This window comes from Leguminivora glycinivorella, chromosome 4, assembly GCF_023078275.1.
Source record: "Leguminivora glycinivorella isolate SPB_JAAS2020 chromosome 4, LegGlyc_1.1, whole genome shotgun sequence".
Taxonomy (NCBI): domain Eukaryota; kingdom Metazoa; phylum Arthropoda; class Insecta; order Lepidoptera; family Tortricidae; genus Leguminivora; species Leguminivora glycinivorella.
In genome coordinates this window covers 19907356-20026360 of record NC_062974.1, presented here as the reverse complement: position 1 = coordinate 20026360, position 119005 = coordinate 19907356, and the positions used below count along the sequence as shown (strand labels likewise).

The following is a 119005-nucleotide window of genomic DNA, read 5'->3' as shown; positions in this document are numbered from 1 at the left end:
GTTCAAGGTAGCCGGGCAGTAATAAATACACGTGCTTTGATTTCTAAATTAGCTAACACGCGTAATATAATATTAGATTAGTTACATAACTTGACTAATATGTAGTATTCCATAGCCGAAAACAAAATTTAAACATAATGAATGACGTCTATAAAATATAATATTTACCTATTTTAAAGAAACAGGATATTTAGTGAAATATTTGGTCAAAAAACTATTTACTTCGTCGGTTTTGTAGGTTTCTCCGTCGGCTATTTACTCCGTCGGTACAATAGATTATCAAAAATAAACTTTTTAACAAAAAATAAAACCGCCTTCAAAAATAAGCGCGTTACAAAACACGGAGAAACTAAAAAGCCAAAAATAATAAACCTTTCAATTCAGATTTCTTATCGTATTGCAATAAGCTAAACATCCAAATTATAAACAAATCAATTATTTTTGTAGTCGGTACCAGACCTGTTCGTCGCCTTGCTATTTATTGCCTGTTTGCCCCACCCAACCATACACAGGCTGGTACCGACTCCAAAAATAATTGATTTGTTTATAATTTGGTTTAAAATTTTGAAAATCGGTCCACGATTCTCGGAGATATCGAGTAACATACATACAAAAAAAAAAAAAAAACATTCAGTCGAATTGAGAACCTCCTCCTTTTTTGAAGTCGGTTAAAAACTCTGGACACATATTTTTTCTTTTTTCTCGTAAAAAAAGGACGGCGGTACAGTGCGATGAAGTTTAGCGTGATGTCACGCCTACGAGTAGGTACAAATTTTACTTAAAAGTGCCGACATAATCGGCCCCACTCCGGAACTTTGATGCTCTGTATCTTTGTATTTTTTCATTAATTAGATAAAGCGAAAAACATGTGTTCAGTATTTTTGGACGATCTAATTGACGGACTGAAGAGAATGCTATTTTTTCAAATTTAGTCGTCATCCCTATAAAGGTTACCAGAGAGTACCTAAGAGAAGTAAAATATAATGTAATATGTATGATGGAATTTATTCCATGAAGTTTGAGTGAAGATACTACGAAAATATAATAAGTTATTTCCAACTCTAAATTATCTACAGTTTTATACTGATTAAATCTTTTCAACTTTTAATTTTGTGGGTGTGGGATGCACGAAGGGACTCAGTTTTTGTGAATTGATGTAATAAAAAATGTATATCCTATCACTTATTAAACTAGTAACTATTACTTTTCACATTTAAGTGTGATGGGAAATTAAATATATAGTTACGAGTAGGTTAGAAGTTAGTTACAAGTGGCGGCACATAACTTTAGCGCAACAACAGTCATTGCGCAGAAGTCCAGGGGGGTTACCATGAAGTGTTAAAGCCGTTCAGTTTAGGTTGTGAGAAAGGGACGAAGCTATAGCAGTTCCATAGCTCCGTCCCTCTCTCTCAACCTAAACTGAACGGCTTTAGCACTTCATGGTAGCCCCCCAGGTCTCACAGGGGATTACAGGGTATGCGTCCCCATGCGCAGCTATCCCCTCCACATTTCACTCAGCGCTAAACTTATGTTATGTGCCGCAACTTGTACCTATTTACTTGCTTACTTATGTGTTATGATGATGTGTGCTGTCACCTTATTCAAATAAGTCACCAAGGCAGTAAATTAAAATGCCCACACGAGACGTAAAATGGTTTTAATATTAACATATCCTGTCTCTAAATACACTCAGGTGTTCATTTCATCAACTCTAAATATACATGAACCGGAATATTTGATATTTCATGCATAACGGACACAGCATCCTTCTGAGTGGATTCCTAATTCCGAAAACTTGAATTTAGCCGGTTTACAAAATGATGGTACCCGGACAGGGGGTCAGCTAAGATGACACGTATGTAGATCGACAAGTTCAGCCGGCCTAGGAGTACAATAGTTGACACTTGACGCTTCACGGTACTGGGGGCCGATTTTTGAGTCTCACTGTCACTAAAATACCGGTTGAAAACGGTGAATTGCCTATTATTTTCAGTGACAATTTTCTGAATTCGAACGCGTGAGACTCAAATATCGGCCCCCTGGCCCAGTTTAAATGTAAATAGAAATGGCGATTGGACAATTGTCAAGGTGAAGTTGGTTCATATCATTTTAGGCAGCAGGGAGGCGTGCTCAAAAATAGTTTGGAAATCCCTGTCATAGGGCAAATACTGTATGGGGATTAAGGTTTTTATGACGCGATATCTGACTGCAGCTGACTTCAGAAACAACCGTACGGTCACGTGTTGTGTGTCTACCGCCCCATGTCATAATGGCAAGGCAAGGGAACCTCAGAAGGTAATTGTTACTTCTTTATGCCCGGTAGGGGCATTTATTTGTGTGATGAGCATAGATATTTGTTCCTGAGTCATAGATGTTTTCTATGTATATAAGTATGCATTTATCTATATAAGTAAGTATATCGTCATCGTCACCTAGCACCCATAGTACAAGCTTTGCTTAGTTTGGGGCTAGGTTGATCTGTGTAAGGTGTCCTCCAATATTTATATTTATTTATTTATTATTTTATTGCTTACGATAAGTACCTTGACTCTAGATTCTGGTATCATAATAATTGAGAATGGCAGTTTACCTTTATACCAAGTACTAGAGCTGCCACTTCAGTAAAGGCGAACGGGTCAAAATAACCCGTTGCTTAAATCTAGCATGTGGTTATTTTTGCATACATAATTAGATAATTACCTTCCTTTGGTACCTGCATGAACTATGAACGACCTTTTGCTAAAGCAGAATCTGTATATTTGTAATTATTTTTTGCGTCTTGTTTCAAATTAACTTTTAATAGGTACCTAATGAGGCAATTACAAGTAAATATATTTATTCAAAAGACCTCGATACATGTAAAACTAACTTAGAATACTAATTAATATAATACTACTCTATTAAAACTAACATTACTATAAAACTAAATTCTATTCACAAAACTCGTTCCGGGCCCTCTCAGATGCAAAGGTGCCCATCACACTCGATGCGTTCCCATCACACTCGATGCGTTAGGCATGTGTTGCGCTTCAGAATAATGAATCTATTAAGTAAACACCTTCCTCCCGTGGGTGTCGCAGAAGTCGACTGTGGAATATCGTTTCAATTGTGGCGTAATCGAGAGGCTGGTAACCACTGCAATACCTATCACAATTTTGTTTTCCTTCAACACCCTAATTACTAAGAGCGGCACATGGCGGCACTGGAACTTGAGCAGTTTCATGTACGTTACGGGTATGCTGGGGTGAGTAATTGAGTATATGTATGTGTAACATTTAAAATAAGTAAAAGACTGGCTAAATCAATGTTAAACAAAACGCATCGGCGCGGGCGCCGGCCAGTTTCCGCGTATCGGCCTTCGCGGGTTGCGCAAGCGAGCGTGGCTACGCCTAGCCAAGTCACAAGTCACAGCCGTCTCTCCGTGGCGAACGAAACGCAATTGCCTCTGTGGGCTCTGTCTGTTGCACCGATACGGGATTTTTTTAAATATGTACCCCGGTCCCGGGTTCGAATCCCGGTAAGGGCATTTATTTGTGTGATGAGCACAGATATTTGTTCCTTAGTCATGGATGTTTTCTATGTATATAAGTATTTATATATTATATATATCGTTGTCTGAGTACCCACAACACAAGCCTTGAGCTTACCGTGGGCCTCAGTCAATCTGTGTAAGAATGTCCTATAATATTTATAATATTTATTTATTTATATATTTATTTATGTAAGTATTCAGAAAATAGACTATTTACAGGGACACTAAGACATGGCACTTTAGGTACAAACACTGAAAATAATAAAAAGAAATACATAGCACAATTAGAAATAATGAATCAATAATGCATTAAATACCTTATTAGAGATACATACAATCTCTAACTGTCGAATGAAAAAAAAGAAAAAAGCAAAGAGGAAAATACTAAAATTGATGGATATATGTACATATTATGTAAAAGTCTCTATTCTATCCAAAAATTAAATTAAATCTTAGAGATATATAAGATCTCTAAGTGTCTAAAACTAAAATTAACTCAATACAATCAAACGACAACCAGCGATAGAGATGCTACGATACTCTACAGAGCGAAGCACGTTCGATATGCAACTTGTATAAGCAATATGTACGGCGGCGGCGCTCCTGCCGGCCTAGCCAAAATGACAATCGTTGAAACCAGACGCCGATCGAAACGAAGTCTGGCTTTGTCGCACCAATATGGAAGAGCGATAGAGATAACTAGCTACGATTAGCTAGCTATGTAGATAACTAGGTAAGATTAGCTAGCTATGTAGATAACTAGCTACGATTAGCTAGCTATGTAGATAACTAGGTAAGATTAGCTAGCTATGTAGATAACTAGCTACGATTAGCTAGCTATGTAGATAACTAGCTAAGATTAGCGTTTGTGCATTTGGCTACGTACTCTGACTTGCTGCCGTTTGACACACTTCAAGAATCGACACTTCAACTGCGTATGCGTATGGTGTAATTTTGACCAGTTGAGATTTTACAACGTTACTAGCTTTTACCTATTATATTTTGTGGATTATTATTTGCGCGGCTTCGCCCGCGTAATAAAAGTATTCTTATTGAAACGTTTACAAAAAATAAGATTTTCATTTGGATCCGTAGGTTTCTTTGTAGGTACAGATGTCCGCGATTATTTCGATTAAGGTAAAGCGGGGCAATTCTCGACTGGAGGGCCATTGTAACTGATCTATTTGCTGTACGGTCCGGTTTTGGCTGACTGTACCTTACACATATTACTATTGCTTTAAAATAAATTCTTGCAATGATTGTAGAATTGTTACAAAGCGACCACAGCGTAGGTAGTAGGTACGAATATGTATGTATTTTACCTATTTAAATATTTATACTGGGGAAACTTCATACAACCCACATAGCCAGTATCTCGACGCTATGGTCGGTAGGGTAGAAAGTACTTCCTTGCATTATCGCTTACAATTTTTTCCATTTTGCTTATACTTATTGCAAACGTAAACATATAAAAGGCAAGCAAACAACGATCTTCTTACAGCACATTGAATGTAATAGTTATTACGGATGCAGGATACTCGCCGATGCCTACTTACTAATACCTTCCCACTGAGCCACCTGCATTTTATCCCCGTCCCCGTCCCCTATTTCTATCCCTATCCCTATCCCTATCCCTATCCCGTTCCGTCCCTGTCCCTGTCCCCCTGTCCCCCTGTCCCTGTCCCTGTCCCTGTCCCTGTCCCTGTCCCTGTCCCTGTCCCTGTCCCTGTCCCTGTCCCTGTCCCTGTCCCTGTCCCTGTCCCTGTCCCTGTCCCTGTCCCTGTCCCTGTCCCTGTCCCTGTCCCTGTCCCTGTCCCTGTCCCTGTCCCTGTCCCTGTCCCTGTCCCTGTCCCTGTCCCTGTCCCTGTCCCTGTCCCTGTCCCTGTCCCTGTCCCTGTCCCTGTCCTTGCCCCTGTCAAATTATCATGCTAGGAGGTGAACTATAAAAAATCCTTTCTTAGTGCTCCTCTAAGGAACTTCCGTGTTAATTTGAAATCTCTTGAACCAGAAGTAAAGATAAAAACTAAAGCTATACTTATGGCTATTTTGGATATTTTAACCTCATTGCACAACAACAGGGGAGAATATTTCTTTTCCACCTCATTAAATTTTAAAATCGTTGTATTTATCGTGATCAGCGACCCGATAAACCATAAAAACGATACCCATATTGTGCTTTTGACTTTACCCCTTTGCACCCCTTTAGGGGTCAAATTTCTTTAGAAATCCTCCTGTGAAGTTTCGAATAAAATAGTCAAACTAATCTTGTTTCCCCATACAAACTTTGAACCCCCATTTCACCCTTTTAAGAGGAGAATTTTGAAAAATCCTTTCTTAGTGCTCCTCTACGCCATATAAGGAACCTTTGTGCCAAATTTGAAATCTCTAGGACCAACAGTTTCGGCTGTGTGTTGATATGTCAATCAGTCAGTCAATATCTTCTTTTATATATTTAAACCCCATTGCACCACAACAGGGGAGAAGGTATTTCACTTCCGCCTCGTTAGATTTTAAAAACGTTGTGTTTATCGTGATCAGCGACCCGATAAACCATAAAAACGATACCCATATTGATTTTTTGACTTTATCACCCCCTTTTCACCCTTTTAGGGGTTAAATTTTCAAAAAACCTGAAACACGTAGTCAGCCATATGTCTTAAGGAATCTTCCTGTGAAGTTTCGAATAAAATAGTCAAACTAATCTTGTTTCCCCATACAAACTTTGAACCCCCATTTGACCCCCTTAGGAAGTGAATTTTGGAAAATTCTTTCTTAGTGCTCCTCTACACTATATAAGGAACCTACTTGACAAATTTGACGTCTCTAGGACCAGCGGTTTCGGCTGTGCGTTGATATGTCGGTCAGTCAGTCAATATCCTCTTTTATATATTTTTTTGATATTTAAACCCCATTGCACCACTACAGGGGAGAAGGTATTTCACTTCCGCCTCGTTAGATTTTAAAAACGTTGTATTTATCGTGATCAGCGACCCGATAAACCATAAAAACGATACCCATATTGATTTTTTGACTTTATCACCCCCTTTTCACCCTTTTAGGGGTTAAATTTTCAAAAAACCTGAAACACGTATTCAGTCATATGTCTTAAGGAATCTTCCTGTGAAGTTTCGAATAAATTAGTCAAACTAATCTTGTTTCCCCATACAAACTTTGAACCCCCATTTGACCTCCTTAGGAGGTGAATTTTGGAAAATCCTTTCTTAGTGCTCCTCTACACTATATAGGGAACCTACGTGCCAAATTTGAAATCTCTAGGACCAGCGGTTTCGGCTGTGCGTTGATATGTCAGTCAGTCAGTCAGTCAGTCAGTCAGTCAGTCAGTCAGTCAGTCAGTCAGTCAGTCAGTCAGTCAGTCAGTCAGTCAGTCAGTCAGCTTTTATGATGGAGTCGGAAGATATGAACTGGAACTACATGATGGAACATCGTATCATAGCCGTTTTTGGGTTTCTTAGAAAAGTCTTGTAATGAACTTTGACTACAATTAGGTTTCAAGGTCTGATGATGAAGCCGAAAGATATGAACTGGAACTACATGATGGAACATCGTATCATAGCTGTTTTTGGGTTTCTTAGAAAAGTCTTGTAATGAACTTTGACTACGATTAGGTTTCAAGGTCTGATGATGGAGCCGGAAGATATGAACTGGAACTACGTGATGGAACATCGTATCATAGCTGTTTTTGGGCTTCTTAGGAAAGTCTTGTAATGAACTTTGACTACAATTAGGTTTCAGGGTCTGATGATGGAGCCGGAAGATATGAACTGGAACTACATGATGGAACATCGTATCATAGCTGTTTTTGGGCTTCTTAGAAAAGTCTTGTAATGAACTTTGACTACGATTAGGTTTCAAGGTCTGATGATGGAGCCGGAATATATGAACTGGAACTACATGATGGAACATAGTATCATAGCTGTTTTTGGGCTTCTTAGAAAAGTCTTGTAATGAACTTTGACTACGATTAGGTTTCAAGGTCTGATGATGGAGCCGGAAGATATGAACTGGAACTACATGATGGAACATCGTATCATAGCTATTTTTGGGCTTCTTAGAAAAGCCTTGTAATGAACTATGACTACGATTAGGTTTCAAGGCCTGATGATGGTGCCGGAAGATATGAACAGAAAAAAAGGGGGGGGGGGGGCTCGAGGGGGAAGCATGAAAGAAAGATCAACGTAGTATTTAAAATAAGTTGGGTTAGCGTTTTCTTGTGACCTTTCAGAGCAAACAAAGGGGGGCTCGGGGGCGAAGCCCCCCGCATAAAAGAAAGATCAACGTTGTATTTAAAATAAGTTGGGTTAAGGTTTTCTTGTGATCCTTAAGAGCAAAGAAAAGGGGGGCTCGGGGGGCGAAGCCCCCGCATGAAAGAAAGATCAACGTAGTATTTAGAATAAGTTGGGTTAGCGTTTTCTTGTGACCTTTCAGAGCAAACAAAGGGGGGCTCGGGGGCGAAGCCCCCGCATGAAAGGAAGATCAACGTAGTATTTAAGATAAGTTGGGTTAGCGTTTTCTTGTGACCTTTAAGAGCAAACAAAGGGGGCTCGGGGGGCGAAGCCCTCCGCATAAAAGAAAGATAAACGTTGTATTTAAAATAAGTTGGGTTAGGGTTTTCTTGTTACCCTTAAGAGTAACGAAAAATAAGGGGGGCTTTTCTTGGGGGCGAAGCCCCCGCATAAAAGAAAGATTAACGTAGTATTTAAAATAAGTTGGGTTAGCGTTTTCTTGTGACCTTTCAGAGCAAACAAAGGGGGCTCGGGGGCGAAGCCCCCGCATGAAAGAAAGATCAACGTAGTATTTAGAATAAGTTGCGTTAGCGTTTTCTTGTGACCTTTAAGAGCAAACAAAGGGGGGCTCGGGGGGCGAAGTCCCCCGCATGAAAGAAAGATCAACGTAGTATTTAAGATAAGTTGGGTTAGCGTTTTCTTGTGACCTTTAAGAGCAAACAAAGGGGGGCTCGAGAAAGATAAAAGAAAGATAAACGTTGTATTTAAAATAAGTTGGGTTGGGGTTTTCCTGTTACCCTTAAGAGTAACGAAAAGAGGGGCTCGGGTGGCGAAGCCCCCCGCATAAAAGAAAGATTAACGTAGTATTTAAAATAAGTTGGGTTAGCGTTTTCTTGTGACCTTTCAGAGCAAACAAAGGGGGCTAGGGGGCGAAGCCCCCGCATGAAAGAAAGAACAACGTAGTATTTAGAATAAGTTGGGTTAAGGTTTTCTTGTGATCCTTAAGGGTAAAGAAAAGGGGGGCTCGGGGGGCGAAGCCCCCCGCATAAAAGAAAGATAAACGTTGTATTTAAAATAAGTTGGGTTAGGGTTTTCTTGTTACCCTTAAGAGTAACGAAAAGGGGGCTCGGGGGCGAAGCCCCCGCATAAAAGAAAGATTAACGTAGTATTTAAAATAAGTTGGGTTAGCGTTTTCTTGTGACCTTTCAGAGCAAACAAAGGGGGGCTCGGGGGCGAAGCCCCCGCATGAAAGAAAGAACAACGTAGTATTTAGAATAGGTTGGGTTAAGGTTTTCTTGTGATCCTTAAGAGTAAAGAAAAGGGGGGCTCGGGGGGCGAAGCCCCCCGCATGAAAGAAAGATCAACGTAGTATTTAAGATAAGTTGGGTTAGCGTTTTATTGTGACCTTTAAGAGCAAACAAAGGGGGCTCGGGGGCGAAGTCCCCGCATGAAAGAAAGATCAACGTAGTATTTAAGATAAGTTGGGTTAGCGTTTTCTTGTGACCTTTAAGAGCAAACAAAGGGGTCTCGGGGGCGAAGCCCCGCATGAAAGAAAGATCAACGTAGTATTTAAGATTAGTTGGGTTAGCGTTTTCTTGTGACCTTTAAGAGCAAACAAAGGGGGGCTCGGGGGCGAAGCCGGGCATAAAAGAAAGATAAACGTTGTATTTAAAATAAGTTGGGTTAGGGTTTTCCTGTTACCCTTAAGAGTAACGAAAAGGGGGCTCGGGGGCGAAGCCCCCACATAAAAGAAAGATCAACGTTGTATTTAAAATAAGTTGGGTTAGCGTTGTCTTGTGACCTTTAAGAGCAAACAAAGGGGGCTCGGGGGCGAAGCCCCCGCATGAAAGAAAGATCAACGTTGTATTTAAAATAAGTTGGTTCAGGGTTTTCTTGTGACCTTTCAGAGCAAACAAAGGGGGCTCGGGGGCCAAGCCCCCGCATGAAAGAAAGATCAACGTAGTATTTAAGATAAGTTGGGTTAGCGTTTTCTTGTGACCTTTAAGAGCAAACAAAGGGGGGGCTCGGGGGCGAAGTCCCCCGCATGAAATAAAAGATCAACGTAGTATTTAAGATAAGTTGGGTTAGCGTTTTCTTGTGACCTTTAAGAGCAAACAAAGGGGGCTCGGGGGCGAAGCCCCCGCATAAAAGAAAGATAAACGTTGTATTTAAAATAAGTTGGGGTAGGGTTTTCTTGTTACCCTTAAGAGTAACGAAAAGGGGGCTCGGGGGCGAAGCCCCCGCATAAAAGAAAGATTAACGTAGTTTTTAAAATAAGTTGGGTTAGCGTTTTCTTGTGACCTTTAAGAGCAAACAAAGGGGGCTCGGGGGCGAAGCCCCCGCATGAAAGAAAGATCAACGTTGTATTTAAAATAAGTTGGTTTAGGGTTTTCTTGTGACCTTTCAGAGCAAACAAAGGGGGCTCGGGGGTCAAGCCCCCGCATGAAAGAAAGATCAACGTAGTATTTAAGATAAGTTGGGTTAGCGTTTTCTTGTGACCTTTAAGAGCAAACAAAGGGCGGCTCGGGGGCGAAGCCCCCCGCATAAAAGAAAGATAAACGTTGTATTTAAAATAAGTTGGGTTAGGGTTTACCTGTTACCCTTAAGAGTAACGAAAAGGGGGCTCGGGGGGCGAAGCCCCCCGCATGAAAGAAAGAATAACGTAGTATTTAAAATAAGTTGGGTTAGCGTTTTCTTGTGACCTTTCAGAGCAAACAAAGGGGGGCTCGGGGGGCGAAGCCCCCGCATGAAAGAAAGAACATTGTAGTATTTAGAATAAGTTGGGTTAGCGTTTTCTTGTGACCTTTAAGAGCAAACAAAGGGGGCTCGGGGGCGAAGCCCCCGCATGAAAGAAAGATCAACGTTGTATTTAAAATAAGTTGGTTCAGGGTTTTCTTGTGACCTTTCAGAGCAAACAAAGGGGGGCTCGGGGGGCGAAGCCCCCCGCATGAAAGAAAGATCAACGTAGTATTTAAGATAAGTTGGGTTAGCGTTTTCTTGTGACCTTTAAGAGCAAACAAAGGGGGCTCGGGGGCGAAGCCGGGCATAAAAGAAAGATAAACGTAGTATTTAAAATAAGTTGGTTTAGCGTTTTCTTGTGACCTTTCAGAGCAAACAAAGGGGGGCTCGGGGGGCGAAGCCCCCCGCATGAAAGAAAGAACAACGTAGTATTTAGAATAAGTTGGGTTAAGGTTTTCTTGTGATCCTTAAGGGTAAAGAAAAGGGGGGCTCGGGGGGCGAAGCCCCCGCATAAAAGAAAGATAAACGTTGTATTTAAAATAAGTTGGGTTAGGGTTTTCTTGTTACCCTTAAGAGTAACGAAAAGGGGGGCATAAAAGAAAGATTAACGTAGTTTTTAAAATAAGTTGGGTTAGCGTTTTCTTGTGACCTTTAAGAGCAAACAAAGGGGGGCTCGGGGGCAAAGCCCCCGCATAAAAGAAAGATCAACGTTGTATTTAAAATAAGCTGGGTTAGCGTTTTCTTGTGACCTTTAAGAGCAAACAAAGGGGGGCTCGGGGGGCGAAGCCCCCGCATGAAAGAAAGATCAACGTTGTATTTAAAATAAGTTGGTTTAGGGTTTTCTTGTGACCTTTCAGAGCAAACAAAGGGGGGGCTCGGGGGTCAAGCCCCCGCATGAAAGAAAGATCAACGTAGTATTTAGAATAAGTTGGGTTAGCGTTTTCTTGTGACCTTTAAGAGCAAACAAAGGGGGCTCGGGGGCGAAGCCCCCGCATAAAAGAAAGATCAACGTAGTATTTAAGGTAAGTTGGGTTAGCGTTTTCTTGTGACCTTTAAGAGCAAACAAAGGGGGGCTCGGGGGCGAAGCCTCCCGCATGAAAGAAAGAACAACGTAGTATTTAGAATAGGTTGGGTTAAGGTTTTCTTGTGATCCTTAAGAGTAAAGAAAAGGGGGCTCGGGGGCGAAGCCCCCGCATGAAAGAAAGATCAACGTAGTATTTAGAATAAGTTGGGTTAGCGTTTTCTTGTGACCTTTAAGAGCAACCAAAGGGGGGCTCGGGGGCGAAGTCCCCGCATGAAAGAAAGATCAACGTAGTATTTAAGATAAGTTGGGTTAGCGTTTTCTTGTGACCTTTAAGAGCAAACAAAGGGGGCTCGGGGGCGAAGCCCCCGCATGAAAGAAAGATCAACGTAGTATTTAAGATTAGTTGGGTTAGCGTTTTCTTGTGACCTTTAAGAGCAAACAAAGGGCGGCTCGGGGGGCGAAGCCCCCCGCATAAAAGAAAGATAAACGTTGTATTTAAAATAAGTTGGGTTAGGGTTTACCTGTTACCCTTAAGAGTAACGAAAAGGGGGGCTCGGGGGGCGAAGCCCCCCGCATGAAAGAAAGATTAACGTAGTATTTAAAATAAGTTGGGTTAGCGTTTTCTTGTGACCTTTCAGAGCAAACAAAGGGGGCTCGGGGGCGAAGCCCCCGCATGAAAGAAAGAACATTGTAGTATTTAGAATAAGTTGGGTTAGCGTTTTCTTGTGACCTTTAAGAGCAAACAAAGGGGGGCTCGGGGGGCGAAGCCCCCGCATGAAAGAAAGATCAACGTTGTATTTAAAATAAGTTGGTTCAGGGTTTTCTTGTGACCTTTCAGAGCAAACAAAGGGGGGCTCGGGGGCTCGGGGGCCAAGCCCCCAGAAGTCCATGAAAGAAAGATCAACGTAGTATTTAAGATAAGTTGGGTTAGCGTTTTCTTGTGACCTTTAAGAGCAAACAAAGGGGGGCTCGGGGGGCGAAGCCGGGCATAAAAGAAAGATAAACGTAGTATTTAAAATAAGTTGGTTTAGCGTTTTCTTGTGACCTTTCAGAGCAAACAAAGGGGGGCTCGGGGGCGAAGCCCCCCGCATGAAAGAAAGAACAACGTATTATTTAGAATAAGTTGGGTTAAGGTTTTCTTGTGATCCTTAAGGGTAAAGAAAAGGGGGGCTCGGGGGCGAAGCCCCCGCAAAAAGAAAGATAAACGTTGTATTTAAAATAAGTTGGGTTAGGGTTTTCTTGTTACCCTTAAGAGTAACGAAAAGGGGGCTCGGGGGCGCATAAAAGAAAGATTAACGTAGTTTTTAAAATAAGTTGGGTTAGCGTTTTCTTGTGACCTTTAAGAGCAAACAAAGGGGGGCTCGGGGGCAAAGCCCCCGCATAAAAGAAAAAGATCAACGTTGTATTTAAAATAAGCTGGGTTAGCGTTTTCTTGTGACCTTTAAGAGCAAACAAAGGGGGCTCGGGGGCGAAGCCCCCGCATGAAAGAAAGATCAACGTTGTATTTAAAATAAGTTGGTTTAGGGTTTTCTTGTGATCTTTCAGAGCAAACAAAGGGGGCTCGGGGGCAAGCCCCCCGCATGAAAGAAAGATCAACGTAGTATTTAGAATAAGTTGGGTTAGCGTTTTCTTGTGACCTTTAAGAGCAAACAAAGGGGGGCTCGGGGGGCGAAGCCCCCGCATGAAAGAAAGATCAACGTAGTATTTAAGGTAAGTTGGGTTAGCGTTTTCTTGTGACCTTTAAGAGCAAACAAAGGGGGGCTCGGGGGGCGAAGCCTCCCGCATGAAAGAAAGAACAACGTAGTATTTAGAATAGGTTGGGTTAAGGTTTTCTTGTGATCCTTAAGAGTAAAGAAAAGGGGGCTCGGGGGCGAAGCCCCCGCATGAAAGAAAGATCAACGTAGTATTTAGAATAAGTTGGGTTAGCGTTTTCTTGTGACCTTTAAGAGCAAACAAAGGGGGCTCGGGGGCGAAGTCCCCCGCATGAAAGAAAGATCAACGTAGTATTTAAGATAAGTTGGGTTAGCGTTTTCTTGTGACCTTTAAGAGCAAACAAAGGGGGGCTCGGGGGGCGAAGCCCCCCGCATGAAAGAAAGATCAACGTAGTATTTAAGATTAGTTGGGTTAGCGTTTTCTTGTGACCTTTAAGAGCAAACAAAGGGGGGCTCGGGGGCGAAGCCGGGCATAAAAGAAAGATAAACGTTGTATTTAAAATAAGTTGGGTTAGGGTTTTCCTGTTACCCTTAAGAGCAACGAAAAGGGGGGCTCGGGGGGCGAAGCCCCCGCATAAAAGAAAGATTAACGTAGTTTTTAAAATAAGTTGGGTTAGCGTTTTCTTGTGACCTTTAAGAGCAAACAAAGGGGGGCTCGGGGGCGAAGCCCCCGCATAAAGAAAAACAATGTAGTATTTAGAATAAGTTGGGTTAAGGTTTTCTTGTGATCCTTAAGGGTAAAGAAAAGGGGGGCTCGGGGGGCGAAGCCCCCCGCATGAAAGAAAGATCAACGTAGTATTTAGAATAAGTTGGGTTAGCGTTTTCTTGTGACCTTTCAGAGCAAACAAAGGGGGGCTCGGGGGGCGAAGCCCCCCACATGAAAGAAAGAACAACGTAGTATTTAGAATAAGTTGGGTTAGCGTTTTCTTGTGACCTTTAAGAGCAAACAAAGGGGGGCTCGGGGGCGAAGCCCCCTCTGAAAGAAAGATCAACGTAGTATTTAAGATAAGTTGGGTTAGCGTTTTTTGTGACCCTTAAGAACAAACAAAGGGGGGCTCGGGGGCGAAGCCCCCGCATAAAAGAAATATCAACGTTGTATTTAAAATAAGTTGGGTTAGCGTTTTCTTGTGATCTTTAAGAGCAAACAAAGGGGGCTCGGGGGGCGAAGCCCCCCGCATGAAAGAAAGATCAACGTAGTATTTAAGATAAGTTGGGTTAGCGTTTTCTTGTGACCTTTAAGAGCAAACAAAGGGGGCTCGGGGGGCGAAGCCTCCGCATAAAAGAAAGATCAACGTTGTATTTAAAATAAGTTGGGTAATGGTTTTCCTGTGACCCTTAAGAGCAAATAAAGGGGGGCTCGGCAAAAAAGAAATACTTAAATTTTGTTTGAATTAGTTGAAATGTGACAATATTTTCTAATCGAGTCAAACAAAATCCCACTAGCTGAGAGCTTCAAAACAATGTATGGCGAAAGTATGTCTCTCTAATGTCTTCAAAAAGTCCGCGATGGCACATGTCTATATTGTCTATCTTTTACGGATAACTTACTAGGTATAAACATTTTTACGATAATACCGTAAGAAAAAGGTAGCCGCTAGTTATTATTAAGTAGCAATTAGCAATAAGTACACGTTAAGCCACAAATGGCATGTAAAATCCGCCTACTTGAAATAAATTTATGTATAAGTGTTAAAAGTTTTTCATTATTGATGACTAAAAAGTATAAAATAAATTAATAGTTTAAAAAACACTATAAAACACGCTTTTATAAATGCACGTAAAAGCCAAAAATAAATTATGGATCGTTCAAGTTGTCTCTATTTGTGAGCTGAAGTTTAAAAACTATGTGCTTTTAATTATAATATTTGATTGTAAAAGCGTGGGGCGCTGGAACAGGAAAGACTTTCTTGTAAACAAATACTAATCCGAACTTCCTGGCGAATGAAGTTGCATAAGAACATAACGTTTACATATGCCGCCTAAGGGTTACCAAAGAGAACCAAAGATATCTCGTCCAGGAACAAGAACTCTGCATCCTGTCACTGTAGACACTTTCCCCTTTTGTACTTTGATTACCGGAAAAAAGCGGCGTTCTAAGTGTCGGTGACTGTCGACTCTCCTCGCTACTAGCGCATATTTTGTCTGAGTTCGACAAACTGGTACCTACTTTGAACACTGACTTTTAATTGATTTGACTGTTTAATGTAGAACCTACTAGTGATGCTGCAACTCCAGTTAGCGCGTCAATCTGTGTAACCTCCTTCCCGTAACATAGCATAATTTGATTTATCAGCAAGTTATACAAAAAGTCTTTCCTGTTCCAGCGCCCCACGCTTTTACAATCAAATATTATAATTAAAAGCACATAGTTTTTAAACTTCAGCTCACAAATAGAGACAACTTGAACGATCCATAATTTATTTTTGGCTTTTACGTGCATTTATAAAAGCGTGTTTTATAGTGTTTTTTAAACTATTAATTTATATATATTTAGATATCATGATATGTCTTTCCCATCACGGAACAATGGTGTTCCGGACCTTTGAAAGGCCTTTTGACACTTCAGTGAAATGTAAGGAGTACAATGATATCAATTATTAACTTCACGAAGTTTTTGTAACTATAAAAAAAATGTTTAATTCCGAGAAAATACATGGATACAAACTGACTACACTAGGTAGGTACACCCGAATTTGTTTTTATTTGTCCATTCCAACGTAATAACAACGTAACTGTCATAACATGTACTGGAATGAATTTCCAGTTTCAAAATTAAAGTAAAAAATAAATACTTTAACTGCAAACTTTATTACTAAAAATAAGTTACCATAAAAATTTGACTGCAGTTTTTAATGACTTTATGCACTTTTTTTATTGGGTAAGAAAACTAAGAAAAGTAGCTAAACTCCTGTCGCGTATTAAGATTTCACCTATTATGATCAATATGTTCATTCGACCAGAGTTAGAGTGAAGACACATTCTTGGTTTTGATACGGCTATGAAATGAAATCTCAGAATTGGCTATTTCAGTTTCGATATAATATATAACAAGAACTTATCGCTAACTTGTATAGGTTATGAAAGGACCTACCGCGAACATGTTCGACTTGTTCCCTTCATGTGAATGTAATACTTGCGAACGAATTTACGAAATGAAATGAAACTTACTTAATTAATAGTACCTACATTGCGCAACAAGGGGAGGAAGTTGAATATTACTAACGCGAGTTTGTAAAATTCATACTCCCCGAGTTACACACATAGTTTTTCATCAGACTCGCAATGTAAAAAATATGTAAATAGATGAAAAAAAGTTAAATACGGTACAAGAAATTTCATTATGAACGATTTTTCTATAACTCACGCTCCGCCTGCGTGCAATAGCAATGCTTTGCGATAGATGATCAGTTTTACCTGAAATACAATCGTAACAAAATAACGTGGGATGTCGTTGATTGCTTGTTTTCCGCTTCTAGTTTTGTTGACATAACGAAAACGTCATTAAGGTTCACAAGTTCAATGCCCGGAGCTTCACCCCTGTAGTACGCTTTTATAGGTATACACAGACAATCAAAATGAATTTATTTAAATATACTTACTGAATTAAGAATGAATTAGGTAGGTACTTTAATTAATTACGGTACCCACGTGAAATTTTGTTTTATGTTTTATAGACGTAGAATGTTTACAAATACATATTTACATTTTTTTGTACTAATTATTGGGATTGCTTTTTAAATGTTGTGTAACCATTATGAAAACTATCAATACGAAATTAAGAAAATAAAATGTTTTTATAACCTAATGATAGACATAGACATAGACATAGACATAGACATTCTTTATTGGTAATGAAAATTACAGGTCATAATTTTTTCCATATTAGATTATTGCACATATGTAATTACATCTATACACATTATCTACATTTTATACATTTGTTCGATAACTATACATTTTTATTTTTATATAGCCTGCGATTCTTTACATATAACATTATTATTTATTATCATTAATATTTGATTATTATTAAATTGGATTATTCATATACATTGTTAGTATTATCTTTATATATTTTCTGATCATAAGCTTTTGTTTTACATCGTTACTGGTTCTCCCTCTCGAATGTCATAGAAACCATATATTTGCTATGTAAGTAAGACCTGTTTTTTGTATATTTTTTTTTCATATTAAAGCAAAAACTCAATTTACATTTTAGATAGATTCTCGATCTGAAGCCCGTTACGGTACGAATGTCGTACCAAGTAGGCTTTGACGTGAAATGACGTCTGCATAGGCTTCGCGAACCTTCCAACCCCGCCATCTTGTCTGCAGTATTATCATACAATATTAGTTCTTACACCGTTGAGTTACTAGATTATCTGTTGCAGGATAATATGGCGGGCGGGATGACGATGCCGGTCGCGACGCATGCGCGGTAAGACTTGGTTCAACTGCGCAACTCGTGCTGTTAACTAGCTAGCCCTTCTAGGAGCTTCCACTGTGTTCTTAACTAGCCGGTCAGTGCAGAAATATCTGCGGATGTATGAATGAATCAGAACACTTAACTGAGCGGCACTTCCCATGGCTGACCGGTAGACGCCTCGCCTTTGCGTTGGAAGTGGCCCTTTCAGCGGTCTTTTGGCACACATCCGTTCTTATGCGGCGAAAATATGAATTACATACATGATTACTTAATGTAATAAATAATCATAGAAATCGAAGACAACCCTAGCCGTTATAATATTTAAAGGTACCTACATACGTTGTACATAGTTGAGCTTCGGAACTCTGTTTCGTTAGGTACCTACTTAACCAAAGGTTAACGACCGCTCGCAAGCTTTTTGGTTTATGAAACGTGAAACTAATAAAAACTTGTGTGAACACGTGAACCTCTTTATTGTTAGTACCCGGACTTAAGCACTAATCTGGTTGTATTGTTCAATTGACAATACAACATAAATTAGAAGGTCTTTAATCAGCAAAAAAATAAATTCGGATGGACCTAATTACCTATGTATGTGCAATGTATATTATGTATGTGCAATTTGTACACACTAAAGAAGATAAACACATTTTTCGATGAAATTCTGGCATTAACAACATAATTTCTAAAAAGAAGTATCAATATCACTTTCTATTTTTCACAACCCACTTGAACTTTTATCGAGATTGACACAGGCCGCCAGATACTAACTTCAGTCATAGAGAAATATGTATAAGTACTTATTTGTATATTCTCCATGAGTGCACGTGAAATAAGATTCCACGGTGCCTAGCCAAAGTCACAATCGTTTACACTTGGTATTATAAGAGTATCGTACTCTTGTCTATAAGTAATGGCTCGTCAATTACATATTATTTCTACATATTACTTCGGCTACGCCGGCAGGATGACACGTATTTTAGCCAGAAAATGCGATGGACTCTGTCTCGTTCGCTAATTATGGCATATTAATTTAAAAAACATAGCGTCACCTATGATTGCGTCACCACTGTAGAAACACACGCCTGCTTAACCGGTCTAGCCTCGCCTGTCTCCGGTATCACCTTGAACCTGAATTACGTTAGTGTTGAGTAACTATAGCCCAGTTACTCAATGAATCGCTTCCCACTGCTGCACCACATTCTATTGTATAGCTACTTCTTCTTTTTCCTACACTATACGTCGCAAAGAGAGTTTAATATAATTTTTAAATTTTACATTAGATTTATTTTAGTTTAATTTTAGATTTATTTAGTTTAATTTTTATTTTAAGTTTAATTTTAGAATTATTTTAGATTTATTTAGTTTAATTATGTTTTAAAGTTTGTTATGTTCAATAAGTAAAATAAAAATGTTTAAACTACATTCTTAAATGTGTTTTTTTTTCTAAAATGTACCTAAATGTAATGTACAGTCAACAACACAGCTGTGAATACAGACAAAGTGCCAAAAATATGTATACACACCAAAAATATGTACAGGCATTAAAATTCTGTATACATATTTTTGGCACTTTGTCTGTATTCACAGCTGTGTTGTTGACTGTACCATGTACCTACCTACCGGGGGCTCATTTCTCGAAGCTACAAGTTACAATTTACAAGTAATAGTCAATGTCTAAGATGACAAGTTGGAAAGAAACTTCCGCTTGTAACTTGTAACTTTCAGTTTTGAGAAATGAACCACGGGTCGTTAACTTTTAATGGCAGTGAATGACCTTTTTCTGGATTTTGATTGTCTCAGTAAAATAACCTAGAGTAGGTACCTAGTGGCAAGCCTTTATACAGTCTTAGTCTGTTATTCAGATTATCCGATCCGATATCGGATGTCGGAAGGATTTCAATGGAGAAAATCCAAGATGGCGCCTGTAATGTATGGGATATCGGTCCTACATTTGATATCGGATACTGTGAAAACGCACTTATACAAGCGACATTTTACTCGTACCTATTTATCATTTGAAATATATTTAACACAATTTTTTAAGATACTGTGTTTGAAAATTGTATTGTAGTACCTAACATGGGCATTTTTCCCAGAACTGTTTATTATAGCATCTATATTTCATAACGGGAGTAGGGAATAGAGTTCTACCAACCGATATCCTCAAAAAAATGAGAGTGAGTTATGGCCTTATGGTTTAAATGTGGGATTGTATGTACAATGCACCTTCCTCATCAGTTGTAGAAGAATAAACAGTCTTTACAAATCACCACTTGTCACCAAAAATAATGCGTGTAAATACCCGAAATAATCACACCAACTGGTAAAGACTTACTTAGCTATTCGAAAACAGATAGCAAAACTGCATTTTATCCACAAGAGTGCAAAGTAATTTCATACAAATTTTAACTTTATGTCTTAAGCTGATTGATAGAATTTACCTATAAATGATGATTTTGAATCATAAATATTGAATCTGTCTCAGTGGTCTGGCTCAGTCGGTACTCGGTAGTGACCCTGCCTACTAAGCCGTGGTCCTGGGTTCGAATCCCGGTAAGGGCATTTATGTGTGTGATGAGCACAGATATTTATTCCTGAGTCATGGATGTTTTCTATGCATATAAGAATGTATTTATCTATTTAAGTATGTATATGTACTTAGCACCCATTGTACAAGCTTTGCTTAGTTTGGGGCTAAGTTGATCTGTGTAAGGTGTCCCCAATATTTATTTATTATTATTTTATTTATTGAATAGATTGATGAATTTGTTGTTTTATAGTCAGTATTTTGTTCATGTTAGTGTGGTGAAAATTTTTGTGTTTCACTCGGTGGCAAAGTTTGTTTAACCTTCGCCCCGTAACAACCACTTTGCCTCCTTGTAAAACAAATAACTATTGCTCTTACGAATTCCGCTAAACACCTTGTGAGACATCAACAACAACGGATAGTGATGCAATCATATCGTAACATCTGTGTCAATTTAAACAGAAATTATTCCTAAATAAGTATTTTTTCTGACTTTAAATTGTTTTTATATCCAGCTTGGCTTGGAATTTTTCAATTAAGATGGATAATAAGAAAAAAGGGTACGGCAGTTCCGAAACCGGTAGGTATTTCACATATACAAGAACTATGTTTAATTTTCCTCCATGGAAAATCCAAATAGTACTAACTGATAATTCTCACAAATAGGTACCTAAATATATACAAAACGTACATCTTATGGAATGCCTGAAATCAGCTTAATGCTCCATAAGATCCCATTTATTAGGAAAACCCACAAAATGAGGGCAGCATCCCTAGTGCACCAAGCAATGGTCAAACATTACACCACATAAGTATATACTAATAAAAAACGAATTAAAAATACGCAGTCAGTATGTGTTAGACAAATACTTTGGCAGGAGCCACAAGCAATTATCTACGATGTGACCTCTGCCATATAATTTCAACCTGTTTCCTTGTGGCCAAGCACATGACTGGTGTGATATTACAATCGATTATCAGACATGATGAGTCGAACGTTGATGTAGTTGAAGGAGGACGGTTCTCGGCCGTAACCCAAATAGTGGAACGTTTAAGGGCATATTCGGAATTATTTTCAGAAAATAAATAGGTAAATATAAAAATATAAATTATAAATATTAATTGTGGCGTAGGCAACAGGCTAGCAACCTGTCACTGCAATGTCACAATTTTGATTTCTTTTTGCCAAGAGCCTACCCCTTTATGGGATAGGTCATACAGGCGTGATTATATGTATGTATTGTATGAAAAATGTTATTATGAATGAACTAAAAAAACCGTATATTTAAGTACTCGTAAGTATATAATATTTTAGCAAATCAGAATGATTAGAGCACGATAACGAATATGTCCTAAAATTGATACCTGGAACTTGTTGAAGTGGTTAGCATGAAGATTCGACTTTAAAGGAAATAATTATAACAGATAATTGTAACACCGTTGGTAAGTCACTGACGCAGGCTGACACCTATTTCGCAAGTGCACGGCATTAGAATAAACAATGCAATTACTGGCATTACATTATGTCAAGGAAAATGGTAGCGTACTGCTAGCGTGCTGGCATTAATAAGTACTAGTTCTTATTGTTCTTAATTTGCTATTTCTCAAAACTTTTTACAAGAAGTCTCTTTCCAACTTGTCATATTAGACATTGACAACCACTTGTAAATTGTAACCTTCGTGAGATGTTAGATGGTATAATGTTAGGGGCGCCTCCTCACGTTATAACCTATTGCCTTGTCCACAGAACATTTTTTATAAAACTTATTTGACCTACACTATTGTCATTTGACTGAATCCCCGGTCCGAATTAAAGAGCACAACATATGGTAACCTACCAAAATAACTGTGTGGGCTATTTAAGGATACATATATAAAATTGCAACTACATACTTTATCTGTTTGTCCTTCACAAGATTGCATAGAAACAGCGAGAGCGCGGAACGAGTCTAAAAATAACAATAAAATTACACTAATAACGATTAGCTTTTCTGTTATGTCACTATTTCATTAGAGTTACAAAAATAAATTTAGTAATAGGGTATATTTTGTAAGTGTTATAATATTAAGTACCTTATTATGCATATTTTTACGGCCCTATTTAGTAAGCAAACAATAACGTTCAATATACTAAATGGACCAGCATGACGAAATGAACAGAGTGATCGCGGCGATGAATGTAAATTAAGCGATGCAGAAGGAATAGAGATGAGAGTTATGTGATGAAAAAGTTATGACAATTTGAATGTGGAGGGAAGTAATAGGAAAAACCCCAGGAAAAGGGTGATGAACAGTGTGAGACACATGAAACAAACGCAATATAATATAGAAACGATAGAGAAGTCTGAGTCTCAGACAGCGGCTAACTTATATTGATTGAGACCAATACTTCAGATCTTTTAGATATTTTAACGTCGTGTCATCTGCGTCATCAGCATATTGTGCGAGGCCGACGAGTTGACACGGACGGTAATTTCCGGCAGGCTAATAGCCTTCACATTTTAACAGAGATAGGTACATTTTTAAACTTGGAAAGGCGAAGAAGCTGTCTGGGCATAAGCACCATCGAAGGAGCAATCCAAATCTTTGCCGAACATTGAGAAATATGAATACTCGCTTCTTGGTTCTTGGTGCACGCCCTTTGTCAGGACGCATTTCACATTTATTGATTACAATTTTCTACTGCTGGCAAAGGCCTCTCCTTGTTTCTATCGACCATTGTAAATGATGAACTCATTCACGGACACAAAATGTCAACAATTCTGAAAAACGGTCTCTGACCAATCTCGCAATATTTAGATTCGTGTTTAGATGTTTTCTCTGTAAGTTTGTATTCAACGTTTCCTTTACAGACATTAGCGTGTTATTATTGTATAATTAATTCAGTTTATTAACACTATATGGCACATTAGTACTGTAGAAACTACTGTATAATGTAGCCAATGTAGGAAGTTGGATCTATCTTCAAACGTAGGTACCTATGTATTTATGCTGGTGTAAAAGGTAGGTAGGTTATCAAGTCAATTCACAAGAGCTGGCCCCGTAGCCGAATGGCATTTTGATGAAACGAAATATACGCATGGCTCTGTCGCGCTAATACGCAAGCGCGATAGAGATAGATATCTACTAGCGCTTCGTTTCGTGAGCGTTTCGTGAGCGATTGTGCCATTCGGCTAGCCACCTGGTATGAATGAGAAAATGATGATGAAATTAAATATGCATGTGTGTCACCTATTAACCATCTTGTTATAGTTTTTGACAGTTACGGGTTTAATTATATCATACAATCACCAGAACCCAGTTCTGATGATGGTATCCTGGAGAAATCGAGGGAACTCCTCGAATCTGAAATACATTATATGGTGATTTTTATGTTTATTAACGAACCAGACCACATTTAATATAGAACAGTGACATTTGGTTCAGTGGAACTGCTGATAAAGCCAGAACGGAATATTCAAATCTGAACGGCACGCTTATAGTGACTCTGGTATTTTTATAAGAACAGCATGCACTTAATCGTCCAGAAAGTGACATTTGAAACAAACTGCAAATGTCCAACACCATACAACACAAATTTGCCTCACAGCCTTATAGTCGTATTTTTATAAGAACAGTGACTTGTTCCATTATCAGATGTACACTGGATCCCAAGCCGGTGGTAAAGTAAAGCCATTTATTTAGTTATATTTGTTAAGCATATTGAGTTTCTCAAGTCAAATTTTGTCAAGATTTGATTTCTATAATCGGATTCTATAGGAATTGTGGTCAAACCTTCGTTATACGTAATATTCATTTGTGTTGTCATCAAATAATTAAAGCATTAAAAGCAGTTTTAAAAAATACCTACACATTTCTACATAATCCAATATTCACAAGTAGCTTTCACCAGAAACCCAAAGGCGGCGGTTTTTGAAGGGGTTCTCAATTCGTCTGTTTTTTTTTTTTTTATGTTTGTTCCTCGATATCTCCATCGTTACTGGACCGATTTTGAAATTTTTTTTTTATTGAATGTATATGCTTACAGATTGGTCTCATTTTTCTCAGAACCTAGTTCTGATGATGGAATCCTGGAGAAATCGAGGGAACTCCTCAAATCTGAAAGGCATACATATGGTGATTTTTGTATTTTTAAAGAAACAGCATGTATTTACGTACGGAACAGTGACATTTGGTGCAGTGGAACTCCTGATGATGGTCAGAATGGAACTCCTCAAATCTGAACGGCACACTTATAGTGACTTTGGTATTTTTATAAGAACAGCATGTACTTACGTCCAGAACAGTGACATTTGGTGCAGTGGAACTGCTGATGATGGTCAGAACGGAACTCCTCAAATCTGAACAGCACACTTATAGTGACTTTGGTATTTTTATAAGAACAGCATGCACTTACGTCCAGAACAGTGACATTTGGTGCAGTGGAACTGCTGATGAAGAGTGAGCCGCCCCTGGTTAGAGTTCCGTTCTGATAATCATTCTCATCTGTAAGTACTTCAGGATCATCCAAATTTCAAAATTGGTTCAGAAATGACGGAGATATCGAATAACAAACATTAAAAAATATACAGACGAATTGATAACATAGACCAACAACAAAGTATTTATCACCAGACCCCAAAAGGAAGGCGGTTTTTTTTTTCTTAAAAATTATTTTTATTGTTAAATAAATGAAGAACTATTTATAAAATTGAAATAACTACTTACGTCAATAAATAATTTATGTCTTAGAATTAGGTACTCTAAAAAGTTGTGAACCCAGTAGCGATTGTAATTTTAATGGGGGTCGAGTCACCACACCAGTAAAATTGAAGTAAAGTCTGTCATAAAAGTAGTTTTACGAGTATGTTAAACGAGTGGCTGAAGCACTTATTCGCAGTTTAAATTTTTGTGTTGTAAACAACTACAAAGTACGTCAGTAGTCAGGTATAGTTACTCGAACAATAAGAGGTAATATTATACCCAAACCTAACTCGAGGATGTCTAAGGTCAGTAGGTTATTAATTTCTCTCATAATCTGTGAAAGGAACACCTGTTCATGAACAATGTAAATATCTAAAGAGAATGGAAAACTTCAAGTTGGAGCATCAAAGACAAAGTCCAAAGATCAAGTGGAACGTGCTTAAAGCAGTGTCAATCTACATTTTACTTTAACCAGTTTGACGCAAATGGTTTTGCATCAGAATTTGCATCATATCGGTCAATATATAAGATCATCAAAATTTTTTGCAATCATATCGAGTCAAGAGGTGTATTTAAGACAAAAAATAACTGTTTGTACTTTTTCTTACGTCATACTCTATGCCATTGCCACGAGGAAAATAAAATCGTTTTAGGGATGTCACGAATGTCATGACATTCGCGAATGCGAATGCAGAATATTCAGAATGCGAATGTGCGAATGCGAATGCTATCGTCATAAAAAAACAAAATAAAAACCAAGCAATTTAAAAAATTTTTTTTTTTTTTTAATACTACGTCGGTGGCAAACAAGTGTGTCCGCCTGATGTAAAGCGGTCACCGTAACCTATGGACGCCTCAACTCAAACAGTGTCACAAAAAAACTAACTGTTTGTTCCACTTTTTGGTCAAAATGCCGAGTACGTTCATTTGACTCTGCGCATGCGCAGTCGACAGTCGACAAGTAGCAATTGGAGCGACGGGCGAAAATATTCACACATTAAAAACATCGCATACTCGAATGAGTTTTTAAAAGAATTCATTTGTGAATCAAAGGGTCAACCGCTTTAGGAGTGGGCGTAGCCCGTTTGGGTATGGATTCCTAATCAAATCCCTTTGCAAACAAGTCAGTTCCAACTATTCAACACGACGTACAGAATTTCAGTTACATTAGTTAGTTAATATACGTAGATTATAATTATTTAAAACAATGTAATTAATACCTAAATATTATATGGTTGAAAATCAAAATCCAAACATATTGAAACCTGTAAATGGTATGACACAAGGTACTAAACCTACACCGTAAACAAATACAGCGCTATGTCTTTCCTTTGCCTTTTGTACGCTTATTTTTAAACAAAATCCTTTGATGTTGTTTGTTTTGTTCTGATTCCTTTTCACGAGAGTCTCTATTTGGTCATTCTCAATAACCTATATTCAACCCGTAAAACCCCAATGTTGAGAGATACTACTTAATGGATCAACCTCGAAATCGCGAAAAAAATATTAAGTAGTCCATATAACTCTGTGTTTGTATAACTTATTAATCTAAGTAATACATACAAAACACGGCACACTAGATAACCCGCTTGGCTTACAAATCGTGCCAGGTTTCGAGCTAGGTTCAGCCTAGTTAAACCCAGCCTAGACGGGGGTCGGCGGGGCGCCCTTGTTTCGCGACCTCATTTACTGTTGCGCAGTGATACGAGTATGGTATCTATGTATATTCATTAATAGTTTATGATTGATATGTAGTTAGCAACCTGTAAGCCTGTAACTACCTACTCTCCCAATTGTAACCTCTAACCTTAAAAAAAGTCTATTATGTTATAAAATAAACATAATGAATTTTTTGCTAAAGACGGGGTCCTTTTAGTCTTGTAAATTGTAATTATCGCGTCACATCCATTCTAGTACCGGTTGGTACTAGATACTACAGAAACATATTTACAAGCAAACGGACCCAGCGATTCAAAAATATATTATATCATCATCATCATCATCATATCAGGAATTTATCGCCCACTGCTAATTATAGACCTTTCTTCAAGAACGCCACATATCCCGATCCTCGGACAATCTCATGCAGAAAGTAATCCGAAATCTTCCGAATGCCGACCTCCTCTCACTCCTTTTCTCTGTGGTCACCATTCCGTTTGCCAATCTGCCAAAATATAGTGTATGCCGAATTTATGGATGACTTCATTCATAATTTTCTGCATGCAATTTCGCACCTCTCTATTTCAATATCTCTATCAAACTGATAATATCATAGCCTCGTAAATATATTTTTGAAGAATAAACACATTTGTAATATCGATGGTAAGTAGCTGTCACAAATACAAGCGGTACTTATAGTGCATCAGTAATCACGAGATTGAGCGCGAACGAAGGACTTCTTATCGCGGTTATCTCGCTAAGATAGCACCGGTTTCATTGCAGCACCCAGGTGCATGATAACCTAATAAAGCAATACATTCTTGGTTATTTTAGATCGACGATTGTATTATGTAAGACTTGGTCTGGATCTTGATACCGATCTGTCAACATACGCTTAAAGTTTCTGGGTCCTTGATACTAAACTACATATACTTTTACAAAGACAATTCGCCAATTTAATTTGGTCAGCATTTCAAACAGTTAATTAAGTAGTATTTTACCCCCGGCCAAGCCCCGGCACATTTTTTTACGGTGCGGTCATTTGTTGTTGAGGCCATTAATCAATTTACGCAAGAAAGAACAAATACTTACTCTATAATATTTTTAACTCCATTTAAGGCATAGGTAATTAGGTTAGGATAGAGTTTTTTTTTATAATTATGCCCACAATTTTTAACATCGGTGATCGTGATCGCAGTGGGCCCTCTGAAAGTTGATGCCTCTGAAAAAAAAAGCTGTCGTGCCAATTCGGTGTACGAACACTACCTACCTACATAAATATATATGTATTTCGCATCATTTCAACGGTGGTTAACTCTTAGCGCAATCACTTCGTACTGAAGCCAAGCAATGTTCGAGCTATTAGCGCAAGGCCAGCTCACTTCCAGTCTGCTCGGGCCATTGAAAATTAAATGTATACGATACAGACCGCGATTTTCTTTTCTGGAAAATTTGCGACGCTTCACGTGGTTTGAAACTTGTAACACATCTACCTATTGCACACTTGGTTTTAGGTTCGAGCTACACAGAAGCAGTCATACCGAGCTACGTTGACAGTGATTTTAATAGCCCCGGCTGTGCAATGCAAGGGTTAAGTAGATACCTACACGTAAACTTAAATAAAATTATTTAAAAAACACGTTTACTAAGTACACATGTATAGGTATATAAATTCATGTCCCTAGGACGTTATTTATGTTGTTGCTTCATTAGGTATATCGCGTGATTCGCGTGAAACGTTTCGAATAAGTATACCTCTACTTACCTAGTTAATAAAAATTGCAATGTCCGTACTAATTTAATGAAATTAGATTCCAATCCCGATTGCGATATCCTTTTGGTGCAAGTTTATCTATGTATAATAAAGAATTTCTTACTAATTAGTACCTAATTATAGCTTTATTAATAGCAAATATTATTGTAGTATTGCACAGCTTGCACTCAAGGAGTCAATTTATACATACCTAATAGTTTTCCTGATGCTGTGTATTTTACACCGCTTTATTATTGAATCTTTTTCGCTTTATTACCTACTAGCTTAGCGCCTACGCCAAATCTTGGGATAGTTGTCAAAGTGGAGCCCAGGATCCCATGAGCCGTGGCAAATGCCGGGATAACGTAAGAAGGATGATGAATGATGATGCATTAGTCCTTACACTCACATTTTAACTTGCTTTGTAGTGTTAAGTGTTTACAACAAACCATGAAATGGAAAATATATTCTCCTTTTTCTTTCCACATCACACGGTATTTTATTAATTCAAGATCAGCTGAATCACAAGTTGGCGTGTTGCCTCATTGAGCACATGAGGCACGGAAAATTCTGAGAAAACCGTATTAAACATTTGGATTTGAATCATTCGATACTCAGTCTCACACGGCAATTCTATTTGAGACTTTTTTATAAGTTTTTTATTATATTTACTTACAAATGTACCTATTATCAATTAAGTATTAGCTTTAGCCCGCGGCTTCGCTCGCGTTAAATTCGAGAATTGCGGAATACTTCATACAAACTTCCACCCCTCATTTCGAGGAAGTGGCGGGTTAGAAAGAGACAAAAATAGCCTGTCACTCTCCATCCCTTCAACTATCTCCACTTAAAAATCAAGTCAATTCGTCGCTCCGTTTTGCCGTGAAAGATGGGCAAACAAATAGACACACACACTTTCCCATTTATAATATTAGCATGGAAGTATGGATTATGAAATTCTTTATATAAGGCCCACTTGCACCATCCACTTAACTCAGGGTTAGTGGGCTGTCATCTGTCAAATTCCATATAAAATGGTGGGTTAACCCTCCATTTTCGTTGGTGCAAGTGGCCCTAAGAAAACTAAGACTAAGCATTCATCTTCGATCTACTCTACACTCAGTCCTTGAGGCATTGTACTAAGGATGCTGGTGGCATTGGCATTTGCCTCTTTATTGTATTGCTGACACCGTGTATCTTGTTTTGTATCTTTCCTTACTGATAAGTTTTAAATAGCGACCATGAAACTGCGTGGATGTTTAGATCTCGTAAAATGCGAACCAACAATATACATCGGGTGTTTTTTGTTTTCCGTTAAATTCGACACGTCGTTAGGTTCATTATCAGGAACCATCCTTTGTATCACTTTTAATTAAATTCGCAAAAAAAAATTTCACCGTTTGCATACATAATAAATGCATTTGTTAGTGTGAGAGACCCTTAAGAATTAGGTACATTCAAGTTAGTGCCAAGTGATTGACGGCACATATGTATGTCAAAACAAATAACATTAGGAATTGGCAAAGGCTGTAACACACGTGTTCAGTAATTATCTTAATTGTTTTAATAACTCGATAACCGTAAAAGTTAAGACGCTTGTTTCTTAGGGCCACTTGCACCAACGAAATGGAATGGAATTTGACAGATGACAGCCCACTAACCCTGAGTTAAGTGAAAGAGAACCTTCCCTTAAAGTTAACGGAATTCAATAAATACAGGGTGTATAGAGTGTAGGTATATTTTGACGCACTATAATCCAGTGAATTTATAAATAAAGTATGTACATACATTAATATAGGAAACTTATAATAATGAAGTAGGTAAGTTATTACCTAAATAATAATAATAAATAAATATTGGGGACACCTTAGTGACCGGCCACACCAGAGCGTCGCGTGTCTCGGGGCGCGCAACGGGCGTCCGCGCCACGCCGCTTCAGTGTAATTCAAAAAACGCCTCCTCAGTACATTTTGTATAGGAAAGACGTAAGACGCGCCCCAGGTGGCGTGGCGGCGGCGGGGCGCGCGCCGCGCCGCTTGGCGGCGCGCCTTACGTCCTTCCTATACAAAATGTACTGAGGAGACGCTTTTTGAATTACACTCAGGTGGCGTGGCGCGGACGCCCTTTGCGCGCCCCGAGACACGCGACGCATAAGTGGAAACGCTGCCTTACACAGATCAACTTAGCCCCAAACTAAGCAAAGCTTGTACTATGGGTGCTAAGCGACGATATACATACTTAAATAGATAAATACATACTTACATACATAGAAAACATCCATGACTCAGAAACAAATATCTGTGCTCATCACACAAATAAATGCCCTTACCGGGATTCGAACCCAGGACCGCGGCTTAGCAGACAGGGTCACTACCGACTGAGCCAGACCGGTCGTCGAATACCTGTACAGACTTTTGTTTGAAAATTGCGTCTGATAGGTACCTATCATACCGCAATAATTCTGGTTAATTCTAGACTCAGCTAGTCTAGGACTTGTAGGAGGAAGCAAGAACGCAGAGCTAGCAATCATATTGCTGCAAATGTAATGCAAGTGATCGATATGATTAGTGACTTCCTCATCGGCCATTGGCCTACGTCATTGGACAACCTAGACTAGGCATAGGCACTAAACTATAACTATTAAGTAAACCTAGTAAGCTTCCTCAGCCACATGTTGAAATGTGGGGTTTTTCATGGTGCGATTTGGTTACACACACATGCTCACAGGAAAATGTGGCATTCACGAGTAATAACTATTATTTACGTGAATGCAAACAAATATCCTTATTATTTCCTATACAATGAAAAATAGTAGGTAATTAATAATTAGGTGTATATTTTTGGATAGATGTGTAAAGTTGTAAACTGACATCTTAAAACTAATAGGCTGTAACTCCATTTTGTGTTTTGAATTTTTTCTGTCCTTGCTGTAGAATAAAGTGGATCAAACCCTACCTAATTAGGCTAATTATCATGATAGCGATCAATTAAGTATAACCTAAAATAATGACCATTTCCCCTTATTATCGAACGAACAGACGAACATGACGCATCTTTCTGGAGAACCTCGTTTCTGGTTTGTATTCCTGGTAATCAATGAACATGCTCAAGCTACCTAATCGGCTTATGTCTATTATCACACGTTACGAGGTACATAATAGCCAAGCAATAGGATTATGTTATGTATAACTTATCGCGCTCACCGGTTACGCTAACTTGACTGTTGAGACATCAGACCGAGCACATCGCTACAAGAAAACCAGTAAGAGTGAACTCAGAATACCTATGCTTACATAGTCGTTGTAGACACTTTAACACTAGGTCTGAGCATGCAAGCAATGTGAACAAGGTTGCAGTGCGGAGTTCTCATCGATTTCTAGACTGTCCCGTTTTAGTTCACGGCCGCAACCCTAAGTCTGCGTAGGCTTTTGCACGCGAATTACCTTCTAGAACATAAATTATGGAGTCTAGCAACTGGCGTTTTAAAAAGCATCTAGGCAGTTCTTTGGGTAGATTGATTTTCTGCACAATTCTGGTTTTTCAATTTGTTTAGTATCTATTTGAACTCTTTTTGGCAACTTTATTAATTTGTATCTTCTGCGTATATTGTGACAAACAAATAAACGGATATCTATCTGTGTATGGGATTTTTTTTTGTAATATCTAATGACGCTTGTTTGTGGAATGCATTGGCTAGATCGTCACTGTAGTTTACGTCATCGCTTGGTAGGTTTACGTACCCTTAACCCTATAGTAAAGTATATGTACTAGTAAACAAGTATGAACACAAGACATTGTCCAGGTCAATGATGTCGTTGTGCTTATTTTGTACAATACAACATACTTGAACGGTGAAGATTTCAGGCAATCATTTCTCACTGATGCATAGATCGTATCTACCGTAGCAAGTTTCCATAACTGTCGACAGCTCATTTTCAATTTCATACAGCACAGGTACCTACATAAAAACATTGCAGAGGTAGGTTTGATCAACTTATTAAGAGCAGCTGATGGAATGACAGATCCGATTCACTCGATTGAGTAAACCGTTTACGTAACTTGAATTGACTCATCTGTCTGATAGTATCTTATCGAATCCGATTAGCTGTGGTAGGTACTTGACCTCGAAATACTAATAATTTCTGTTTTCACTTGTCACGAATAAATGATTTCTATTCTATTCTATTCTAATAATAAGACATTTCCCATATTGACTTCTAAATTATCAGTGTGTATTATAACATTATTTCCTATTTTATAGGCAAAACCGTTAACAGGTTTGACTTCCTTATCGATTTAACAAGGATAACCTTTATCAGTATGCGTAGTATTTGTCTCCATGCCGTGTCTTCATAACATTATTATGTGGTGTCATTGTAACTTCAATGCTTTACTTATCTTCTCTATCTCCTTCCTAGGTAGACCTGCACGTGACCCTGGCCTCTATGCAGGTAAAGAAAATCCATGAAAAACGTTTCCTTTATTTCTTATACCTACCTAAAGCAAGTAACTGTTGTTCAGATCGTGTATATATGTATAGGTAGTTTGTTTAAAGGCCAAAGGGTGTCAAAGAGATAATTCGAAAAGTGAAGATGAAATTACTTATCTTAAAGAAAGAAAGAAAGAAAGAAAGAAGAAAGAAAGAAAAAATATTTATTTGGTATAAGAACAGTATAGGTACAACACAATACAAATAGAGTGAACCGGTATACCAAATAGGATGCCGCTCAGCGTAGACCATGTCTAAGAGACACGGCACTGATTTTCAGGGCACCCATAATTAAAACTAAACTTAAAACTACTTATGACAAGATCTTCAGTTATCATTATGTATTGGGACTTGGGACTGTTGGTATTAGGAGTTCGTATTCAGAATAGAATAGGTAATTATGTTATTATTAATTAGTTGTATCTGTTTGTTAAAAATAGGTGCCCCATCTGCAATCAACTGCCGATAGTCAATTTTCTGAATACTTACCTATCTATTCATAGTTATGTATTGAAGAAGGTACTTAATCCTACCTAGGATGGCATCGGATAGATTATAGACTGTGCGGCAGGATAAATCAAATTCATAGGTATACTTATCCTGACCCAATGGCGATCTGGCTAGTACCCATCCTCTTCTGGGCAGGTGGTGAAACATGTGCTCTTGGGCCATAAAATCGTGACTACCTAATCTCTCTATTAATAACAATGCTGTTAACATAGCTGGAATAATCTGTAAACAACTTTAAACTACCAGACATTAATAAACAATCAAATCTTTGTTTTATCAGATTTGTATTTTAAGGAATTAGACACTGGTTAACCTATTTGTTTGCTACCTACCTCTTTTAACCCTTAGCTGCATATCCCAAAAACGATAAAATAGAAATGACACAACTAGACATCAGATAGACGTCAATATGAGACTCATACTGAGTCAAAGTTTAAAATGGACGTGGATTTCAATGCTTCTCATGTCCTTTTGCAGGTTAAGTCCATGCATTTAATTAATCAATTTGAAAACGTCTTCCGAAAAAACTGTTTTGTTTGAAGTATAAAAAGACATATTTTAGAATATTATCCCATGATTACCTAGCTTAAGATATATTATGTTCTTTTAGGGACATTATCAGTTTTTTAATAATAATTTATAGTTTCTTTATAATTTTGAATGAAAGATTACATTTTGCAAAAAACGCTCGTCTTTAAGAATAAGGCCTCTTAAGGCACTGGTCCCACCGCGAGCTAGTAAGAGCTATGAGCTGTCGGCTATAAAAACAAACAAAAGATAAGCACTCCTGTGCAAATAAAGAAGACACGGCGATATTGATAGCTCACCGCTGGGCGAGTAACTATAAACATCGCCGTGTCTCTTTTTTTTTCACGGGAGTGATTATCTTTTGTTCGTTTTTATAGCCGATAGCTCATAGTTTACTATTTCGCGGTGGGACCAGTGCCTAAGGGCCAATAAAATTGCATCAACCGCATTTGACAGACACATCATCGTCACGCAGCAGACGTATATGGAACTTCCCATACAATAAAATTTAACGAACGCTTTAACGGTGACAGATGGTTTGATGCAATCGGCCCTTAGTCTTTCGACCCGTACAAGTCTTAGGTCCTATTTTGTAGTCATAATTAGTTCGTAAATTTTTGAAGTGAATGTCCTTTTATATTGTTTATTTAGATCACTGTCATACACGTGGAGAGTAAATGGATCATTAATCCATAGTTACCTAGATAAGATTGCGACCTAATCAGAATCACGCCGGGCCGAGCACGACAATGCTGTTGCGTTGGTTGGTTGGTACCTTTATGATCGGTTTTATTACCAACATCGATACATTCGTTGGTAACATAATCGAATAAATTTTCCATTGGTACCTTGTCCTTATCAGTTATGTGTTACTGTTTACTCAATAGGTAGTCCTTAGTAAAGTTAAACTAAGTATTAAGACCACCATTCACAAGTAGCAAGTAGATAATAAGTAGATGCTAGTTTTCTTTAGATATTTTGTAATAATTTTAAGTATAATAAAAGTTCATGGTCTAACTAAGAATGATAATAAGACATAATAGATGTGTCAAAACAGAAATCTTCTATTGAAAACTGTTTATAAATAAAATAGTTTTTTTCAATAAATGCCTGCTATTAACAAAGCTACCTAACTTTACTATTCTAAGCTACCTAACTATATCATAGGTTTTGTTTAGTAGGAAATGCTGAAAAAAACTAAAGAATAATGAAAATTTATATTTATTAAATAATAACCTTGTTAACTTACTGAGATTCCCAAACACGTCCAGCCCTTTATCCTATATTTACAGTTCGGGCCGCTTAATACTATATTTACATCACGTTCGGGGCAGGCTTCGGATCACAGGAGAATGCTTGTTGGGTCTAGACAGGTGCTCCTACTTCCTCCTGGTATGACCTCGTTAGATGGTGCGCAGCGGCTGTGAGCTGGCGCAGGGAGCGGCGCAGGCCGCGGAGGTGGCGCCTGCAGGCGGCGGCGGCGCGGGCGGCAGACTCCCTCTCATCCTCTCCTTCGATACCAGAGTCACCGGCAGCACTTGAAGCGTCACTCTCTGTGTCACTCACATCAGACACTCTCCTCAATGGCTGCTCGGGCTCCTCGCTATCCCCCGCAGACCACAACAACTCAGTCTTCAGGTCATTCAGCATAGCGAACATGCTGAATGGGTCATCGTCCCCCTCTTGTGGCAGGTTCATGAGACGGCTGGGAATCAGCACTGTGTCATCCATGGTGTTCACCATTTTGACAAACTTCTCCATATCATTGAGGATACTCTGTTTGGAGAACTCAGTCCCATCATGACGGGCAATCCTTCGCAGGCTGTTCCTGTAACAATAGGAGAAAAGTATTAGTTAACTGATGATTTGAGACAATACAGTAATTAAGTTACCTATGGGTGAATCAACTTTTCTTTGCCAGCAAAATTTCGCATACTTCGACTACATGTGGTCAGAAAATTTAATTGGGATTTAGTCTAATTAATGTATACTTATTATATTAAAGACAAATATACTAGCTACGCAATACAACATGTCATTATAGGATTTCCTATTTTATAACTTTGTTTCGAGCAGTGACCCAGTGGACATAGCTGTCCCTCACTTTTGTATGAAAAAAGTGTCTCTTCCACTGGGTCACATGTTTTAATTAAAAATGAATCGTTTTTAAATTTTTCCCTAATTGGTATACATGAAATAAGGATCTTTATTCACGATGGTAAGGTTAAAAATCACAAAAGTAGACCTAATAATAAGTAAGGGTAATTCTTGCAAAAAGCAAGAAAAAGTTGATTCACCCCTATATCAAATATACTTTTTAAAAGACAAAATCTAATATTTTGTATATTTTACAAATAGATACAGTACATCTATAAGTATAGTCATGATATCTTATTCCTTCTACCTTCATTCTATTTTAGAAAATCATTAATAGATATTAATAATTTAAAGACTTTAATAGATGCCTACTATATGTTACAGAGACATAGTAACTAACTACAGATATAACGGGAGAAAGTGCTTATTTATGAATGTTTGATTGTTGTTACATTTAATACCACATGAGCACGATGTGATTTATAGGTGTGGTACCTCGTGTAACCTACACCCTAAAATAACTTCATACTTTGATGATGATAAGGGAAAATGTAAATTACCTTATCTTGTTACTAGCCAAGCTTCACTATTCAAGTTGGGTCAATAATCTAAATTGAAGTTGATTTAGCTGTCAATTGAATTTAATTAGACAGAAACCGTCCATTGAGTGCCGGTGTGAGAGAGAGTTCGCGTTGTGTTGTAACTATGCGATGCGAGCCGTGTAGCATATTATTAGTTTACAAAGTATAATGATGCTTAGTCATAGTAATAGTAAAAGTCAATTCATTTTCGAAAGGTAGGTAGTGCACTATTTAGATTCGCTTTGGCCATGGTGATTACATCAGTGATAATCATTCTTACTACTGATATTTTTTTGTCCGAGTCACGGCTTGGCTGGAAGGACGCGCATGCCCAAAGGCGTTTAGGAATTCCCGGATAACCTCATTCACGGTCATAATTATTTATTTTGACCGTTGAAAAATTAGGTAACATAACGTAACTCATCGATTAGATCAATAATTAACTCATAATTTAAAATCACGGTCATCTCGTGTTTTAGAAATAGCAATGCCATGAGTAATGGTGTCATGATGTTGCGTTGGGTTTATAATGATTTGAAACCATGGTCATATTGTGTTAGTTCCCTAAATAGGCGACATCGATGCTCCAAATAACACGGGAATGCAACACTCGCACACTGACACTATTTGGGATAGGGAAACGGGTGCCACCCGAACAATCGGCCATTTAAACACCACGTACCTGCTGTTTTCCAATTTGGTAGAAAGATCGGTGTTGAAAGACATTTTGTTGTGTTATTTAACCGTTTTAAATATCACTGAGCACACACGCTTCAAATAACGCTGACACCACAAAATTGACGTTTTAATTCACGACACGAAACACTCGAAAGTAAAGCGGCCGTACGCTTCCACGACAGTAGACGATTTGCTAAAGAGGAGGGGAGCGCTCGGAATTTATACGAGACGCGTCGTACGATGCGGGGAATCAAACTTTGTATTTATCGCTCGCTACAGAGGAATACTTTATTGTTGATAGATATTTAATGAGTCGTAGAGTGCGTATCGAAAATAAGATTAGTTTCATTCATGACGTTGCCAAAATATTTAGACTTTTATATAAAAAAGCCGTATCGTGCAATAATTTGAACTATAGCCAAACGAAACGTCACAACCCACCCGAGTCACACCACATTTGCCGGCACTGTGATTGGTCGGTTCAAACCCGATGCATTTTTATTGGCTGGTTCAAATTATTTTATGCGCGGCTTTATTTGAAAGCTGGTTGTTGTCTGGAGATTTTCTTTTCCCTTATAGAGTTAATATAAATTATCACCAAATACTTAATACAATCACTTATTTTTATTTAAACAGGTACTTACCTATTATCTTTTTACTTGGTATTCAAAATAATTATGTACCTAATAGAGATGTAATCAAATTGGAAACCATTTTTAGGCTTTTTAAGTTGGTACCCATTAGGCGTCCGGTTTTTTCCCGATTACTTACCTTACCTCTGCGCTGCGAGCGTCCTATGAATCCCATACGGGCAAGTGCAGCATCCGCTCGCTCGATCCCTTACATTTTATTAAATTGTCAAAAGAGACTCTACGTGTTGGCTTCGGCTACGCGCACGCCTCCCAAAAGTCCTGAACACCATAGCTTCTTGATGGGAAAGACCAAAGACAATAAAGGTCTAGGTACAGTAATTAGGTACCTAGTATAATATAATTCAAGTTTTTTTTATTTGTTTCAATTTGTAGACCGTTACAAAATAATAATAATCGTCCCCCGATTCTTTTTTCAGACAGGTCGACAAAGGTCTTGAAATGTTTAGTACCTACGTACGGTGCATTGTATGTAAATTTTTCTATTGAGGTTTATGTATTATCAACTTAATAGGTGAAAAATTACTTCAATATAAGTAAGTATATGATTGCAATGTTCGTCATGATGGTCGTTTTCTATTATACATAAGTACCTATATGTAGTCCTATACAAATCCCCTACATCATAATACAAGATGTAGTTGTATAGCCTTCTAGATTTAAGGCAACCTAGGCATTGTAGACATTCTATGACTTTTGTCTTTTCACACAGCCCCTTTTATATTACGGAACCTAACTTGCTTACCATAAATTAATTTTCATGAAATAAGGTTGATTACAATAGCGTAGGTACAAATACCAACGTTTATAGGTATATATTATGTAATATAATAGGCTTTACATAATTACTTACCTATATAAGAAACTAAGATAACTTAAAAGCTAGCTAATGTCTAAAATAGGCCCTTGAGGCATTGTACCAAGGATACTGGCGACATTTCCTCGCTGTATCGAAATGCTGATACGTTGAGCGAGGAAGTCGCCAGCTCTTCGGTCACCAGTTACCTCAACCAGACGCTTCGCTATGTAATTATATATTATACTACTTTTTGATGTAGGCTTGATGTAGGTACAATACATCAGTCATCACTGAAACACACCCAAATTTTCTGTGGAAATAGGCGCGAAATGTCCATGGGAATTCAACTCTTGCTTACTGTCAAAGACAGCGTGCCAAAGTTATTATAAAATCATTTTTTTGTTAAACCCCTTCTTCGAAGGGTTATGCTCCCATAGAAAATTGGAAAATCCCGCCTTATTCATTGACAAAGTGGGTTTGCCAGATTATATACTTTCCAGTCCAGCAAGCTAGTGTTTATTATTATTACATTTGTCATTAAAACTGATCACATGACACAACCTGGCTATCATTCATGCTAATAGTTATTTGTTTTACAAGGGGGCAAAGTAGTTGTTTAACTGCACGTGCCAATATTGATACCCGAGCAAGCGAAAGATTCCAATATTGAACCGCGAGCGTAGCGAGTGGTTCAAAAAGTGGAATCTTGAGCGTTGCGAGGGTTTCAAGGCACGAAGGTTAAACAAACTTTGCCACCGAGTGAAACACAAAAATTTTCACCAAACCAACACGAACAATATACTGACTATAAAACATCAAAATAAATGAAATCCATTAATTTATTCAATATTTATGATTCAAAATCATTATTTATAGGTAAAATCATGCAGCCAGATTTAGACACCGAGTTAAAATTTGTATGAAATTACTTTGCCCCCTTGTGGATAAAATGCAATTTTGCTATCTGTTTTCGAATAGCAAAGAAAGCCTTTTAACAGTTGATGTGGTGAAATAGTTATTTGTTATACAAGGGGGCAAAGTATTATTTTAACGCCGAGTGTGGAATTGAAAAACGAGCAAGTGAAAGGATTCTATAGTTGAACCACGAGCGAAGCGAGTGGTTCGAGAATAGAATCCTGAACTTGCGAGTTTTTTAACACACGAGAAGTAAAATACATTTGCACCCGAGTGTAACACAAAACTTTTCCCCTCACTATAGCGAGGAAACTACAACGCAAAAAATGCGTTTATCACTGCTTCCAGTGGTTCCACAGGTGGTAAATCATCTTTAATTACTAGATTCACCTACTTTTATCAATTTTAAAACAGTTAATTTGATTTTATTCAAGGTCAAATTACTTTACCCACTAGTGGATAAAATGCGTTTTTACCAGCTGGTATTAAAGGACAAAACACGTGTTTCCGAGCTAGTGAGGGGAAAATTATTTTATCACTTCCTTTATGCGTGGTTACCGTTGTTTTAGGTAAGTATTATTATAAGATGGAAACTGAATAGATTTTCAAAAACAATAATATTATTTTGTACTAGTATCAATATAATGTTGGTCTCAATACGCATCGTGGTCTGGTGATGAAACTTTGCTTGGAAACATGTGTTTCATCAGCTCTGAGCTCTGGTTGTCAAGTCAACATGTTTTCGCCGGTTAGGTTATCTCCACGCTAATAAGTTTGTTTTTAATAATGTCACTTAAGTAATAGTATCACACCAGAGACAACATAAAGAAAGACTGCTAATCTAGAGACTGCCAGTCATTTAATTGAAAGTATTGTGGTAATAAAATAGTTACCTAGAGCGATTTTTTAATTTGGAGTGCATGATTTTGGTGATAATGCTAATTTTGAAATAAGTACGAGCGTGATTTTGAAACACGTCTCCTTAAACTGTTAGAGAGTACTTAGGCTTAAAAAGCGATAGAGAGATAATGGATATCTCCTAGTTGAGCAAATGGCCTGTGGAGATATAAATTGGTAGTAAATTGAAGATACAAATGGGCAGTAGGAGAAATTCATGAAGTCGAGTGACTAAAATTTAAAAATCGGACCTGTTCTGTAGAATCTTAGTGATAGCAGTTGTTGCTTGGTTTATTAATCGGATGATGGAACTTAGTCCGTTTTCGCATTATCCGATCCGATATCGGATGTCGCAAGGAGGTATGGCACAGACGGAGTCGTGGACAAGGGCTGACACTACCAAATGAAACCACCCAGCTGACAGATAAAACGGGATCTTATGAGCGTTCAACTATGGACAGCCCAGAACTGTGCCCTCCCTAAAACCGAGGTACCGCCTGTTGTTTACCTTTGTTTGTGTTGCTTCCTTGTTTTGTATTGTTGTATTTTATCAAGGTGTGCAATAAAGAGTATTGTATTGTATTGTAAAACCGAGGTATATACAGTGTGGAAAAATCGAATGCCACATCAATGGCAACTACCTTAAATATTGTAAATAGCACATTTTGTGTAAGGGAGACTTTCCTTTGTTTTTAAAAACAATAAATTCTGCATTTAAGGATTTATGAAAAATCGCTTGCCTCAGTCGGGACTCGAACCGGTCAAATGTGACAAAAAATAACGTGCCGTATTTTATGATGCAGATTGAAAGGGTTACTGATAAGGTTCATTTTTCTTTAAATTACAAATACAATCAGAATAACGGAAGGCCATGAAAATTTGGCACATTATTTGGCACGTTATTTTTTGTCACATTTTACCGGTTCGAGTCCCAACTGAGGCAAGCGATTTTTCATAAATCCTTAAATGCAGAATTTATTGTTTTTAAAAACAAAGGAAAGTCTCCCTTACACAAAATGTGCTATTTACAATATTTAAGGTAGTTGCCATCCATGTGGCATTCGATTTTTCCACACTGTATATAGCACCGACCAAACTTGACCAAACAGACCAAAATCTAAGTGATAGCTGATCCTTTCTGTATCATAAACTACATCTGCAAATAGGTACCGTAACATGACGTTTTATTGGGTTAAAACATATCTAGAATATCTACTGAGGTCTACATGAACACATTAGCTGTCTTTATAATTTATTGGTTTCAATACCTAACCTACGTATTAAAACAACTGAATGACACTGACACGCCTCCGATCTATGCGCATACGAACGTCACATTGGATATATCTACAAACTTATCGATGCTGGTGGAAAATTGCATCACTAACTTTTATCCTTATTAAACTTAGGAAAAGTACTATGAAAATGCATATGTTGCATGCATATGTGTTTTGTAAAACAACATTCTGTGTACCAATATGACTGTCGACCGTCGTCGTCACCTCGGATGCGTTGGCTGCTTGTTTTTATCAGCCAAAGTCATTTCCGTCATTCGTTCTGAGGATGACGTTAATCATCTGTTTGTTGCAGTAAATACGGACACACCTATTTTCACGATATGGGTTTGCTTTTATATCGCGTTTTTCTGTTTTTACAAGCTTTTATTGAACTTGCAATATTGTTTAAGTACCTATGGTTCGTTGCATTGCATATGTTGCAAAGAGAATTAGACCTTTTTTCCATTATTGTATTTCGCTGAAAGCGCGCGATACCTAAATGATACCTACCTATTATAGGATACATTCAGCTGCAAAAGTATGTTCAATAAGTATTTATTTTATATTTTATATATTTATTTTATTTATATAAAAGGCCGAAAAAATATATGACATGCTCACGCTCTTATAGCTCTACAAATAAGCTCGTGTCCGTGCGGCGATGTGTAGGACTGTATTAGGTAACATATTGTAGCAGTTGACTGTACAGCCACCGGCATAAATACGTGATGATTTCTGTACCTTTTCACATTAACATCTTGTTTGAAATGTCATACGAAGTTGTCAAATGATTAAAAGCGACAAGGTACAGAAATCATCACTTATTTTAGCCGGTGACTGTACCTTTGAGCTTGGGCCCGTTTCTCGAAAGGTACCTATGTACAGTCAACCAATTTGAATCCTAAATAAGACAGGGTTCTAGAGTGGCCTAGGATTCAAATTGGTTGACCGTACAAGCCTTGTATTACAAGTGCGCGAACTGTCAAATAGTATGGGTTGTCATGGAAACAACGATGGTCCGTTGATTTACCTAGGACGTGTCCGTAGGTATGTTTGAGGTTGCCTGCTGAAAGAAAACTAAAGCGAGTAGAGCTGTGCGCAAAGAGAAGCGCCAAATATTATGGAATCCAAAACAACGACTTTTCTTTTTCCGCAGACCATTAAAATGTAAATAATTTTGTCAAAAAACATTATTTTAAGGTAAAACTTGAGTAAAGTAAACATCATAAATCACCATACTAAGTCCGTTATCACATTATCCGATCCAATATCGGAAGTCGGTAGGATTTCAATGGAAAAAATCCAAGATGGCGCCTGTAATGTATGGGATATCGGTCCGACATCCGATATCGGATCGGATAATTTGAAAACGCACTAATGCTCAATAGATGACATCTTGTTCTCACATATATGTATTTTACTAATTTTTGCCCGCGGCTTCGCTCGCGTTAGGAAGAGGTGAAAGACGGACAAACAAACAGACACACACTTTCCCATTTATAATATTAGTATAGTATGGATTAATGACGACTGACGTAATTTCAAAAATGTTCGGGTACCTAGTAGGATTCTATTCAATATACTCTATGGGTAGGAATTTGGTAGAAATATTATTTCTTGTGATTTTTCAGCAAAGTTTTAGACAAATATCGATCACATTATTGATTATTATACTTAATTACATAATTATGATGACAAAGATATATATGATGGGTACGTGACAAGGTGACAAGCCGCGTTATTATAGGTATCTAATGGCTATTTATTTATACAAGATATCATAGCTAGTTACTAACGCAACTTTATCAGCTTTCAACAACGTGTTGTTAATGATATGTACTTGGAATATTGTTATCAACAACAATAAGTAATTAATAATAAGCAGCTAAGCATGGATATTAGTAGGTTTATAAGATTACCTACTTTGTCGAATCATTAGCTAAGTAGGTACTAAAGGTGAAGAAGATCAATAATGCAACTTGATCAGTCGCGATCATTTCAATATCACATCATTAGCTCTAGAAAGAAAGAAAAGAAAGAAAAAATATTTATTTGGTATAAAACATATAACAAGATACATATAGATGCAGGTTAATCATTAGGTAATGTTATACCAAATAGGATGCAGCACAGCGTAGACCGTATCTAAGCGACACGGCACTGATTTTCAGGGTACCCATAATTATAACTAAACTTAAAACTAAAACAAAAACAGAATAGGTAATGAACATACAACCTACGTGCCTAATCGGTTCCTGTGTATAAGTATTTATGTCGTGTTCTCTGTCTCATCTCAGGCGTTTCTCCTGTGTCCCGTTCATCCTGTGTTATAATAGGGCCCGTTTCGACTGTTAATACAGGTAAATTATTAAATAGTGTCATGATAGATACCGGTATAGTTGGTTGGGTTGGGATATTATATACCTAATATCTGGGCGACCTAGCTTCGCTCGGTTCTATTTTATTATAATATATCACGTCTTTAGATAAAAAAAAACTCTTATAAATACAAAAACAAAAACTTAATTTTTGGCCGGGATTCGAAACCCTGACACCTGCGATATATCTGCGAACATTAGAGCGACCTCGTATGACTGAGCTAAGCGGAGTCGAAAGGCGCACGGCGAATTAATTAACGACCATATTTTTTATGTGTACTAACGCGAAAGAAAAACCCATAAAAACTCGAAAATTCGCGTTTTCCGGGATCTAAGGCTACGCTAGATCGATTTTTCACCCCCGAAAACCCCCACATAACAAATTTCAGCGAAATCGTTAGAGCGGTTTCCGAGATCGTCGGTATATATAAATGAATAAATAAATATACAAGAATTGCTCGTTTAAAAGTATAAGATATAGGTACTGGTCACAGGTTGGGATAAGTCATGATAGATACCGGTATGGTTGGGTTTGGATATTACCTATAGGCACTGTGCCCACGCTAGCCCGAGCTGCCGGTCGCCTTCACTGCGGCCCCGAAACCAGGCCCCGCTCAAACGGTATCACCGTGGCTAGGGGTCGCGGGGTTGGATAACGGCCGGTAGCAGTAGGGCTAGCAATCACCGGATCGCCAAGCCGTCTACAAAATGACGGCGTCAGACCGCCCCACATGGATGGGGCGCGCCCCGACACAGCCCCCACAGCGCCCAGCGCGGAAGGGGCCACTCACACCACACCCCAGCAGGGGTGTCGAATGAAGACGCACCACCACCACAAAAGATAATCACTCCCGTGTAAATAAAAGAGACACGGCGATGTTTATAGTTAAGTACTAACCCAGCGGTGAACTATCAATATCGTCGTGTCTCATATTTGTATGAGTGCTTATCTTTTGTTCGTTTTATAGCCGATAGCTTACTAGCTCGCGGTGGGACCAGTGCCTTACGTTAATGTCAAAGTTACGTTTTTGTTGTAAAGAAACCTCGTTGGTTGGTGCCGTTGGCGGAGGCACATTACAATATTTTTAAAATTTCATTTAAATATATCATTGTGTTACTGTGTTTGCTAATTTCATATACCTACCACACCGTTCCTCCGAATATTAATGAGTAACATAAAAATATTTTTGATTTGTGATGTCGTGAACTTTGCTTGACGTAAATTAATTATTTATTTACAAAATAAATAGCAACACGTTTTGAAAATCGTTTCAACAACATGGAACCTTTGACCTGTGTGCCAAATGACTTTTCAACGGTGTAGACATTATTTACCTAATCCAGATGGGAGTAGGTACCTAAGTACCTATACCTAAACTTGCCTTTTTGACTGCATTTATTTATTGTAGGTATACTTCTTAGGTTTATGTACTTAAAACTTTCTCATGAATCCTTTTTTCATAAATATATAGTTGAAAATATTAAGACCTATGAAAATTCATTCAGTAGTTTTTGAGTTAATTAAGACATAGGATTAATAGCAGAGCCAAAGGGGATCATTATCAATTTATGTTTAAGTATAGTCTATTTATAGATTTTTCTTAGATATTTTTATTACAGATTATGATATTTATGATACCTACAGGTAGATAGTACAGTAAGGCTTATCGGATTACCCGAAATGACAATAGTGGATAGATAACGCCAACTCATGAATGGAAATAACCACGTAAGTTTCGAAGCATTTGGCATTTCGATATTTTTTTGGGTCATAAAATAATATTAACACAGGTACTTCATGGTATATTCCGGTAAGTTTTCTGCCTGGCTTTTCTGACAGCAAGCTTCAAAATCCACCAATCAAATAAAGGTCGATTTATTATTGATTGATGGATTTTGAACTCTATAATTTTGAATGTTGCTGTCCTGAAATACCTGGCGCCTCAGTGTCGCTGCCTGGCGAGAAAACGATTCGGAAAACCCTCATTAAAAACTGTTGTTGATCGTCCTCGGACACCCCATAGGTGCATAGGGCCTCCACAAGATCCTTCCACGCCTTTCTATCTTGAGCCACCGCCTTGGCCTCGTTCCAACTCAGTCCGAACTCCCGCAACTCGTTCTCTACGCTCCGCCTCCAGGCCCCGTAGCCGAATGGCATTTCTCCGACGCCAAACGAAAGCGATACGCCGCTGGCTCTGTCGCGCCAATACGCAAGCGCGATAGAGATAGATATCTACTAGCGCTTCGTTTCGTGAGCGTTTCGTGAGCGATTGTGCCATTCGGCTAGCCACCCTGGTGTGTACGGGGCGTTTGCGGCAGGGATGTAACGGATGTGGTTTTAACGGAACCGGAAGCGGAAGCGGAAGTTTTGAATTTAGTTTAACGGAAGCAGAAGCGGAACCGGAACCAGAAGCGGAAGTTATAGATGTTAAAAACGAAATGAAAAAATACCACATAGGTATAACATAAACCAAAACTACTTAAATTACCTAGAACTTTTAGGTGTTTACTGTTCAGTCTGTAATTAGCAGTTTGTAATCAGCCTTTAGGCCCACTTAGGTTTTAAAAACGAAAAGAAAAGTTACCTGATATTTTATCTTAAGTATATCATTCATTACAATCCAAAAATTTAAATCACCTTGAACTTTAAGATGTTTAGTTGTTTAGGTAATCACTAAAAATCACATAAGAATCCTTTTAAACCTTTATTATGCCGTAAAAGGTTTTAGAAACGAAAAGAAAACTTACTCGTAGGTAGTATATATAATACAATCCAAAACTAACCAGTAAAAATTATATGTGTACGTAATTGTTAGTACACAATTAAAATTTTAAATTAAATGGAGCGATTATAAAAGAAGTAAACTGTATTTAATAAACAAAAGCTTAGCAGCTTTATCTCCCGGCAGTTTGCTTCTAAGGGGATCGTAGATAAGCCCTGCACCACTGAATAGTTGTTCACTCGCTACTAACTAGGTGGACAGGACAAATATTGGCGCGCAATGGAATGAAGCGATTGATGTTTAGTATCGCAGCACGTGGCAAGCGGAGAGATGAGCGAATGACAGGTATAGACCTGTTGGTCTTTGATGTACGCCGCTCATGTCCCACCGTCGCGCTAGGTTCCGACATCCGCTATAACTTCCGTTTGAAAAATAACAGAACCGGAACAGAAGTGGATGTGTAAAACAAAACGGAAGTTCCGCAGAAACGGAAGCGGAAGCAGAGCTCCGTTACATCCCTGGTTTGCGGGCTCGCTTTCCTCCTTGAGGCCGCCACTCAAACGCGATACTGGCGCTGTTGGTAGCTCCTCTTCATTAAAAACTGTGGAAGGCTATAACTAATTACAAGGTTCTATTTGGTCCTATGAAAATAGTTTATGCTAAGGTTAGCTGGAAGAGAAGTTCGTTTTCATACCTCTATTCCTGTAGTTGTAAAGCCTGACCAGAAATATATGACTACGCGCCGAGTCACATATTTCTGGACAGGATTTATATAAATCTTTTGTACACAGTAAAGTGATTACCTACACTACACTACTTAATACTACTTACACAGTCCCACACTATGTTCTCTTCGTTGATGCGAAGTTAAGACGAACACTCAGGTATATTATGTATTGTACAGGCTGGAATCCATTCGCGGTATCTTGTGTACGCTAGTCTATGGACAATCGCTTTCAACTGAATTCGATGAATGGTGCGCTGAAGTTGTCCATAAACATGAATTCTCATACCTAGGTGTATCTTGTACCTACCCACTAATAATTATGTATAAGCACTTGACGAATACTTAAAATAAATATCTGAAAAATAAAATAGTTATTAATATAAAATATTATTAGCACGACAAAGCCTGGCTCGGCAAGAAAAGTCTTCGCTCCAGGGTGCGTAGCCGACTGGCACAAACGCTCACGAAACGAAACGCTCGTAGATATCTATTTCTATCGCTCGTGCGTATTGGCGCGACAGAGCCAGACTACCTTTCGCGGCGTTTCCTTTTTGTTTCGCGTCGCAGAAATGCCATTCGGCTACGGGGCTCCTCCTCTTCTTGACCCACGTTTCACCTGGGATAGATGTGGCAAAAGGTGTCGTGCTGCTATTGGAATACTAACGATGTACCAGGACCACACAATAAAATCACTGGATCACTGCAACAATCATCTGCTAAGATGTCGTGGCCAACGGTGATGATGAATATAAAATATAAAGATATAAGAAATGGTGAATAAATTATGAGTTTTACACTTTCATTGAAACTATCTGCATGTTGTCAAAATTAAGACAAAAGTGCAAAGAGCAATTATTATTAAAAAATAGGTATTGCTTGTATTAAAATATTGTATTATTAAAATATTGTGTTGTAAAATAGGTATTTGTTCTTTTTTTTATGTAATCTTGTTATATTGGTGAACAATAAAGAATATTTGTATTTTGTATTGTATTGCTTGCTGATTATGTAGGTACATACATAAGTGTAATCAGGTGTAATGTAACTTTGACTTTCGTATCCCCTTCAGTAAAGATTGGTACAGTCATCACCAAAAGAGGCTGCCTCAAAGTAGTCAAACATACAACTAAGATATAAATTAACCAGATTGAACTAGAGTTGCAATTATATACCACTGATAAAAGTTCAGAGTATTAACATACCTAAACTAGATTTTTCTGGTAAGTTAAGAATAACCTTCGATGGTAACCGGTTATGTTTTAGAATAGTTGAGATAACTAAATATTTAGAAAACAATGGTCAATGGTCATACTAAGTGTTCTAGCTAAGTAGATACCTACTGTTTTTCTACTGCTTTTCATGTAACATGATTAAAAAAAGAACAATCTCAAAGAATGACTCATTATGTTTCAATGGCCTGGATATTATATCGACCCAAGGCATTTTGAATTTAGGAACTTGTTAAGAAAGAGGGAAGCCCAATTGTTTTATCTCAAAACTTTCAAAATCATTCTCACTTCCCACTAGTGGCGGAGGCGGGGAATGTGAACTTAATCTTTGAGCCAGGAAAAAGGTTTAAAATAACAATAGGTAAGTATAAATGTATAGGTTCTCACATAAGTTTATTACTGATAGCTGGCTCACAAGTTCCGTCCAAATGAGATCAATATGAAAACCAGATTAAACTGGAACTGTAGTAAGTTACCAGAGATAAAAGGTCAAAGTATAATAGCATTGAGATAGGTAAAATAAACTTTTTAACAAAAAATAAAACCGCCTTCAAAAAAAAGCGCGTTACAAAACACGTAGAAACTAAAAAGCAAAAAATAATAAACCTTTGAATTCAGATTTCTTATCGTATTGCAATAATCTAAACATCCAAATTATAAACAAATCAATTATTTTTGTAGTCGGTGCCAGACCTGTTCGTCGCCTTGCTATATTGCCTGTTTGGCCCCACCCAACCATACTCAGGCTGGCCCCGACTCCAAAAATAATTGATTTGTTTATAATTTGGATGTTTAGATTATTGCAATACGATAAGAAATCTGAATTCAAAGGTTTATTATTTTTTGCTTTTTAGTTTCTACGTGTTTTGTAACGCGCTTTTTTTTGAAGGCGGTTTTATTTTTTGTTAAAAAGTTTATTTATTTGTTGATTTTTAGTGGTTCCTATTGATATTATATGTATCAATCCGAATATATGTACAGTAGTGAAAGAATTATCCATTAACTCCTAACCATTGAGGAGTTGACCTTCCATCATCAGCTCAGCCACATAAAATTACCATCAGGCGTAAATACTGGTGTACCTTTGAAAAATACATTAAAAACATTACATGTGCCTATAACATTTGAAGAGTTCCCTGGATTTCTCCAAGATCCCATCATCAGACCCCGACCTGGTGCCAATGGGACCATCTCGGGGTTATACCCGTTCGATCAAAAAAAAAATTTTGAAAATCGGTCCACAATTCTCGGAGATATCGAGTAACATACATACAAAAAAAAAAAACATTCAGTCGAATTGAGAACCTCCTCCTTTTTTGAAGTCGGTTAAAAAGTACTATTAAACTAGTTTTTTCTGGTGTTTAACTTAATAACAGCCAATTGAAACGGCACCAATCGAATAAACAGGCCATTGCCTACATTTGTAATGGAACAATGAAAATAATTAAAACAAAATGTGTGAGGAAAAATCATAAAGTATAATCTTAGATTCCTATTACTTCTTAAGAAGTGAATACTTATCTATCTACTCTCCATTTACTCACAAAGCTATGGTGATTAGTACCCTAAAAAAACACCTTATTTTTACATATAATATAACATACTATAAACCTAGTACCGTCGTTTGTGTGTTAAATTTAAAATTCTCGACAATATACCCTATATTCGTTAAATATTATACTTATGATTAGGGAATAATGAAAAGTCGATAAAAATATCCGCAGTTTTTAGATCACACTTGTCAAGTAACTTGCTTGTAACTAAAATAAAACATTTTGCTACTCTTAGCGCCATCTAGTATTACTTTTCAGATAATAAAAGTTTGGTTCTTTACGTATGTGTTTGAAACATCAACAGTAGATGGCGGTTCAACGGACCTGCTTTGAGCGCCATCTATTGAATTTTTTAACAACCCACGCTAGTAAGTACCGTAGAGGCGTCAAAGATGATTGACAGTGGCAACAGATGGTATTAGCAGGCATTTTTGTGTTTTACATTACTCGCTAGATGCACAACTGTTGATGCCTGCTTTTCCATATTACGAGTAAATTGGATAGATCATATCGTATCCTTGGATTCCTTGAAATACATCGTTTTAATATTCAGTCAGAACCATGCTGCAAAATTAAATTATTAAATTTAACGTTGCTACTGTGGAGTTGTGGACATATATTGTGATGTCCTAATTCCTGACTATTATTATTACGCTGCACAAAATGTCTTCAATTATATTTATTAACTTGTAGTATAGGCGCCACCCAGAAAACCTTAGACCACGGCTGATGTTAGGAAATATGGCCCTGTAGCCGAATGGCATTTCTCCAACGCGAAACGAAAACGAAATGCCGCGAAAGGTAGTCTGGCTCTGTCGCGCCAATACGCAAGAGCGATAGAGATAGATATCTACTAGCATTTCGTTTCGTGAGCGTTTGTGCCATTCGGCTACGCACCCTGGAAAGGAAATCATACACAAAATAGTTTAAAGCACACTGTCAACATGAAATTTTGCTTTTCATCAGGAGACTTGTAAATTGACCTGTCCGGCTCTCAGGCTTACGTAAAATGCATCAGACTAACCAATCTGTTTAAACAACACCATACACATCATTTACACGTTGTCAAGTAAAATCAAACCGTTTGTGATTGACTTAAGAGGGCCTCGACGTGTGAACGGTGTCGTGGTTTTGCCGTAGCTCATCCTAACCTAGCCCGTACGACTGCCGGCAAAGTTTGTCCATCCCATCGAGCACACTCGGTCCTGTGGCCGGTAATCAAATTGGTACGGATAGTTTAATATGGAACTGGTAACCGCTGAATAAAATGATATGTACATTTCAATACAAGTGAGGAAAAGAGGAAGTTCGAAGCGATAAAATAAACACGACTTAAGGGAGGAGGCGGTGTAAAGTGGTGTATTAGGATTTAAGAATAAAACCTCTTTTGCCAGTTAAACTGTTAAGTATTTATCACAGAATTATAGTTAAGCCAGAATGAGTAGTTGGGCCAAAAAGTGTGTCCACATGAGAGGCCATTGTTTGGGCTGTCCCTCTCGCACTTACTGACAATGTCAACATTATTCAGTGACGTCATCACTGTCATAAATTGGGGATACCATACCAGTCAATATTCAAAGTTACTACCAAACCTACTAATACCCAATTGAAGGTTTTTTTTTAATTATGCAAATCTTTGACTTATTGCATCAAAATGATTACATTGTAATTATTTGCCAATTCTTTAACATATATCGAAACCCTAGTCTGAATATAATACTAAAATAATATAAGAAGTTATAAAGTCAGGTAATATACAGATAAAAATACTACTACTATGGTAACCTCATCAGCACTGGCCACACGTGCGAGAGAAACACCAGCCCAAACGATGCCCTCTCATGTGGACCGTTTTCGCTTGTCTGATACGATCGCCTTTCTGTCTCAGTGATAAGGTTCAATTTCGTATGGCAAAAAATGTGATTGCGCTGTCCCCTTTAAAAGTCCCTGGTATTTATGTACAATAATGTAAGGCAAAGGCAAGTATTATGGAATTTAGAGTTACCTCTATTCTTTATGGCAAGTGTCTTAATTTTGACATTCTTAAGTCGTGCCGTAGTGAACCCTCATTTTTAACCGTCGCCTCATATCTCAAGAAGGACGGTTATCAAGTCGTCTGTATGTTTTTTTTTTTTTTTTTTTATTATTTTTTATGTTTGTTCCTCGATATCTCCGTCGTTACTGGACCGATTTTAAGAATTTTTTTTTTGATTGAATGTATATGCATACAGATTGGTCCCATTTTTCTCAGAACCCAGTTCTGATGATGGGATCCTGGAGAAATCGAGGGAACTCCTCAAATCTGAAAGGCATACATATGGTGATTTTTGTGTTTTTAAAGGAACAGCATGCATTTAGGTACGGAACAGTGACATTTGGTGCAGTGGAACTGCTGATGATGGCCAGAACGGAACTCTTCAAATCTGAACGGCACGCTTATAGTGACTTTGGTATTTTTATACGAACAGCATGCACTTTCGTCCAGAACAGTGACATTTGGTGCAGTGGAATTTCTGATGATGGTCAGAACCGAACTCCTCAAATCTGAACGGCACGCTTATAGTGACTTTGGTATTTTTATAAGAACAGCATGCACTTTCGTCCAGAACAGTGACATTTGGTGCAGTGGAACTGCTGATGATGGCCAGAACCAAACTCCTCAAATCTGAACGGCACGCTTATAGTGACTTTGCCATTTTTATAAGAACAGCATGCACTTTCGTCCAGAACAGTGACATTTGGTGCAGTGGAATTTCTGATGATGGTCAGAACCGACCTCCTCAAATCTGAACGGCACGCTTATAGTGACTTTGATTTTTTATAAGAACAGCATGCACTTTCGTCCAGAACAGTGACATTTGGTGCAGTGGAACTGCTGATGATGGCCAGAACCAAACTCCTCAAACCTGAACGGCACACTCATAGTGACTTTGGTATTTTTGTAAGAAAAGCATGCATTTAAGTTCAGAACAGTGACATTTATTTAGTTATGTTTGTTAAGCATAAGTTTTGAAGTCAAAGTTTGTCAAGCTTCGATTTCTTATAATATAATCGGATTCATGAGGAATTGAGGAAACTCCTCAAACCTTAACGTTATACGTATATTCATTTGTGTTGCCATCTAATAATTAAAGCATTAAAAGCAGTTTTAAAAAATACTTACACATTTCTACATAATCCAACATTCGCAAGTAGCTTTCACCAGAACCCGAAAGGCGACGGTTTTTTTTTTCTTAAAAATTATTTGTATTATTATTGAAAGATTTCTAAATATTTTAAACTTTACCGAGTAATTATTAATAAATATGATAATGATGAATATTTACATCATCAACCTCATCATCAGGTAAGAAATCTGCGTGAATTTCATATTGATTGGTATTAATTGTCAGAGGATGGTTCTGAATTAAAATGTATGTCACATTTTAATAGTGAATTTATAAATTACGTGTATATTTGTGATAATCAGAGCTGCTCCTTCACGCACGTTGTTAAGATCTGTCCATGCATGTGAAACATTTACTTCTCGTGTCCACGCACTATCATTTGTTTAGTCCATCAGGGAGATCGTCCAAAAATACTGAACACATATTTTTCGCTTTTTCTAATTAATGAAAAAATACAAAGTATAGACTATAGAGCATCAAAGTTCCGAGTGGGGGCTTGTGACGTCACTTCTAAGTAAAAATTGTACCTAGGCGTAACGTCACGCGAAACTTCAACGCACTGTACCGTCGTCATTTTTCGTTTACGAGAAAAAAAAAAAAACGTGTCTAATATTCTTTGATAATCTAATTGACGGACTAATTAGTTTTTTTTAGTCGTCTCGCCTTTTCAATATGTCCACGTGTGTGTTACGTGTCCGGTACAAAAATGGTAAAATCCCTTTATATTTGCAGAACTAAAATGAAATTCCGTCTCCAGATCACATCGCCGAGTGGATACTCCGGCGATTCCAGTCGGGATGAACGAGAGCAAACAAAAGCGCTTTGATTCGAGCTCTCCATATTAACGCTTTAATCAAATTAATTAATTGGCTCGAGGCGACGCCGATGGATAAGTTTTTTAAGCGACCATATAGTGTAATGTGAGTATTTTTAATGTCATGGCATATTAAATCCAATTGCAGTACTCTCGCTTAAGTGGTTTGGTTTGAACATATGTAGTTTCAGGCTTGATGAAGAACGTATAATATTTATTATCATTATTATTAATCATTAAATCATCATCAATGTTCTACGCCTAGGTTCAATACTCATCTGTCTCCTTTAAAAGACGGCTGTGACATCTTCTAAGCATTGTTTGAAATGGAATCTAAGTCAAAAGTAATCTCTTTTCTAGGTGTAAAATTAAATTACTTTAATAAAAGATTCCGTCTCCACACCACATCGCCGAGTGGATACTCCGGCGATTCCAGTCGGGATGAACGAGAGCAAACAAAAGCGCTTTGATTCGAGCTCTCCACATTAACGCTTTAATCAAATTAATTAATTGGCTCGGGCGACTCTGACGGATAAGTGGCCTTTTCAGCTGACCAGTAATGTGAGTTTTTAAATTGGATACTATATTTGCTATCAATTCAGAAGCAAAGCTCGGAAAAGCGCTCGTTATTTTGAAATAATTGCTTATTTTTTTAACCCACTTAGTTTAAGTGTTAAAATTGTTTTTATATAGTTTAGAGCCGCCATAGGGCATATATTTAACCATTGACATACGTTAATAGGAGTCCATGATGTACGGAATCGGGTAAAAATTTCTAAACGACAGACGTGTTTCCGAGCCTTGTTCAGAACAATGTAACTAGGCAGTTCCATACTAGTTTTTTGAGCGTTGGCGTCAAGTTGGCGCTATGGAAAATGGCGTCACTGCGTAGTTACGCCAACGTCGCGTCGAGCAGCCATACTTTTAGTTAGTTTTTTAAAATTAAATGGTTTCAGTCCATTATTGGGACTAGTTCGATAGCCGAGTGGTTCTGGCATTCGCCCGGTAAGCGGAGTACGCTGGTTCGATTCCAGCTCGGAGCACTGGAGGCTTTGGTCACTTTTTCTTTGTATATGACATTTATTTAATGTTTAGAACATAATAGTAGTGTTACTACTTAAAATAACAAGTTAAAATATTTTCTATGAAAGTAATTTAATTTGTTCTTAGAGTAGTTCGCCAGTGTCAAGGTGATATGAGCTAATATTAATTAGTGATTTTGGTACGGTAAGTACGACAGTGTACGGTGAGTTAGCACTTGTAAATTGATGGCTAGATTTTACAAGAGCACGTGGACTAAGTACCGGCCGTTGACGACAAAAGAGGCTAAATGCGTTTCGAGATTAATTCTTCATCAGCGTCTCACTACAACATTAGTTTACAGCATAATGCTATCGATATTACACTTTAAACAACATTAATGAGCAAGGATCGGACAAACGCCCATCATTTCGAAAATGTAACCCTGTTCCGTACAGCAGAGACTTCTTTATGTTAATAAAAAAATTGTAAGTGTTTTATAAATTTATTGGACCATATAATTTATATCCAGTGACAAATTAGTTAATGATTATTATTACGAAAATTACTTTCGCCAATAAAATAGAATGACCAAAATTTTTTCTAAATTTTCAGGTGTGAGCCTATAACGACGTGAATTTAGGACCCATTTATGCGTTGAAAAAGTCCGTTCACAGTCTACGGACGTCATAGGGGCATATGTAATCGTTGCTCTCCCAATATGATTGTGCCTCGGAGTTAATTTTCTCATGAATTTCGAAAAATTTGTTTCCGCAATTCGAAAGATTAAGAAATTAATAAAAATCCCCAGTTTAAAAAAAGATTTTCTGTACATAAAAAAATATTTCCAAGTCATCCCACAAAAAATTCTTGAACTACAAAAGACGAAGTTACACATAAAAAAAGCATTTAAAATTGTTAAGGACATAAGGACTGTTTTACAAAATATTCCCGGGAGTTTAGATCTACAGCTATGTCAAAATTTCAAGCAATTTTTAATAGGAATCCTGACTACATCACCGTGAAACAAATTCATGAGAAAATTAACTCCGAGGCACAATCATATTGGGAGAACAATATACCAATGTCAACGATTACATATACCCCTATGACGTCCGTAGACTGTGAACGGACTTTTTTAACGCATAAAGGGGTCCTAAATTCACGTCGTTATAGGCTCACACCTGAAAATTTAGAAAAAATTTTGGTCATTCTATTTTATTGGCGAAAGTAATTGAAATAATAATCATTAACTAATTTGTCACTGGATATAAATTATATGGTCCAATAAATTTATAAAACACTTACAATTTTTTTATTAACATAAGGAAGTCTCTGCTGTACGGAACAGGGTTACATTTTCGAAATGACGGGCGTTTTTCCGATCCTTGTTAATGAGCAAAAGAAAAATAAATTATTCACGACACGAGACCACTAAGATGGCGCTCGAACCGGAAGTCCCCGCAGCCATACTCATCGCCTTAGAGTTGACTCGACGCCAACGCTCGGGAGATGCCAAAGTGTCGTGAGTTCTAATCCATAGAATGCCCCATATTTTTATTAGATATGTACTTCTAAAGGTGACAGGCTCATTCACCTAATTTTAATGGGCAGATGTGATTTTTATGTCAGTGGGCACACAGTGTGGTCTAAGAACATGTTTAAAAAATACGAAATTATTATACCTTATTAGCTTTTGGCCGCGGCTTTGCTCGCGTTAGAAAAAGACAAAAAGTAGCCTATGCCATTCTCTATCCCTTCAACTATGTTCACTTAAAAAAACACGTCAATTCGTCACTCCGTTTTGCCGTGAAAGACGGACAAACAAACAGACATACACACTTTCCCATTTATAATGTTAGTATGGATTTGCGCTGTCGGTAAGTATATGGCACGGGTGAGTGGGGGCAAGCAAGATAACATTCCACATCGTCGGAACTCATGCTCGTGTAACTTGAACCTTAAAAAACTTCGCAAATCAAGGAAATTGAGTCTTCCTCCTATATTTGATTGAAATGTTCAATAAACCGAAATGATATAAAGAACCTACATTATTTGCATTTGCGTTATCCCGGCATTTTGCTCCGACCGTATGGTGCCTGGGGTCTGTCCGACAACAGATTTCAATAATTAGCGTGTGAGTTCTTAGTTTTTACAGACTATCTGAACTTCCAACCTGAAGGTAACCTAGGCTTAATTAGGATTAGTCCGGATTTTTCTTGATGTTTTCCTTCCGAAAAGCTACTAGCAAATCTTCTGTAACGTATCGGTTTCCCAGCGAGCAGGGCTAGTAATAATTTTCGCGAGATTATGTCGTCGCGACATAGACTACCCGTCCTTATATCGTTATTATCGTTAATACAATTCAGAAACAGATTTTTCATCTATGTCGCGGCGAGATAGTATCGCGCCAATCACATCCTAGCCCTGCTGGGTTAGTTTTTCGACTTTAATCTTCTCCACTTTCCCGATCTTCGGCATAAGTACTCCGGTGTGGGATCGATCTTTTCTATGTCGGTGTTTTTCAGTCGGTTTTTGTCAACTTTGTCGCATCTGGTAAAAGTTACGGCCAGCGGAAACGGTCTGGCATTGATGATAACCAATTTATAACAACGTGCTCTAACACACATAAAAATCAGCCTTGAGAATTAAAGGAAAGTTAGTACTTTCTTTTTTCACCTTCAGCACTTGATAGCAAAAAAATGGCCGTCGGGCCGAACTAGAAATTATGCAGACATTAAACGTCGATACGAACTTTACGTTATCCCAAAGTTTCACGCTTGAAAATTTGAGGAAGGTCTGGCGGCCCTGGGCTCTTAGTCTATTACGGTCAACCAATGAGGAGGCACAGTCAAAGGTTATGACAGATGGCGCCACCTTATTAGTCCATTACACAGATAAAGAATTTCATACGTGAGAGCGAGAAGATGATATAAAATTCTGTCTCTCACATTCGATAGTGACATGTCAGTGTGCCTCCTCATTAGAATCCTAGGCCACTCTAGAACCCTGTATTATTTACAGCGTGCTTTATTTGTCTAATGAAATTTTAAATAAAATCCTGTAATAATATTTAAAAAAATCAAGTACTTCAAAACAATATTTCGCTTACTTTAAACATAATCTAGCACATGTTATATTTTTGCGGATCTTCGTTAGTGAGTATTTTACGATATTATTTTATCACGCAGGATTTAAAGCCTGACAAGTTTTTATTTGACCCTCGCCACGTTGCGGATTTTCAGCTGAACTAATTCCTTTTACTGGCAAGGATTAATATTTGACACCCGTCGCAAATATGCCCAAAATAATATTTAAAAAAGTGAAAATAATTATACTTAACGAGATAAATTACTAACAACAAAAAAGGATGAAGGATTTCACAGTATTTCGATAACAATGTTCCAAAATCGGTTGTTGACATGTCCGGTACTGACAATGTATAGTGCAGTTCTCCTGTACTGATTATTTAATTTCGATTTAGCTAAATATATTTTTTGTTCTTATTTAAGGTGTCTGTAGCTCAGCCGTGAAAATGATTTATAGAAATAAGGAAGCCGTTACATCATTGACACCAGTATAAAACAAGGTCCCACGCAAAAACAAAATAAACATCGACGACTTGGATAAAGGCACAAGATTCATGGATTTTAGGCTGTACGGAAACAAGTAACGAGTATTTAAACCATGCTTATTAAACTTTGATTCTCTAAAACCCTGTTTTCATTTTCTACAAATATTTACGCGAAACCAGTACACGCTGTCCCCATTATACATGACGTCCGAACATTATTGCCATATGAAAGCGGTTCAGGCTATACTTATTATGTCATTTATCATTCATTTTTATTTTTAAACTAATAGTGCTGTGGCAGAGTCCGTCATTTCGATGCAAATGACATTTCAGTAAGTTGATAGAAATCGTATATTTGTTTAAGCGCCTCCTTGTACAAAGTCACTACTTTTAAAAAATCTCGTATCTCACGCTGTTCCTCAATATTAAAACGCAGTAAGTCTATATTATGCATTCCATACATACTTACTACAATTTTCTTTTCATTGACAGACGAAGATACAAGTTTTTTAAAAGTAGTGACGATAGGGCCTAATCGATTAAACCAATTCGAAATCAATCGTTAGATTTGGCAAACGATACGTCTTAGCCACATCGCAACATACTTCAAAATAAATGTGTCAAAAATGTGAACTTACAGATCCGGGACAATAGTATCCAATTTGGTTTACTGTACCTACTTCATTCTTGACTAAAAAAGCATAGCCCGACTGCGAAAGTGCCTTGAAAGAGTAGCATAAATATTTGCCGCTAGTGTACAACTGTTATCAGAAGGAGAAAACGGAATAATAATAGAGTAAATTAATTATTCCACCCCGAGGGCCGCGGAATATTGGAGCCCTGTAAGACGCTAAATTCCTTAAACCCAGCTAAAATGAAATCGCTGCTCCAAGAAAAAGGGGTTTCGGTTTTAATGCCCATCACAAAATAAATGCTCAAAGACAATAATGTGGGATTCGCTGCGAGATATAAATTCCGAATAAAAATACAGTCGGCCGAAGAGAACGGCGAGGGTAGGGTTGTGCAAGTGACGTGATTATCGAGCGTTTTCTGGTGCCGTAGCCGAATGGAATTTCTGCGACGCGAAACGAAAACGAAACGCCACGAAATATAGTCTGGCTCCGTCGCGCCAATACGCAAGAGCGATAGAGATAGATATCTACGAGTGTTTCGTTTCGTGAGCGTTTGTGCTATTCGGCTACGTACCTACCCATTTATAATTAGTGTCATCAACTTACACTCTAAAAAATTTTTGGTTGCTCCTATCAATATTTTGATAGTCGTAGTCAAGCATCTTGATTCCATACGAGCCTGATAAGATCTTAGACACATCAAATAAGGTAATTTTGATTGCTCTTACTTTTGCAACGTAACTGAATCGATTAAGATCTTGTTCAATAATTCCATGAAAAATAATTATGTTAACTAAATTACCTTAGTAAGTTCATCTAAGGATTGAATCAACCTATGTTACATAGTTATGCCTAACAAGTTCATAATTGATTCAAGGTGTACAATGGTTAGGAATAACAAAACACCTAAGTTATTAGTTCAATCATACATTCCCTTGTTGATTTTAGTAATCAGCTTTATTTGAATTATATAAGATCGTAATTGTAGTGATCAACTTAATGTCAACTAAGAGAAAGCTGCTCTTAGTTGGTCTTCATTTTTTAGAGTGTAGAGTATTATTAACTCAACTTATACATTTCGGACTAATCAGTTAAATATGGAAACGAGAACGGATAAAGAAATTCAAAGAAAACGAGTACCAAGTATCTCTATTTTTTTATAATGTGGCGACCCGGATCAGACAGTACACCACATTGTCTTTGAGTGCCCCATCACCAAATTTAGCGGAGAATTGGCAGATCTTAAGACCTTGTCGACGACTGCAATTGAGTATCTGCAGACTTTTTAAACTTTTAAAAGTAGAGAAACGGTATATGCCATACGATAAATAAATAATATAATATTATGTATATTAGAAGACACTGCTAAGGGTTAAGTAGGCGAAAATAGGTACGTGTCATTAAATATTATAAATAACTCATTTACATAGATAATATAGTTAAAGTCTACATACTTCTCTCATCTACATTAAAATTATTAGAGTGTAGATTGAAACCACAAAAGATGTAGGTATAGATTATTTATTAACATATACATTATATGACTTCTTAGATTGATCTAATTTGCTTTCATATTTTTATGATGATAATCTCCAAAACAATTAAACAAACCTTTTCCACCACGATATCTGTCGACATAGTTTTACGACGTTATGCCATCGAGTATTCATCATCATCATTTTAAGCCATTAATCGCCCAATGCTGAGCATAGACCTCCCTTCGTGTACGCCTCTTATCCCGTTATTCCAGCATATTGATTGTTTCTTTCTTGCGAGAGTTTTATAATGACTACATTATAATTTCAACCAAAGTTTTCCAATACGATATTTATCGACATAGTTTTACGATGTTATCGCCATCGAGTGGCCCTTGGCACACCCCTAATCAGGGCTTCATCGAAAGAGTTGCGACCCGCATAAACGTTAAGACGGGATGAACAAATAAATGAACCGCCCGATCGCTTTACAAAATAACGCAATTCCCAACAATACCTACTCCGACGTTATTATCGGAAATTTGTCCTTTGTTCGGCCTCTTTGTCTTAGACTCGCTTCTATCTCCTTATTGTTTGCGAAAATACGCTCAAATCTTACTTTCCGTATCTACTTACATAGGATTATACTTAATGATTGACTTCTGTTATTGACTGTGCGATGATACTGAAATAAAATATAAAAGACTCGGGGTGTATGAGGTGGTGTGTGTTTTTTGTTATGTAACTATATTTCTAGAAGCAATATAAATGGAATAGATGTAGTTTATACCGGGTGTGCTCTTCAACAGGAGCAAAACATTTAACTGTTAGGTTGTTCTCCTAAAACTGACCAACACTTGTTACACTCATAGTTTGGGAATGGCTGGCTTTTGGTACTCGTATACTAAATACTGTAGGTAGAAAAATTTATACACCTGTATCAAAACATATAAAAAACTGAACTAAACTTAATATAACACACATTACATTGAAATTTTAAATATAATAATGGGGTGAGCAGTAGTTTTCAATTGCTGCAGGTGTAACCAATTGAGTGTTGCCTTTTGACGTTACACCTAGATTATTCTAGAATGTGATGATGATAATATAAAGTTTGATATATTTTATTCCTTGTTTAGAAGGTAAAAATAAGTAATTACATATTTATGATCCCGACTGTACGCGGTACACACGCTCGTTTCGTAAGTAAATCATTGAAGCGCGCAATTCTTTCCTCGAGTAACCAATGAAATGTGAATCAGCGTATTTATCAGTACTCGTGAGTATAATTTGATTCGAAATTAAAATAAAGTAAATCAGTGTGAACCGACACGTGGCCGGAGCGGCGAGACGCGAAAAAATACCGATTCGCTCCCGAATACTTGAACATTGTTGACACAGCTAAGTACCACGCTTCGCTTCATTTGCATTTCTCTTAATCCCCGTTATGAATAAAGAAAAATTCTTGGCGACGTTTTTAAGCGCCCGCCGGCCTTAGCGCCCTAATGAAGAGCAGTGGCGGGATTAAGCCGGCTCGCGCACTTTCGCGACATTACACTTTTAATTTGAACGAATCTTATTATTTTCTTTTGTTGATTTAAGCCCCCGGCCGGGAGACGGGTCGAGACGTGACCTGCAGTGGAAAAATGCGATTGCCATCTAAAGCCAACCGTTTAAATGAACGAGATTGGAGCTTAAAAAGTATAATGGACGAGGGGGTGGAGAGGCGCGCGGGGGCGATCCCGGGGGCACAAGATGGCCGATTTGCGATTGAGATGAGACGCCCCCCCGCCCCGCGCACGCCCCGCACAGATCAAGCCATATAATTAAGTCGGCAATTTCATAAGTATTCAGCTACCTATCCCGTGTCGGTGAGTACTATTAAATGTCTACTTCTCCTCTACTTGTGAAGTCAAGTTGTCTCGCATGGAATTGCTTCGCAGCTCTAACGCTTGAGATACCCACGCACATTGGAGGTCGTTCAATCTTGTTACTACACAGAATTATGAAGAACGGAATTTTAAATAAATAGCTCCATAGTTTCCATAGTTTTATTTCATGCACAGATATAGATATTCAGTAGATGAAGTAAATAGCACCATTTGTATGGGAACCAAGCGTGCCGACTTTTTAGCTGTCACTGAGACGTCACGGTCGGCATTTAATGATGGGAAAACCTAAACGATTCAAAGACACCAATGCCCCTCCGCCCCGCAACAATGCAGCCGTCTCTCTCGTACACATAGATTTTATATCTGTGGGCTCGCTCGCTCACTCCCCGCTCCCCTGCAAACTATCCCAAAAATCGAGTAGTATGACAAAAAGATTCAAAGAGGGAGGTCACGCTCACGTCACGCCATTTAGCGGTTTCATTCTGTCCACGCTTTTTGATACCTTTGCGTAATATTAATATCAAGTAAGTATTTTAAATATATTTGTTGACATTTTATAGAAACAAGAAAGATTGTTACCATTGAAACGCATAGTAAGAGACATAATCAATTCTGATAACCTGAAAATCGCAAATCGATTAACATGAATGGTATCGATTTTCTGACAGACGAATGATTTTCAACGGAGTGATTGAATATTTTTTGAATTAAATTTCAGAAATACATTTATTTAGTCGAAAAGCGGTTTTATCTTATAGTTTTCCTATATGTTTACAGTATAGGTTAGGTACCTATACAGTATCAGTTTTAACTTTGTAAGCAAGCAGAATCATATTTAACTTTTTGTAGGCTATGGAAACAGCAAAGTCTCAAAAGAAAACCAGGGAAGACATTTTAGAAGCCAAAAGAAAAGCTAGCCGAATACGTCATGAAAAAATTAAAAAAGATCCGAAACTAAGTGCACTGAGAAAAGAACAACAAAAAGAAAACTACGCAAAAAGAAAGAGAAATAAGCGTGTAGAATCTATAAAAGATAAAAGTGCAAATGAACAACAAAAACAACGAATGAAATGGCGGGAAAATTCAAAAAAATATTACTCCAAAAAAAAGCTAACCAAAGGAGTACTCCTAGAGAGTAATAGGGAAGAAGAAAAACGTGAATTGATCAACTTTTGCGACGGCCTTGAGAGAGATCCCTTACTCGTCGAGCCGCCAGATGTCATTCAAAGCACAATCAAAAAAATAACCGTGATTTCAGACGTGAAAGTAAATTATGACGTCGAAACAATAAAAAATCTTATGTTTGCCAATTAAGCCCCCGGCCGGGAGACGGGTCGAGACGTGACCTGCAGTGGAAAAATGCGATTGCCATCTAAAGCCAACCGTTTAAATGAACGAGATTGGAGCTTAAAAAGTATAATGGACGAGGGGGTGGAGAGGCGCGCGGGGCGATCCCGGGGCACAAGATGGCCGATTTGCGATTGAGATGAGACGCCCCCCCCCGCGCACGCCCCGCACAGATCAAGCCATATAATTAAGTCGTCAGTTTCATAAGTATTCAGCTACCTATCCCGTGTCGGTGAGTACTATTAAATGTCTACTTCTCCTCTACTTGTGAAGTCAAGTTGTCTCGCATGGAATTGCTTCGCAGCTCTAACGCTTGAGATACCCACGCACATTGGAGGTCGTTCAATCTTGTTACTACACAGAATTATGAAGAACGGAATTTTAAACAAATAGCTCCATAGTTTCCATAGTTTTATTTCATGAGCGTAATCGAAGACAATATAACGGAATTTTAACTTTAAATTTTCTTTTGCTTTTGCAGATGCAATTACTGCTCAGTAAATATTAAACTTCTACTAGACATAAAAAGTAAATACAATTTCATTTCAGAATCTGTGAAATCACTATCATTAGATTACCAGGTTCTACGCCGCGCCGCTACGAATACTCGTAGCATGCGTCGTAGCAAAATGCAGCACAGAGCGACGAAATGGGCCACTTTGTAAGAAAGTTCAAAATATTTTCATGTGCAATATGAGAAACACATGCAATCAATTACATTACTTTCAGATCAGATCTTCCTAGACGAGACTGGTGCAAACTCAACAGACTTCGTACTGGCCACGGTCGATGCGCCTATTACAAACACCGCTGTGGGTGGGTGGATTCTCCAGCCTGCGATTGCGGTGCGGAAGCCCAAACCAACCAGCACATAGTTCAATACTGCCCTATAACACGCTATGCCGGCCCTCCCGATGACCTGATCACCCTGTGCGACGAAGCCACGAAATGGCTGACTGCTCAGGTCTAGATATTTAAGAAAAATTTCACGTTCTATGTTTCTATTTTCTAACATGTATGCCATACTAATAAATAAATAAACATTACTTTTAGTTGTGGAGTAATTTGCCTGTTTGCGACAGTTACAAATCAGGTGAACTTACACTAACACTGTATTATTCATAATTAGTGTACGTAAAAATTTCTTACAAACAGTATAGTTATAACAAGTTTTCTTCTAGATACATAGTTTCATATCTACTCAAGCAAATTTCTTTTATTACATATTTACGTAGGCTTCGCTCTAGAGCTCCTCCTCCTCTTGACTCACGTTTCACCTGTGACAGATGTGGCAAAAGGTGTACTGCTGCCATCGGACTACTAAGCCACCAAAGACGATGTACCGGCACCACACAATAAAATCACTGCAACAATCATCTGCTAAGATATTGTGGCCAATGATGACTAGGTAAAGCAAATAATAGGCTTGCCTCCTAGTCAAATCAGCTTCTTTTTAAAAACTGTCAAAACGAATTTTAACGTCTTGCTAATATGGAATTAATATGAAATCGAATTGAGTTGCGTCACAGTCAACTCACTTTATATATTTCTAATTGGATTTAAAAATAACTTCAATCCATGTTTTTCTTATATTTATCTGATGATTTATTTTGTGCATGGTATAAAATATTTTATTTTAAGGACAGTTCCCTATTATAATGCTCATTTCGTAGGATATTTAGCTACTTCTTCCGCCATCGCCCTACGCGACAACATTTCCATCGTCATCATCTAAATGGCTGGCAGTCCTCAACTGTGCGTTTCTCCAGAAACTTCCTGCCCCGCACAGCTAAACTGTGGAATGAATTGTCGCCTGCGGTATTTCCGGACCGATACGACCTTCAAATCTTCAAGAAAAGAGCGTACACCCATCTTAAAGGCCGGCAACGCACCTCCAACACCTCTGGTGTTTCGGGTGTCCATGGGCGGTTGTGATCGCTTACCATCAGGCGACCTGTCTGCTCGTTTGCCTCCTATCCCATAAAAAAAAAAAATAATACTTACCTCCGCGGATTTTAAAGTCAAGCTTGCAAAGTAAACACCTCTTATATCTAGGCAAAGTAGGCAAGGCTTGATCCAGCGTCTACGTTTAAGTATTCATAGTAAAATTCCAAGTCTTACACAAGCACCATCTCTTCGTCTAGCAAGGAACGCTTTACTTTAACATTTCCAATTTCTTATAGACCTAACAACCAAAATTGTTCAATGGACCGCTCACTCTATCGCTCGCGATCTAAAGTTTCAAGTTCTTTGAAGTTTCATAGGTGGTTGTGTAATTTGTGTGGGAGTTTGGTAAGGCTAGCTCTGAGATGACAAACCTGATCTGGTCACGTAATGAAAAATGACAAAACTCCTTGCTATCTCGGCGGGGCTTTGGCTGGATCCGCCAATGGGGGCTTACCTTCGGGAGGTGGGTTGTACCTACGTTTAGGAAAATTGCTTTATGTTTAGCACATTATGTATTAAAATTATAAAATTTGAAAGGGTAAATCAACACATTTCAGGTCAACTCTGGAGAGCTGGCACGAATGGAATGAATGAGAGAATGAACATAATACTATGCATGTGTGTGACATGAAAACTGGACTCAAGCAATAACAGTCAGAACATGAGGTCACATTAGTGTTGTAATTTACTTAAAAAAAACTAATGAAGTAATAACCACAAAATTAAAATTTTGAAAAAAAAAAACCTCCGACATCGTTTACCGATTTTCATGAAACATGGCTAAGAACACTCCCGACTAACTCAGCTTTCAAACGAAAAAACTAAATCTAAATTAGTTCATCCGTTCGGGAGCTACGATGCCACGGACAGACACATACACATACAGACAGACAGACCGACAGATAAACAGACAGACAGACACGTCAAACTTATAACACCCCGTCGTTTTTGCGTCGGGGGTTAAAAACAGGGCACGACCGGGATTTGAACCCGGGACCTCTCACACCCAAAGCGAGAATCATACCGCTAGACCATCATGCCGCTTGTAATTCTCCTTTAAAAACCGACTTTCTTGAAAAACGTTTATTTTACACTTGAATAAACATTATGTACATAAACAGAATCATTTATTTGCTAAAACTATCACAAGTTTTGGATGTGCCAGCAAGAGGCATGATGGTCTAGCGGTATGATTCTCGCTTTGGGTGTGAGAGGTCCCGGGTTCAAATCCCGGTCGTGCCCTTTTAAACGTTATACCAACTTAATTAGCCACATACGTTACTCATACAATGCGTAGTAGTTTAGGTATATAAGTTTAACAATACTGTCCCTGAAAATGTTCAGTTGTTAACTCACCTGCGTAAACAAAATTCTCATATTGCAATGTCACCCGTATTGACGTTAACCATTTTATTTAAACACACACACGGGTTGAACGCGATAAATTAACATTATTACTTTTTCTCCAACGTTTCGTCCAGCCAGCGTATTATGCTTCCAATTTTATCACTTATCCACGTGGATATGACATCTGTGACTCACTGACATACTTGCCAAAGCGTGACAGATATCTTATCCACGAGGATAAGTGATAAAATGGAAGCATGCTACGCCGGCAGGTTGCACTAGCCGTGGTCGCGGAAGACTGACGTCCCAGCGAAATGTCAACGGAAATGTCCATTGACATTTCGCTGGGACGTCAGTCTTCCGCGACCACAAAAGGCTGCATGATCCATAACTATGTCAAAGTTAAATATTTGTCTAAGAACTTATAAGAGTTACATATATGTATATTATTTTCATCACACTCGCTCAGTATGTGTGCTATACTGCACGCAAGCATAGTGGGAGTTGTAGAAAAAACTTGTTCCAGGGGAGTTATGAAATTTCTAGTAGGTTACCTTTTTCTTACATAGGTCGTTTTATATTGCATGGGTGATGAAAAACATTGCGTGTGACTGGGTGTAAGGATATTGCAAACTCGAGTCTTTATATAACTGTACTCTTGTTTGCAATATTGAATTTACGCCGAAATGTTGCTCAATGCAACTTCACTAAACTTTAAGTCGCGGATTGGCGAAGACGAAACAAAACGTAATAAAGCATTTCCTTTGAAGAGTTCAAGGAATAAGGAAAAGTTGAGAAGTATCGGAGGGGGTGCGACCGCAACCCCACCTGGCGCCCAAAAAATATCCCATAAATGAGTAGGGGCCGCTTCAGCCGCGATATTTCAGCCATACTTCCAAACCTATAATCCCTTATAATCACCTTTACAAAGCAAAGATTAAAAACGATTCTCGCGCCCGCCCGCCCGCTTTATATGCGCGGCGGCGGGAACCAAGATTAAATCATTATTTTTCTTAAGCTTCTCCCGTTTTTTCCACTCTAGACGAAGTTTTTTGCTAGGACTTTTGATGCGCACGATCAAAGACTTGTGTTCAAATTTACATAACATTCTTAAATAAATCTGGGGGAGGCAGGGACCCAATTTAACGGGACGTGATCAATGTATTTTTTAATGCCAATTCGAAGATTGCCGCTTAAGTACCCCTAATTATTTATGCTGCGGATTAAATGCGAGTTTTTATGGCTGCGCTAGACAGTAAAATTGTCTTACTAATGTTTTAGCTTGATACAATAATAACATAACATTTTAGAAACCAAAACTGTTGTCACTGAAATAATTCATGTTGGTGGTATTTAAGTGGGAAATCTGGATCCTTATTTTTGTTTTAATATCGTAATGTTTTGTTACCTATCCTTTTACTTTACATCAAAAGTGATAAATTAATAACATTTAGGCCCACTTGTACCAATCACTTAACTCAGGGTTAGTGGGCTGTCAACTGTTAGATTCCATATAAAACTTTCCTTGGTGCAACTGGCCTTTATGGTAGTATAATTGTTTTATATATGTTTAGATGTCGGCAATCGGCATGTATTATAATTTATTAATATATTACTTAATCATAACCTGTCTGGCCTAGCACGTATAGTGACCCTGCCTGCTACGCCGCGGTCTCGGGTTCGATTCCCGGTAAGGGCATTTATTTGTGTGATGATCCCATGCACAGATAATTGTTCCTGAGTCATGGATGTTTTCGCCTACGCCACAATTTATGTACATATGTATAAGTATTTGTATATTATATATATCGTTGTCTGAGTACCCACAACACTAGCCTTCTTGAGCTTACCGTGGGACTCAGTTAATCTGTGTAAGAATGTCCTATAATATTTACTATTTACTTAATACCTACTGTTTTAAGTAGTTTTTAAGTAGTGTACCTAATTAACACTAACGATTTGTCTGTCTATGCCATACTAAGTCCGTTAAATATACCAAGTTCTTATGATTTGTCAAACAAAGAAATGTCCTCCGATAGCTTAATTAAAATTTTCAGAACTTTGCAGGTAACAATCGCCTTGAGTACGAATGTTATAATTAAGAAGCTCTCATTAAGAATTTATTATTTAATTTACATGTAAGATGTTGCAGCAAAAGCAACCAATTAATTAAGTTGTGTTATCAAGAAACAATAACTTATACTTGACGATGTTGTTAATGATTTTAAACGAATTGCCAAAAACAGGAGGCCAATTCTAAATTACAGTTGTAAGAACAAGTATTCGAGAAGATTACACGCGGAAATTATGTATGTATGTACATATAAACTCTTTATTGTACAAAACACAAAACACAAATATGACACAGGATAGACAGTACAAAGGCGAACTTATCCCTTTAAGGGATTTCTTCCAGCTAACCTTTGAGTAGGTAAAATGTGATGAAGAATGGTAGACAAATATAGCACTTAGTACAACTGTTTATAGGAAAGCCCATAAAAATATAAAAGAGACGAAAACAAAAATAATAAAATAAAATTGGAATAAAAGGTACATCAAATAATTAATTAATATCTGGGCGACCGAGCTTCGGCGACCTTGACCTGTGTCGCCATCTAGCAAAATAAATAGTACCTACATCGAACGAAAGAATTCTCAGTCTTAACAACACAACTACTCTACACGAGATGGCGCGCGTTTCGCAACAAAAGCTCAAATAGTGTATTTTTCTATTCGTGTTAGCCTTGACCTGTGTCGCCATCTAGTCTTTGCAATAAATAGTACTTACATCGACCGAAAGAATTCTGTCTTAACAGTACAACTACTGCACACGAGATGGCGCGCGAAGAAAAACGCATGAAAACTCGAAAATTCGCGTTTTCCGGGACCTAAGGATAAGTTAGATCGATTTTTCACCCCCGAAAACCCCCACATAACAAATTTCAGCGAAATCGTTAGAGCGGTTTCCGAGATCGTCGGTATATATAAATAAATAAATATACAAGAATTGCTCGTTTAAAAGTATAAGATTTAAATGAAATATCATCATCATACATACAATTACGCCTTTATCCCATTAAGGGGTAAGAAGAGCACAGAAACTACTCAAGATCCAGTGACACTCTTGGCTAGCTATGAAGGGGTTGAAATAAAACAAAATTGTGACATTACAGTGACAGGTAGCCAGCCTCTCGCCTACGCCACAATCTAACCCATATCCTACAGTCGACTACTACGATAACCACGGGACGTGAGATTCTTACCCAAATTATTACACGAGATTTTAAAATCGAAATGTGAATTTGGATCTAGAGTAAAACCAAGACTTCTGGTACACAAATTAATCTAGAGTCAATACGCTTGCCTACGGCACATCTGCCTTCGAAAGTTCGAATGAGAAACATAAATTGTTTAAAACGAAATAACAAAAACAGGGCACGACCGGGATTTGAACCCGGGACCTCTCACACCCAAAGCGAGAATCATACCGCTAGACCATCATGCCACCTGAAATAGTTTATGAAAATACTACATTGCTCATCTCTGAAAAATCTGAACAAACATGTTTCTGTATAAAACAATATTATTTGTTTTATGACGTCATTAATGTTTTGAGAACAATACTTTTATTTAGCAGTTTTAGCAAGAGGCATGATGGTCTAGCGGTATGATTCTCGCTTTGGGTGTGAGAGGTCCCGGGTTCAAATCCCGGTCGTGCCCTGTTTTTAATCTGAGAAAAGCTTAATTAGCCTCAATTAGTATAATATTACCCACAATACAATACCTGAGAGCAACGGCTAGAAGGAGATGAAATATTACTCATAATATAATTCCAACATATTATTACATAATTCGTATCCCAAATAAATTTCTTCGTCACATAATACCCATATTAACATAAATCTTGATGTTTATATTCAAAGACTCGAATGCGTCGATTTAATAAATAAATATTGGGGACGCCTTACACAGATCAACTTAGCCCCAAACTAAGCAAAGCTTGTACTATGGGTGCTAAGCGACGATATACATACTTTAGATAAATACATATAAATACTTATATACTTTTATATTGATAGAAAACATCCATGACTTAGGAACAAATACCTGTGCTCATCAGTCATCAGGTCATCACACAAATAAATGCCTTTAGCAGGTAGGGTCACTACCGACTGAGCCGGACCGGTCGTAATAGGTATATAATAATGTATTTATAAAAAACGCTTTGCTGTATTGACGATATAGGTAACTAAAAGCAAAATAACACCCATTACATTAATTTACACAAAGTTTCTCCAACAGTTTGTCTTACATCCGAAGTACCCACCTGTTACGGCGTATAGGAATCCACTTATGTTTGTTTGGGATCTAACTTATCTAACTTAAGCCGCACGTCGTATTTAGTTAAACCTAAGCGGCGCTAAGTTCTTGTTTGCTTGTGCCAAGTGGTAGTTTGATTGTTTTAGACCCAGGGGTGATATTCTCAACACTGCGTAGACCAATCGAGAGTAAATACTAAAGCCTTACTACGGTCTCTGACTACACAGAGTTGTTATAGATCTCGCGGTTAGAGTTACAGTGGTTTTTGTCAAGTAGTATCGTGTTATGCATTTGGAAAGATATCACAGGTAGCTGAGCCCGTGTGAAATATGTCGCTACTTAGTGTTAAAGCCTAGTTAAACTCGACAGTTTTACTACTTACATGTGAGATAAGTTGCTTTAGATATTTGTGTTTGCATTATTATGCTTAGCTGAGCATACGTTTTAAAGAAAAATGGTACTTTATATACACTCCATTATTTAAAAAAATTAAGTGATGATTAATATTTCATCAGGTTACACGTTTTTGATACCTATAGTTTTACTTGTGTTGTTCAAAATAAGTAATTTTGTTATTACTCCTCAATATTTTTTTAAATATTTTAAGTAATTTTAATTCAGTGAGGGTATGATACTACAGCACCGCTTAGGTATGGTATGTAGGTACCAATAGCTTTAGCTCGATCATGATCTATTTGTTTGCGTAGCTTTTTATAAGTGCTGTATCTATCGATTTTGGCGAGACATCAGCGTAATAAAACGAAAGCGCCGCCGTAAAACTTGAAGGCTACATTAGTCCCAGCAGAGTTTTAATTTACGAAGTTACAGGCAACCACGTCGATTTCCAATAAGTAAATACGGAGGCAAAGTCGGTGTATTTAACTTAATTTTTGAGCTTCCAGTGGGGTTAATTGAGAGCGACGCAGCGGAATGTTCGTCACAAAAGAAGCACTTAAATGAATGAGGAACGAACACTCTGGCTCAAAATAAACTTATCTATGTTGGGCAAGGGTTGGAATCATTTAGAGGCAAGGTAATTGTCAGGTGGGTGAGGGAGCTAACTCGATCAGGCCTCACTGTTCCGCTAATAGGGTTATTTGCCGAGTTTTTGAACGCACAGGAAGCTGGCGATGGCGTCTCGTCTCGCATGACGTTACGTATAACCAACCTAATTGTGTCTGAGTACGTTTTTGCTTCAGTAATCCGGTTAGGTCGACTGAGCAATTTAGAATATTATTGAAAAATACTTATGAGACGTTGTTTTGGTGCCTATCTAAAATAATATATTCATCTTTACTAAGCCTTGAATTCAATGTAAAATAATTAGACAAACTCGTACATACTTGTCATATAAAATAATAAATCTAGATGATTTTCTTTATCAAGTGAGGTGGACACCTATGCTCCAGTGTTCATATCGAGTAAAAGAGAAGGTTTTAAAATAAGCGCAAGAAAGTACGAACACATTTGCATTATGCTCTCAACTTCGACCTATTTACTGCTCCTATCTATAAAATCAGCAGGTTTATCTCGCAAATGTAGCTCACGTCAGTAGGCTTGTGCCGTTTCGTTCGTTGATCGGAGCGCTCCGATCTCGTTCAATCACTCCCACGAACTAGTTCGCTCTTTTAGGTCTTTTGCTCATTTAGTTCAGCCAGACCAGCGACCACTGCGGTCGGAAAGATCAGAACGAATGGGACCGAATAGTGTCAAAATGATACGAATAGTCCACAGATAGTAACATTCCGGGCCGAAAGGTTGTAAGTACCTAACCGAAGTTTAATATGAAAACTTGACTTTTTTGTTGCAGTTCAATTCGGTCATTGATGGGATTTTATTCCTAACAGTTCATAGTTCGTGAACGACACAAGCCTACACGTCAGTTTCTTGCCAACAAAGGCTGTCCCAAGTTTATCGACAACTAGGTATCGGCGTCGATATCGGTCTATTGTAGAGCTGGCCGTTCCGGGCCGCATTGTGTTCACGCTGGATTGGCAGCAGCCAGTTGCCGGCGACCCTTCACACCTCAAGTGTAAACGTCTAACTCTTATATGAGCAACTACTTGTATACGATATGTTCATGGTGTAAGCTTGAAAATATTTTCTAGATGACATCGTAAAACATAGCTTCAGTTTTATAAATCTTGGTAGCAGGGATTCTACCTTTTTTTTAAATTATAAATGGCCTTAATATACTTAGCCAAACGCAAAGACGTGGCCTACGATGGAGTGGCATAAGAAAAGAAGAAGCAAAGCGCAACGTGCGAATTCGCTTAATATCTACCAAGTACCTAAGGATGGAAACCGGCCGTGCGTCTAAGAGTCCGATGGTAGAATGGGCACGGTGGAATAAGCTCGTGTAGCTCTTGAGCAAACTCCCAGTACCATTTTTTTACGTCCTTCTACCTTTCCCCGTTGAGTACCTAAGCGATGTCGCTACTACATAGATTCGAGATCAGCTCTGTTGGCAGAACCTTTCAAGTTTGTTACATAAATTAGTAGTACAAGTAAACTTTGCAGAAGGAATCATTAGGAAAATAAGTTAAATATTGTAATGAATAACAAAAACTGATTTGGGCACGACCGGGATTTGAACCCGGGACCTCTCACACCCAAAGCGAGAATCATACCGCTAGGCCATCATGCCTCTTGTAATTTCAGCTCTAAATTACAATGCGGCATTTCTGAAAACGCATCTAAAACACTTAAATAAACAGACCTGTTATATATATCAGGTCATATTTATTTTATGTTATAGAACAAAATCTTAGCATTGTTATCTCATCTTCATTACTGGTGGGTGAATTAACATACTAAATCTATGTCCTTCATCAATCAGAAGAGAGTTCTTTTAAAGGGCTTCGTAAGCCCTCACTTTCATCTGTCCCTTCGTCATAATAATAACCTGTGACGGAACGATTTAATTATTTTTTTACCAACTAAATAATGAAGTAAATTGTATAAACTGTTCGAGATTAGAAAAAACAAAAATTAATTTATGTTACTAAGTATCAAATAACAAAGTAACAAGTTATCCATACTAATATTATAAATGGGAAAGTGTTTGTGTCTGTTTGTTTGTCCGTCTTTCACGGCAAAACGGAACGGCGCATTGACGTGATTTTTTAAGTTGAGTGGATGGAGAGTGACTTAGGCTACTTTTTGTCTCCTTCTAACGCAAGCGAAGCTGCGGGCAAGAGCTAGTTATTAATAGATATTAAATTTTGAACCTGTTCCTAAATGGTACGTTTCTAGTAATGGAACATGTCCTTTTGTGATAAATAGAATAGTTATTAGTTATACTTAGTTTTAGTTTAAGAAACATCAAAAACACGTGATGGAGATTTGAATACTTTCACATCGATCTAAGTGATTACTTTGTGTTGAATTTTAGTAATCAGTGATCTTATATTGTACATCAACTTCAATATTATTACACATACATACATACATACATACAATCACGCCTATATCCCATAAAGGGGTAAGCAGAACACATGAAACTACTAAAGCTTCAGTGCCACTCTAGGCAAATACAATTATTAATATTATGTTTAAAAAGTGATTTCTTTTTGAGAGAAATAGGTTTTGAAGGTGCTTTTCCAGCGGCATGATGGTCTAGCGGTATGATTCTCGCTTTGGGTGTGAGAGGTCCCGGGTTCAAATCCCGGTCGTGCCCTGTTTTTATATAATTATATGTATTTTAATTAGCCATTAATGTTAATTTGAATTATTTAGTAGGTACTCTATGATGCTTTATAAAATTATATTTATTCAAGTGTTTAAGTTTTCAGGGAAGTAGGCTTTAGAGGTATCTTTTCAAGTGGCATGATGGTCTAGCGGTATGATTCTCGCTTTGGGTGTGAGAGGTCCCGGGTTCAAATCCAGGTCGTGCCCTTTTTTATGTTGATGCATTTTTATTTAGTTATACAAGTGTTTTAATTTTCAGGGAAGTATGCTTTTGAGGATGTCTTACAAGAGGCATGATGGTTTAGCGGTATGATTCTCGCTTTGGGTGTGAGAGGTCCCGGGTTCAAATCCCGGTCGTGCCCTGTTTTTGTTGTAATTTTTATTTTAACAAACTAATAAATTATATTTATTTCGTTTTAAATCTGTTTTTACTATCATTTAGAACCGATCATTTTATAAAATAATAAATAAAATAAATAAAATAACTTTATTTAGCATTGTGTAGTACATATATGCTTACAGTTAATAGTAAACTTATAAATATCGTGATTTAACGGTTACATAAGTTATAATTATAACTTTATGGTAACTGGAATGAAACTTTGAGTAAGCGGCATCTGATCCCCGTACTAGTAAAAACTGTATCACGGTGGAACAGGATTCCCCTTGTCATTGTTTACATTATTCTTTAACTAATGTTAATTAATGTTATAGAAATACAAAGTACACTGATTTTACTGTTAAATTTGTGGGTAAATTAAAGTTAAATACAAAATAATAACAACTTAAAAGTAACGAAAGGCTCACGACGAGGCAGAAGGACGCATGTCACTAAGGAATAGTGATAACATACGACCCTCTGTCGCGGCGCGGCACGGCGGTGCAACTAACTAGTAAACAAGTAGTATATGCAAAGCTAGCCGATTAAACACGTTTAAAGATTAATTATAGTATTAACTTAATAATTATGATAAATTGCTATTGACTCATTCGATTAGTTAATTAAGACTATGTATGTAAGTTTGTTTCTTTCATAGTTTGTCTGTTTGTTTTATATATTCATGTGTGAGTGTGTGTGTGTGTATGTGTGTAGACAGGCATGGTTGTTTGATTATTTGTGTGTGTGTGTGTGTGTGTGTGTGTGTGTGTGTGTGTGTGTGTGTGTGTGTGTGTGTGTGTGTGTGTGTGTGTGTGTGTGTCTGGTTGATTTTTGTGTTGTTTCAGAAGCAAGTTTTTGATAAACAATTGCCTTACCGTTAGAACACAGATGTCCTTGTATAGAGATGTAGTCGAGTAAAGGAACTTTTTAAATAACATTACTTTTAATACCGCCCTTTGTGATCTCTCTAGTTTAAGCATACTCGTTTTTGCTGCACCTCCCCAGATATTGATGCAATAGCATATGACGGATTGACACAGAGCATAATAGATTGAGATTAATAGTCTCTTGTCACACACATGTCTTAATGTTTTGAAAATATAGATCATTTTTCGTACTCTGTTAGTAAGTCCGCTAATATGTTCTTGCCAGCGAAGGTTTTTATCTACCTGCAGACCTAGATACCTTATTGAAGTAGTTTCGGCAATGACATGGCAGCTACAGCTTGTATTACTATCACAGTTTTCGTGGGCCTTAATGGATATTACATCCTTTGCAGGCCGATGTTTGTCAATTATACTGAAATTTATGAGCTTAGTTTTAGTTAAGTTCAGTGTGAGTAAGTTTTCATTTAGCCAATTTGTAACCAAATTGAAACCCATTTGAGCAATATTATTAACTTCTGGCCAGGAATCTCCGTGGAACAATATTGCAGTGTCATCAGCAAAGGATATTATTTGTGCGTTAGTGAGTGTAAGCCTACAGAGATCGTCTATATACACGAGAAATAGGGTAGGCCCTAAGACGCTGCCCTGAGGCACACCATAGCTAATAGGTTCATCTGTACTATATCGATCTCCCACTCTTACTGCCTGAGTCCGATCGGTCAAGTAGTCTTGGAAAAGCTTTAGTGGTAAGCCGCGTATACCTTTATTTTCTAGCTTTTTGATTAGTAGTGGGACAGAGACAGTATCGAAGGCCTTTTTTAGGTCTAGAAATATGCCCGTTGCCTTTTTATTGTTGTCAAGCTTGTCTACAAGAAACGATGTTAGTTGTTGTACTGCATCAGCAGTGGACTTACGCTCTCTAAAGCCATGCTGGTTCGCACTTAATAGATCATTATTTTCAAGGTAGTTTTTTAATCTTTTGTTAATGATTTTTTCCAAAATTTTTGCCAGTGTGGGCAATAGAGAGATGGGCCTGTAGTTTTCGATGCTGTCTCTGTCTCCAGACTTGAAAATAGGCACAATTATTGACTTTTTCAAGGCCTTTGGAAAGTTACCTGTCTCCAAGCAAAGGTTACATATAATTTTTATGGGAAGGGCAAGACTATTAAGTGACATTTTGAGAAAGTAGGAAGATATTCCATCCCATCCAGAAGAGTGAGTATTTTTTAGTGATAAGATTGTAGCCTTTACTTCTAGCTCGTCAGTTGGTAGTAATATCATTGAATTTAACGGCGTAGGACACACAGGTAATGTTTTGATACGATTAGGCTCAGACAGTCGAGTCCCAGTTATAATATTAGTTGCTAATTCTTTGCCAATGTTGGTAAAATAACTATTAGCATAATTTAATGATTGTTGTGGCGAAGATTTTAAAGCTAAAAGGTGCATATCATTACTGTCAGGCCCATTGAAATTACAAATATTCTTAATAATAGCCCACTGCTTTTTTACATTTCTACTGTGTTCTTTAATTGAGGATCTCTGGTACGCTCGTTTTAGGTTTTGTAGCAAACGATTACACGTATTTCTGTACCTTTTATAAGTAATTCTATTAATACAATTGTCTGGATCCTTTTTAAGACGTTGGTGGAGTTTATCTCTATTTCTTAAACAGCGGATAACACCTGGTGTTATCCACGGTTTAACATTGCGTTTCCGGTGAGAAATCTTGATTAATTTTGTATGTTTCAGTAGTGTTGTATTAATAAGGTGTAGAAACATATTAGTAACAACATTAACGTCGGTACCGCTTAGCATTTCAGCCCAATTAACTAGCTCCAATTCTGCTATTGCTGAGGCGTAGTCAACTTGTTTGTGTGTTTTTGGTGTATCCGATTTATCTATGTGTGCTTTTGAAAGTGATATCATAACAGGCGAGTGATCAGTAGTTGAGGATTCGCAGACTATTGTAGTGCTTTTTAATTTGGTTTTAACCATACAATGATCCAAGCAGTTGCAACCTCTGGTGGGAAGTTTATGAGAAGGTAAGAGTCCGTGTGACGCGAGCATATCCAGATAGTCGGGTGATCTATTGTCTTGTGTATTCTCAATTACATTTATGTTAATGTCGCCTATAACAATGATATTTTGGTATTGGTTTAGTGTTTGCAATAAAGAATCAAGAGACTTAGTAAAGTTATCAGTTTGTCTAAAGGACGGAGGCCTATAAATAGAAATAATAGCAAATTTTTTACCTATTGTTGTCACAAGGCAATTTGCATCCTGGATTGTGTCTGGTTCGGTTGTTTTAGACAGCATGTCAGTCCTCACATAAACTACCACGCCGTCATTTTGATTGAATAAACGTTTAGTAGATTTTGTGATGGGCAATCTTTAAATGAAATGATTGGTTAGTCACATCATGAAAAAAAATTAGTCTTACCTAGATGTGCTGAATGTACTTAGTATGAATACGAAGGCACCAACACCTAAATGACCACCAGTTTTTCATATTCATACACTTTTATGAAATGAAATGAAAGCATTTATTTCGGACACACATCCATATTATGTTAGTAATAACTTAAAAACTAAACTAAATATACGTTAGTAGAAAGTATAGCTACAATTAGACTGATGCAAGGACATCCAGTGCGTGAGGATAGGGCTGTCCACCCTCTCAGCAATCACCTTCAGGAGAGTGTTGGTACTGCCTCGCACGCGCTCGCACAGAGACGCCACCCGCTTCCGCATCACGGCGTGGAAGCCGTCCGTCCTCCAGGCGACGAACATTCCTGACGCACTGAAGGCGTTATTGTACTGGACGCGCAGAGCACTGTAGGCTTTTTTAGTGTAATCACTCCACAGGTTGCACGTGTATAAAGTTTGGCAGTATGTTTTAAACAAAGTTATTTTTACCTGTGTAGAACAACGTGCAAACCTGCGAGAGAGCATATTACACCTCACCGACAGCGCTCTGCGCTCCCTTTCTATGTCTGCGTCATCTCTTAGAGTATCTGTGACCCAATGTCCCAGGTATTTAAATTTAGTGACTGTTTGAAGAGGAGAACCACTTAGCATTATTGGCGGAATGGGATATGTTTTAGTGCCAGACTTAAACAGTAATACCTCGCTCTTTTTTACATTATATTGTAGTCCATGGGCCACAGCATACCTGTCACATATATCAAGCAGAATCCTGAGTCCGTTGACTGAGGGGCTCAGCAGCACCATGTCGTCTGCGTAGCTGATGTTGTTAACAAAACAACCATCGACCGAGCATCCGACACCCGCGCTGCTGAGCTCCTCAATCAAGCCGTTAATGTACATGTTGAATAAAGTAGGAGAAGATAACCCTCCCTGCCTAACTCCACATTCCATTTTATAAACGTCAGAATACGCCCCCGTCCATCGAACTACATTCGACTGGTTGCCATACCAGTATCTTAAAATATTTATAACTTCAGCTGGTAAACTCGAGCCCACACACAACTTATTCCACAACACTTGGTATGACACCCGGTCAAATGCCTTCGACAAGTCCAAAAAGCAAGCGTATACTGGCGTGTTTCTCTCGGTATAGTACCTAACAGTGTGCTTAAGACACAGAACTGCTGACTCAGTTGACAAGCCCGGCCGGAACCCGAACTGGGCGTCATGCAGGTTAATACACTTGTTCATATAGGTATTAAGCACACTGTCAATACCTTGGCACAGATAGTAGCCAGAGAAATTGGCCTATAATTGGACTTGTCGGAGGCATCACCGGTTTTGTTCTTTATGATGGGTACGACTACAGTCTTCATGAGATCGTCCGGTAAGTAGTTGTGGCGTAAGCAAAATGTATAAAACATAGCAAGGACTCTCGGAAGATGAACACCTGCGTACTGCAGATGCTCAATGCTGAGACCGTCGTGCCCTGGCGACTTACCTCTTGTCATCTGTCGGATCACCTTAGACACTTCTGCTGGCGTAATTCTGATCGGGCTGTCACCAGGCGTGCGACTCTCAGCATTGAGCACCTGCCCACCTGCGGCGACTGGCAGAGCTGGCACTTTAAAGTGATTCATGAAGAGGTTGGCTACCTCCCCGGCTCACTGATACCCTCGACACTAGCCGGTGGGCTCACTCGGGAGTTTACCTTATTAGTGGATTTCCAGAACTGTGCGAAGTTCTTTGCCTTATGGTGTGAAGCAATTATATCCATTTTAACTTGGTCTTTGTTGTTTTGACAAAACTTAAGTTTGGCTTTAAATTCTTTCCTGGAACTGCACATTTCCTCGTATAAGCTACCAGATTTAGGCTTCCCTTGTGCACACCATTCCTGAAAACAAAGCCGCGCCTTCAAGTGAGCCCCCCGGACATATTTATTCCAGCCGGTTACATAACCTCGCCTTCTAGGCCGCTCTCCTCCAAAGCTATCAACCGAGGCCTTAATTAGTGCCCCCGTAATAGAAGTATACAGTTCATCAATGATTTTCCTATGAGAATTGTTATTACATAGTTTGTCACAACATGCCTCCAGTTCTCTAGGAAAGTCAATGTCTTTCAACTTATTATTACATATGTTTACATATTCCTTAATTTGTAATGCTTCTCTCTCCCCCCATATTATCCCCTTCAACATATTACCATTTGTATTTGAATTTTCACATAGTATTGGCACACTATTTTTTAAATTGCATACAATCTCTATGGGAAAGTGATCGGTTATACCCAAGGACGATTATAAAGGACCAGCAGAGTCCATACTAAATACCGTACCCCGTTGGCAGCCGTAAATCTATGTCGCTAGATGTCACTAAGAGTGTCATTTGAATAAAAATGTCGTTTTTTTTTTAAAATACGCACGCGGTAGTTCAACGGCATTACAAGTGATACAGTGAAAAGTATATAGATGACGCTAGGGGCTCGTGTCATGTTTCAGTCCCTGTTTACAACGCAAGCCATTGTTCTTATTTTGAATTATGACAATCATGCAAAAGAGTACCATACTGTCAAATTTTCTATCTCTTTCATTTTGAGCGTGACGTCAATGATTAGTAATATTACTTTCAATATATTTAAAATTTAGATTTTAATGAGGCCATTTCGAACGGTGTTTATGATAGATATCATGTTGACAATCAATCTCCTGACCGTCTCGCTCACACTAATCCTATCCTATATTTAAACGAGTGCGACCGAAACAGTTGAGTATTATTGAAGATTTTTGAATGTCTGAAATCTTATTGGTAGTTGTCGAAAACCCGCTTTTTCCATAAAGTGTTGGCGCGACGTCAAGTGGGTGATAGGCGTACGAGCAAGTACGCGTTGGATGGTCGACTACTATGCGCGGCGGTTTTTAAGCGTACTTAGACCGTTTTCACATTATCCGATCCGATATCGGATGTCGGAAGGATTTCAATAGAAACAATTCAAGATGGCGCCTGTAATGTATGGATTATCGGTCCGATATCCAATATCGGATCGGATAATGTGAAAACGCACTTACGGTGACATACAATCGAAAAAGGTCGTCGAGCCATAAGTACGCATACTTGCTCGTATCGTACGTCTATCGCCCACTTCAGACTGCGTTTCGTTTCGATCGGCGTTTAGCGTCAATGATTATAAGCTCGGCTTCATGGCTTTACGAACCTTAGCTCGGACCATCGAATATGAAACTTATAAATTTCTTTATACGCATGCAAGGGTATAAAGAAGTTTATAACCAGGTGCTCCATGACACCATTGCACCAATCTGTCGCCAGCACCGCTACACTTCAACGGCCAAGTCACACAACATCCATACTAATATTATAAATGGGAAAGTGTGTGTGTCTGTTTGTTTGTCCATCTTTCACGGCAAAACGGAGCGACGTATTGACGTGATTTTTTAAGTGGAGATAGTTGAAGGGATGGAAAGTGACATAGGCTACTTTTTGTCTCTTTTTATATCCCCCCACTTCCTTAGAATGGAGGATGGAAGTTTGTGGAGAGATTTTCGAATTTAACGCGAGCGAAGCCGCGGGCAAAGGCTAGTTAACTATAATAATAAAGAAATCGCAGTAAGGAACTTTATGTAGCTTCATTACTTTTTAGTAGGGATGTACCGACTATTGATTTGGCCGACTAGGCCGACTACCGACTAGTCGGCGCTGGGGTGGCCGATTAGTCGGCTAGTCGGCCAAAACAGTTTTTTCAACTAAGTTCACATTTTGAATGTCGTTTTTGGTCCTTTGTTTGCGCTTTTCATGATTTTTTTACAGGTTCAAATGTCTATGAGAATATTTAGATAGATTTTCCATTTTCAACAACCGGTTTGGCATAGTAGGTAGTGGATTAGTAATCCTGCCCATGAAATTGATAGTCCTAAGTAGGACATTTTTTTTTCTGATATCTGATATTTGTTGTTTTGACTAAGAAAGGCATAACAAAATAGGTACATAATACAACCACATCAGCTGTTGATTTATTTTTGTACTGTTTTTCTATCACTTATGAAGTGCCGACTAATCGGCCTTTTTGCCGACTAGTCGCCGACTAATCGCCGACTACAAAAGTGGCCGAATAGTCGGCTTTCCTGACTAGTCGGCGACTAGTCGGTACATCCCTACTTTTTAGAGATAAACAAGCAGCTCCATCGAGACGGCTATTTTTTACAGAATGTTTTTGGCGGGATATACATAGGCATAGGTATATAACACTAACAAGGTATCTATTCTCTTAGTCCGTTTTCACATTATCCGATCCGATATCGGATGTCGGAAGGATTTAAATGGAAAAAATCCAAGATAGCGTCTGTAATGTATGGGGTATCAGTCCTACATCCGATATCGGATCGGATAATGTGAAAACGCATTTAGTCTCATTAATTATTACTTATGTCAGAGTTTCACTAATTATTTCTTTTTATTCATTTATTATCTCAGTTTAGGTTTATACGAGTACCAAACGAGTAGTATACGAGTAGAAAATATATTACCAAAACAATACAAACTATCATTAATTTATTATAAATACGTAATCCAAAGTGCCACACCTAGTCGGCCAGTGCATGGCCTACGCTGCCGATGGTTAAGGGTGCTCGGAGTGACATACAAGAAACGCTGAACTATCCGCGTTGTGTCCAAGACGAAGCCTGACCGATGAAGCTAGCAAGTCTCTCTACTTGTTAGCTGAAATACTGTCAAACCGTTCACTGTGATTACTCAGATTATTATAAGCAAAATGATCTTCGAATGAACTTTCTGGACAATTGAGATGCATGGGCGCAGTCGAAACCAGCTCGCCCCTTCAGCCGTGTCCCGTTGAAAATCGGAAAGATTATTTTCCTTAGCACATTTAATGTTTACAAATTGGATTCGCCTTCTGTCACCTAAACTGGTAAATTTATGTATGAGGTTATTGGTCATACAATTATTAATTTATACCGTTATTAATTCTGTATCTCTACTCGCATTGCTGCTGCGATTCTAAAATATTTAATATCCATAATATGAATATTCAATAAATCATACAATGACATTTGTGATGTGACATGGATGTCACATCTGTTGGCACAATGATTGCGTTTTGTTGAACGTATTTGAGTTCAACATATAGGTTTATTATCACTAAGTATATTATATTAATGAACAACGAAACGGATGTGACATTTTCCTAGTCCACCAACGTCATCTAGTCATTTTATTTGGCAATAATTAGACAACTTGCGAACAAACTTAGCCAGCGAAGCGATCACAACTACGTCGAGGACGACCAAAAAATATAATTTGTAAAAATTGTGTTTTGAACCAATATTTTGATATTAAAATAAAGTTTTTTTGATAGTTATTCATAATATAATATAAAAACAAGTAAAAATATGGGTGAAAATATGTTTTTTTCCACTCCCGGGTTACGAAACAACGCCATCTAGTTTTAAAGCAAAAATTAAGCTTTTTTCAGGGGTACGCTTTTTTGTATGGGCTATATCAGTCTAGTATTAAATGGTCCTTGGTTATACCTAAATATACCTAAATATGTTTATAATATACCTAAATATGATTATACCTAAATATGTTTATAATAAAAATATTATAAACTTAAAGGAAAGATAGAAAATATCAAACCTCTGCCAGGACTCGAACCTGCGACCTGCTGGATGTGTGCGAATTTGTCCATGCCGTAGTATTAGCATAGGGACATTTAATTTTAAGAGAATTCATCAGTAATATTGTCTTCGGTTACCGCGATAGTTACTCATGAAATAAAACTATGGAAACGGATTAATTCGCGTATAATGAATTTAAAATACATCCCGACGTTTCAAACTCTTTACAGCGTTCGTGGTCAACGGGTGACTGAGGAAAAATTACAATGTGCAAAAGCTACCTACATACAAAAATATTAACGAACCATGACCACAAATAATATAGATTTCTAAGGCAGGTTCACACACTATTAATAAAGCTAGTTATACAATATTCAAAAAATTTACCATTACTATGTTAAAAAAATAATTTACCAATTAATCTACACAAAATTGACAAAGAACAAACTGCAAATGTCCAACACCATACAACACAAATGCTCAGCCTTCGTCTTGCTTGTTGTCTTGTTTGCGTCGGGATGTATTTTATAGTATTTTATGCAACTGGTGGTTAAAAGAGGTCAAAAAAGGTGAGTGGCGTGGGTAACAATTTGAGGCGAAGCCGAAAATTGTTAATAAAGACGCCACGTGCATTTTTTGACTCAGTTAAACACCGTTGCATACAATACTTTTTCTACGACCAAGCACTTATTTTGAAAGAAAATTATAAATCAACAAATACCTACTTTCAGTCATCTTAGTTATCTAGTGGACCGCCTACCATTTTGAATATGCAGTTTCAGTGCAAACATGAAAATAAAACTGTCTATGGTATGGTTCTTTGAAGCCTGGCCACTAAGACGAATCGAGCCGAGTTGAATCGAGTTCTCATACATTTGAATGCGATTCGACGCGTCGCCAATGAACGCAGCAGAAAACGAAGGAGTCTCGACTCTGCGAATTGGTTTGTTAAGTTGGTAGCAATGTATTTACTGAACTGTAACAGCTATATCGTGCTACTTCTACTAAATGTTTTCAGGGTATAGACTAGATAGACTTGTCCTGACATCTTTTATGTAGGGTTTTTAAGTTCTATGCACGACCTTGTGTACGCTGAGCGTACTTCGGGAACCACAGGAATAGTAAATAACTTCCACTCTTTATATTTAAAGTATAAGATAATTTATTTATAGCGGGCCGCGGGGCGCCGGCCGGGGCGGGCGGCGGCGCGGGGGAGAGAACACTTGCAGAAGCAAAATACTTTTATCAGTGTTACCAGTAAGTAATCAATGTAATCATAGATTTTATAACAATTTTCGGCTTCGCCTCAAATTGTTACCCACGCCACTCGTCTTTTTTGACCTCCTTTAAACGGGCAACCAATGTTGCCAGCACAAATTAAACACTTTGTATTAATCTACATTATACATTTCTATGATAATTTTAGTAAATAATCTTTAATTATTTTATACATTCAGTTTAATATTTAAATACTTTAAAACACATATCCAAATAAACTAGTATAATCATAATCTATGAACATTTAAATCAGTTAATCACTAGATTCAAACGTTTCTCAATTATACCTTCAAATCTCAATCGTTAAATTCAATGTTTACATACTTCTACCCGTCATTTGCTAACACTTGTAACTCACGAATAAGTACGGGAGTAGAAAAAATCATTATACCCGTTTCCATAGTTTTATTTCATGAGAATTCATCAGTGTTTTTTAGTATGACGTCTTAAAATATCCTATAAAAAGTTAATTATACGTACAGTTATTGCCCGATTGTAACATCGCCGCTGAATCCATTTGGCAAGGGTCGTTTAAATGTCTCCGTTCGCCGGTCGCTCATTTATGTAGTTTTAATTCCGCTATTCCTTAGTTCAGAGCCGGGATCTTATTTCATTAGCCGGCCGCGCGCGCTGCCATTTAGCTCGCAAGCTGTATTGTTGGCTAGGGGCATGGGGTCAAGCGGAGCGGGTAGCGGAAAATACCAATTATTACATTACAAAAAATGGCAGCAAATTCTTAGCTTTGGACAGACCAATTGAAAATAAACAAAACTATGCGATAAAAAATACAATGCCGCGTCTTGCACTTTTTCATAACTAATTGATAATACATGTAGATGTATTGTTGACTGCAAGCGTAGGGACAGTACATTTAACCCTTTCTTATAGCGATCCAACACGATAGCATCAAAAATCGTCGGATCCAATCTCGGCAGCGCTACGTATAAAACAGAACGGGTATAGGCGTGCCTTCTTTTTAGATTGAAAAATATCATAAAACACAGGAAGGAAAGTGAAATGTGATACAAGAATAACAATTTCAATGGATAATTTATTATGTAATGCTATGCATAATTGCAAATTAATGATAACTTCTAAGAGAATTCACAAAAAATAAAAATAAATACAATTACACAAAATGAATTGAAAAAACCTTAAGTAGTAAGTATCTTGAATTTTCCTTATATATAAGTATATTTTCCTATAATTCAAATGAAATACATAACTTACAAGATCTAATCTTCCTTTTATTTGGTACGCAATACGCTTCACTCGTCATTGAATACCGACCATTACCGTTTTGGTACCAAGTTACGTCGTAATAGCACAGTTAATAGAATACTTGCCTTGATCTGTCTATTTTTATGTTGAGACTCCATAGCAGAAGCTTCGCGTTGCTTATAAAACTCTTCGTTTACGGCAATAAAAGAGAATGTAAAGAAACCTTAAATAAAATTAAAAAAATAATAATTAGGTAATTATGATTCTTATTAAGTTAGGTTTCTTTCTACCTACATATGTAAGGTTAAAGTACAGAATATCGGTATTTCATTTTTGTTCGGGAAGATCGTCATAAGTAAACCTATGAGCTTCGCTCGCTATGAGCTTGTCTTATTAGGTCTTACGTCAGTCTTAACAAGATCTGTTTCCCACATTGATCTGATATAAAATTTGTCATAAAAACTCTATCATTCGAGATAACTTTTCCAGGCAGGCAAGCATGGTCGCGTGAAAAATGATATAAGGTCAGGCCGTCCTTTTCTAATCGTCCTTTTATAAGTGCGGTAGGGACGCACCGATGCAATAAAGGTTATCGAACTAGTGTGCTACGCCCGCAGTATTTCCAGTAAGTTGACGACCGGTCTGGCTCAGCGTGTAGTGCCCTGCCTGCTAAGCCGCGGTCCTGGGTTCGAATCCCGGTAAGGGCATTTATTTGTGTGATGAGCACAGAGATTTGATCCTGAGTCATGGATGTTTTCTATGTATATAAGTAAAGTATTTGTAAATAACATATGTACAAATATCGTTGTCTGAGTGTGAGTACCCACAACACAAGCCTTCTTGAGCTTACTGTGGGACTCAGTCAATCTGTGTAAGAATGTCCTATTTATTTATTTATTTATTAAAAAAAATAAACATTTCTGTGTTCCAAATGCAATCATCACAATGTTTACAATACAAACATATATTTTTAAATTAACATTTCTCTCATCAAAGCACGAAAAAAGGAGGCTTAAGAAACCATTGTGCCCACTGTCAGCCCTGATTGATATCACTTTAATTATATTTTTAATGTCAACAATCCATTAATCTTCGCGGCTATGAAACGTATGAAATTGAATGAAAAGAAGTGCTTTTGAATTCCATTATTCCGTTAATTGTTTTGTGCGTCACTTAATTCTGGGTGCAAACAATGCTTTCTACACGTTTCGGCAAAAAAGGAGCAATAAAATTGGCATTTGAATAAATAAAACGGTTTGTATTAAATAATTTGTAATGCTAAGATTTATTTTAGTTGAAACTAGTTTTGTTAGAAACCAGGTATTTGTTGAGTTTGTTTTCCAAAAGTATGTAAGGTAAATACTGATATAGATGGCTATAATATTTATACGATGTTACGTTTTGATATTTTGAAAATACGCATTTACCTGAGTTGATGTATTTACCTCACATAACCTAAGTAGTAGTGTATTTTTTTTGTTGTCCCTCTGTCCGTCCGTCCGTCCGTCTGTCAAGACCCTTTTTCTCAGGAACGCGTGGAGGTATGAAGCAAATTTATCATTGCTTAAGAAGCAAAATTTAATGAAAAGCTAAACCAAAATCGCATACATATAATACTTAAATGAAGTCAAAGAGGCTAATTAAAATTCTAAATCAACAATTTTAAAGTGCCATAGGAATCCCTTAAGAAGAGTGTGATTATTTCCTTGGAGTGAAGTTGACTTAAGAATTGCAAAGAAGGCTTTGCCGGGCAGGAGCACAATACAGAAGAATGGGAGCTACAACTCGGCTGTGACTCCCTAGCATGATACTGAACAAAGAAATGTGGTTGTATTTTGTGTTCTTTATTTTAAAATTATTGGTGATATTATCATGATCGACAATGTTCGAATTAATTTGAGAATATCATAATTATGTGTTAATGTAAACTGAAATACTTAGAACAAAATCAGTCTAATTGACTACCCACTGGTTATTGGATTGTCGTTTCCGTTTACGAATCGTATCATTCAGAATGATGCCCAACTTTGCCATTAAATGACCTGACAATACAAACAAATTAACCAACGCCCGTTCCTTGTGGAATAATATATAGAATAAGAATAGTTTATTGACGTATTAAGTATAAATCACACGGAACAAAAGTGATAAGTATCTTTTGTAACGTATGCCAGACAAGATGCCCGGCGCTGGTTTTCAGCCCGATCTCTGAGAAAAGACCCGGCCCAAAGAAGAATATTAATACCGACCGGTTTGGCTCAGTCGGTAGTGACCCTGCCTGCTAAGCCGCGGTCCTGGGTTCGAATCCCGCTAAGGGCATTTATTTGTGTGATGAGCACAGATATTTGTTCCTGAGTCATGGATGTTTTCTATGTATATATAAGTATGTATTTATCTATCTAAGTATGTATATCGTCGCTTAGCACCCATAGTACAAGCTTTGCTTAGTTTGGGGCTAAGTTGATCTGTATAAGGTCTTCCCAATATTTATTTATAATATTTTCTTGCAGCATGCTAGTGCCAACACACAACGACCAACGCCTACGCCCCCAGAAATTTACGATTGTAAATAGGGCATTCCGTTTATTTACTTATGACCAAGTAATTCTGGGAATCCGTATAATTACCGGCATTAAGATGATTCCCGCTCCCCAGCGAACTCGCCTGATGCTGAACATTTAAATGTCCGGAGAGAGTTTTAAAGTTGCGGTTATAAATTTGCTCGGTCTGTTTCGGGAGATTAGAATTTTGTCGAGTGAATAAATTGGTTTTTGGAAGCACAGGCGTGACCTCTTGACCGATGTTGGGGATTTTTTTTTATTGTAAACTGGCCAGCGATTGACGGGCATTTCTCAGGAGGCGCGTTTTTACGTGTCCGAGGCAAAAAACGTCAGAACGGACTGTTCTAAAAATCTGAATTAAATCGGGCATAATCTTTAGCCTCTGTTCTATTTGGTACATCTTAACATTATTTATTTATTATTTGTATGATATGAGTAATAAAATATTAAATGCGAAAAATGATCGTCGGTGGGCGTGTCCCGCACTCAGAATTTGCAAAACAAAAAATCATAACTCAAAATGGAGTTGTTGATCGCAGTTGTTATAGATATTCACGTATAAGGTATTAGTTAACCTATCATATTTTCTGTATAAAAATAATATGTTAGCTAAACTCATCGAGTAAAGACAAATTTACCATGTGTCCCGGGCTAGTGACTGATTTCGGTGTAATTTTTTGAACATGACATTACTCTTACAAATTAGTAGATCAGGGACGTAGTAGCACAAATATAGTTAGTTTTAGCTATGTTTTAACCATTCAGTGTAGAGGAGATGCAGTACCGTTTTATAAAGGGGACTTTTTGAAGATTTCTCAGTCGTTCGCTGGGTTTGGTCCCATGTTTTTTAAGATTCGGTGGATCAATTTACTCCCACAGTTTAGGTCCATTTGTCGTTATGTAAGGTACTAACAAATCCTTGAAAGTATGTTATTACGTCATTATAACATCTCCTCTGTATCATGCATGCTATTGCAGTTATCTCCAAAAAAGCTATGAAATTTGATATCAGTGGAGTTGATTTCCGTGGTTTCGGTGGATTTTTTGACCACCGATATCAAAAAAAGTGACCACCGACTTCGATTGCCACGTTGTAAACTGATTAAATGTCCATTATTTTCTAATATTTCATACTTAAATAGTAGGATATACCTTGTAAAAACATAGAACTATGTTTCTAAGCAAATTAAGCCACTCTATGGGTACAAAATTCTCTACTCGATAATGACTAGCATATTACCACGTTAAATTTAGTAAAATTGCGCGATTATGAGCCTTTTTACATGACCTGTCCTCGAACTAAAATGAAAAATATCATTAAATTGAATAATAAGTTATATATTAAGTTGAAATGTGGAATAATGTATAAAAAATTGAATTCGGTGGGGCAAATTGATTACAGTGCCCATACATAATTTCTGTGATCTTAAAATGACAGATTTCTTACAAACTATAAGGTTCTAATGGAGGCCTCCACCACCAATATTTTTTATATTTAGGCTAGATTTTAGGAAATTGACTGACGTATCAATAAAGTAGTAATTAAAAATCAGCACCGAAATCAGGCACCGAACGTCATCCCTGAGAACCGCCCTGACCTTAATCGCGGTAAATATTTATACCTGTCATCAGGAGACCAAGCTAAGTTGAAGTTTTAAAGCAGCATATTGCTCTGGTTAATTCTCAAAAAAGTGGCACCGGCAGGGTAAAGTTAATGGAAAAAAATGAAAATGGTTTTTCATACCTTTTTGGATTTAAATATGTTTTTGAGTGCATCCATGATACGGAATTTGCGGAAGGGAACAAAATAGTCGTAAAAACGTAGAACTTATGGCGAGTTGAAATTTTAGACATACAGGAGAAAGTGAATAGACAGGGTAGCAGGGAAAACGTGGCAGGATAAAGAGAGTTTGAATGAAAAAACCAGTTTACCACTAATAATTCAACATATATCGACTATTATGATTTTGTTAGGATTCAAATTACTTTCTTTAAGTAGAAACAAAAACAAAAAAAATACATTTTTTAAACAATAATCCATTATTTTTTATTCAAAACAGTTGAAGTATAGTAAGTGATATCTGATTATTGTTTTCTGTCACGATGCCTGCACGTATCAAATGTTTCTTTTTGACCCAGTGGTTGACTGGCAGAGAATGCCTTAAGGCATTATGTCCTCCATTTGTACTTATTTTTTATGTGCAATAACGAATAAATAAATAAGTACCTATAATCACAGTCTTGTAAAACAACAAAGCACATATCATGATTCACAATGTGAGTTGTGCTTGTGCATGTAATGCCTGCAATGGCTGCCCCAGTGGAGGAGTCGGTTCATCTCCTTGATGTCCCCTTGGTAACAGATGTCGAGATAATGAGGTCAGCATTTAAAATGAGGGCCACTCTAGGGCCGGACGGTGTGCCTTGGCTCTTTAAACATCTTAGATGTAGATTACGTGGCCACATTGACGACTGCCTCCGTGAGGGTATAAATTTTCGTTGGAAGGTGGGCAGACTGTGCCTTTCGAAAAAAGGGTAGTCCAGCTGACTGTCCCTTAGGATACCGTGTACCATTGCCCTCCTAGATGAAACTGTCACGATGTTTGAGCGCATCATCGTAAGTCTCATCTACTGCTGTGCACGCATATTGGAAGACACGTGCCCAAACATCAGAGATCGGATTCTGGGAGGAGCGGTAGACGCAATTGATGCGCTGCATAAATACAGCGGTCTGGTAGCAGAGAAAAGGCAGGGAGCCATCGCAGTATCTCTTGACATTGCCAATTACTTCGGCTCTCTTCCTTATGTGGTAATAAAATAGGAGCATTGCTTCCACGATGCGCCTTTCTATTTGAAGATCATCATTCACCTTGCACATAGAGTAGTGCTCAATGAATCAGGAGGAAGATACCTAGAAAGACGAATGGAGTGTGGTGCTCCAACCGGCTGCGCCATGTAAACGTATAGGGACAGGTCAATGAGACTACGTGCTCAATTCAAGACTGACTTCCTTATTCTTCTTCTTACCCACATGCATATGATCATAATAATCATAACCTACCCACAGTTTTCCACAGGGGTCGGTACTGGGCGTCTGCTCTGGAGCATTGGCTTTGATTTGGCTATCAGAATAGTCCAACTTCTCCGCATGATCACCATTTGTTATGCCGATGACACAATAGTAGCCGTGAGGGGAAGAAAGTACCAGTATAATAAGGAGAGCCACAGTGGCAACTGAGCTCACAGTTGGGCGCATTAATTTGTTTGGGCTTGCGGTGTTACTTGCCACGACGATGACGTGACCGATGACGTGGTTTTCGAGGGTAAGATTGGCTTCTGCCCGAAGAAAGTGATCGCTGCCGACCTAGCCAAAATGACAATCGTTGACGCTATACGCCGATCGAAACGCAATCTGGTTCTGACGTGCCTATATGCAAGAGCGATAGGGATGTTGCCTGTTGGCGGTGAGGCGGTCCCGTTTGCGCCCCAAATTAAGTACTTCGGCTTAAATTTAAACCAAAATTGGGACTCCGAGGAACATTTAATCAAATTGGTTCCTAGCCTCGTCGGGGCTGCTTCGGCGCTGGGCAGAATATTGCCCAATATCGAAGGACCCAATGCCCTATATCGGCGCTTATATGCGAACGTCATCCGCAGCGTGTATACAAAATTTCAGCTCAGTCGGTTGAAAATTTCTGCTTCAAATTGGGTTGCAAGATTTGACCTCAACATACATACAAATATACATACATACATACATTGCAAGTTAGTAAAAACCATGTCAAAATAGCTTTCTTTTACTTGTGTTTCTTTATCCTGTCAACAGTCACTTTACCCTGCAGAGTGATGGCAGGATAAAGTTACACAGGGTGTAGTGAAAATCCGATTAACTAGATATTATCTCCGAAACTGTTAATAATACAACTGTCATAATTTTAATATAAATAGTTATACTTCAATACAACATTAAAATGTTATTAGTAAAAAAACTGCCGTATTAATATTTTAAAATAATCGTGCCAGAATAAAGTGGACATACCTGTTACAAACTCCGAACGTCACACTTTGAAAACTTCTAACCACAAGACCGCAGCACCTCACACACAAACCTTTACACCGGCGGCTAGAACCATACTGGCTACGTGTTTTACGTATATTAGGGTCTTAATAAGACTTTCTGTGTGTGAGTGAGGTGCAATACTGCGGACGCACAGGATATGGAGAAAATATCGCTGGACAAACTTTGAACGTGAAAATTTGTGTTCAAAAGTAATCGAAACATCCCGTGCAACGTATATTTAAGAATATAGTAGTCTATTCTCTACAAAAAACGATATTTTATTATCATACAACTGCAATTCAATAATCTATAGAGCGAAAACTTGGGCAGTGTCGCGTTGTGACAAGGCAGGGTACAGTAGAAAACGGTCTTCTTTAATTTTTTTTTACAAAAGTATTATATTTATTGAAAAAATATGTTTTGGCCTCGATGTATCACGTTAATATCTCCTTATGAAAATTTTAATTATATGTAAAAAATATATATTTCGCATACTTTCTATTCAAAAACGTGATGACAGGGTACGATGCCACTATTTTGAGAATTACCCCTAAAGTTCTTTCAAATGCAAAGTATTGACTGATTGGACGTTTTGACCCTTGGACATATTGACCTCTGTGTGCGCAGCCGAATGCACAAACAAACGCTCACGAAACGCTCACGATAATACCTTACCTTTACCTTTATACCTTTCTGCGGCGTTTCGATTTCGTTTCGCGTCGCAGAAATGACATTCGGCTACGGGGGCTGAGGTATATTGACTCCTTGTACGTTTTGACTTTTGGATATCTTCTTCTTCTTTGTCGAAACCTCATGACTGAGGGTCGTGACCACCATAAGTCGCTGTACGTTGCAGTGCTCTCCACTCAGGCCGATCTTTTGCCTTCCTAAAGGATCCCTGGAGCCCAACGCGCGTGACCTTCTTTATTGTGTTGAACCAGCGCGTGGGTAATCCGGCTCTTTTACGATGGCCCTCCACTGGTCCGACGATCAACGCCTTCTCAAGGACTGTTGGATATGTTGACCCTTTGGACATATAGACTCCATAGACATTTTGACCCTTTGATATATATTTTTGTCTCCATGGTAATTTTGACGCTTGGAATGCCCTGGAAGGAAATAAAAATAATTGAGCATATACGTCCCACTGCTGGGAGAATGCCTCCTTTCACACATGGGAGGACTCGAGCTATAATCCTCAGTACCTACGTATTGGGGACTTCTCAAGTTCTCAATATTTAAAGTCCATCCCAGACGTATGCAATGCAGGTTGCCTTATAATGCTTTCTTTCACCGAAAATGTCAAACTGCCATCATTATTGGCTTTGATGTCTATTATAGACTATTCGAGCAGTGTCACGTGACTGCGTAAGCCAATGATTTCAGAAGTAAAAAATAAACTTTTTTTTCTGGCCCCTAAATTAATAAATTATTTGATACAGAACCTATCCAAAATTATTTGTATCGTTTGTGGTTTAGCGGCACATTTGTTATATTTGTCACAAAGCGCGACTTGGGATTAAGGTAAGGGAGGTAGAAAAGCTAAGAAATTATGATATGAATACCGGAAATACATTCGAGAGGAAAAACGTTCTTTAAGAAAACATCATAAATACTTACATATTATTATAAGAGTTGCATGGGTTAAGTTATAAATGTGGCTAATTAAGTTTTTGATATATTAAAAACAGGGCACGACCGGGATTTGAACCCGGGACCTCTCACACCCAAAGCGAGAATCATACCGCTAGACCATCATGCCGCGTGAGTCACAATCCATAAAATGTGTATTAAAACTTGGTGAAACGTGCAACATACGAAATATTTAAACAGCTGTTTAAAATGTTCGTCAAGTTCGTCAATAACTGGATACGTATATAGAATGGCACAACCTGAGCACATTATGGTCGACTTAGGTACGGATAAAAAATATTTAGAGTAATTATAGCGCAAGATATACAGGTAATACATAGTCTGTGTAAATAAAGAAAAATCACTGATAACACTATGATGTTTTTCTATGATATATGAAAGAAACGAATCGCAGAACGAACCTATTAGCGTTGCCCATGGGTACCCGCGACTATAAAAGGGTTGCACTTTGTTTAACAGCACAGTAATTTAGATAGTAAAATCAGTGGGTATATATAGTTGAATTGTCATATTCGTTATCATACGTACTTTTTTTACTACATACAATACTTTTGATGTGTGAAATAGTCTCACCATTCGCCACGTATTTGTTTACCAGATTCCCTCAATACCTTTTCAGATATCATTACTCTTTATTAGCCAACTTTATGAAAAACGCGAAACTGATATCAAAGCATTTAATGAGGTAAAGTACGTTCCAAACGAGTGGGGCCATAATAAACCCAATCGACATCTGGGTCCATTGAGAGGTTTGGTTATTAAATTATCTGTGGGGACGACATATTAATCGTGATATAGCTATTGGAGACAAAATAAGGCAGGGTTGCCTCGTGAAACAAATAGGTTTCATTTGAAGTATTTTGATTTAGTGGCTTGTTCCAATGTTGAGTTATTTAAATCTTTATTTATTATAAGCGATTGCTACTAATTAGTAATTACTACTTACTGAAAATATGAAGAAGTAACATGCAGAAATCATACTTATATCTCAATTATCATACTTATAATAAAAACGAGGATACGATTTTTAAAACTCGCAAAAGCATCAGTATTCAGGATCAGGAGAGCTCATCTAATTTTTTTTGTTTATTTGTCACTTTTCATACAGAAGAACCCATATGCTTCAATGCTAGTGGTCCTTTTTATCTGCTATTCCAACAGGAATTATAAAAAAAGAATAGAATGCCACATTTACCTTATGTTGAAATAAAGTAACAAAAATTGGGCACGACCGGGATTTGAACCCGGGACCTCTCACACCCAAAGCGAGAATCATACCGCTAGACCATCATGCCGCTTGTAATACTTCACTAAAAACATTTCCCCCAAAAATGTTGCTTTTATTGAAACAATTGAACAAACAAATCTATCCGCGTCATGGATGGTAATTATTGATGCCTTTCTCACGTGGCATGATGGTCTAGCGGTATGATTCTCGCTTTGGGTGTGAGAGGTCCCGGGTTCAAATCCCGGTCGTGCCCTGTATTTAACACTAATACGTTATTTAATTAGCCACAAAATAGAAGTAGAATACAAATGCGTGCTTCGGTGCGTGCAGCTTATGAGAATTATGAGCAAGCAACTTTGAAACTCAAAAAGACGATAAATATTATTTACTTACGATGGTAAGTTTTAATTACAATACTAGAAAATATATTCGAAAGCACCCATTCAGATCATTTAATTTCCAAAAAAAGTCGCAGCCCCATCCCTCTATTTGCCCTCGATTGATAGGAGCCATCGCGGTCGGACGCAAATGTACCGGCTAATGATTTGCTAACGACGATATTTATATTTTAATGCATCCCAGGCACAGATTATTTCCTTTGAGGGACCGATCGAGATCTTGGGTTCTTACGATTTCGTTTTCAATGTTGGAAAAAGTATTTGCTGAATAACGATGTATTTTATGACACTTTAAGGACTGTGAGTTGTCGTTATCGTTTCTTTAACTTTCAATTGAACAAGTATTTAGTGACATCAATGGTATGCAATCATAATAAATCGAATAGCTGGATAATATTTTTTTTTATTTTTTTGTATGAAAAAAAAAATTAAAATAAACATTAAGTTAATAAAAACAAAATGTCGTATCATTAACACCTGAAAAAAAAAATCGTATCATTAACACCTGAATTACTCAGTAAGATTAGTGGAATTAATGGTTACAATCAAGGGGTTCTTTAGTCCAACACTGGTTGGAGCAAAACAGGGCACGACCGGGATTTGAACCCGGGACCTCTCACACCCAAAGCGAGAATCATACCACTAGACCATCATGCCTCACGTCAGAGCCTACCAAAAACCTAGCGAATCGTGTTCAGTGAACTAGTCAAAATAATAACCATCTGTTTAAACAAATGAAGATTGCATCACAAACTTTATTTCATGAAGGCTTTGGTGGAAACCTTCAGGTGGCATGATGGTCTAGCGGTATGATTCTCGCTTTGGGTGTGAGAGGTCCCGGGTTCAAATCCCGGTCGTGCCCTGTTTTTTGTTTCTGATGACTTACGTGTAATACAACACTTATAAAGGTACTATGGACGGATTCGTGATTATTTTTTACAATAATATGCATAATTGTATTACTTTTTTATTTATTACTAGCTTTTGCCCGCGACTTCGCTTGCGTTAGAAAGGGACAAAAAGTAGCCTATGTCATTCTCCATCCCTTCAAATATCTCCACTTAAAAAATCACGTCAATTCGTCGCTCCGTTTTGCCGTGAAGGACGGACAAACAAACAGACACACACACTTTCCCATTTATAATATTAGTATGGATTTATTAATTAAGGTTTGCCAACAGGTGTAATACCAAAACATATGAACTTAAATAATAGCGCAAAAAACATGACGTAGTATTCACCCTTGTATTTTTTTACGATTTAAATATAAATTAAAACCGAAATAAATTACACATATGAAAGAAAAAGTGACCAAGTCCTCTGCACCAGCCTCAGGCACCAGAGGACTTGGTCACTTTTTCTTTCATATGTGTAATTTATTTCGGTTTTAATTTATATACATAGTAGTGTGACTACTTTAAGACAGCACAAGTTGAAATATTTTCAATAGATTATAATTTAACTTGTGTTCATTAGAATTGATTTAAATATATACCTAGAATTATTACTTGAGAGAGAGTTGCTGCTGTTGCCAAATAGGTATCACAGGTATCGGTTAAATACTACGACCATGTTTCATCCCTAATGGCCCGTGCGTAGGTACCATACGAGTAGGTTGATCGCCAATGAAATTTTGTTTCTCGGTATTGTTCTTATCCATACTAATATTATGAATGAAAAAATGTGTGTCTGTTTGTTTTTCCGTCTTAACGGCAAAACGGAGCGACAAATCGACGTGATTTTTTAAGACGCTGACAATACCACATGACCTTGACGCTAGCGTACACTGTCTATTCGTATGGGAGTAAGTGAGAGCGCGATGTCACTAAAAGAGGGCGGCTAGGTACGAAAAGTACGGAAAAATATTAAAATAAAATAGAAAGATGCATTATTTGTGCAAAATGTTTCGTTAGTGTTTTAGATATGTATATTTTTGTTATTGTAATATTAATTAAAGACAACTAAGTGAATAATTGAACTACATAGAACCGTTTAATGACTAACTCGAGACCAATCTTTGCAATTTTTTTGTATCGAGCCGATTATATGTTTTAATCATTATATTTTAACGAACATAGCCGTACTCGATACACGATTTATTGAAATCGGCTTGCCTTACTAAAATTAATAGTTTGTCTTAAAAAACTGCGCAAGTAACATCAATTTTGCGCAATTGGGTGTTGTCAGCCTCTTAAGTGGAGATATTTGAAGAGATGGAGAGTGGCATAGGCTACTTTTTGTCTCTTTCTAATGCGAGCGAAGTCGCGGGCAAAAGCTACTTCCTAATAAAGCATAGCTTAAAAAAATTCAGTCCGCCTTTCAATTTGTAGTTATTGCTTCTCAACGCGAAGTTATTTTAAAAATTCACTCGCGCTACACATAAAATACATTAGACTCCCACATCGCTCCATAGCGCGGTATCTGAAAATTATAGGCAGGCACATCTGCGTCTCGCGTCTGAAGCCCGCTTTGGAAAATAATAAAGTTCCTTTTAAACGCAATTCGTATGTGAAGTACAACGAATGAGGCGTAATAAAACGTATTAGGAAAAATGTATTGCAAATAGAAAAAGGCTTAAGTGTATATTACGGAAATTACGCCTACATCGTGTTCTGGCGGTTTTCCTTCTGTCTGAGTTTTTGCAGTAAACTTTTATTTTTAGGAGTATGCTGTGAAATATATAATATTTTACACGTGTCATATATTTTACTTCTGCATGAATTAATAGTCCATATTATTGGACTTGGAGAGTAAAATATTAAAATGATGTGTAAATAATTACAATTTTGACGTATTTCTTTGTCATGATGATAGTTTTGTTGACTAGGTACCTAATAAAAATATCAAATTAGCTAAAATGGTTGATTGGTGCCAATGGGAAAGAATGTGATGGCAGGCGCCATTTGTATATTTTTCAATTGTAAATATGTATTGCGTTTATGAAATCGTCGACTTTCTACGGCAATACATATTTAGCGTTGATTTTGACGTTTTGACACTCAATATCTCCACAAATATAGGGTGTTATCAAATTAGTCACGGATATTTTAAGGGGCGTTAATTAACATCAAAACAATTAACTTTCACTATAAAACTCCCGTGAGACTCAAACATATTTAAAAATATACGCTATATCGACTTAACACGTTAGTAACCCGCTTAAAATATTTTTAATTAACTTTGACTAGAAATAAATACAAAATTTTCATATGATTTTTTTTTGTTTTAATTTCCTTAACAAAAAAAATATTTCAATTTATTTTCTAAATAACCATCCATACTAATATTATAAATGGGAAAGTGTGTGTGTCTGTTTGTTTGTCCGTCTTTCACGGCAAAACGGAGCGTCGAATTGACGTGATTTTTTAAGTGGAGATAGTTGAAGGGATGGAGAGTGACATACGCTACTTTTTGTCTCATTCTAACGCGAGCGAAGCCGCGGGCAAAAGCTAGTCCTCTATAATGTTATTGCCTGTCAGGATGTTTAACACTGTCTCCCATGTCACGTTAACAGTGTCTAGAGAGATCTCATTTAATTATTTTATTAACAGGGTGTTTTAACATATTTAGCATATTTGTTTCCTAGTTTTTTCCAAAAAAACATAACAAATCCTATGATGTTTTATACATAAATATATTCCAGGAGCGGAGTACTATCAGACGTAAACATATCTTTTTTTTATTTTTTTATTTATTTGGATATGAAACAAACGGTCATACAAAAATATTTATAAAGTTTATTTTCTTAATCTAGACCTATAGTTTCCATTTTTCTTTAACAAATATTTTTTAAAAAGCACAATCAATACCTACTTAACTTGTGTGAGATTTAGTCTTAGTAAACATATCCGTGACTAATTCGTAAACAGAACATACCTCAAAATATTAATTAACGCCGTTTTAGGCACAGCTAGCCCTAGTTCATGAATGACAAGAGAAAATGTATAGAGTCTGGCTATTGAAAGTTGATCCCAGTATTTTTTTGTTGCAGTTTACTGCAACTCGGGATGTCATATCATCGATTGTCATCTGTCAGTGTGACACTTTAACGAATTTCGGTAAAAGTTAACAGCGTAATCTATAAATAATAATGAATAAAACCATAAAAAGTAGTAAAATAAGTGCCGAAAATACATTAGAAATAATAAAAAATAAATCCAGTGTTGCCAGCTCCAATGTTTTTTAAATTGCCACGTTTTTGCGGGATCAACTTTCATTAGCCGAACTCTAATTTAAGACAATATGTACAATAATAAATATACCTAAGCACCCAGCAGCTGAAGGTAGAACGTTGGTGAAGAATCGTTATTATTACCTTACAGAAAAAATTAAACTGCATGACGTGTTTATCTTAAATTGTCACTTTTCTTTGTCTACAATAATTAATTACATATTTTATTAGAATGTTTATGTATACAACTGCTTATAGGTGAACAAGAATAATTGACTAGATCGAATTAATAACTCCTCATATATGGCATGATGGTCTAGAGGTATGATTCTCGCTTCGGGTGCGAGAGGTCCCGGGTTCGATTCCCGGTCGTGCCCCATATTTTTGCTTTAAGAATTTTGGATCCATAAACTAAATCTAACCAGTCTCTGGAGGCCTATTAATCCTATTATGTACCGCTTGTATCTGGGCATTTTTAAAATTTGGGTACCCTCCAATTAGCTAAAGTTGTTAACAAAAATTAACTCGCTGTCAGTTTTGTGACGACAATCTAAATATATAGCTGACTGACTGACTGACTGACATATCAACGCACAGCCGAAACCGCTGGTCCTAGAGATCTCAAATTTGGCACGTAGGTTCCTTATATAGTGTAGAGGAGCACTAAGAAAGGATTTTCCAAAATTCACCTCCTAAGGGGGTCAAATGGGGGTTCAAAGTTTGTATGGGGAAACAAGATTAGTTTGACTATTTTATTCGAAACTTCACAGGAAGATTCCTTAAGACATATGACTGAATACGTGTTTCAGGTTTTTTGAAAATTTAACCCCTAAAAGGGTGAAAAGGGGGGTGATAAAGTCAAAAAATCAATATGGGTATGGTTTTTATGGTTTATCGGGTCGCTGATCACGATAAATACAACGTTTTTAAAATCTAACGAGGCGGAAGTGAAATACCTTCTCCCCTGTTGTGGTGCAATGGGGTTTAAATATCAAAAAAATATATAAAAGAAGATATTGACTGACTGACTGACATATCAACGCACAGCCGAAACCGCTGGTCCTAGAGATGTCAAATTTGGCACGTAGGTTCCTTATATAGTGTAGAGGAGCACTAAGAAAGGATTTTTCAAAATTCGCCTCCTAAGGGGGTCAAATGGTGGTTCAAAGTTTGTATGGGGAAACAATGTTAGTTTCACTGGTTTATTCGAAACTTCACAAGAGGGATCCTAAAAACATATGACTAAAGACGTGTTTCAGGTTTTTTGAAAATTTAACCCCTAAAAGGGTGAAAAGGTGGTGGTAAAGTTAAAAAACTAATATGGGTATCATTTTTAGGGTTTATTGGGTCGCTGATCACGATAAATACAACGTTTTTAAAATCTAACAAGGCGGAAGTGAAATACCTTCTCCCCTGTTGTGGTGCAATGGGGTTTAAATATCAAAAAAATATATAAAAGAAGAAACTGACTGACTGACTGACTGACATATCAACGCACAGCCGAAACTGCTGGTCCTAGAGATTTCAAATTTGGCACATATGTTCCTCATATAGTGTAGAGGAGCATTAAGAAAGGATTTTTCAAAATTCCTCTCCTAAGGGGGTGAAATGGGGGTTCAAATTTTGTATGTGGAAACAAGATTAGTTTGATTATTTTATTCGAAACTTCACAGGAAGATTCCCAAAGACATAGACTAAATACATGTTTCAGGATTATTGAAAGTTTAATCCCTAAAAGGGTGAAAAGGGGGTGATAAAGTCAAAAAAACAATATGGGTATGGTTTTTTGATTAATCGGGTCGCTGATCACGATAAATACAACGCTTTTAAAATCTAACGAGGCGGAAGTTAAATACCTTCTCCCCTGTTGTAGTGCAATGGGGTTTAAATATCAAAAAATATATAAAAGAAGAAACTGACTGACTGACTAACTGACATATCAACACACAGCCGAAACCGCTGGTCCTAGAGATTTCAAATTTGGCACATAGGTTCCTTATATGGCGTAGAGGAGCACTAAGAAAGGATTTTTCAAAATTCTCCTCTTAAAAGGGTGAAATGGGGGTTCAAAGTTTGTATCGGGAAACAAGATTAGTTTGACTATTTTATTCGAAACTTCACAGGAGGATTCCTAAAGAGATGTTTCAGGTTTTTTGAAAATTTGACCCCTAAAGGGGAGCAAAGGGGGTAAAGTCAAAAACACAATATGGGTATCGTTTTTATGGTTTATCGGGTCGCTGATCACGATAAATATTTAAAATCGAATGAGGTGGAAAAGAAATTTTCTCCCCTGTTGTTGCGCAATGGGGTTAAAATATCCAAAATAGCCATAAGTATAGGTTTAGTTTTTATCTTTACTTCTGGTTCAAGAGATTTTAAATTGACACGGAAGTTCCTTAGAGGAGCACTAAGAAAGGATTTTTCAAAGTTCACCTCCTAGCATGATAATTTGACAGGGGCAAGGACAGGGACAGGGTCAGGGACAGGGACAGGAACGGGATAGGGTTAGGGATAGGGATAGGGGTAGGGGTAGGGGGTAGGGGTAGGGGTAGGGAAGGGGTAGGGGTAGGGGTAGGGATAGGGATAGGGATGCGGATGCGGATAGGGATAGGGATAGGGATAGGGATAGGGATAGGAATAGGGATAGGGATAGGGATAGGGATAGGGATAGGGATAGGGATAGGGATAGGGATAGGGGACGGGGACGGGGATAGGGATAGGGGAGGGACAGGGGCAGGGACGGGACGGGGACGGGGACAAGGATAGAGATAGGGACGGGGATAAGAATAGGGATTGGGGTCGGAATAATCGGTCGGCAATCGATATCTAGGCAGTGTAAAATGCAGGTGGCTCAGTGGGAAGGGATTAGTAAGTATGCATCGGCGAGTATCCTGCATCCGTAATAACTATTACATTCAATGTGCTGTAAGAAGATCGTTGTTTGCTTGCCTTTTATATGTTTACGTTTGCAATAAGTATAAGCAAAATGGAAAAAATTGTAAGCGATAATGCAAGGAAGTACTTTTTACCCTACCGACCATAGCGTCGAGATACTGGCTATGTGGGTTGTATGAAGTTTCCCCAGTATAAATATTTATATAGGTAAAATACATACATATTCGTACCTACTACCTACGCTGTGGTCGCTGTGTAACAATTCTACAATCATTGCAAGAATTTCTTTTGAAACAATAGTAATATGTGTAAGGCACAGTCAGCCAAAAAAGTGGTTTACCACTTTTCGATCAATAGAGTCGAAAAGTGGGAAACCACTTTCATGGCTGACCATACCGCAAATAGATCAGTTACAATGGCCCCCCCAGTCGAGAATTGCCCCGCTTTACCTTAATCGAAATAATCGCGGACAGATAGATGTACCTACAAAGAAACCTACGGATCCAAATGAAAATCTTATTTTTTGTTAACGTTTCAATAAGAATACTTTTATTACGCGGGCGAAGCCGCGGGTAAAAGCTAGTTAAACATAAAAATCTGTCCAAAAATTTTTACTTTTTTCACAATCTGCATGTAGATTATCGCTTAAAGTTTCTGTAATTAACACAAAAACAATATTGTTATTGAAATTTCATGCTTAATTATTATCGTCATAAAACTGAAAGTGAGTTAATTTTTGTTAACGACTTACGCTAATTGTGAGGTCCCAAATTCTGAAAATGCCCATCTACGCAATGAAAAAAAATAATGTTGGAAACTTTAGATATCAGTTGTGCGGATTGAAATTCTACGTTTCCAAAACTAACGGTTCTTTACTCTCCATTCCTTATTTCTTTTCCGAAATTTTCCAAAACATTCTTAATTTTCCACGTCACTTGAACATTTCAGGCCAATATAATATGCGTTCCTATACATGCATCAGTGTACTTTGGAAATAAATATTATAAAAGCGTGTACGTGTGGTGAGGGGCTAAGAAGTTCACCACCCCTTTACTCACATAGGTGTCGTAAAAGTCGACTGTGGGTTATGGGTTCAATTTTGGTATGGGCGATGGGTCGATGGACTAGCATAGCAACCTGTCACTGCAATGTCACGACTTCGTTTTCACTGAAACTTGAGCAGTTTCATATGCTCTGCCAACCCCTTTTGAGAATACAATCGTGAAGTGAGTTTATGTTTGTATGGATGAAAGTGTTACGACATTACGAGTTCAATGGATATTGCTTTGTAAAATGATTTATTTATTACTTTTTGAATGTACACAAGTGTTAATCCATGAGCAAGAATAATTGACTAGATCGAATTAATTGTGGATCATAAGTGGCATGATGGTCTAGAGGTATGATTCTCGCTTCGGGTGCGAGAGGTCCCGGGTTCGATTCCCGGTCGTGCCCAGATTTTTGCTTCACTATCGCGCATTATCGCGTAAATTGGCGTGCTCTTGTGTTGGAGGTCAAAAAGGTAAGGGGAGGCCAAGGAGGGTAAGTAGAGCAGTTCCCGAATAATTTGTACATAACCACGTCAGCAAATTTTAATTCATCCTATTTTGTTACCAACATTTAGTGATATAAGTCGACTTTCGTAAGATATATACAGGATAATTGTTATACAAATAAAACTTACTAAAATCTCAATTCATGAAATAAATCTTGGTAACAAAAAAGGGATAATAAAAACTAATTTAACTTTTTCCTTAATTTTTGTACAAACTTTTCAAGAACTGCTGAGTAACGTCGCGCCAACAATAGTAACAATGAAAACTGCATGATACTCGTATAAATCAATACCGTAGCATTGTTTTGCATGATTAATTACCTTTGTAAATTGTTTAAACAATTGTTATTTTATGAGCAATAATAATTGACTAGATCGAATTAATAGCTCCTCATAAGTGGCATGATGGTCTAGAGGTATGATTCTCGCTTCGGGTGCGAGAGGTCCCGGGTTCGATTCCCGGTCGTGCCCAATTTTTTACTAGAGCATTAAAAATATGTATATACTAGGGACTTACAATATAATAAAATTATAAAGGGACATAATGGCATCGGCGCGGAAAGTGTGTGGCGTGCCCTGCCTAGATTTGAGACTTTTTAGTTCCTTTGTTTTCTCCGTACAGTGTAGAGCGAAAAGATGTCATGCTCCCCGGCAGAACCATAATGTCTTTCGGAAACATAAACATATCAGAAAATATTTATAAGATATATATAAAATCTAAGACCGTTTGGTAAAAATTTATATGCCTAGTTAGTGGTTTTAGCCTAGTAAAGCTTCTACAGAGCTTCCTCCCAGAAGAACCACCAAAGTATTATTCTAAGTACACATGCTATTTACACCTATACCACATCAAATAATTCTATATTTATCTAGTTTACTATGTCACTCTTTTTATTCTAATTACACAAATGTATGACATGTCAAACTACTATGCATCAAGCGCCTGCACAAATCATCGTAACAAATTATGACTACTAAATCTTTGCAAAGCTTTGCATCAAGGCATTGTTCAGTCTATTTAGTTTGATATGTCGTAAATTCGTGTATTCAGAATAAAAAGTGATTTAAATTTTAACTTCTGATGAGCAGAAACGTCTGCAAAAAAATAAAAATTAATTAAAATTTAGCATGGTTAGCGCATCGTAACTGGTGAATTTCCAATATGACTTGGAACTCCGGTTGCCGTTTAAGAAGTTTAATACTCTTACGGTAGATGTCGCTACGGGTCCCATTGACCTTAGTAGTGGAAAATTTCGCTGGCTTGGTTGAAGTCTTGGTGGCTCAGTTGGCAGAGCGCTGGAGTATCGATCCAGAGGCCGTGAGTTCAAGTCTCACCCAAGGCAGACATTTTCCACTTTTAAATTAAAAAAAAAAAGTGATTTAGTAAACTAGATAAATAAAGAATTAATATGGAATTATTTGATGTGGTATACGTGTAAACAGCATGTGTAGTTAGAAGATCTCGGTGGTTCTGCCGGGGAGCATGACGTACGAAAAGTCCCCGTATCAGCTTGGGTAAAAAAAAGGTTCCTTACCAGTCACTTTCTGTATCTGTTAAAGTAGAATTTCTCGATAGCATTCCGTAAATTCTTGGAAGCATATTATATAATATATTTTGTAAGTGTATTCGATAAGAATATCGATTTCTTTTTTGTTTGAACACTTATCTTGGTTATATTCCAAAATGATAATGGTTCTAGATTTTTGGTAACATAATTATATAATTTAGTCACATGATTATACGGAGGCCTTAGAGACTTCTGCGTCCCATATCCCAACTTCTGTCCCCTCTGCGTCAGACTGCAGAAAGGAACTATCATTAATGACAAATGACCTAACCACAAAATTAAAATTAAAAAAAAAACCCCGACCGCGATATAGTAGACCCATTTTCATAAAAAAATGGCTAAGAACACTCCCGACTAACTCAGCTTTCAGACAAAAAAAAACTAAATCTAAATTGGTTTATCGGTTCGGGAGCTACGATGCCACAGACAGACACACACACACAGACAGACAAACAGATAAACAGACACGTCAAACTTATAAAACCCCGTCGTTTTTGCGTCGGGGGTTAAAAAATAGGGCACGACCGGGAATCGAACCCGGGACCTCTCGCACCCGAAGCGAGAATCATACCTCTAGACCATCATGCCACTTATAATATGCTATTAATTTATCTAGGCAATTATTATTGCTCATGGAATATAACACTTGTGTATATTCAAATTAATAAATCATGTAGCAAAGCAATATTCATCGCGTACGTAATATCATGACACACTTTTATGACTTTAACTGTTATGAAAAATATAGGTAGCATTTTTTTATTGCTTCATACAGCGTTGGTACTGGTTTAAAGGGTTTGAGAGGCTGTCTCTCACGCGCATACTACCAATTTCGTGAAAAACTTCACGGTCGTGTAGATCAGAGATCATTAGGACTATCAACACCATCTACGGTGAAATGATGAAAGAGCTTATACGCTATCTGGACATATATGGAACATATACAGTAAATGATGTAAAATATGGAAGATATTTCGATTAGTTACGATTGCCCCGTAGTTACTATTACCCCGACTGACCTTAATAAAAAATTGCAAAGAACCTTTTTTATTCATTAAGAAGCAACAGGGTGGCTAGCCGAATGGCACAATCGCTCACGAAACGCTCACGAAACGAAGCGCTAGTAGATATCTATCTCTATCGCGCTTGCGTATTGGCGCGACAGAGCCAGCGGCGTATCGCTTTCGTTTGGCGTCGGAGAAATGCCATTCGGCTACGGGGCCAGGAGTTGTCGTTTCTCCATAAAACGCTACCGACTGTTTCCTCAATAGTTTTGTAAGTTATTGAAGCGACTTATATTGACCGAAACCGACCTTTTAAATTAAAAACAAACCTAATCGTAATAATAGTCTTCAAAGCGTTGGTGGCTTAGTGCCAATATCGCGCGGCTCTATATCTATCAATCCGGAGATCGTGGGTTCAAACTCCGCCTTGTAATCTCGATTGACAAACAGTTTTTTTGCTATATTTTTCACCCAAATTGTCTTTATCGTACTATTTTTTCATTTTTCATTTCATTTTCATTTATTTATTTTGCGACCAACATAAGATCATAATTATATTATTAAAATTAAAATACATTAAATTAATTAAGAGCGCTTTCAAAAAATCTGCTTGCTCGCATTTCGACGCCGGCGGCGCTGGCGTGCGCCTGTGTGCAGACGCACACTATAACCAGAAGCATAACGATTGTAGCCTGCGGTACAGACATAGCGTGCGACCCTCTTCGAACCAACCTTACGTGCGGCTAGAGCGAAAGGGATAGCATTCATGGTCGGTACCGCCACGCCGTCAGTGGCGTTGCGGACTAACCATTATTGATACTTGCGTAAAAACACCACCATATATATTACATATTTGCATACATGATTTCGTGCATAAATACTTGACCTTTTAGTTTAATTATTAAACTTATCACAGTTTTTTTTATTAAAACGTGTGTAGCCTTGGAAGAAATAAATTAAAAAACTTTTATAATATAATAAATTGTGTATATAATATTGTCTTCTGTCACCGCGATAGTTACTCATGAAATAAATTTATGGAATCAGATTATATCGCGTATAATGAATATAAATAAAAAAAATAATAAAATAAAATAAAATAAAATATCTTTATTTCAGACCAAAGTCCATACAGTGAGCAAAATACATTTTTTTAAAAACTTATTCTAATTCTAATTAAGGTGCCTTGGTGACAGCCACATACACTCAGTTATATGTGTAGGTGGCCACCACCGAGTGCATTCTAGTCCAGTGTATGAGGAGCTGACTATCCCAGCGATCAGCTAAGACGGCCAGAAGGCTGTTCCGGCTGCCACGCAGGCGGCACAAAGATGCCGCGCACCGCGCGCGCAGCATGGCCTGGAAACCATCTACGCGCGCATGCGCGAACATTCCCGATGCACTACACCAGCGCGGCAGCCGCAACAGCGCCCTGAACGCATTGTTATACTGGACGCGGAGGTCACCCAGCGCCCTCTTCGTACAGCTGGCCCATAGTGCACATGTGTATAGTGATGTGCAAAAAGCTTTAAACAAAGTTATCTTGACAGGCACTGTGCATCGCCCGAACCTATGTGCCAGCATGTTCGCCCTGGTCGCCAGCGCCCTCCGCTCCCTCTTTATATCCTCATCGTCACACATATCATCACATAATACATGGCCAAGGTACTTAAATACATACACTCTTTTTAATGGCACTCCATTAAGCAACACTGGAGGAACCTCTTCAGGACACTTATTACCAGATTTAAAAATCATTAATTCACTTTTAAAGCAATTATATTTAAGACCATGACTGTTAGCATATTGCTCACAGACTAGTAACAGTTTCCTAAGCCCGCCTACCGAGGGGCTCAGCAGCACCATGTCGTCTGCGTAACTAATGTTATTGAAACTTGTGTCCTGTATGCGACAGCCGACATGCATGCTACTGAGCTCCTCGATAAGTGCATTTATATACAAGTTAAACAATTTAGGGAAGTCAAGCCCCCTGTCTAACCCCACATTCAAGGCCATACTCATCAGACATTGCATCACCCCATTTAACAACATTAGTTTGACTAGTATACCAATGCCTAAAAACATAGATTATTTCTCTAGGTACATTTGCCTCAAAAAGCTTTTTCCACAGAAGCTCATAATTAACTAGATCAAAAGCTTTTGATAAATCAAGATAGCATGCAAAGACAGGTGTATTTTTATTAGTATAATACTTAACAGTCTCCTTCATGCATATGATAGCACTTTCGGTGGACAGGCCGGGCCTAAACCCGAACTGTGCATCATGAAGTTGCAAATACTTATCAAGCTCAGCATTAAGTAAACTGTCAAATATTTTAGACACAACAGTAGCTAGTGAGATAGGTCTGTAGTTATTTATACAAGATACATCTCCCGTTCTATTTTTAACGATAGGTACAACAATTGTTTTAGTCATCTCACTTGGCATAAAGGAGTGACTCATACAAAAGGAAAAAAGCATAGCCAAAACCCTAGGCAGATGAGCACCTGCATACTGGAGATGCTCGATGCTCAAGCCGTCATGCCCGGGAGACTTACCCCTCTTCATGCTATTAATAATCTGAGAAATTCTCGTAGCAGAAAATTTGGTAACATTCACCCCGGCCATGGCTGCCCCAGCATCAGGCACCGCAGCACTGCAGTTCAATGGTGACTTCACAGAAAAATGTTCCTTAAACTTATTCGCTATCACCTTCGGCTCAGTACTGTTTTCGATACTCACAGGAAGTCCAGGTCTTATGTTAAGTTTATTAGTTTGTTTCCAAAATGCACGGAAGTCTTTATCGGAATGACATGAAGCAAGCCTATCAAGTTTTATCTGTTCTTGGTTTAACTTACACCACTTTAGTTTGGCCTTGAACCTGCGTCGACTACTACACATTTCTTCATACACTGGACCCGCTGAGGGCTCATTACAAAGTTGCCACATCTGAAATTTACTCCTAGACTCCCTGTGGGCATCAGCCACATATTTATTCCAACCCATGATCTGCCTACCTCTATGCCTTCTACACGGTTTACTTTTAGAAGTTATAGAAGCTAAACTTAGAGCACTAATAATATCACAGTACAATTTGGTAATTATATTTCTATGTTCCAAGTTATGACACATACCATCGCAGCATTGGGACAGAGACTGGGGAAAGTCAATATTCTTTAGTAACAAGTTACATTTATTTTTATACAGCTCAATTTCCTCTATATCTCTCTCTCCCCACAGAACACTATTTTTACTTTGATTATAGATAAATTGTTTTGGCTGTACGGAGCCCAAATTACACTTCACTATGAGTGGAAAATGGTCTGACCAGTAAACATCATACTTAATATATACATCAATAATGGTAGGCCAAGCTGCACTTGTAACAATACAATGATCAAGCCACCTCTTACACCCGTGAGATTCACTAATGTAAGTATAACAACTGGAATACATGCCAAGTTTATCAAAATCAGCACAGATCCACGATTGGTCCGAGCAATAATTAAGAAGTTCATTACAAAAAGGCTCGTTGGGATGCGAGTTAAAATCACCCAGAATAAAGACACTTTCAGCATCACAGTCACTAATTACAGCATTAATTGTACCTAGACACTGCGTAAATTCAGTCAGGTTGTCTGCACAGTCCGTGGGCATATACACACTGAAAACCAGGACTTCTCTATCTCGCAACGCTAGTCTAACACCACACACACGACAGTTGTTACACTCAAGCACTTTAACAGAAGGAAACACACTCTTCCTCCATAATATAGCCGTACCTCCATGTGGCCTACCACGTAGAATCCCTGCCGCAGAGTCAATGGCCGAGGTGCCGGTAAAAGCAAATTCGTCACTGATAGTATCCAAGTATGCTAGGTCATCACTGTACAGCCAAGTTTCCTGAAGAGCGACTATGTCCACTTGTTTACACAGCTCTCTATAATCCGTTTTCTTAGTTTTATTTTATTTTGTATATGATATGTTTTCTAGGTTCTTTTCGGTGAAGGAAAACATCGTGAGGAAACCGGACTTATTCCAATAAGGTCTAGTTTACCCTTTGGGTTGAAAGGTCAGATGGCAGTCGCTTTCGTAAAAACTAGTGCCTACGCCAAATCTTGGGATTAGTTGTCAAAGTGGACCGCAGGCTCCCATGAGCCGTGGCAAATGCCGGGATAACGCAAGGAAGATGATGATGTTTTCTAGGTACATATACAGAGTGGGGCCTGTAACAAAGGCGAAGAATTGAACTCTAGGCTATTCTCCTTAAGCCGTTTTCACACTATCCGATCCGATATCGGATGTCGGAAGCATTTCAATAGAAAAAATCCAAAATGGCGCCTGTAATGTATGGGATATCGGTCCGACATCCGATATCGGATCGGATAATGTGAAAACGCACTTATACTGATCAACATTTGTTCGGCGACTTTTAAAAATAACTTTTATTTTGATTTTTATCACCCTTGAAAGTTTTTTCTAAGAGGTAATGTATTGCGAATTCTGTTAAGTCTAAAGTGTGACAGACAACGTCAATGACAACAATAATGGCGTACATTGAAGCTAATATTTATTTTGTATGAAAAATTAAAAATTTAAAGACTTCATAACTTTTAAAAGTCACTGAATAAATGTTGATCAGTATAAGGAGAATAGCCTACAGTTCAATTCTTCGCCTTTGTTACAGGCCCCACTCTGTATATAATGGAACTAAGATCGGTTTTCTTTAATTTTAAGTAGTTTTTTTTTTATATTTAAAATGTAAGAGTTTTGAATGATTCACGGTTATTTTCATTAGACTTATATTCACGGTCTATATCCCGGTCAATATAAGTTTAATATTTAAAATGTGTTTTTAGGGTTTCGTAGTCAACTAGGAACCCTTATAGTTTCGCCATGTCTGTCTGTCTGTCCCTCCGTCCGTCCGTCCGTCCGGGGATAATCTCAGTGACCGTTAGAACTAGAGAGCTGAAATTTGGTACCAATATGTATATCAGTCACGCCGACAAAGTGCAAAAATAAAAAGCGGAAAAAATGTTTTATTAGGGTACCCCCTACACGTAAAGTAGGGAGTGATTTTTTTTTTCATTTCAACCCTAACGTATGATTTATTGTTGGATAGGTATTTAAAAATGAATTACTGAAATCGTTTTTTGATAATATTAATATTTTCGCGAATAATCGCTCCTAAAGAAAAAAAGTGTCCCCCCCCTCTAACTTTTTAACCATATATTAAAAAAATATTTAAAAATCACAAAAGTAGAACTTTATAAACTTTCTAGGAAAACTGTTTTGAACTTGATAGGTTCTATAGTTTTTGAAAAATATGGAAAACTACGGAAGAGCCGAGCGGCTATTTACCAACGCGGCTTTAAAAACCGGCCGAGAGCGTGTCGGGCCACGCTCAGTGTAGGCACTGAGCGTGACCCGACACGCTCTCGGCCGGTTTTTAAATATTATGTTGTTTTAATTGCATGGAGCACAGGAAGGTCCACATCTATGTATTGGTTTTTTGTAAGGAAATACAACTCTACGCTACGCCTACCTGCTTTAGTTGACTGTTGACACACTGAGACAGTGGATGCGCCAGAGTATAAAAGAGTGATTACCATCGCTTGTCAAAGATCTTGTTGAGACGAATCAAACGAACCCAAACACGAAGTGGTTTCAAGACCTGGTCGTGGAATACTCTTGACTACCTTCCAGCTTCATCATCAGATCCTGGGTACCATCTCTTGTCAAAGATCTTGTTGAGACGAATCAAACGAGCCCAAACACAGAAGAGTTTCAAGACCTGGTTGTTGAATACTCTTGACTACCTTCCGGCTTCACCATCAGATCCTGGGTACCATCTCTTGTCAAAGATCTTGTTGAGACGAACCAAACGAGCCCAAACACGGAGTGGTTTCAAGACCTGGTTGATGAATTCTCTTGACTACCTTCCAGCTTCATCATCAGATCCTGGGTACCATCTCTTGTTAAAGATCTTGTTGAGACGAACCAAACGAGCCCAAACACGAAATGGTTTCAAGACCTGGTTGATGAGAACTCATGACTACCTTCCGACTTCATCATCAGATCCTGGGTACCATCACCTCTTGTCAAAGATCTTGTTGAGGCAAATCAAACGAGCCCAAACACGAAATGGTTTCAAGACCTGGTTGATGAATTCTCTTGACTACCTTCCAGCTTCATCATCAGATCCTGGGTACCATCTCTTGTTAAAGATCTTGTTGAGACGAACCAAACGAGCCCAAACACGAAATGGTTTCAAGACCTGGTTGATGAGAACTCATGACTACCTTCCGACTTCATCATCAGATCCTGGGTACCATCACCTCTTGTCAAAGATCTTGTTGAGGCAAATCAAACGAGCCCAAACACGAAATGGTTTCAAGACCTGGTTAATGAGAACTCATGACTACCTTCCGGCTTCATCATCAGATCCTGGGTACCATCACCTCTTGTCAAAGATCTTGTTGAGGCGAATCAAACAAGCCCAAACACGAAATGGTTTCAAGACCTGGTTGATGAGAACTCATGACTACCATCTGACTTCATCATCAGATCCTGAGTACCATCTATTGTCAAAGATTTTGTTGAGACGAGTCAGTAACCTCAAATGATATTCAATAATAAATAATACTTACTAAAAATATTAGTCAAGTTAATTAGTTAGTTACCAAAGTCGTCAACCCAAGGATCAAAGTTTTCGGTCGCAGTATACATGCAACAGTACAGCCAAACACGCACACAAGTGCGGTTTTGGACACGGCGGGTGCCGCACACAATGACAAAATAACTTCGCGATCGTCGAGCCGCGTGCGGAGCGGACTAACATACGTCCTGCCTCTACAAGCTCTGCCGCGGTACTGACATCGCAAACGCGCGTAACCGGTAATAAGGAGGCATTTTTAAAAAATCGTCAAAAATATTAAATTGCAATTAATAGAAAACTTTTGCATAAAATCTGTTTGAGTAAGCGTTGCAGATTATTTTTATATTAAAACTACTTCAAAAACACGTAAGTTTTCGAAGAAATTGACACTTATTCTGAGGTGATTTCTGAAACAAATTGGATTCATCATATCCTCATTTACTCTATTCTAAAGCCTTATAACAAAGAAGTAGTCTCAGATGATTATAGTACAGGATATACATAATACAAATTTACCACTTGAAGCATTCAAAACTATCCAAATTTTACAAATTAGACGGACTAAGTCAGCACTTTTCGCGGGTTTTCCTAAACATGCACCAGAAAAAAAATCATAATTTATTAAGTGAGTTAGTTTTTAAAAATCCAGTCTCACAACATGTAAGTTAAGAAGATGTCCTAATCGAATCCTGAACTTAATAAGTCTTTTAGATGACGGAAAGTGTAGCATTTTGCCGACTAAAACTATCAATTTTACATTATTACGACGTTTTCGTTGAATGCCCTCTTAAATTAAAATACACTAAGAGCTAAATTATAATTATCATACTTAATAATTAACTTAATTATCTTAATTAAATTTACAACAGTCCGGTGGACTTTGCTACCAGCATGTGAATCATGTGACAATGGTTCAGATACTGGCAGTCAAATCTCTCCTCCAACGCCCTTAAGATGCTGCTGGAACTATTATTTTAATTTCAAAATGTTAGTCACTAGTTCACTACGTCTGATCTTACCTAACCCTACTAAAATTCACAAAATCGAAAAAGTAGCTCCTTAGTCCTTTCTATTAGATACTTTATCTCCTGTTGCATCTTAAAAGTATAAATGCGAATTTTATTGGCACAGTAGTTTCATACTTAGAAAGTTAATTGATTCCTACGCGTCTTATATGGTAATGGAGTATGTAGATTAGCAGATTATTAATTAGTGTGAACACTGAACATATTCATGTTTTTTTTATAAATCGCATGTTAGCTAACGGAACTAACTTGTTATATTATACTAGTAATGACTGTGGGGTATCGGTGTTTTGCATGTTACAATACGCAAATGCACGAGGGTTAGCCAATATGCTAATCGTTTACGCTCCAGAACGTGGATATCTCTCTATAATTCTTTCATATAGTACAAAAAAATCGTTAGGTTCATTTGCGTCGATACGGAACTATTCTATTCTTAGGGCTTCCCTAAACCTATCGACGCAATTTGACGAACGAGGTTTGGTCGGTGAAAGCCGATTCCACTTCGATAGGTTTGGGGAGACCCTTACTTGACTGAATTAGCCTTTGCGGTTTACTTACTTGTATTAGATGGTGCAATAATCGCAACGTGCGCGACTGGTGCTGCCCTCATATTGTGGGCTAATCCATGTTACATGTTATAGTGTCAAAGTAGTTCCAATGGCCGCCGTTAAGCATTAATGTTGGATAGCCCAAAGGATAACATGTATTCCTAACAATCAGCGCCACTCTGTCGCGCATGTAGCCAACAGCCGTTTTGTCCGTAATATCTCTCCTATTACAGTTTTAATTTAATAATTCTTTTTAAATTTAAGCAAATCATTTTACGTGTTTGTTAATTATGTTTGCACCAAAAATAATAACTTTATATAATTATTATTTAAAATTTGACATCTTTAAAACCAAACCGATTTTGATGCTTTTCTTAGAATTAAGGGTGTTAAGTAAACACGCAATAATTTCACGTTCCGAGATATTCGCGTGTCTGTTTATATGGAGGCAAGAAATAGAACTTTTCAACTCTAGTGCATTATCTGCCTCTTTCAATTTATAGCAATTCAAGCTCTACTGTCTTTTGTTAGAGTCTAAAATGACAGTTATGTTGGTATCACATGTAGCTTTTTGTACGAGTAAAGAAATGGTGGGGTCAACAATAACAGAGGATGCACAAACAGCAAGTCATAACTATTATAGGTGTAGCATAGAATATAGAAATGTGGAGAATTGGCTCTACTTATACATAGAACTGCACACAGTTTATTTGGATAAAAGTGATTATCATTGCATTTGGAAGTGAAATTTATTTAAAAATTATCACTTAAGTAGGTAACTAATTTACCTTTTCAATTTGGGATATTGCCTATAACTTTTTGCTATTCATCTCTACACCGTGTTTTTTTTGTTTTCCGTTAAATTCGACACATAGCTAGGTTCATTATCACGCACCACCCTTTATGTCACTTTTAGTTAAATTCGCAAAAAAAAAACATCATTTTGATACATAATAAATTAGTTTATTAGTGTGAGAGACCCTTAAGAACAACATTCAAGTTAGTGTCAAGTGATTGACGGCACATGTCAAAACAAATTACATTAGGAATTGGTAAAGGCTTGTCACACACGTGTTCAGTAATTGCCTTTATTTTTTTAATAAATCGATAACCGTAAGAGTTAAGACGCTAGTTTCTTAAAGAAATTAATTGTATTTGATCGAAAGAATCTTCCCTTAAAGTTAACGGAATTCAATAAAAACAGGTTGTATTCTACTTAAAACTAAAATTTATGTAAAAATAAAAATGAATGAAGTTTTATTTGTAGCAAATCGCGGCAAAAAGCGACTTGAATTTTAGTTTTTGTTGCAACTAAAATAGGTCACTCGAATTGGGATGGTTTACTATTTCTGATTCTTGGATTTGCATTTAAGAAAAAAGATGCCAGTGACCTACTTTAATATAATTAATTACGTATATGACTACATGTTTTAGTTTTGAGTATATTCTGCCATATCTAACAGTTCTCTCGGCTATTGATTACCTGTAAGGGCAGGTATTCATGCGGGGCGAATTTCCCGGAATCCGGCGATGATCCGGCGCATTCGACAACGCTCAACCATCTCCATTATCCCGCCACACTCAAAACTAAACTTTAACTTAAGGTCTACCTACTGACAAGGACATTTATCTGCTATGATTATCTGTGGGAAGGTGTTTTATAGTTGAAAAGTCACTGACAAGGATTAAATTTGCTTGTTGTGGTTATTGGTAGTTAAGGTGTTTTACAGTTGAAGTTCTTCATAGTTGCCTCGATAAGATTGATCGAGTGGGGTAAAGAGAACAGATTATCTGGGTACGGGGTAAAAAATCAGTGACTTGTCAAATTCGTCGCATTCTAAACTAAGGATTGACCGATCTCGGTCTCGGTTCGTATTAATGGATTTTATGGGATAGAAAATTGGAATTTATTAGGTTTAGTAGTTTTGTTGGTTTAGTTGGGGTGTTCGTTAAAGGATTAGATTAATAAATGAGCAATAAATTTATCTTGATATATAGGTATTTTTAGAACTATATGGATATGCATAATATTGTCTTCGGTTACCGCGATAGTTACTCATGAAATAAAACTATGGAATATATATTATGTGATTAAGTAGCAGTGGCAACTGATAATAGAATAATACATTAATCGTTTCTTAGCGCTGTTGTTCATTCAAAGTTCCAAAATATGATTTACCGAGCCATTTATGCACGTTTTTGTTAGTTTCATCATTTGCTGACTTTATTTATTCAATTACTTATTATATTACTTAATTAGGGAATAATTGGAGAGCC

The 119005-nt window shown here is 37.8% G+C and overlaps 1 protein-coding gene and 17 non-coding genes across 18 annotated transcripts; 10 read left to right on the top strand and 8 right to left on the bottom strand.

Annotated features, from left to right (window-relative positions):
- Positions 1-35034: 35034 nt before the first annotated feature.
- Positions 35035-37384, bottom strand: LOC125225466 (mid1-interacting protein 1A). The gene is made up of 2 exons (XM_048129206.1): positions 37190-37384; positions 35035-35657 (listed from the first exon to the last, which is right to left on the bottom strand). The coding sequence occupies exons 1-2, from the start codon at positions 37231-37233 to the stop codon at positions 35195-35197; spliced, it is 507 nt and encodes a 168-aa protein (XP_047985163.1). The 5' UTR covers positions 37234-37384; the 3' UTR covers positions 35035-35194.
- A 29786-nt stretch (positions 37385-67170) lies between these two features.
- Positions 67171-67242, bottom strand: Trnap-ugg. Its single transcript has one exon. It is a non-coding gene; the product is annotated as a tRNA-Pro (tRNA).
- A 129-nt stretch (positions 67243-67371) lies between these two features.
- On the top strand, positions 67372-67443 carry Trnap-ugg. Its single transcript has one exon. It is a non-coding gene; the product is annotated as a tRNA-Pro (tRNA).
- Positions 67444-70981: 3538 nt separating this feature from the next.
- Trnap-ugg lies at positions 70982-71053 on the bottom strand. Its single transcript has one exon. It is a non-coding gene; the product is annotated as a tRNA-Pro (tRNA).
- Positions 71054-71196: 143 nt separating this feature from the next.
- Trnap-ugg lies at positions 71197-71268 on the top strand. The gene has a single exon. It is a non-coding gene; the product is annotated as a tRNA-Pro (tRNA).
- Positions 71269-74443: 3175 nt separating this feature from the next.
- Trnap-ugg lies at positions 74444-74515 on the bottom strand. The gene has a single exon. It is a non-coding gene; the product is annotated as a tRNA-Pro (tRNA).
- Positions 74516-75475: 960 nt separating this feature from the next.
- Trnap-ugg lies at positions 75476-75547 on the top strand. The gene has a single exon. It is a non-coding gene; the product is annotated as a tRNA-Pro (tRNA).
- Positions 75548-75693: 146 nt separating this feature from the next.
- On the top strand, positions 75694-75765 carry Trnap-ugg. Its single transcript has one exon. It is a non-coding gene; the product is annotated as a tRNA-Pro (tRNA).
- An 83-nt stretch (positions 75766-75848) lies between these two features.
- On the top strand, positions 75849-75920 carry Trnap-ugg. Its single transcript has one exon. It is a non-coding gene; the product is annotated as a tRNA-Pro (tRNA).
- A 19791-nt stretch (positions 75921-95711) lies between these two features.
- Positions 95712-95783, bottom strand: Trnap-ugg. The gene has a single exon. It is a non-coding gene; the product is annotated as a tRNA-Pro (tRNA).
- Positions 95784-96897: 1114 nt separating this feature from the next.
- Positions 96898-96969, bottom strand: Trnap-ugg. The gene has a single exon. It is a non-coding gene; the product is annotated as a tRNA-Pro (tRNA).
- Positions 96970-97083: 114 nt separating this feature from the next.
- Trnap-ugg lies at positions 97084-97155 on the top strand. Its single transcript has one exon. It is a non-coding gene; the product is annotated as a tRNA-Pro (tRNA).
- Positions 97156-97885: 730 nt separating this feature from the next.
- On the bottom strand, positions 97886-97957 carry Trnap-ugg. Its single transcript has one exon. It is a non-coding gene; the product is annotated as a tRNA-Pro (tRNA).
- A 133-nt stretch (positions 97958-98090) lies between these two features.
- On the top strand, positions 98091-98162 carry Trnap-ugg. Its single transcript has one exon. It is a non-coding gene; the product is annotated as a tRNA-Pro (tRNA).
- A 3614-nt stretch (positions 98163-101776) lies between these two features.
- On the top strand, positions 101777-101848 carry Trnap-cgg. Its single transcript has one exon. It is a non-coding gene; the product is annotated as a tRNA-Pro (tRNA).
- Positions 101849-105749: 3901 nt separating this feature from the next.
- Positions 105750-105821, top strand: Trnap-cgg. Its single transcript has one exon. It is a non-coding gene; the product is annotated as a tRNA-Pro (tRNA).
- A 499-nt stretch (positions 105822-106320) lies between these two features.
- Trnap-cgg lies at positions 106321-106392 on the top strand. The gene has a single exon. It is a non-coding gene; the product is annotated as a tRNA-Pro (tRNA).
- A 1613-nt stretch (positions 106393-108005) lies between these two features.
- On the bottom strand, positions 108006-108077 carry Trnap-cgg. Its single transcript has one exon. It is a non-coding gene; the product is annotated as a tRNA-Pro (tRNA).
- Positions 108078-119005: the final 10928 nt, after the last annotated feature.

Bases quoted from the DNA above. Each gene is read 5' to 3' on its own strand.
- LOC125225466 (XM_048129206.1), bottom strand. From the start codon at position 37,233: ATGTCTTTCAACACCGATCTTTCTACCAAATTGGAAAACAGCAG. The intron at 35,658-37,189 runs GTACGTGGTGTT...CTATTGTTACAG, and splicing joins ACCAAATTGGAAAACAGCAG to GAACAGCCTGCGAAGGATTG.